This window comes from Lissotriton vulgaris, chromosome 2_1 (assembly GCF_964263255.1).
Source record: "Lissotriton vulgaris chromosome 2_1, aLisVul1.2, whole genome shotgun sequence".
In the NCBI taxonomy this organism is placed as follows: domain Eukaryota; kingdom Metazoa; phylum Chordata; class Amphibia; order Caudata; family Salamandridae; genus Lissotriton; species Lissotriton vulgaris.
Genome location: NC_141687.1, coordinates 1238002174 through 1238146352, shown reverse-complemented (window position 1 = coordinate 1238146352; position 144179 = coordinate 1238002174). Strand labels below are relative to the sequence as shown.

Sequence of the window (144179 nt, the reverse complement as noted above, 5' to 3'; positions counted from 1 at the left end):
TTCCACTGTTAATCAGTGCTAAAGTGCATATGCTCTCTGTGTAAATTGTTATCATGATTGGTTATCCATGATTGGCATATTTTATTTACTGGTAAGCCCCTAGTAAAGTGCACTGAGTTTGCCAGGACCTGTAAATCAAATGCTACTAGTGGGCCTGCGGCACTGATAGTGCCACCCACATGAGTATCTAAGACCTGCCACTGCAGTGTCTTTGCGCAGTTTGTTAACTGCCATTTCGACTTGGCAAGTGCACCCACTTGCCAGGCCCCAACCTTCCCTTTTCTTAAATGTAAGACACCCCTATGGTAGACCCAAGGTACCCACCTGGGCAGTGTGCAGTGTATGTGAAAGGTAGGGCATGTATCGGTGGGTGTGACACGTCCTGATAGTGAAATAATGGCAATTTTCTTTTTCACTATGGAAAGGCTATTTTATCTCATAGGATAGAATGGGAAATGCTTTGTAACATCTTACAGGTATAACTTCCCACTGGGACAAGACAGAGAAATACAGTTCAGGCTCTCTGAACACAGAATGTAAGAACACATCTTTTAGTAAAGATCGTTTTTAAATTGTGTGTTTGAAAATGGCCCTTTTAGAATGTAGGCATTTTCTTGCTTTACCCTTCTGTGTGCTGCTGCCTGTTTGGGTATTGACTGTCTGGTGTTGGAGTGACAGGGGCTGGGGATGTGCATTTACATGTAGACGGCCACTGTGGAGATGAGGTGTGCCTGGCCCTTCCTGGGTGACTCAGAGCTGAGAATAGACCTTGGCCGAATTTAAAGTAGTGGGTGGAGATTTCCTTGTACCTGAGTGGGACCTGTTTCCCTTTCACAATGCTGTCTCCAGATAACTATCTGCTGATGCTAATGCTGTATAGACAACTATCTATGGGAAAACCAGTGAGGCCACAGGCTTTGTTTGCAATAGATCTGGATCAGATCCATTTACCAGCCCACACCTCCAGAGAGTATTTTGGCAATCCAGATCCAACAAGACTAGTTTGTTGCAAATTTGCATGACACAATCACCATGTATCTGCATGACTGTATCATCTATCAACAGTGTCCCCAAATCACACACTAAAAGTGATAGATTTTACCATTCCATGACCACAAGGTACTTTTAAAGCCCTACATCTGAACTTTGTGGATTTGATAGATTTGAGCAGTAACTACAGGTACCTTATTGTGGTGGTCTGCTCATTTTCCTTACCTATTGGAGCATGATAATGCATCCTCTGTGATGCCAAATCAGCAGCTACATTCCTAATTTTTGAAGTAATTCCACTATGGGAAATCCCAGAAGGGTTAAGATCAAACAATGACACTTATTTTTGTAATGCAATTTGAGCATTTTACAGCACAGTTATGAATAAAGCATAAACTGTCCTCTGTGTACCACCCTTTGAGTAATGGTATAGTTGAGCACCTGATTGGCCTTTTGAAGAGCAAGATCAGCATGTTATGTGCAACACTGAACAAGAAATGGTTATACTGTTTGCTAACAGCACTGTTTCTCTCTACCCCATCAAATAGTGACAGTGAGCTCTATGAATATCCAAGTCCCTGACAGTAGGAGTAAAATACAGGAAGAAAACTTGTCAGAAGACTAGAATGAGGAGATGCACATGTATTTGTGCGAGCTGCTGAAATGGGATAGATTCATCTCCAATCAGGTGGCCAAGAAAAAGAAGAAGTCTGCTACTGCCGAGGCCCTCCTCCCAGCTGTACATGTAGGGGATCAAGTGTTCATCGGAAGTTTGTCTGAAAATGATGAGTCAAATGCTTTGAGGGCCCCTACACTGTTACCAAGGTCACTCCCACTGCCTTTAAGGTGGATGGCAGGAAGCCCTGGTTTCATCGCAGCCATGTGTGTATCCACCCAGCCTCTCCTCAAATATCATGGGCAATGCAAATGGAAGAAGAGGGGAGATGAAGACTGTTGCACCCCGATCTTTGTGACTGGGGGTGAATGTTTGGATTGTTCAGCATTCCATCCATCATCTGTTCCTTTTGCTTTGGTCGCCCTAAGTGGGAAGGGGATGTGTCAAAGCCCAGCTCACCTGAGTTTATGTTCAGTTCTGATGGAGGTTGAAGACAGTCCGACCCCACCCTGAAACTGCTTGTTCCAGCACACTAGTTTTAAACAGTGCACTAAGAGCCAGGAGCTCAAGGGAAGGGGGGAAGTGGATAAAATAAAAAAAGAGAGAAAACACCGTTCTTGCGTTTCCACTGTTGAAGTGCTGCTAAAATCTGTGGCCCTCTCTGACCTCTGTAGAAACTGGTGCCTAATGAAACATAAACAAAGAACAGATAAGTGCACCCTATCCCTAAATGTGTTCCTGAATAACCCTTAATCTAATAGAAATTTTCTTCTAAAAGTACCTCTTGGATCCTGGTCTCTAGCTTCCAGGTTTGGAATGTGTTACTGTTCTGGGATGTGCTTTATATTACTGTAAAATCAAGCGAATATCATTATCAGAATTACCAACATCTAACATTCACCTTAATATAACTAAAGCCTAAATTCTTAATAGCAAACTCACTTTTCACACATTTCCAGCCTTTTTATAAAATAAATACTGTACTTTTACATCAAAATACAGCAGGTAATTTGTGCAAGTCCTTGATTTACTGTTTGCCTTGCTGTCAATGGTTTCCTCTGTTTGATTCTTAAAAGTTCCATGTAAAACAATGTTTATTTCACAAAGTTCCGCAAAGTATTCTTGTAACAAAGGGTTTGAACCACAAAGTTCGTGGTGGATATCTTGTTCCAAATTGTCCGTATAGGAATTCAGAAATCACCGTCAAATTTTTTTCAGGTAATAAAAGTTTTGCACTTACTTGTTGCTGAAAAGGGATACTGATCAGTCTAACCTTGTCCTCTTTCTCTTTTGCAGGTCGATTGCAGTGGACAGAAGAGGGGCGGAGGCAAGAAGGAGCCGGAAACCGGAAGAAGGAAGAGCCAGCAGCTGCGCCCATTGAAGCCAATGAAGGTCTGGAGAGAGCAGGAGTGCCAGCGCCGAAGGATCTGTTCTCAGGTAAGTGGGAGGTATACGAGCACAAGCACTGGGTGAGGCTCAGGGGCTGCCTTTTATAGACAGGGATAGATTTGGTTCGAAGAGCTGGGTGTGGTTCGAAGAACTGGGTGTGGTTCTCACAAGCAGGTGTGCAGAGCTTCAGTTATTATGCTAATGAGTTGAAGTAACACATGGCCTAGGGAGGAGTGCTCTAAATAAGCCTTGGTAAAAGCAAGGTCCAATGTGTAAACAAGACAGCAATGTCCAAACTTGTGAATACATTGAGCAACATACACAGAAGTCTTAGGGAGGGGCTAAGATAACAAGAAAGGCTTTCAATAGTATGTTTAAAGAGAGCTTTTACAGAGACCACTTGTGCAATGAGAGGGGACATGCTCTTTGCTGTGCACAAACCCTAACAGGATGCCCAGATGTGGGTCAGGTGCTCACTGCACCACTGGATTCAAGCTAGCCTGGCTGGTGAGGGTGATGCCCCGAAACCGGTCCCAGGATGCTTGTCCATTCGGGCTAAACTGTTCCCATGAGGAACAGAGTCAAGACTGATTTGTGTATGGCTGGGTTGAAATGGGGTGGAGTGTGAACAAAAGAACAATGGATTAAAACCCAGAGCTTTGTGACTGGGTGATAAATGTTCACATCGTTTAGAATTCTATCCATCATTTGTTCCTTTTGTTTATGGAAGTACCCCCTCTCTGCTTTTGGACTATTCTGCATAAAGAACACAAAGATATGTATTTTTGTTTAAATGTTCCTTTTTTTTTCTCGTTATTCTTCTTGCTCTTTATGACCAATGTACCCTCTAGTTGCAATGTTTCACATGTCCAAAGAGATCTCTCTAATATTAATGTGACCTATAATGCCCACACTCAACTGTCAGATGGTATGTTGTATCAGCATATGTCAGATATAAGCTCAGAGAACACTAGTCTTGTTTTTGTGCTCCCTAATTCCTCATGCTATTGGAGCAGATAGACTGCACTCCACAAAAGAAGTATCCCTAGATACGGTGAGCAGTCAAAATATTGAAATTTTAATATTGACCTACACTAATATAGAGTTTTTAATATCGTAGGGACAGAATATCGAAGTCAAGAATATCGTTGACCAGAATATCGACTGCAAGGTAAGTAATATCGATTTATTTAATATCAAAATGAGTAATATTGAAATAAATAATATTGTTAGCAAAAATATTGTTGTAAATATCGATTTGTTTTAGTGTATTTAGTATGTATTTTATATGTATGTTTAACATTTTTTTATGTTTTCTCATTATTTTTGAATATATGTATTAAATGTTTAGAAAATCGTACATTTTTTTAAACTTTTTTTGCGTTTTAGTATTAGAGCGGGTTGTGGGTTTATAGGGGAATAGGGTGGGGAGTAATTTAATTATAATTAATAATTAATATGTTTTTTTATTGTTATTGAGTGTTAATTTATTGTTAATTAACTATTAATTGGTAATTAGTTTTTATTCATTGGTTAATTTATAATTACATTAATTATAATTAATGTATATACATTTGTAGTGATTGTTATTGTAAATTAATTTTTTGTAAATTGATTATTGGAAATTATTTTTTAATGAATTGATTAATTGATAATTAAAATAATTATGTTATTTGTAATGTGCAGTGGGTTGTGGGTGTATAGGGGAATAGGGTGGGAAGTAATTTAAATATAATTTATCAATTAATATGTTTTTAGTTATTGTTATTGTTTATTAATTTATTGTTAATTAAATATTACTTGGTAATTACTTTTTATTAGTTGGTTAATTTTAAATTATATTATAATTAATTTATAATTACTTCTTATTTTTGTTATTGTTAATTAAAATATTTAAATTATTATTAATTGGTAATTCATTTTTATTAATTGATTAATTGATAATTACATTAATTGTGTTATTTTTATGTGTAGTGAGTTGTGTTTTTATGGGGGAATAGGGTGAGAAGTAATTTTTTGATATTTAAGTAAATATTAATTTAATGTAATAGGTATTGATTAATAATTTTTCTGTTAAAAAAATGTCATTGATAAGTATGTTAATTTAACTCCTACGCTCTCCAACACTTTCCCTACTGCTGCACTCACTGGAGTGGGAATAGTAATTTTTACCCGCCGCTATCCAACACTTTCCCTACTGTTGCACTCCCTGGAGTGGGAATATAAATGTTAACCCCTCCGATATCCAACACGTTCCCTACTGTTGCACTCACTGGTGTGGGAATAGTAATTTTTACCCTTACGCTATTCAACACTTTCCCTACTGTTGCACTCACTGGAGTGGGAATAGTCATTTTAACCCCCATCCCTATCCATCACTGTCACTACTGTTGCACTCACTGGAGTTGGAATAGTAATTTTTACCCCTTACGCTATTTAACGCTTTCCCTACTGTTGAACTATCTGGTGTTGGAATGGTAATTTTTACCCCTACGCCATCCAACGCTTTTTCTACTGTTGCACTCACTGGAGTGGGAATAGTAATTTTTACCCTGACACTATCCAACACTTTCCCTAATTTTGCAATATGTAGAGTAAGTATATATAATAATTTATATGTGGATGTGTAATTAATTTTAACATTATAAGTATTAGGTATTATTTTTTAAATATGTTTTAATTTTTATATCTATATATGTTTTAATTATATGTATTATTGATTTATTTTTACATTATTATTAAAACATTTAAAAAACAATATTTTTAACATGAATATTTTTAACATCAATATTTTTGACAACAATATTTTTTTTCTGATATTTTTGTACTTACCTTTATGTAGATAGGACTTCAATATTTTTGCCTTTAATATTTCTGTGTCGATATTTTTGTAGGTCGATTTTTTGTCTGTCAATATTTTGTCAGACTTACATTAGATACAGCTCAGTGTTTATTACATCTCTACTTTTGTAGGATTAAGGCCCTAATGCAATTAACACATGTCAGAATAGTCCATTTCCTAGTTAATGCCACAAAAAATTACGCATTACCATAAGTGCTATACATTCTCACAGATAGGCAGGATATCACAGAAACAATATCACTCATGAGAAAGACAGGCCATCTTACCACTGTAGATTGGAACTAGATGGTCCTAAATTTAGGATTTCCGGGAGTAAAGTACCTGACAACCAAATGTAACCAATATTTTGTAAACCCCTTACCTCCAGATTGTGTTAGAAGGCTGGGACTTAGAGTCACAGGGTCAGCCTTTGCTCATGACAAATGGCATCCCAAAAGTGAATTTTCCTGTAAGGCTATGTCTTTATGGAATGGCACTGATGTCAGTCAGGATGCAATAGTAAAATGTACACATATCTGGGATGAAAACATTTCATGTTGTACATGGGTGGATAGCACTGCAAGTCCCAAACTGTCATGAAATTACCTTCTGTTTCCTTATGTTTATGGGCAAATAGCACCATCAACGAGGGCCAGAATATTGGTTATAGGACCACGATTTTCCATGCTGATATGCAGGGGGGCACCACCAGGCTCACTGATTTTTAGTTGCAGTACGAAGAACGGCTGTATGCCCAGTTACCACCAAACTGAGAAGGAATTTGTTCCATTGTCACCTTGCATGTTCTGGGTTTGGTAATTCCTGGAAACAATACAGCTGCTTTACATAAACACCCCACGAGCAGTCCAAAGACCTTGCTACTCTACAGACGAAGGAAAAAAACTGCAGAGTATTACAGTAAAAACACTTGTAATGGCGTGTCCCAGGAATATAGGCTAATAAATGCTGCTCAATTGTTTTTCAGGAGCATCCTGTCTTTTGCTCAAGCTACAGCAACAGCTCGCTGGCTCCAATTCATGAGTTGGAAGCTCCTCAAGGTCATTAACACTACCAACGATGACTTCAATACCATGAAGGAAGAACTGTGTGCTATAATAATGATGGTAATGCAGCACCACTATGAATTTGATCTCATGATGGCCATGCAAGGAGGGATATGCAAAAAGATAGGGACTACGTGATGCACATTTATTCCAGCAAATGATGCAGAAAATGGAACTTTGTCAGAGGCAATACAGACAGTGCATAACCTACAAAAAAAAAATGATAGATTAAGGAGGTGCCCCAGGTAGTTGGTTCAGTGGTTGGGTTTCATCACTAACATCCTGGATGTCAGGACTGTTGGGGATTTTGTTACCAACGATTGTGGTCCTATTTCTTTTTTTTTTTTTTTTTGGATTCTGAAAACAGGTTTATTGAATAAGAGTTTAATACATTACAAATAAAACAAAGCTCATGCTTTTCGCCATAATGGTTAAATTAGCTAGCAGCACTCCCCATTTCTGTAGCTTCATTTTTTACCTGGATTAATAGAGCACAAAGTGTCCATCTGTTATTGTTCCCTCATCTTGTTTCTTAAACTCTTACTGACCAGTGTGACTTCTCACCTAGGTATATCAAGTGGGGTAAGCTTCTGGTCAGGGTAAAACCAAAATGCTACAGTGCCACACATAGGGAGCCTCTCGCATCACTATCTAGTATTTTATCTTAGCAGTCAGCCTTTCTCTCCATTAATTGCAAAAACTTTGCTACTATACTGTGGTCCTATTTCTAATATATTTTGTGATGCAGTTGATTCTAGCATGTTGAAGGAGAGTAAGCGACAAGGCGGGTAGGATGCTTTCAGTTAGGAGATCAACACAAGTAGTAGATGCCAGGGGTGGAATTGTACACCTAGTGCCAATTCAAGACTAGGGTCTGAAGGAAGTAGTTGAAATATCAACTAGAGGGAGGAATATTGTGGGAGAAAATTAACACTCTGCAGAAAATATAAAACACAAATATATATATATATAGCACAACAACAAGGCAAGCAGAAACAGCACAGCTGTTCATGGTTAAAAAACAGTTTAGGTCCAAATTCTGCATTGACTTGAGAAAGATGAAAAGGTCACTTAAGTGTACAATGAAATAGGAAATGTAAAAGGATTTTCAGCTAAAGGCCAAATCATGTTTAAAAGGCCTAAAAGCATTTACAATTCTAACACGAGTCCACAGGCAAGCACCACATGCCTTCAAACAGATTGTGGCCTAATTAAACAAAGGGAACAGATAATTGAATAAGCCCAGAGCAGACAGAGATCTAAGGTGCCTAATTAGACAATGGATGCAGGGAAGTAAATTAGTTCTGAGCACACCAAGGTCTTAATGTGCACAATACTAGATGCATACACTTCACTTAAATTACTGTTACCATAAAACGCACATGCATTCACAAGCAGAAGAATGTTCTTTTGCCAAGCATTGTCGGGAGTATAATAAGCAATGTGTAATGGTTTGGGTCAGATTTTGGGATGATGAGATCACATGTCTTCAAGTGTTTTTCCATCCCAAATCTGTAACTTGCAAGTCAGATAGTATTTCCAGTCTGCAATAAACCTTTGTCTGCGAGCAGGAAATTGAGAAAGTCTGTAAGAGCCTGAGTAGGACTGAGGTGTAGTCGGTGTTGTATGTTAAAGGTCTTTCTCCCTGTCACAACAGTTAGCAAATACTGTATTTGCATTGCCAAGAGGAGTTTGTGTGGTTATTCCATTTTTGAAGGGTTTGTGTCACCCTGTAACACCACCATCACTTATAGTGTTCTTTATGTTAAAGGGGAATATAGGGTCATATAAGCCTACACTTACATGCCAACACCTTTGAAATAAAGCACCCTGTTTCCTGGGCTTTAGGAGGCCTTTCTTAGGGGTGACTGCTGTATATCAGAGGAAGTGCATTGCCTTTGCCACACATGATGAAGGCAAAGTCGAAGGAGGAGGTAAAGTCCTTGTCAATTGGAGTTTCCAATTCACGCATACCAGTTTTAGGGAGAGACACTGGCACTGGGGCCTGGCCAGCAGGCATCAGTGCAGTAACACAGTCATAACCATTAGCATTGATTTTCCATCATCTAGGTTCGTGTCAAAAGTTACAGACATCATCTTTATCATGCCTCATCTTGACTATGAACAAGTTTTCTACCAAGGAAGCCCACTCTGAAGAGTGCAAAGGATCCTAAAAGTGGCAGAAAGACATCTTCTTCCCCTTTGCTCATGCCAATGTCTCACACCAGTCCTCCGAGTGTTTCACGTGCTTTCTTTGGCCAGACCTTCTACCTTCAAGACTTTTGGCACGGCCTACAGGGTCTGCCTCAGTAAGGGTACATCATTCATGAAAATAGATTTCTAAAACTACACACATAACAGAACACCCAGCAACATAGTGGCACTTTAGCTAATCATCCATCCCTAAGTGAAGTGACACATTGGTGGCAACATATTCTCCACACAAGCAGCAACATTATGAAATCCTATTTTGAAAAAAGACACACCTAAAATAACTGAGATCATTTGCAATTCTGAGCAACAGCTGTCCCATCAGATTATGTAGGATTTCACCAACTGTCAACCTTTGGCCAAGCATGTACACCTCCTGAGAAAGCTAGTTGCAAAATATTTCACAATTGAAATAAGGAAAACACAAGGAAGCAGAAAAGAGAACACAAGAGTGTTTGCAGTGGAGATTCAGCTTTGGGAATATATCAAATGGACTGGCATCTGTTATGGGACCTTTTTGCTGAATGTTTTCTAGGTGTCGTGAAGAGTGAGTTCTAGATAAGTATGTTAAAGATTGAAATATAAACACACATGAAATGCAAGTAATAAGTATGCAGTGAGGAGAACTCACAACAGGAACAAATGGCTTACCCTGATTCAGGGTGGGGAATGCATAAGGAGACCAGATGTCGATTAGGATATGAAAGTCGATCTGCAAGGTGCCAGGGAAGGTATCAGGAGACTCTTGAACAGTAGCAGACAAATCATAAGACAAACAACATCCAAACAAACGAGGACAAAATTTCGAAGTAAATTTCTAGTGGCAAGGACTAGTCCAAAAGGGAACTGACAAAGAAGAAAACAGGAAAAGTGGGGAAACACAAGGCTGAGTGAACAGAACTAAGCAGGAGCGGATTGTCTATACAGCTACAAATTGTTGCAAGGCTAGCTGACTGGGCTAAGTGCAGTAGCATAGGTGCTTTACTATTATTGAATTGGAAGTGGATTCTTGATGTAGGAGGTTCCCACTCACACAGTAGTTAATCATCTAGTCTATCCTAAAAGCCATTGCACGGTCTCCAAAAGTGATTAGTCCCTTCCCTCTCTGAATCAGAGGATTCTTTGGTTAATGGGGAAAGGAACAAAACAATAGTGCAAATTGCTTATTGAAGGTGCAATGGGTCTCAGGTTGAATGATTATCTATTAACCTTTCACTTATTGATCTGGCACAGAAATCCTGACAATGACGTCTAAACCTATAAAAGGACGAGGAGTGTATGGACATAATATGTCTCTAGATCATACCACCTATGTACATGAATGTAGTCCCCTACATGGAAGATATGCATAATCATATGCAACTATCTCTCACTCCACTTAATTTCACTTGAGACACATGTGCAACTACAAGAGTATCTTGACATTGCAAGGATTGTGTGCTCCTCATCACTAACATAAAAACACTGTCTAAATAGACCCTAATCATAAGACACAGTTTTTCAACAAGACACACTAATATTGTTAATCTCATGCTTTGAGTCCTCATTCCTCTTTCTTCCACTACCAATGTAAGCATATATGGGAAGGATACGAGCTTAACTCTGGTCTCCTTACACAATACCAAAACCCTTCCCTCAAAGGTTATACTACAATCCAACATCCTTACAGCTATGCACCACTTACTGTGAGCTACATGTCCACTAATACCAATAAGGATCTCTACAGGGATATGAAATGTTACATACATGTGATTGTAATCCCTTACAATTGGTCCCACTGATGTCTTTCTTGTAGCAGTTAGAACTGGCAAGTGAGAGCTTAGGGAAATGTCCAGTGACCAAAGATTTCCTACTATTAAAAATGAAATGTATACGGCAGAATTTCTTGGTAGATCATCCCCTGCTCTTCAAGAAGTTGGTAGTAGTGTGCACACGTTCTGTGAAACGCCATGTTCAGCACGTTTCCACTATTTGCTTGTGTAGGCACAGTTTTGAGTTTAGTTGTAGTTACATAATGCATAATGCAGAAAAGAAGAGGGTGTCTTGTTCTCAAGCACTTTACTAACTCTTTAAAATATGGTAATATTGGCTTATCCTCAAATGGCAGATTTAATTTGCTTGTAAGTCAATAGCAAAGTGGCAATACATATGCCCGGGGCTTATAAATTTAATGCTACTAATGGGCCTGCAAAAACAACAGGTGATGGACCGAATGTGGATCAATGTCACACACTCAACCCAGTCCAAAGATCTGGGCCCAAATCCATCGTTTTTTTGCACTCCACACCACCCTGGGTTAGACGATGGCGATATGCAAATCAGCTCTGACCCTGTGCCCCATGGGAGCAGTCCAGTCCGAACTACAAAAGCCATGTCCTTCCCAGAACGCAATCAAGCATCCGAGGACTGGACCGGTTTCGAGGTAACACCTCTCATCAGCCCGGCTAGCTTGACTCCAGTGGTGTGGAGTGCCTGGGACCCACGTCTGGGCATCCCCAGCGCACTTAGGGCGGAATTTGCAAAAACAACAGGTGATGGACCGAATGTGGATCAATGTCACAAACTCAACCCAGTCCAAAGATCTGGGGCCAAATCCATCGTTTTTTTGCACTCCACACCACCCTGGGTTAGACAATGGCGATATGCAAATCAGCTCTGACCCTGTGCCCCATGGGAACAGTCCAGTCCGAACTACAAAAGCCATGTCCTTCCCGGAACGGAATCAAACATCCGAGGACCGGACCGGTTTCGAGGTAACACCTCTCATCAGCCCAGCTAGCTTGACTCCAGTGGTGTGGAGTGCCTGGGACCCACGTCAGGGCATCCCCAGCGCACTTAGGGCGGAATTTGCAAAAACAACAGGTGATGGACCGAATGTGGATCAATGTCACACACTCAACCCAGTCCAAAGATCTGGGCCCAAATCCATCGTTTTTTTGCACTCCACACCACCCTGGGTTAGACAATGGCGATATGCAAATCAGCTCTGACCCTGTGCCCCATGGGAACAGTCCAGTCCGAACTACAAAAGCCATGTCCTTCCCAGAACGGAATCAAGCATCCGAGGACCGGACCGGTTTCGAGGTAACACCTCTCATCAGCCCGGCTAGCTTGACTCCAGTGGTGTGGAGTGCCTGGGACCCACGTCTGGGCATCCCCAGCGCACTTAGGGCGGAATTTGCAAAAACAACAGGTGATGGACTGAATGTGGATCAATGTCACACACTCAACCCAGTCCAAAGATTTGGGCCCAAATCCATCGTTTTTTTGCACTCCACACCACCCTGGGTTAGACAATGGCGATATGCAAATCAGCTCTGACCCTGTGCCCCATGGGAACAGTCCAGTCCGAACTACAAAAGCCATGTCCTTCCCAGAACGGAATCAAGCATCCGAGGACCGGACTGGTTTCGAGGTAACACCTCTCATCAGCCCGGCTAGCTTGACTCCAGTGGTGTGGAGTGCCTAGGACCCACGTCTGGGCATCCCCAGCGCACTTAGGGCGGAATGTGCAAAAACAACAGGTGATGGACCGAATGTGGATCAATGTCACACACTCAACCCAGTCCAAAGATCTGGGCCCAAATCCATCGTTTTTTTGCACTCCACACCACCCTGAGTTAGACAATGGCGATATGCAAATCAGCTCTGACCCTGTGCCCCATGGGAACAGTCCAGTCTTTGGCCCAATCTCATGTGACTAGATGTCTGCGGTTGGTGCTTTGATCTTTTAGAAGCTAGTTTTTACCTTAAAAAATCATAACTCCGGTTACACTGAGTGGATTTTTGCCATTTGCTGTCATAATTTATTAATATAAACTTTTTTCAAAATTAGTGAGAGATTTTTGTGTGTTGTATTTTCACTTTATCACTGTTTGTGTGCTGCATAAATAATTTACACATTGCCTCTTAGTGAAGTCTGACTGCTTTTGTGCCAAGATACCAGAGGGTTAAGCACCGGCTAATTTTGTGACTTTCGCAGCTCACCCTGACAGGGACAATGGCTGTTGCTTGGGCAGGGTTACACCCCACTCAACCATTAACCCAATTTCTCCCAAAGAGTATTGTATTTTTCACCAGACAAACAGCAGGGGCCCACTTGGGATTATAACACTGCCCTTTGTTCTCTTTCCTTTAGAGTTTTGGTTTCAGAAGGAGAAAGTCAGAGAAGAGCTAGGTGTTAACTAGCTCCTTGTAAAGTCCTTTCAGAAGCAGCCTTTACAGGGGTGACTATAGTGTTCAAGGTTCAAAAGATTGCAAATGTAGAGCTTCCTTGAAAAATGCAAAGGTTTTAATAGATGATCTCTTGTTTTAGTGCAGAAGGAGGGTTACAAATATTTGTGGTTTATAAGATGGAGAAGAGATATTAGGAGTGAGAATAGTGCATAGTCTGACCAGGGAGTAGGTGTATTGAGGGTGGCAAGGGAGTAGTCCAGAGGAAAGAAAACATTTTGACGTTTTCCTAAGGTGTGGTGAATACTGTTCTTGCTGGATGAAACCTGCTAATCCTGTGTCTTTGAAAACTAAATGTTTGCTTCATCACAGAGACTAGATATTGGGTCAAGAAGTCAGTTAGAACATTTGTCATGCTACCCAGAAGCTTATAAATGTTGGTAAGGGCGAAGGAAGAGGAGTTGTAACATTGATATTTAACAATATTAAATGTAAAGAATTAGTAGATGGTTGAGTAAATAGGTGGGCAAAGAAGCTGTGGAAATAAATGGTTGCTAGTCCTCGGACAAGAAACAGTGAGGTAAAGTCAAGGTGAAACCAACTACAGTTAGTATATGCAGGTCTTAATGCCTCATTAAGCCCAGTTTCTGATATGGAAAGTTTTTGAGTTCTGACCTAGGATGAGGTCAGTGTTGAGACCAATATTTTCACTGATTATTCTAAGGTGGACAGATGGATGAATCTGGGGTTGTGGTTTGGGTTGATGTGAATAATCAGTATAGAGAAAGTGGTTCTTGTTCACTGATGTTGGAAGAGCAAAAGAGTTTCAAAGCAACAGGAGAGACAGTGCTTTTGGTGTTGTCTGGTCTGTTGGCGATGCTTATTGAAAGATGCAGTTCTCAGGAGAGTTATGTATGTTGGACTCATTTACATGTTATTTGCGGCTATTGAGAAACACAACTATTACTTTAAATTGTGAAATCCATTGATAGGGTTGATAGAATCTAATGGCTTAATTTATGGTTTGATAGACTGTAATCCGTCTGTCAATTTAAAGATGACCGCCAGCCCAGCAGTCATCTCTGTACTTTGAAAGGAACCACTGTCAGGCTGGTTCCTTTCATTGTACAAAAAGATTGGTGGATGGCAGTCATGAAATTTCATGGATAATCACCAAACTTTTTCAGAGTTTTTGTTTTTAAGAAAGCAATTCGCAAGGCAGGAGTTTGTTTCTGAAAAACAAAAAACAAATGATCCATAAGCTCTGGGAGTTTTATATCTGGGGGTTAGGGGCGTCACTATTTTTTTCTGTCTCTCACCCAAGGCTTTTCCTAGCTATGACTGACAGAAACAGAAACATTACAGCTTCCACCCTAAATATGTTGAGAAGTCTAATGTCCTTCCTTCAATGGGCTGTTCTCCGCCGGGCCATATCTAAGTGAGTTGGGTGGATATAGTGTTGGAGGGCAGGGTTCTCAGTGTTTTTTAAATGGAGTACCCTGTCTGCAAAATTCTAAATCAGATCCTTAGTTACAAAGGTTTCCCACACTGAAATTGGAGATTTTTCTTTTTCAAAGCAAAAATGGCAAAGTTTAACCCCTCCCCTGTTGATGACGGAACCGCTCCGTCATCAGCTACGGTTGGGCTGTGCTGATGACGGAGCGGTTCCGTCATGGCCCGGCCGCCGCGCCTGCGCAGCGCTGATATCGCGCCTGCGCGGCCGTTCTATTGAGCGGGGCGGGCCATGACGGAACCGCTCCGTCACAGCACAGCTCAACCGCGGCTGGTGACGGAGCGGTTCTGTCACCAGAATGCGGCCGCCGCGCGGCCGCCCCGCCCCGTTAGCGCTGCGGCGGAATAGCCACCGCAGCGAAAGGGTTAAGAAACAATGGGGCTCATTAGTATGGCGGGCGGACTTTGTCCGCCCATCATAGCCCGGGGAAATGGGACCGCCCACACTGCATGAGGCGATACAGCACCTACAATTAGGATGCCCACCCCACACTGGCGGACGCATCCCGCATTTTTAACATTGCGGTGGGAGGTTATTTAGCAATGCCAAAAATGCAAGTTGTGCATTTAAATGCAGCGCGCAGTGCCTTACACGTTGTACATTGAAATGCAGGGGGGTACCATAGCCACCCCCATGTGCAACCCCACCCCCCAGAATCCCTGGGGGCCCACGTTGGTCAACACCAGACCTAAAACAACGAAACAGAGTGAGGACCAGTGTATCACACAAGCATGGGGACTACCAGCAATCATAGGACATTTTCGCTGTGGCAACTGTAGTGTATGTCATTTAACCAACAATACAAAAACACTAGATCTGGAGGACGGTAAAGTCTGGAAACAAATGTCACATACAAAATGCAATAACAGCAATGTGATTTATCTAATCAAACGCACCAGCTCAAAATCATACAGCGGGATGACATCAAAGAAGGTGAAATTACGCATCTGCGAACATCGCAGCACCATCCGCTGCAAAAAAAGTGCAACAAGACTCGCAAACCATTTCCTTTAAGTACATCACACTCCAAATGATATGATGGGGACTGTAAGTGAACAGGTGAAAGCAGGACTAAACCTACAGAAATGTTTTTTGCGAGGAAGAACAACGCTGGATCTATAGGTTCTCCACGCATTTAACAGGACTCAATGATAATATACCCTGGGCAACTGTACTATAATCTGGAGGTTATCAACCCTGTAATTATCAAACCTTGCTCTGATGTCCTCTACTCTGAAGCTTTCAATCCTAGATACAACCATAAGTTGTTGTCATGGGCAACTGTACTATAATCTGGAGGTTACCAACCTTGTAATTCTTAAATCTTGCTCTGTTGTCATCTACTTAGAATCTTTCAACCCTAGATACAACCATAAGTTGTTTTCATTGCCTTTAAGACCCGAGCACCACCTAGGTCTCGGCATTTTTGAAATCTGCAACCTTTTTTCTGGTCTCTGCCTTTTAAATACCTGATGGAGACCTTTACCATCGACATTTCAATACGCCAGCGGTACTTCAGACCGCCAGGTCGTTGCTCAAATCCTGCAGCGTTTTTGATTTATTTCTCTTTATTTCCCCCAGCTACTCAGTCTGCACGGCACGCTTTGTGTCCTTGTAGGACCGCCGTACCGGCGTTCCGCTTCGTTGCCTAGCAACGAGCTGCCACGTGCATTGCGCAGCCCCGCCCTCCCGGAAGCCAACGCCTGTATTACGACGTGTTGGCTCCTTGTCTTTCTAGCTGGGACCCCAGAGAGGAGCGTAGGTAGACTGACCTGATAACTCGGTGACACTGTGAGTAACCCTAGCCGCGTTTTGCAACACTCGTTCTTTTCACACGAGCAAGTGCACCAGCCCCACATAGCTGCTCCGCCCACAATCCATTCTTGGGCGATTGGGCTAACCTTTACTACGGTCGGCAACCTTGCCTGACTCTTGATTCATTTACCACAGATTATGTTCCTTCGCTGAGAAAGCCTTCCCTCTGTCCCCACGAAGCATTTCAGACCTGCAATAGGAGTAAGATCCCTTCCCGTGATTTTGTGTGTGTTCGCCCTGTGTTATAATTCTAAATGCATGCATTTATGTTTAGCTCACGATAATGTCTGTGAGTTCCGATGGGTCACCTACCCATAATTTGGATGCGAGTGACTTATCTAATTACGATTACTGCCACCATGCACACAACTGATCTAGTGTGTCTGGTGAGCAAAAGAGGGCTAACATATAGCACCTGTCAGCTTTTACTATATGACAAACAAGCACCATAAAAACGAAGTACAAGCGTTTATGTGCTCTGAGCACAGTATTGGTTGGTTGTGTAATCAGAATGGGATTCGCATGAAGCATGCAGACACGTGAGAGTCGACACTACGTTACAGGCACGTATTTTGTTTGTTTGTGACTGCTTTTCCTTTGTTCCTCTCACAGGTCTTGCTTTTCCCTCGCCTATTTTAGGTTTGAGCCAACGCCAATTGCCGATTTTTGCAATTATGTTTTAGATAAAAGGGGTAACCCTGTGTCCCTCAGAACCTGGGTGAGCGTGATTAACAACAAAAGTGGTTCTGTTGGGTGGTAGCAAGAATTGCTTCAAAAAGAAGGCTAAATCAGCTCAAAACACAAAAAGTAAACCTCTCTGAGAACAATTGAAGTTCACAAAATGTTTTATATATTAAAAACAGAATCACAATACACAGGAATTACTTCATTCCGTTTTAGGTTTCAATAAATGCTAAAACATGTGATAAGTGACTGTGGTGAACGAAGTGACTAGTGCATTACATATAGTGACACGTATATACAGTTTTATACAATTGAGACGGGGAGGGGGTGGGATGTTTTCTTTGTTGAAAGGCCAGTATTCAGAGTTAGTACTCCAAGGAAACAGATGGTTACTGTACAAGTTCCTGGAGGTATCTTGACCAATTATGAGCGTCAACGTTTCGATCCTATTGCGCCCCAATTGGTGGTCGCGGCGGGTCTTTATCAAGACAAGGGGTGGGGAAGTGCCTGGAAAGGAAGGGAAAAAGGTATCAGAGGTGTAGGTATTCATCGTCACAAATGACCAAAGTGAGTAGGGAATACTCACATGGGGGTCTGGTAAAACTGGAAATAAATCTGGAGGGAAGCCGGTCGGTCAATCTAGAGGGATTAAGTGGAACTCGTTTGAGATCTCTTATATTGAACAGATCCACTAACCCGCATTGCTCGGCAACAAGCATATATAACGTCCGCGAATTTCCCGGGCTCATTCTTTCTACCCGAGCACAATCCTGACAGCTCAGACGGCGCTCTGACATCGCAGTGATCGCCAGCGTTACCACCGTAGCTCGCATTACCCAGGGTAAGCTAGCTTCATGCCGGTCACCCTGCTCTTAACCTTCGCGCACTCTGCAGCTCTTAATTAGGGGTTAAATGTTTTACCGCACCGGACATGGGCACCATTCATTTGGCTTGCGTAATTGTTCAGCCTAATACACACACAAGCAGGTATTCATGTTCCTGTGCAGGCGCTGCGTGATGCGCGCTCCCGCCGATTTATAATTCCATTTGGTTATTGCATGGCTATCACAGAGTGCCCTTCCCCCACTGCTTAACGCTGGGCACTTTTCTTAAGTCATAATCACCTATTAGTATCTTCTCACCCCTTTTTTTATATTGTCCTGTAGCCCTTGAATAAAGTTTTTTCAAATGGTCATACCAGGACAATTTTTAACACCACTTTTTGCACTTTACACTCAAAAAACCCAGCTCCACTGTAGTTCAGGTGTCGCAGCACATCCTAATGGCACTCAGCCGTCGGGGTGGACCCCAATGATGAAGCATGTCACCAACCAGGTTGGTGAGTGAGGGGTTTTTAATAAAAGGAAAATATTCCTTTCTTCATTGACATCCCATTCAGAAGCTTTTGATAAGGTCTCGGTGGGGATACTCCTTCCTTTATTATTTCTATGGGCCGTTGAAGACTGCATGCCTTTCCATCTACCAGACACCGCCACCATATTAACAGCTTTTCTGCCTGGTCGACTCATCGCCCGGGCGGAAAATCGGCGGATGGTCTTTCCATCCACCAGGGTCCCCACCCCCATAGTAATATGGCGGGGGAATTTGCATGTGGGTGGGAGAAAATGTCGGGCTGATCGCTACCGCCATGCGGGCGGTGGCAATCCGCCAGACATACTAATGGGCCCCATAGTATGGAAAAACCCCTGTAAAGTATGGTGTTCAGGATAGAACGAGAAAACTAAATAGCTTTTTATGATAAGCTACTTTTAAAAAAATTATTTTGCAGGAATTTTTTTCCACAGATTTAGGTTCTGATTTAGCCTTTTAAAAATGGTACTCTGTCCATTGGGGTGATGGAGAAGATTACTTCTACGATCCTGAAAGACTACTGTCCATCAAGTTTCTAAATGACTGCTGATGTAGTGGTCAGCTCTATAAATTGAAAGGAACCACCGACACATCCGACTCCAAAAGTGGGTCTTTTGTTCAGAAAAACAAAAACGAATGATCCTTGCACTATGGAAGTTTTCTTGCAGGGAGTGGGGTCATTATTTAGTTGTCTGGCCCTTATCACCAGGATTATCCCGGCAGCGACTGACAGAAAAAAAGGCATTACACCATCCACCCTAAATAGGGCGTATGGTGTAATACCCTTCCTCTAACGGATTCTACTCTGTTTGGCAGTACGATGAAGTATTCACCAATAGAGCAAACATCTACATCTATAGAAAACGTATGGTCCGCCCATATCTAAATGAGGTGGGCAGACAAAATATTTGGCAGACAGGGTACTCTGTTGTGTTTGTGCAGGAGTATACTGTCTGTCAAATTCTAAATTGGGACCCAAGTTTTTCAATGTTGACAAACAGTGTGATCAAGATTTAAATATGTTAAAGCTCTATTCTGAAGGTACACGTTAACAGAGAGCAGAATCTATTTAGTTAAAATGCACTGAAAGCAGTCAATGTTATAGTGGAGGCCTGACTGATGTTTTATTTTAACAAAGAGAAGCAAAAAAAATGGGAGCAGTAAAAATACATAAAAACTAAACCTGGGATGTCTGGATATTCAAATCCTTTAGCTCACAAGTCAAGAGGAGCTTGCAGAGTCTGGCTGGCATCTGCCCATATCTCTTGAAAAAAGAGGACAAGTCAAGGAGTCATTATTTTATTTCTGATTTTTATGAGTTGTTCCAAGTGCAATAATCCTTTTATATAAAGTTACAATTTGTATTGCTCCACATCCCTTTTTGATTTTTTTTTTATAAATGGAAGAGTGAGGAGGATTCTGTGAATATATATATATTCACTGAAAAAACCATAGGTTTCACACCAGTTATAGTTAGGAATTAGCATTTAAAAAACCTATTAAATTCACTGAAAAAACCATAGGTTTCACACCAGTTATAGTTAGCTGGAAATTTTACTGATATAAAACCATTGAAATTCCCACGTTATAGTTAGATGGACTCACTATAACTTGCGCGTGCAATGCACTGCTGATGATGTCTTAATAAGCCAGTTAACCAATCAATTTTTAAAAACCATCCATTTAGACACTTATTTAAACATTTATTCTTCCATCAACTTTTACATATACATATATAAAATATATTTATTTTTCAGAAAGACACACATTCACTGGATGGTGTCATCAGTGATGTCATGAGTGATGTCACTGACCATGTCATGAGTGATGTAATATGTGATGTCATCAGCAGTGCATTGCACGCGCAAGTTATAGTGAGTCCATCTAACTATAACGTGGGAATTTCAATGGTTTTATATCAGTAAAATTTCCAGCTAACTATAACTGGTGTGAAACCTATGGTTTTTTCAGTGAATTTAATAGGTTTTTTAAATGCTAATTCCTAACTATAACTGGTGTGAAACCTATGGTTTTTTCAGTGAATTTCATAGGTTTTTTAAATGCTAATTCCTAACTATAACTGGTGTGAAACCTATGGTTTTTTCAGTGAATTTCATAGTTATTTAAATGCTAATTCCTTTGTATATCGAGTTTCTAACCTTTTTTTTTTTTACAATTTGCTGTTTTTTTTTAAGTATTCATTTTTTTTATAATTTTTTTCTTTTGCGCTCTGGGTGCGCGCTCCGGGAAGCTTTCAGCTAAGCTCTCCTGTAAGCTTCTCCGAGAGCTCATCTGAAAGCGCACCCAGAGCGCAACTGTCGTTCGTGAAAAAAAATATGAATGAAAAGTTAATAATAATGCAAAACATTTCGTACCATACAAATAAAATTTGTTTTTTTTAATATGGAAAATGATTATGCATTTCTATAAAAGATTGATGACGTCACTTCGGCGCGCAACGTAAGTGCCCTCGGAAGCGCATACGTGCGCGGCGCATAAACGCACGGAAAAGCGCCTACGATCGCGCCACGTTTGCGCCCCGGAAGCGCCTACGATCGCGCTGCGTAAACGCACCCGGAAGTGCTCCGGAGCGCGCAGCGTAAACGCGTCGGGTCATGTGACCCTAAAATAACACTTTTCATTGGTTGCTAACAGTTTTTTTTTACAATGAATGAAATCCCCACCCATTTCCTTCACTTCTTCTTTCACTTTTGTGACTGAAAGACCTGCCTTTTTTGCTGCTCCATATTCCTGGATTCATCATGGCTGCCAGACCATCCAGCAGTGAAGATGACTCCAATGATTTCATTGATGAAGAGCCTCCTACCCCAAAGGTGAAGGAACATTTCATCTGGAAATTTTTTAAGTTTCCAGAAGGCCAGAAGAAGGTGAATGCACCAAAAGTAGAGTGCAGGATCTGCAAACAGGTCCTGTCACGGGGTAACCCCCCAAAAAAATACTCTTTTGGCAACTTCACCATGATTCGCCATGTGGAGAGGAGGCACCCCCAGAATTTTGCCCGGGAAAGTGTCAGGGCTCTGGCACAGGAGGTTCCCAGAGATGGGGCCTCTACATCAACAGGAGGAGCAACTTCTTCTGGAAGAGAACAATCTCAGGGGCAGGTAGCAAACATTCAACCTGCATTCAACCATGGGGTCGTCAGATGCAGATACTGCAATCAACTCCTCACCTATGGGGAGCAAAGTGTCCTGCTCATGGTTCGGGCATTGGAGAACCATCACTGCCCTTCCCACCCCTAATTTTTTTCTTTTCTTTTTGCTCCTGTTGAGCAGTTTCTATTCCCTGTTTTTGTTCCTCTTCAGTTAAAAGAAGAAAACCAAAAGTTCTTTTCAGAACTACCTCCAATTCTCATCAAAGAGCTATAATCTTAAAAAATGAAGAGTAAGTGAAATATAGTGCATTGATAATTGAAAGGAGAATGAGTAAGAAAGAACAGAAAGGTATGAGAGGTGAAAGGAAGTGAAGTAGGAGGACTGAAAGAAGGTGAGTGTTAGAAAAGAAAGTTATGACACAGTGAATAAACTGGAGGCCTCATTTCTGAAAAGTGACGCATCGCTACGTGAAAATAGCGATGCGTCACTTATCTGGACGCACTCCTTATGACATTCCAGATATGTCATATTTAATATATGACTAATCAATTCGCAAGGAGTTACAGATATGTCAGTATTTCTGACATATCTGTAAACACAAAAGTAACGCATTGCAGGAGTGCGTCACAAAAGTGACGCAACTCCAGTAATGTGTCCTTTCACATGGAAAAAGCACCATGTGAAAGGTTTGCTGTGAAGCAGGCGCAAGATTTTGGCGCAACTGCATCCTAAAAGTGACGCACTGCGTCATTATTACCAAGCTTTTTGCAAGGAACACCCCCTCTGCATGCATTATACCTGACACTATTTTTTAAAAAGTGACGCATCTAGGTACATGGGTCACTTTTTAAAACTCTGCGCCATATTGTATCTGCATCAGGTATAATGTATGCAGAGGGGGCAATCCCTCGCAAAAAGCTTGGTAATAACAACGTACTGAAACCTATGAGATTTCCCTGCGTCACTTTTAGGATGCTATTGCGTCAAAATTTTGCGCCGGCCTCGCATCACTTTTATGTTTACACATATGTCAGAAATACTGACGTATCTGTAACTCCTTGCAACATGATTCGTCATACATTAAATATGACACATCTGGAATGTCATAAGGACTGTGGACAGAAAAGTGACGCATCACACCAGCAGTGTAATAAAATGTGCCTCGTTGCACTATATTTAAAGGATGCAACAGCATCCTAAAAGTGACGCAGTGAAATCTCAAACATTTCACTGCGTCGCTATTACAAAGCTTTTAGTGGGAGAACACCCCCTCTGCATGCATTATACCTCACGCAGATATAATGTGGCGCTTGATTTTAAAAAGTGACCCATCTACCTAGATACCTCACTTTTTAAATATAACGCAACGCAACACATTTTTTTACACTACTGGTGCAATGCGTCACTTTTCTGTGCGCACTCCTTATGACATTCCAAGTAACACATTGCTGGAGTGCGTCACAAAAGTGACGCAACTCCAGTAATGTGTCCTTTCAAATGGGGAAAGCAGCATATGAAAGGTCTTGCCTCAGTCTAACACCTGCTGTAAAGCAGGCACAAGATTTTGACGCAACAGCATCCTAAAACTGACGCAGTGAAATCTCAAAGATTTCACTGCGTCGCTATTACAAAGCTTTTTGCGGGAGAACACCCCCTCTGCATACATTATACCTGACGCTATTTTTAAAAAGTGACGCATCTAGGTACATGGGTCACTTTTTAAAACTCTGCGCCATATTGTATCTGCAACATGATTCGTCATACATTAAATATGACACATCTGGAATGTCATAAGGAGTGCGCACAGAAAAGTGACGCATAACACCAGCAGTGTAATAAAATGTACCTCGTTGCACTATATTTAAAAAGTGACGCATCTAGATAGATGCGTCACTTTTTAAATATTGCATAACAATGCGCATTTTTTTACACCGCTGGTGCGTCACAAAAATTGACGCACAGGAAGCGCAAAACTAACAGCGCAAGGCCTTCATAAATATGGTCCTGGATTTTCCCCGTGCTTCGCCGGTGCGCGTACCATGCGCTTCCCCCGCGCAAAACGAAAAAAAATGTTTAATGCCCTGCAGGACCCTATTTTAGTCCCTACATCAAACCTAGGGGGTCAGAGGGGGTCTACTCTTCCCCCTTATGGTCATTTGCCCCTTTTTTTTTCAAACCCCTTGTGTCTCGATTTTACCGAGACACAAGATGGCGGCCGCTCCGCACTGTTTAGAATGTTTACAGACAACTGAGATCCAATCAGCTTCCTGCGCGCAAGTCGCGTGTCGCGCCTGGAGCGCACTCCGGTGCGCGCACGGGAGAGCGCCTATAGATATATATATTTTTTTGAACCTAAATTACTCAAAATCCACTGGAGCACATATCTTGAGACATAGCAAAGGCACATCGGGCTACCAGTCCCTACAATTTTGCCAAGTTTGGTGGAAATCCATTCAGCCGTTCGGGCTAAAAGTGAAATCGACCGCCCTATGGAAATTAACATGGGGAAAACGCGTTTTGGGACCCCCCTTTTATCTCGGCCCCCGCTTGACGAATCCCCCCCAAACTTTCAGGGAAGGACCGGACCGCCATGAGACCATTTTCCTGAAAATTTCAGGCAGATTCGTCAACCGGCGCCAAAGTTATTCAAAATAGAATGTTGAGATTTAACATTGAAAATTATCCTAACTATAACTACCTACTGGCGACCGCCAGTAGGTAATATATATATATATATATATATATATATATATATATATATATATATATATATATATATATATATATATATATATATATATATATATATATATATTGAGGCGACAGAGATATTGATCAAACTTTTTCATAAATTGCATTAAAAAAAAATCCTACTTTTTTTTGCATCACAAGACCACATGTATCTTCCTCTTTTGTGTATCATTGGTGATACTATCAGAGGGCTAAAAGTTTTTCAGCACTAGCCAACAACCTGGTTTGAATACCAGCCCTAATGTATTCACCCTGAAAATATTTTTGTCATGCATTGAAATTCCCATAATGTCCTTAAATCAGTCCTCACTGTAAAGAGTATTGTCCAACCTCCCAAATAGAATATTACGTTTTTTCGGGGTCATGTAAGTGCACAACCACCTCTATAAGGTTGCTGTTTCCTAGAGGTACAGCTCTGAGTTCCATTAATACTAATGAGAGGACAGAACTGTGTGTATGGGGGGGTCATAAGGCCCTGCTTACTGTTCTGACATTAAAGGAATCAAAGGGTGCACTAGGAGTTATCGCGTTATCCACGTGCTTCTCACAAGGTAAAAAGATAAGCCTTCACAATTCAGTCAAATCTCCCATGAATCTGACAACTGTCTGCAGTGGGAGTGGGACAATGTAATGAAAAATCAAAGAATTGCCCTATGCATTGTTATTTTGTTTACTGAGAAAAGATGAGTCAATTGGAATATAGGTAAACAGCAAGAGAATGCCTGGTATTATATAATAAGGGAACACTAGTTGATCAGAACTGAAGGCATTTCCCCGGGATTATCTTGCTTTTGCTGATGAGACCAGAAGCATATCAGAACGTAGAGACACACGCAGGAATCTGCTGCATATCAATGTTGTGCAAATAAAATTCCATGAGAAAACAGGAAATCGCCCACGAATCTGCTACTTCCAGTATTCAGAGAAGAGAACCCTATAAGGACTCAGGTAATCTGATTTAAAATGATATCAAAGTGCGGTCTGTCAAAAGTCTGGGATTATGAGAATGTTGCATGATGGTATAAAACAGGTCTTTCCCAATTTATGGGATCAGCTAGTTTCTTGCAATGAGTGAAGACAACCATGGGGAATCGGCAACAGGTCTGCTGAGTGTGCACACTCTTTGGAGATAATCCAATAAGGACGTGTAAAAACGTAAAATATTATCTGAATAATTTCCAAGAGAAATGGTTGCAAGATATCCTCATTGTGTGCAGCTGGAGATAAACATTTGCATTGGTCAGGATTTCCCTGCCCGTTTTTTGGGGGTTGTTGCTGTAGATTTATTCTTGCCTGGCTGTGGTGGACTCGGTTTTCCTGAAAAAAAAAGAGGAGATCAATTGTAGTTTGGGATTTAAAGAGATGTTTTAAGAGGAGCGGCAATGGAATAGGCATCTTGTGCTGCTTGACTCACCATCGTGGAGCGACGTGGATTGAATCACCACACTTTTTCTGTTGTGTCTTTTGGATTTTGTTCGACTGCTGGAGGATTTGGACTCTCCCCAGTTCCCGAGTTTAGCTGCAAAATTTATTTTAAGGCATAGAATTTAAAAAAAGCGAAACCTATCCAAAACTAATCTTTTACAATGAGTAAATATAAAGCACATCGGGCCTCCTGTACTATTTACCGGTCGCAAAATTCTGGTCGCAACTTTTGCGACCAGTAACATTTTTTACAGACAGACCTATCGGCCAGATTCATCAAGCTTAATTGCGCTCGCAAAGGACCTGATTCTGAGAATCTGGCCCTTTGCGAGTGCAATTTTTGCATTTGGGATTCATCATCCCAAATGCAAAATTCGCTATTAAAGATTTCGCAAATTTGCGAGGAATTGCATTTAAGGAATCTCTATTTGAGATTCCTTAAATGCAATTCATGAACCATTTTAAAATTGCAAAATCGCAATTTTGGGCCGCTATTTACCGCGAGGTCAAACCTCGTGGTAAATAGTGAAAACTTAGAAAAATGCATTTAAATGCATTTTTCTAAGTTGCATGTTACACACACACATGTCCTTTGGACATGTGTGTGCGCAACACCAATGTAGATTACATTTCAGGGGTGCTACAGGGTGTCCTTTGGACACCCCTGGCACCCTTGAAATCGCTTCCTTATTTGCGATTAGCTAATTGTTAATCGCAAATAAGGAATAACTCCGCATTCATTCCTATGGGCGCAAATAAGGAATCAGTGGGAATCGCAAATTCAATTGCGATTCCTACATGAATCCCGTTTTGCGAGTCCTTAATAGCGAATCCTTAAAATTCGCTATTAAGGACTCGCAATTCCTTACCTTGATGAATCTGGCCATATGTACCGCTAATTTGGTTCAGAACAAACAGAATCAGAGCGAGTCGCAATTCGACCTCCATAATTGACAGTCACTAAGTGCAAATTGCGACTCAATCCGATTGGCTACAATTACAGCGATGGAGGCCTTTATGCAGCAGTAGGGCACCATGTCTGAGAGGGATTTTTAGAAAAGTAAACTTTTTTTTAATCAAGCACGTTTTTCCTAAAGGAAATGAGACTGCCTTCAAAAAGAAAATGTTACTTTTGTAAACACATTTGTTGAGACTTGGGAGTTGCCCCGTGGACTACTGTCTACTGCCTAAAAATGTTTTTGACATTCACAAAGTAGAAGGGGTCCCAAGGTTTACGACTGCTATTTTGCACCTAACCCATTGATACATATGGACTTGAATCACTATTTGGGAAGGATGCCTACAACATGTCCTTTTGAAAACAGCAATACCTTTTCCATGCCTAATCCCATTTTAGGAGCTAGCAAAAAGTTACTGAGTCCTAACATAGGTTTAGGACATTGCAAAAAAAAATAAAAATAGGGTTGCGAACTGTGGATAGGATCAATTATCACAGTGAAAATGCTTTACACATCTGGGCCATTATTCCCAAGTTAGGCATTAACAAACTGTTTGCTTCAAGAAGAAAAGATAATCAATGCCATCCCGTTCCCAGGTGAGACCAGAATTAAACGATTATTAGCAGGCTGATAAATGTCTTATCACTACTCTGCCTGACCTATGTACGTAAACCATGAAATTCTAAATGTTGTATAGCAAACAACAACAATTTACTGTTCACGAAACTAGAAATGCAAAAAATAGTGAGGCATGACAAAACACAAACCAGGATGAACAGCTTCTGAACCACCAGTCAAACTTGAATTTGATCAACAGTGGAATTATTTTAAACTCGGGCGTCATTGTAAAGATATTTACACTCTTATCAAATCAATCTCTTACAAGAAGTTTTATATACACAATTGCATTGAAGAATGTTCTCCCACAGATCACAGTTTATAAATATAACTTGTTACTGATTACCTGCAAAAATCCATATCCTGGGCTTTAGATTTTGTCTTCCTCCAGCTGTGACATATTTTGTGAATAAATGCAAGTCTGTGATTGAGATGAAGGCGCGTGCGATATGTATGCATTTAAGCCATGCTCAGGGAACAAGAAGGTTGTATGTATATTGCAGCTGTTCCACATTTTTTCACGCTATGAAACATAAGGCAAGCACTGCCTGCTATGATTTCATTAATCAAAAGTGCAATGTCATATTGATTTGGCTTCATTATAAAATCTGTCGTGCTGCCGCAATAATTTGCAAAATCAACTGAAATTAATGGTTGCATATTGCAATATCCATTAAGAAAACAGATGGTTAGTGAGGAGACGGCCTAAAAGAGCATCCGACCTATCCACTCCACCCAATCCCGGCACTTCTCCCATGAGGGTTAACAGCATGAGAGCACTGTTAGGATTGGTTAGGGGAGCCCACAACAGACTGCAGTTTCACATGGAGGACCACACAATGGGGCCTATTATGAAGGCGAACGGACCAGAGTCCGTCCGCCACCATAGAGTAGGAGGGACCGTCCGCAGGGGCAGCGGCGGTCCCTCCGTGCAAATTAGGATGTGACCGCCACCCTGGCGGTCACATCCTGTATTTTTATCAATGCGGCGGGTGCTGCTTGAAGCAGCACCCGCCGCAAAAATAAAAATGTAAGTTGTGCATTTGCATGCACAAAGCGGCAGGCACCGTGCGGTACCCCCCATGTGCACCCCCAACCCCCCTTCACCCCTGGGGGCCCGCAATGGGCCCCCAAACAAAAATCCGTATGCCTCTGCACGGCGGAAATGCCGCCGTGTAAAGGCATGTTCCTCCAGACATCCTAATATGGCTGGCGGTGTCTGATAGACACCGCCAGCCATGTTAGTGCTTTTCCGCTGCGGATGGGAGGCGACTGCGGCGGAAAAGCTGCGGACTGAAAAACGATCCCCCAGCCATCCTAATCTGGCAGGGGGTCTTTTTCAGTCCGCTGTGGATTTCCTGCATCCTCCGGGCCGGCGGTGGATTCCGCCGGCCCGGAGGATGCGGGAAATCCGCAATCCTAATCTGCCCCAATGTGTGGTGGTCCGTAAGTACAGTTTATTAACTTTTTTTATTTAAAATGTTAGTGTTATATTGGGTGGAGGGAGGGGTTGTTTTAATATAGGCTTTTGGAGGGAGGGAGTGTTTTATTTTGGGCTTTTGGGAGGGGGTGTTTAATTTTAGGCTTTGAAGGGAGGGGTTACTTTATTTTGTTTTTATGGGAAGTGGTGAGGCAATTTGCTCACCTCACCACTTTCGTAGGTTGCCAGCTGCCACTGGTGGCAATGTCCTACTTTATGGCCTCCCAGACGCCACACTGGCACCAAGTAGGGCCATTCTACATGCTGCAGCATGTCTCATTCAGGGCCTGAAGAAATATGATCCCATCACCCCCATTTTGATGGAACTCTATTGTCTCCAATTGCGGGACTGCACAATATTCAAAATCAGTCGTATGATTTACTATGCTATCATACCCACCTCCCAAGCCTCCTTATCTTGCAGAAAAGCTCACCATCTCTGGTGGGCCTCAACACACCCACAACGTGGACAACATCAAGCTGCAGACTAACAAGGGTATCGCCCTAATGTTGTTCCAATTTCAAGACTCATGTTTTTAAAGACCACTACATCACAGTACTGTCTACACCCTAGTTTCCTCTCCTCTTACTCACTGAATGTATGCTTGTCTGTGACCATGTATAGTACTCCACTGCCTTCTGGCTAGGTTTGCACTATAGAAAAACCATATACATATGTACATACATATATACATACATAGTCAACATATTTTTGAAGCAAGGCTCTAAGTTGGATATGAAGAGGCGGCATGATGAAGCAACGTTTGGCATATGACTCAAGATGCTAAAGGGTTCCAAAACCATTAAATCCCCTTAAAACGATTTAAAACATATGTTAATCACTTGAAAACTTTATTCATTCCCTCCCAACTTTTTAATGTTGGAAGAGCAACAAGACGTATAACTAGCTTTGAGTCATGTGTGCACTTGTGTACTTTCTTCACTCGTAAGCACACAATGTTTTTATATAGCAACATAAAAGTGTGCTTTACACTGTAGACACTTTTAACAAGAACCGGGTAACAAAAGGGGCATTCTGTGCAGGAACTTATGGCTGAGATACCCGCCACCCCCTCTCAACACAAATCCCCAAGGATGGGAAGACGGAAACGGTTCTGAACTTTTGGAAGGCGGGAGGGAGTTACCCTTCCCGGCCGTATTTATTAAAATATGAAACAAAATTAAAACATTAAAATAACAGTTTCATATCATGTACAATTTCATTTATACAGTACGATGTTCTTGGCTGACCTTAACACATCTCTAATACAAAGGTTCTCCTAGCCGATACTAAACATCCTGCAAATGCATTTCTGAACATTGAAATTGTACATCCTAACGTTACGGGCCAACGGCAAGGTCGTAACCGGTGTCAGATCCCCAATACCAATTCCCCCCTCACTTGTGAGGGGCGGTCGCACAGCGGACTGTACCTCTGTGCCCACTTCCAATTTCCCTTGCCTTAGCGGGGGCCCCCTGTTAACTCGACGCCATCTTAGTGGTCGTCCGAGGACTCGTGTGAGGTGTCTAGAAGGTAGCGTAGACCCCCCTCCCACCCCACACAACTTACCACACCTGCCGTCGCAGATGTCCGGGCCCCGGGAAATTCCGAGGAGGGGTCCGTAGACCCTCCTCCCCAGGGAAGGGGCCTATGGCCGCCTTCCCTTTCGGCGTCCCATCCTTAGATGGGACCGCCTCCCGTTTGAGGGGCCAATGGCCGCCTCCCCCCGGGCGCTCCCATCCATAATGGGTGACGCCCAAACCTCTAGGGATCTTCCAATTACTGCTCACCGATCATGACCTTACCGCCCGACCAGAAATAAATACGACATTTTGAACTAAGCTAACGAAAAGGAAATTATTACATTTAAACGATTTCACGTAGAACTCTACTGAGCATCACCATTAAAATTAATCGCAAAAATTTCTGCTAAGAAAACATGTTGAAAACGAAAATCATCCTTTATTACACAACACATTATCAACTTTATTCCAAGACAACCTGTAAGAGAAACCAATTCACGTCAATCAATTTTATTCAAACAAATCGCTGTCAACAGGGGCTGGTGGGTGGGTCAAAATTGGCTCTTCGTTCCGTCTCGAGCTCACGTGCAACGAGGAGGTGCAGCTTCAGAGCACAGGAACAAGAGGATGCTTCCTTGGCTTGTCGCTCCTTTTATCCTTCTTCGGGCGGGCGTAGACCCTCCTCCAATCCGCCTCCCGGGCGTGGCTGGCGGTGTCGGTGTCTAGGACAACCCCTTCTTGGGCGGGAAAAGGCGCGCCCCAGCTACGCCGCTTCGGGCATACCAGCCGGGACACGCCTCCCGCCCAAAATGGTTTCCCGGGGAGATCGGGGTACTCCACCATACGTTCGGGGGGACCGAGTGGTCGCCCCTTTCCATATGGCTGAGATACCCGCCACCCCCTCTCAACACAAATCCCCAAGGATGGGAAGACGGAAACGGTTCTGAACTTTTGGAAGGCGGGAGGGAGTTACCCTTCCCGGCCGTATTTATTAAAATATGAAACAAAATTAAAACATTAAAATAACAGTTTCATATCATGTACAATTTCATTTATACAGTACGATGTTCTTGGCTGACCTTAACACATCTCTAATACAAAGGTTCTCCTAGCCGATACTAATCATCCTGCAAATGCATTTCTGAACATTGAAATTGTACATCCTAACGTTACGGGCCAACGGCAAGGTCGTAACCGGTGTCAGATCCCCAATACCAATTCCCCCCTCACTTGTGAGGGGCGGTCGCACAGCGGACTGTACCTCTGTGCCCACTTCCAATTTCCCTTGCCTTAGCGGGGGCCCCCTGTTAACTCAACCCCATCTTAGTGGTCGTCCGAGGACTCGTGTGAGGTGTCTAGAAGGTAGCGTAGACCCCCCTCCCACCCCACACAACTTACCACACCTGCCGTCGCAGATGTCCGGGCCCCGGGAAATTCCGAGGAGGGGTCCGTAGCCCCTCCTCCCCAGGGAAGGGGCCTATGGCCGCCTTCCCTTTCGGTGTCCCATCCTTAGATGGGACCGCCTCCCGTTTGAGGGGCCAATGGCCGCCTCCCCCCGGGCGCTCCCATCCATAATGGGTGACGCCCAAACCTCTAGGGATCTTCCAATTACTGCTCACCGATCATGACCTTACCGCCACAGGCCCGGATAGTTGACCGGCTATCCGGACCCCCCACAAAACTCCTACTTAAAGGTCATGGCTACAAATTCCTCAACCAAGCTATGAAGTCTCCTATGAGTAAATCATTCCCCACCCGGGACAAATGAACCCCGTCCTCTAGATACATCTGATCCCCCCTGATACACCCATGCGGAATAGAATGCAATGTATTTGTACGAAACAATCTACCAAGTTTGTTATTTACTTTCTTCACAGAATGATTTAAAGCAGACACAGAATTAGCCCCCCGCCACACCTTCCGTGGGATCATGTGGGACCATGCAATTGTGCACCCAGGGACCCTTTTTGCCAACCAACTTACAGTGGATAATATCACCTCGAGAAGCACTCGCCGACCAATGGTCACCAAATCATTGCCCCCAAGATGCACTATGAGTATAGATGGCGGTGACCTCGTCCGCCCTAACAAACCCTCCATAAAATCCTGAAACTGGTCAATACAGAGCCCGCCCCTTCCGTAGAAGGTCACCCTGTACCCGTATTCCCCAGCCATGTGAATCATGTCACCTGCTTTGAATACGTCTGCGGCACGCCTCACGTATGAGTGTCCCACGACCCACACCACTCTGTCCACAGCCGGTGTCCTTTGACCGCTGGTCCCCTGGTGTCGGGTCGACTGCACAGTCTGCCCCGCCTCGTAAGCTTGCGAAACTGTAAACCAAACAAAAAACAAGAAGCGTGAGTTCATGATATTAGCTTCACAACATGTGCAACCGCACGTACCGTTTATAACAGTTCGAGGACCAACGCCCCAACTGTTTTACTTTATCGACACTCAGACCCCTGGCTGTGGCCTCAGTAGCAGCCCCTATCCTGAAGGAATGGGTCCCAAACTCGCACGGGTTCAAGCCTGCGGCTGTAATTGCCATCGCAAGCACCCGTTGGAACTGAAACCTCGTCAGTGGGGTGGCGTCGGCGTGCCTCAGTAAGCTTCCCCCCCATGTTGCCGCCCTTTGCGCCAAATATTCCTCAACGCATGCTACCGGGCACATGGGCGATCCGGGAATCCGGTGGACTACTACACAATCCCCGTTCGCTCCCTGATCGGTCTTGGACCTGGCAAACGAGACTACCATTGTTTCCCCTTTAATTCGGATGTGCTCTCGGCACAGTCCTCCCCCCGTATCCTGCTTGTTCCTTGCTACCAGCTCGCTTACCCGCATAGCCCCATGGAATGCTAATGAAAAAGCGGCTCTAAATAGTACTGTCTCAGATTGAGATGAACATGTTGCAGGGAGTACTGACATCAACAGGGCCAACCTTTCCAGACCTATCGGGTGCCTGTCGTCCACTCTGCGACCCTCAAGGCGTTGCCACCCTCGCAGCGCCTTCTGAACCACAAAAGACGCTGTGGGGTCCTGGATACCATGGGCCCGTGCCATGAAAGAAATGGCGGCCCGGTGCTTCTGTGCCGTGGCTACTGATTTGCCTGCCTGATGTAAGGATAACAGAAACTTCAGGACATACTCCTCTTGGCCCCAAAGCTCCCCCCCAGCAGAACCCAAAAAGGACCAATAGGAAAGGAACGCCCCTTCGTACGCCTTCCTTGTCCTGGGAGCTAGACTCTCTCCCACGAGGTCTTGTAGTCCGGGGCACCGAGAGACCAGAGAGCTTCGGGAAAAGGTGCCGCCACCGGGTCCGCTGAGGGTAGGAAACCCCAGAAGGCCTGCATACGGGAACGAGAAAGCGCATCAGCTGCCTGATTTAACACCCCTGGCACATGTCTTGCCCTAAAGTGGACGTTTAGCCTCATACACAGCAGAACAATTTCCTTCAGCAATCTCAAGATCCATCTGCAGCGGGCAGCCTGACTATTGATACACTCAACAACGGTCATATTATCAGACCAGAACACCACAGAGCGGTCACGAAACCCCTCAGGCCATGTTTTCAAGGCCACCAGAATAGGGAACAGCTCAAGAAATCCTATGTTACCTGTGAGCCCATTCTCGTGCCACCATGCCGGCCAGGTTTGTGCTGACCAATGATTACCAAAAATGGCGCCAAATCCAACACTCCCTGCCGAGTCCATCCACAACCCCAATTCCTCAGAGGAGACCCCGGGTTTGCTCCACACGACCCGACCGTTGAAATCCGCCAGGAATGCCAACCATATGCGCATGTCCTGCCGAACCTCTGCCGAGAGCCTTGTGCGGTGGTGGCCTTCCTTAAGGCCAACCATGGCCTGCGCAATAGAGCGGGAAAATGGGCGCGCCATTGGGATCACTCTCAGGGCAAAATTTAGTTGACCCACAACCTGCTGTAACTGATGTAATCTCACTTTCGTCGCGCTAATACATGCTTTAAGCGATGCCTCAAATTTCGCCACCTTTTCCTTGGGCAAGCGGAAGCACCCCTCTTCGGAATCGAGCTCTATTCCAAGAAACTCAAGCGAAGTAGACGGCCCCACTGTCTTACCGGGTGCCAATGGCACGCCAAAGCGCCTCATGAGATCACAAAATTTATTCAAAGCTCGTGCACACTCTATGTCCCCAGCTGCCCCCAGGAACAGAAAATCATCAAGATAATGCATCACATGAGTAAACCCTGTTATTCTTGTGAAGGCCCATTGCAAAAAACAACTGAATCTTTCAAAATAAGCATAAGAGATGGAGCAACCCATTGGCATACATTTATCCATGTAATAGCGAACCTGAAACATGAAACCAAGGAGACGCTGATCCTCTGGGTGTACCGGGAGCAACCGGAACGCTGACTCGATATCTGATTTAGCCATCAGCGCTCCGGGCCCTAGGCGATTCAAAATGGCAACGGCGTCATCGAAAGATGCGTAGTGTACCGAACAAACTCCCGGGTCAATCGCATCGTTCACCGAAAGACCCCTCAGGGCTGACAAGTTATGTATCAACCTGAATTCCCCTGGGTCTTTTTTGGGGACTACACCTAGGGGTGAACAAACAAAATTAGGGACTGGCGGGATGTCATATGGTCCCGCAACCCGACCTCGGGCCACCTCTTTACCAATCTTTGCTTGTACCACCGCCGCGTTCAGCTGCACCGATAGTTGGTTTTTACAATGTGCTGCACCCTGAAAATCCCCCGCCGGGATGCGGAAACCATATGAGAAACCATCTCGCAACACCCCAGCGGAGATATGATCTGGGTATTCGTTTAGCCAAGGGATCATTGCCATGACATCAACCGGGGTCGGTAGAGGCGCCCCCTGGACCATTTCAGACCTGTTTGGCGCTACCTCTACTCCCCGTATCACTAGCCTTGGCTCTGCACATATTCTCCGGATGGGAGGACTGCCCACACCCCGAACATTCGTGCCTGAACTTACAAGAACCCTGTGGCCTAGTACATTTCCCTCTGTTAAAGCCCCAGCAGACCCCTTTTTTCCCTGTGCTGCCGCTATTCCTTGAGTTCCGGTCATTACTGGAACCTGCCCGAAAGGGCGTCCCTGACGAATGGCGGGAATACTCGGCCACCTCACCCCCCAATGCTGGTGACCTCCCCACGCCTGGCTTTTCCATATTTTGCCATGAAATGGAGTCAAAACAATCCCATGTCAGGGATGAATCATGTTCCTTGGATTTACGAAATATATTATCATAAGCAAACCATTGATTTCCTCCATAAGTTTCATAAAACCCATGATACGTGTCTGATACACAGCCAATTCCCCCAACAAATCAGGCCTACGTTCCCCCATAATTGCAGTGAACATTCCGAACGCTCTGCCCCAATTGCCTATCGATTCATCGACTCTAAAACCGGCCATCCTGGCTCGCCATACACTTGGATGTAGAAACTCTTTTTGGTTTTTTACATGCTCGATTTCGTAGTGATCGGTCAACAAGGAAAATATGTTTACATATTTGTCTGCCCATATCCTCTCTTTCACCTCCCTCGGGATATGCTGCACAATTTTTTCCCTCCTTGAAGGTACCGATCCCTCCCCAACCAACGGCAATGGCTTACCTGAACCTGCCGCTGTAACTGTCGACCCCGCCGTACCAACGCCTGATCCTGGTTGACCCACGGGCGCCTGCGGGGAAACAAAAGGACAAGGTGCTTTTGCGGCCTCTCGGGATTGCCGCAACTGCCTCATTAATTGCTTGGCCTCCTCGGCCGTGTCCCCTGCAGCAACGGAACCCACACTGTTACCGCCCAACCATGCCGCCAGCTGGGCGGCCAACTCCGGGGGCATGTCCCCCTCGTTCACAGGGGTAACTACAACAGGGATCGGCTGCCCCGCGTCGGGAACCGGCACAGGAGCCTCCACCGGTCTGGGAGGGCTCGCCGGGGGAGCCTCCGGAACTGGGACTTCGTCATTTGCCCCGTTCCTGGCCCTCTTTCTTCTCCCGGCAGGGACCGCCCCTAGGATGATTCTTTTCGGCCGTCCTGTACCGTCCCTGGCCGCCATTTTCCTCTTCATCTCCGCCATGTCTTTCATCAGCATGCGGAGCATTTGGTCGGTGCTAACCTTCTTTGCGACCCTTTTGCCCGGCATTTTTCTCACGTAGATGAAAGGTCCTGGACAAGACTTGTAGCGCTAGAAGAGAGAAAAGAGAAATTACAAATTTCAAAATTGGCTCTTCGTTCCGTCTCGAGCTCACGTGCAACGAGGAGGTGCAGCTTCAGAGCACAGGAACAAGAGGATGCTTCCTTGGCTTGTCGCTCCTTTTATCCTTCTTCGGGCGGGCGTAGACCCTCCTCCAATCCGCCTCCCGGGTGTGGCTGGCGGTGTCGGTGTCTAGGACAACCCCTTCTTGGGCGGGAAAAGGCGCGCCCCAGCTACGCCGCTTCGGGCATACCAGCCGGGACACGCCTCCCGCCCAAAATGGTTTCCCGGGGAGATCGGGGTACTCCACCATACGTTCGGGGGGACCGAGTGGTCGCCCCTTTCCAAACTTGCAGTTATTAAGAGTAACCACAACTGCTCAGTGTATATTCAGAGGCAACATTCGACCATGCAAGAACAGTTTACAATTCCTACATTTTAGTAGGCTTCTCAGAGACACCCAAGGACAGTTGCAACTGTGATTTTTGGGATAGAGTTTAGAGCAATGATTTGGGGAAGAAGTCTGCTTGTCACTTCACTAGACCACTATTTGCTTGATATTAAGTTGCTGGCAAAAGAAAAGGTTCTGGTTGAATGATTTATCATAAGGTGAACCACTAGAAACATGTGGCAGGGAAGTCCAAAATATACAGCAGGCAGGGTGGACTACATTATGGGGAAGGAAAAAGCAAGTTATGTGACCTAATGAGGAAAAACCTGTCACACTATCACTTCAAAATAATGCCATTATTTTCAATGTTAACACTGTCTGGGCAAAGGTTTTGCCTCATTAGTACCTGTTTAACATCTAAATAAAGTAATAAGAAGCGGGAAGATATCCAGTCAAACTTTGCATGGGACCTTCCACTGCAAGGTACCACGAGTCACTGGGATTTTAGTAACCTTTGAGTCATTTGAGCTAGAAACAATGTATTTGTTAATCTGACATCTACTGCATAATCTGCAGATTTTATTTGGCAAGTGATCAAAATTCATAATTATGTAGAAAACGCTGTGCCGATTAGTTGCATAATTCCTGATCATGAGTGTGCACGGCCAATGGGAGGGAGCTTTAGCCTTTGTGTATCTAGTTGTAGTGAGATAGAGTGGTGCATACTGTGAGTGGATTTCAAGGTTGAAGGCCTTGGACAACAAGAGCAAGATGAGGGCAACGAGTGTAGTGATCTGCGAATCAGAAGGCATAGGTAATTGCCTTGCAAAAGGTCAAAAAATGTTGAGGTGCAAGGGTGACTGAAACAAAATAATCATTTACATAGTGTTCCCACTGGTGTGTGGACATCAGAATATGAATTAGAACAGACTGCGGGCATTTGGGTGTTGTGTAAACTAAGGCTTTGACTTAGTTCTACAAGGGTTGACTTTCCCACCCCATAACTTGGTCCAGAGCACCAATGCTTGCAAGTGAAAGCCCAGGTTGCTCTAGTGCCACACAACCCAGCTCAACATACTTGTTGATGTGGTTTCAATGCTTTATGGGCTAATAATAGTCTCATAAAAAGGTGTGAGGGATGCAGTAGTGATTCAAACCCAATATTGTATCACACACTAGGACTGCACTAAGAAAAAAACACTTTTTTCTCCAGAAGTGGACAGCGAAGTAATCCCGGAGGACTGGGTTGTGATTTCATCTTCCTTTGCTCCCAAAATTAGTCCAGATTAATTAAACCTTCTGAGAAAAATGGCATTATATTTCCATAGAGGTATTTATCTCAATGATTTGAAAGTTTCCCCATTTATTGTATAGATCATGACATTAGATTGCCCCTTCATTTATACACATATAATTTCAGTAATCTTTTGCCTATACCCATCTTTATTCCTTCAATAGGATTGGTCAGTCACACAATTTGAGAACATTGTTTGCAGTTCTTCTCCAATGTGAGGTAATTTGTAAGAATGGTTTATGATTTTATTTGAGCAAGTCTCTGTTTAGCCAGTCTCAGATAATTGGATCCACCCGTAACCTAACATCATTTGCAATCCCGATTCAAAACAATTATTCAGTCTTCCTCCACAGCAGAAACCTCCCTTACTATAGAAGCAATTCCTAGCCTCTAATGATAGTGGTAAAGAACTGAATGTTATGGATCAAGCCAGTATATGATAATCTCACAAACCTACCAAGGAATTTGGAGTTGACAATGTCTTCGTCATTTAGTAGAGGTGTAAAGACAGCATCTGTTGTTCCAGCTGGCCCTAGAAGCAATGAGAAATGAATCAGAAAAAAAATCAGTGTAGAAAAAATTAGTGCACAATCACATATGAAGGCACTTGGTATTCTATTGGTGGGTGCCATATTACCAATCCCTGGATCGAATGAGCCTAATGGAGAAATCTCCTGCCTGAGGGTACCACTCTCAGTGTGTATTCTAAAGCGAATGCAATAAAAGCTAGAGGTGAAAAAAGGGTCAATAACAGAATGAGTGCCCACTAAACTACTTACAAAAGGATGGACAAGCATCAATACCTTATCAAGCAGACCACTAACAACTGGAAAGGACACCATCTAAGCCACTTCTGCAAGTGAAGACCGTCACCACCAATAGGAGAAGGCAATACCATCAGAGTCACTCTGCAAGATGAAATCATTGCAACAAATAGCAAGAGGTAAGGAAGTCACAGTAACACTGTAAATTACACGCCCACCATGAACGGATGAAAATATGATTCTCAAAGCCCATGTCTCAAAATGTGACCAAAGCTTCATACCTTAACAGCAATCACGGAAAGGAATGAGCAATCATAACGGGAAAGCACCTCACACCACCAATTTCAGGAGGGACCCATACACCACCTATCATAAAAAAGACCCCCACAGTGCGAACAAGAAAGACCCCTCACAAAACTTGAAATAGAAGTCAATCACCATTCCCAACTACAAAAAGTACCTTTCAACTCGAGTTAGGTTAGAGTGCACAAAAGCAAATATCATGAAGTGACCTTCTAACAGTACTTATTATACATATGTCGAAGTATCTTTTATAAAATAGACTCTCAAAGCATTGTTTGTGAGGGTCACCCTCACAGCACATATCTTGCTAGAGATCCACTCAGAATAAATCATGAGAAAGACCTCTCTGTGCACAGCAGAGGAGTGACTTTCTATTATTCATCATAGCATAGATCCTCATAGCATCCATCGGCGCACAGTGTTATAACATAAGTCATCAGAGAGGACTTTGTTGGACCCATCCTAAACAAGGCCCTCATAACTCTCAATGCATTAAAGGGTTTATTTATCATAGGGAAAACACTCACAGCACCATTCACAGAAAATACTGCTGTAGTCCAAATCATAGGAAAGGCCCTTGCAGCTCCAATCTTAGAGGATTTCACAGGACAGATCATTGAGAATGTTCTTACCACAACCATCATGGAAGATACCCCCACAACACCTATCAAATGAGAAGACCTACTTGGAAATCTTCCATGCAGATAAGATTATCAAATTACTTCATGTCACCAAATAAGAAATGTACAAGTCACAAACATTTATATAGCAGCCTAAAACATTCAGTAAGCATCAGTGTGATTTCTATCATTGAAACCAATTAGACTAAATTCTCATACAAAGGTCTGCAAAGCACTAATTTATGACTGGTCTATTGTACCCCGGCTGATCACAGTTAACAGGTAACATTACACACAGAACCATCACAACATCATATGTAGAATTTCACAAACGTCATCAAAAGAAAGCTATTGACTGAACCAATTCTTCCTTATTTACATCCTTACACTGATGATCATAAGATGCTGTACTTACGAGAAACAGCGAGGAGGATGAAGGTCTCTCGTTCACTCAAAATGTCTGAAGCGTAGCAGTGCCGGTTCTCCAATAAATTCTTTACTTGGCCATTCTCATCTGCCAGCTCAATCTCTATGAAACAAAGAAAGCATCAGTGAATTGTGTGCCCCCAAACAAGATTAGTAATTTCTACAGTACAGAGGGTTGGAAGTGAAGCTGATCTCTTAGGCAAACAATACTACGCTTCACTCGCAGCTATGCCAATTCGTTCATTGGTTGGTGGGGGATAAAGGTGGTTTGGGCAGAACACCTCAGTGAGTGTCTGGAGCATTTAATATTATCGGTGCACCATGTAGATGACTTATTTGTCATCTGGAAGGTGACTGGGACACATCTAAATACATCTCCCTTTTGAACCACATTGATCTTGAATTTGGGATTCACTGCAAATATGAGCAAACATGAAGTTCATTTCCTTGACCTTAAGCATCAGTGGAAGTCCCATCAAAAGCTTGTTACACAGAAAACTTACTGCGTGAAATAGCATCCTATATGACACAAGACCACATCGTAAAAAATTTAAGTGAAAAATACCCTATGGGAAATTGCTCTGGGCCAGACGTAACTATAGCAATGGTAAAGATTTTAACCGGGTCCAGGAGGAAATGATTCAGAGATTTAAATTCAGAGGGCATCCACTGTCAGTATTGCAGTCAGCTCCATAAAGACTTAAACAATACTCACATCAGGATTTTTTAAAAGATGAGGTCAAAACTATGGAAGACAAAGGTCAGATCTGTAACTGATTTTTCAGGGGATACAACAGCAATTTCTAAGATATTGTGAAAAATTGGCACATATTGAGATGTGATTGGTCATATGCTAAATGTACTCCTACGAGTCAATCTTAGGAGAGGTCCAGCCGCACAGGACTCTCTAGTAAATAGCCATTTTTCATCTAGGGCTGGCGCTCAGCCAGGCTTCTATCCTTGCTGGTACTGTAGGGCATGCAGAAATAATAAGAACATGATCACACATATTTATTTTTTCCAATAATACTACATATAGGATATCAGTTTAAAGTAAACCAGACAAAATAACTAAATGACTTAATTGTAATTCTTAATACATGGTGTATTGCTTAGCATGTCCAAGCAATAAGCAAAACATTGGCAGTATGGTGCATTCTACCAAAAACATTTTCTAGAGCACACGTGGGCCATCACCAAGGGAGATTAGTCATACTCTGTATCAAGACACTTCCAGGAGGTACATGCCAGTAATTGTAAACTCATAAGTTTTTACTGTCTGGTTAGAGTAATACCCAATGAGGAGGCATTAGGGCTTTGCTGTTACTCAGATCGGAGATGAATCACCAATTTACAGACCAAGACTCCTGAGGGACTTAACAGTGATGATGAGTTAGCTGTATATGTGGGCTAGGGCGAGTACAATTTAACAGCAACAACGAATAGGGATTATTTAACATGGGAACATTTTAAGTAGTTTATTGTGTATAGAATGATAAAGTTGCAACTCCTCGAAATGTGTGAGTTCTAGGTCCATGGACTATCCGCATTTTGAGGAATGTAGTCATTGGTGTATTGAATGAGGAAAATATGGCAATGCACAGTATAGGAAGATTTTGAGTGGATGGATTGAACCATTGATTGTTGCATGACTCTGTGCATCAGTATTCCTCCTCCAAAAGAGGCATACAATGTAAACAGAAACAGGATATGGTACTCTTGAATACTAAGACGACTCTAAGATTTTAACTCCTCCATGTACTGCATTGGTTAGCCCATTAAGGGTGTATTCAGTGAGTTGAAAGTGGCACATTGTAATTTTTGCTTACTGCATGAACAACAAATACGGGAGCAGTGACATAGAGTGGAATGGCGTAAAGTGGAGTGAGGTGAAGTGTAGTGGCATACAGCTGGATGGCATAGAATGTAGTGGGGTAGAATGGAATAGCGTATAGTGGAGCTGCGTACGGTGAAGTGGCATACAGTAGAGTGGAGTGGCGAAGAGTGGAGTGGTCTAAACTGGAGTGCCATACAGTGGAATAGCGTACAGTGGAGTAGCATACACTGAAAAAGTGTAGAGTGGCGTAGTGTAGAGTGGAGTGGCATACATGTAGTGGCAGACACCTGAGTGTTATAGATTGAATTGGTGTAGAATGGAGTGGCTAAAGTGAAGTGGAGTACAAAGGACTACAGTAGAGTGGAATAGAGTGCAGTCGAGTAGCGCGCAGTATTGCATGGTGTAACAGAGGAATAGTGTATACTAGGGTGACGTATAGTAGAGTGGGGTACAATGGAGTGCGTGAGTGGAATAGTGTACAGTAGAGTGGACTAGAGTAGAGTGGCATAAAGTGGAGTGGAGTGGCGGGGTGGATTGCCGTAGAATGGAGTTTGGTAAAGTGCAATAGCAGACTCTGGAGCAGTGTAGAGTGTAGTGGGGTAGATTTGAGCAGTATACAGTGGAGTGAGGTACATTATAGGAGCATACAGTAGAATAGCATGGAGAGAGATAGAGTGGAATGGCATAGAGTGTAATAGCATAGAGTGGAGTGGCATAGAGTGGTATAGCATATATTAGAATGGCATACAGTTGAGTGGAGTGGCATACAATGGACAGAGTAGGGTAGAGTGGTGTTGCATACAGTTAAGTAGCGTAGAGTGGAGTGACTAAGAGTAGAGTGGCATGGAGTTGAGCAGCGTGGAGTGAAGTGGGGTATAGAGTGTGGTACACAGTGGACTGGCTTACAAAAGAATTGCATATATTAGAGTGGTATAGAGTGGAGTGATGTAAAGTGGAGTGGCAGAGTGGAATAGCATAGAACGATGTGTTGTACAGTGAGCTGCGTACAGTGGAATAGTGTAAAGTGTATTGGCATACAGTGTAGTGGCATACAGGAGAGTGGTGCACAGTTCAGTGGCACAGAGAGCACTGTGGTAGAATGGACTGGAGTACAGTGGAATAGCACAGAGTGGAGGAGTGTAGAGTGGAGTTTCATAGAGTGGATTGACAAGGAGTGTAGTGGTGTAGAGTGCACTGGTATAGAATGGAGTGAGGTACTGCATAGTGGCGTACAGGGGAGTAGCGTAAACTGCAGTGGCATAGAGTTGAGTAGCATACAGTGGAATGGCGTACAACAGAATAAGGAATTATGTAGTGGGGTAGAGTCGAGTGGCACACACTGGAGTAGCATAGTGGGGAGTGGTGTAGAGTGGAATAACATTGGGTTTACTGGTATCAGTGTAGTGACAGAGTGGAGTAGCGTAAAGTAGAGAGCAGTGTCATACAGTGGAATACCATAGAGTGTAGTGATATAGAATGGAGTGGTGTAGAGTTGAGTGGCATTGAACATAGTAGTATACAGTTTAGTAGCATACAGTGGATTTTCATAAAGTGCTGTAGCATATAGTGGAGTGGTGTAAAGTGGTGTGGCATACACTGGAATAGCATATAGTGCAGTAGTGAACACTGAAGTGATGTGCACTGGAATAGCATGGAGTATAATAGCGTAGACTGTACTGCCATAGAGTGTAATTTCGTATAATGGAGGGGCATACAGTAGAGTGGCATAGACTGGGGTGTCATAGAATGGAGTGGGGAGGAGTGTAATAGCATACAGTGTAGTATTGTAGAGTGAAGTGGAGCACAGTGGAGTGGCATGGAGTGGATTAGTGTAGAGTTGAGTGGCATACATGAGTTACGTAAAGAGGATAAGCATAGAGTGAAATAGCATAGAGTGTGGTGGCATAGAGAGAAGTGGCAAAATGTGGAGTCCGTAGAGTGGAGTGTGGTAACTGAAACAGATGCAGCATGTAACTGTGTAAGCGGATGTAGATGTAATTTTGCAGGAATATACATTATGAGGTATAAATGGTAATTTCTGGTAGTATGTGTGAATACTGTAAGTAGTGCTAAAGTCATACGTTATAAAAAACATACTTATATAGTGTACTATGGTATGCCACAGTATATTTATTGTATACCTATGTACATACGGATGAGCAGTAAGTATGTGATTGACTAAAGGCTGGGTATACCACATATGAAAGGCAGCCATGTTGTTTTTAGCACAGTTTGGCTATGCTCTGCGCTTTGCTGTGTTCTGGGTTGCGGTCATAAATATAGGTAAGTAGTAGGTTTTATTGTTGTTCCATACCTATGACCACTTTAGTAAAGTGATCATAGGTAGAGAAAATTATTTATACATTTCTATACATTTTTACTGTAGCTTACGGAGAACTGCACATTTAAAAAAAAAAAAACATTTAAGTAGCCCAGTAATTTTCTGATATTACAGTGGTACTCCGTAGACTTTTTGTGCAAATTTGTATATGACATAAATAGACTGTAGTGTACTATATTTGTAAAATATAGAGTATTGCAGTATCTATTTATTTTTAACATATTTATTTTCTTATTCTTTCTTTTAAGTACCGCAGTACTCCCAAGGCAGTACTGTGGTACTCCATACTTAAACAATATTAATATAGAAACATATTAATATTTTTTCCTAACTATTACTACTTTAATAAAATAATAATAGGTATGGGGAATATATGAAATCTAATACTTACCTATATATGAAGGCGTAATGCAGAACAAAGCCAAAGTGTACCTAAAAATAAAATGGCTGCCTTTACCTTTGTAAAAACAGTCATTAGCCAATCACATAATGACTTGTCATTGCTATGTACCACAGTCCTTCCACGAAATGTCAAATTTCACAAAGTACAGCGTCTACAGATAACACTAGGTTAAAATGCTTTATAACTTAAAACATTCTCAACCAATTTACCTCCAGTACCCAAAGGGCTCCTAAGAATACCATAATTTGTAAACCTGCCAAATGTAATACAAATCGGTCCAGCTGTTTTCGCTCTACGTGAGTACAAAGTCTAAGGGAAATGCAATGGTGCCTAAATGCATTTTGGGACCCCCCTTTTTTTCTTTGGACCCCCTTGATGAATCTCTGCAAAGCTTTGCATACTCCGCCACTGTAGAAAGAGGAATAGGTCTGCAAAGATGCATGGACATTCGTCAAATAGGCATAGGTTATTAATGGTGAGAAATCCAAAGAATTCCTATATCCAGTAACCCTAAAAATAACTAAATAGCTAACTAATATATATATTATATATATATATGAGTAGGTGTGTGAGTAGCTATATAAGTGACTGACTGTATGTGAGTGGCAGTATGGCTGTTTGAGTGGATATATCAGTGACTGTATTAGTGACTGAGTTGGTGCATAAGTGGTTGTATGGATAACTGAGTGGAAGTGTGTGTGTAGACCTATGAATCAGTGAGTGGGTGTGTGAGTAATGGTATGGATGTGTCAATGGTTTTAAGAATGCTAGTGTAGAAATGGAGTGGCTGTATAAAAGTTTTTTTGGGGATATGAGTAGGTACGTCACTGATTCTGTGGATGATTTCCTCAGTGATGTCATTTGAGATGTCATCAGTGATTTCACTGACCATCTCATGAGTGATGTATTATGTGAGGTCATAAGCAGTGCGTTGTGAGGGTGCGAGTTATAGTTAGCTCATAAAACTATAACTGCTGAATTTCTCTGTTTTTGTACGAGTGAAATGTCAGCCTAACATTAACCTCTCTGTAACCTTTGTTTTTTTCTGTAATTTCCTAAGGTTTTTTAAATGCTATTTACTAACTATAAAGTCCTTGTAATCTTTGTTTTTTCAGTGAATATCTAAGGTTTTTTAAACGCCATTTCCTAACTATAATGTCCCTGTAACCTATGTTTCTTTCAGTGAATTTCTGTTTTTTTTAAATAGTTTTTACTTATGAAAAGGTTCCTCTAATCATTCGTTTTTTAAATGTTTGAAACATTTTCTTTGTTTTATTTAAACGTTTTAAAAGTTTTTTATAATCACTAATTTAAAATATATGCAATGTGAGCTAATTACATATTTTACTCTTATTTATGTGAAAGTTTAGAATTTTTTGACATTTTATATGTTGTATCATTTATGATTTTGCAGAGTATGTTATTATATGTTAAAGTTAAGATTAGAACAAGAAATCTGTGTTCAGTGTTTTGAGATAATTTTATTTACTGTTTTCTATAAAATACAATTTTGTATGGTTACTGTAAATGTATATATTGTTGTGTCATTATAAAAATTATTTTGTGTCTATAACTAGATTATTTTTTGTTTAAAAATGGCGTCACACACCAGTTGGGGACCTATGCATGAATCTGCTATAGGAATGCAAGTGTAAAATAGATATTTACACAGAAATAATATATATTTTTAAGTCATAAGGTTTATTACTGAAGTTAAAAAAATAGTATTAGTGTACTTGTAATATATTTTAAAGACATCTAAAACAGATTTTTTGGGACGTGTTGCCATCGAGTACCAGATGTGCCGGGGTCACGACCTCTTGTATTTTTAACAATGTTGAAAACAGTTAAAATATTTGTTATACATTTAAATTGTGCTGAATTACAACTAGAGTAGTGAAATTAAATTGAAGCTATTTGAAAATTAATTGAAAAGCAATTTTTAAATATAATATAGAACATTAAAACGCTGTCGCGCACCACACCTGCACGTATTTCCGTGATCGGGTGTTGGTCGCGACTTTGGAGTGATTTAAAACATTTGAAATATGCTTGTGCATAATTTAAAAATGTGTTTTAGTTAAAGACTTATCTACTTTGACACAATTGCGCGGGTGATCACATCAATACCACGTTCAGAACTAATACTGAACTCTTAATGCAATAGGAGAGGGAATTTGTCCGTGTGCGGCACCCTTTAGGAAGGTTTTGTCATTGCTAAGTCCACGGACCTTTAAAATATACTGTTAAAGGATAAAATAAATAAATAAATAATGTGTAAATTAAATAAATAAATCCGACAAAACTGCAGGACCAATAATAATAATGACAGGCGAATACCATTGATTCCTACTAAAATGAATACAGATCCCTAAAGACCAAATACCGTTTCAAGATGGCGCGGAGGGATTTCTCCGAACAATACACACCTACATCACGGAACGTCGCTGGCCGCGATCTAGTTTCCAAATATAAAAATAGGGAATACTTCCAATTTAAACTCTCTACCTCTAAACAAACATTGTTTTATAATGGAATACGATAGAGAGACAGAGAGATAATTATTGAGAGACGGATAAGGGAGGGCGATAAGAATAATATACGAAAATAAAAACACGGACACCACTCCAAGATGGTGCGACCATAGATACGTGTCACGCCCGGAGGAGTAATTGACGAATCAGCTGATAGTAATCACTCTGCAGCACACCGATATAAATAGAAGCACGCTCAACCCAATCACTAGAGAGTGGTTTGAACGAGGCAGAGACGCGGCGCCACAATAACGGAGGTAAGAACTAGGGAATCTCCACTATTGCAAGCAGCCAAACGGGGGTATAGCGGTAGACAGAACCATGTACAGAATAGATGTCTAATGCTAAGTAGATGTGCCTGGATTAATAGGCAACCAGGGATATTTTCCAATTTTAAAAAATCCAAGAGGGTTAAAAATGAGTATACTCAGAATAGTATTTTGACATCAGCATCAAATGTCCTATCACTTTTTTAAATAACAATACTGCAGTTCTAGTAATGTAGAGAACTAGCCAATGCGAAGTAAAGGGTATCTTGGGGTAATTTACAAGAAAAAAGTCCTAGAGGGTTAAAGATTAATGCTACATGTCCCACATTTTCAAGTAACAATATCCCACTTTTAATAGTATAGAGAGCCTAGCAGGATTAAGGAATTCACACTAATTATGAAGCAAGACGCAGGCTAAACTAGCGATAAGGTCTAGAAAAAAAGTGAATAACCAAAACGAGATGTTAGAGCAGGATAGACAACAGATAAAACTTGGCTAGCACTCCAAACATTCACATAATACTTCTAATCCCACCAGAACATATCCAGTTCCCGTGAGGACTCCAGATTTCCTATGCCCGTTCAAGGAGGTTTTTATGAATTTTAAAGGTAAGGCACCTGCTTGATAAGACTATACAAACATTTTGAGAGTCAGATAGTGATAAGTAACCACAAACATACTTCTGTCTAAATAGATACACGCACCGATAAAGCAAAGAGACCGCAATAGAGAAAAATGAAACCCCAATATGAGAATTCCGAATGAAAATAATAAGGTAATTAGAACACCATTGGAACTCCCATAGAACCGAGGGCTATCGCTAATTCTATGATAACTAGCCCTTCATGTTTCTTACTAGGCCATAGCAGCAAGAGTCTGCAGGAAGTGATTGCCACGCTGCACAGGCCCTGTTGGATCCCTTACCATATTCATTGGGGGTGAGAATATATATATATACTTTATGCTCAAGTGAGACTGAGAGAATCACTCTATAGCCATCTAAAACCCCTTTCTCTGATCATAAATATTCAAAGTAACGATTTCCACACGGAAAAGGATCCAGAGGATATATGGTTTAATGTTTTTATAAATGGTGTAAAGAGTATATTGCAACAATAGATCAAATGTGATATTGGCACACTATGACACTGAACTGAAACATCTATAGATCAAATGTGACTTTGGCACATAAAGACATTGCACTGAAACATCTATAGTAAACCGGGATAGATTCAGTGATGTCCTCTACATGTGTGAATATGAAAGCAAAGACGGTTATCAGTCATCCCTGTATACACCGTGTTGGCGTATGTAAGGCCATAGCAAAGGAACATTTGAAGTGATAGCATTAACTTTGGAACTGTAAATAGTGCACAATCTAAAAATAGTAGATATTGACATACCACTTTTCTCCCTAAACAGAGAAAACAAAATCTGAAATCCTTTTGACCCCTAACAAGAAGTCCAGAGGAAGGTGCCACAAAACTAAGTGTATTGCACCGAAACGCGTCGACGCATCCTTTAAGTAAAGAATCCAAGTGAAGCCTAGTACACACTGGATGTACATGTATCTGTGTCACAGTTGTCTACGATAGAGAATATATTCATAGGCCTTTGGATCTAAAAATCGATAGTGGTAAAAATATCTAAGAGCCACAGCTATAACAGGGGTTTATTACTTTGTAATACGTTGTGTATTTCTAACTGTTTATGAATTGTAAATGTGTCATGCATGTATTTCTTTGGCGTGTAATTTTTATTTTGCTATATTGTCCAATTGTGCATTTAGGATATTGATTTCATGTGTTTTAACTGTTCAGAGAATATTTCTTTGAAATTTTTAACTGTTATGCTTTTTTATTGCTTAATGTATAAATTTTTATTAAAAAGAGATTGTTAACGAATCCTACTTTTCTGTGGAAATTATTACTAAACTTCACCCCATAGTGTCCTGCTGTCTAAAATGTTCAATTGTATCTGTAATGGTATTGATATATGAGTCCAACTAGTGTGTTCCAGGGATTTCCCTCTGACTTGTTAGTTAAAGACTTTTCATTAAAATATTTACAACATTGATTTACTAATAGTATTATACTTTTAATTTGACTTTACAACATTTTACTGTTCGTGACATATATGCGATGGGAACGCGACCATGTTGCAATGTCATCTCACATGGAAAGAAACTTTAGATTGGTTAAAAAACTTTCATTCTGTTAGAAGGAGGATCAAACACCTGTTTCTTTCTTCCTTTGGGTGTGTCTACAGCTGTTGACACCTTTTTGTGTTGTCTGCACTAATTTTTTTTAATCTTTTTGGGTGTTTTGACCAACTGATTTTCAAAAAGGAAATGGCATCTCCACATCTGCAAAAAGAAGAAGAGGTTGAAGAGGTTGAAGAACTAGTGAAGAAAAGGAAAAAAAAATTGTTTGGACCTTTTTCAATATCCCTAGAGGTAGGAAAAAGGTGAATGCGAGGAAGGTCACCTGCTCCCTATGCAGCAAGGTCTTGTCAAGAAGATCGGAGAAGAACTATTCCTGTGGGACATCATCAATGCAAAAACACCTGGAGAGGATGCACCCAACTTACCTTGGAAGTTGTAGCTACAGAGAAGAGGGACCAAGCTGCACGAGGAGAATTAAATCAGCCTTCTACATCTGGTGCAGCTGTACTCACAGTACCACAGCCACAGATCTTCCCCGAGTTGGCAGATGCTGGAGTGTAAGTGCCAAACCATTTTATGAGTTGGTGAGCAAATGTTAATTTTTTTGGGATTTTCAGCCTTGTGTTTCACAGTCTTTTGGAAGCACTATGTTTCAAAGATTGAACTTTATGTTGTTATCCCACAATTGTCAAAAACACCCCAAAAACTAAAAAAAGTTAGAAAAAAAAGCTCAAAATAGTTTAAAAAAACATTTTTACAGAACAACCTATTCTGGTTAAAAATGTAAAATGATATGTTGTGAAACTGATTGTTTGGATAAATGTGTGCGTGAGTACATAAGTACTGTCTGTGTGATTGAATGAGTATATAAGTGGCGTGTGTGTGATTGTAAGAGTGCATGAGTAGTGCCTGGATGATTGGGTGAATATGTGAGTACTGCTTGGCTGATTTATAAATGTATGAGTAGTGCTTCAGTGATTGGATGAGTGCATGAGTAGTTCATAAGTGATTGTAAGAGTGAATGAATGCTGCCTGGGAGGTTGTTTGTGTGCATGAGTAGTGCCTGGGTAATTGAATGAATGCATGAGTACTGCCTGGATGATTCCATGAGTGCATAGATAGGAAGTGGGTGACTGTAAGAGTGCATGACCACTGTCTGAGAGATTGGTTGTATACATGAGTAGTGCCTGGGTACTTTTATGAGTGTGTGAGTACTGTCTAGGTGATGGAATGACTGCATGGACAGTGCCTAGGTGATTGGATAAGTGCCTAGGTGATTGGATAAGTGCAAGAGTACTGACTGGATGATTGGATGAGTGGAAGAGTCGCACCTGCATAATTGCATCACTGCATGAGTAATGTCTAGGTGAATAGATGAATGTATAGGTTGTGTCTAGGTGATTGGATGAGTGTATGGATACTGCCTGAGTGATTGCATGGCTCCTTGGGTAGTGTCTTTTTTTGAATTAGTGAATGTGTAGTACCATGTTGATTGTATATCTGCAATGGTAGTTTTTTGGTGTTAGGATAGAAGCTACAATGGTTCCCGTCCTTCCTTCACCACAGATCTCAAAGAGTCAAGACAAATCACTCTCCTAACCCTCTCCAGTTCTCATGGAGGTACCCCAAGGGTTTGCCCTATCTCCTATATTCTTTAACCTGTTCTTGGAACCTTTAGCTAACGCATTAAACTCCACTAACATTCTCTTCCATATGTATGAGGATGATACACAACTCTATTTCAAAATCACTTCCCCGGAAAACATAATCTCCCTCAACACTACCCTAACGTCTACTCAAAACTGATTAACTGAGAACCACCTCCTGCTCAACAACTCCAAAACGGAATTCCCGCTCATCTCCCCTCCCAACCACATCCCCAAGATAAACATGTGGTTGAGTCACCTCACTGCCTTCAACTGCACCCCTCTCATCACAGATTCAGGCAAATCGCTCGAAGTCACCATGGACAAGCACCTAAATATGCAAAAATCATATCAGCAATGTGTGTAAGGGAGCAAACAACTTGATGAGGACACTCAGGAATATCAAACTTTTCCTTCCACAAAATGATTTCAAGCAGGTCTTCCAAGTGCTTCTCTTGCCGAGGATTGACTATGGCAGCGCTACTCTCTTTGGCCTTCGCAAATACACCCTGGCTCCACTGAGGGCCTCATTGAACACAGCGGCTAGACTGGTTACAGGCACCAAACAAAATGAGCACATATCCCCAGTCCTAAATTCTCTTAAGTGGTTGCCCTATGAAGCATAAATTCAATTAAAGATTGTGGTTCTGGTGCACAAAGCCCTTTACTTTAATACTCCCAGGTACCTTGCGCAAAAACTTGAGCTATTGTGTGGTGCAAGAGCCTCAAGAAGTGCCAATACTTTCCTCTTGAAACCACTCATCCTCAGCAAAAAGAAAACTTGTCACAGAGCTTTCGCTAGCACTGTCCCAAAGATATGGAACTCTCTTCCACCGGAAGTACACAGAATCTCCTCAACAACAGCATTTAAATTGGAAGCCAAAAGATTCCTCATGAATCCAAATCTTACCCTAATTGGACTAGGCTCATCTGCTCGAAGACAATGTTTCGTACCATCATTTGTTACTGCTCCTCTTTACCCCAGACTTCATTGCCTGTTTATACCAGTTTTTTTGTATTACCCTTCATGGTGCAATTGTCCTGGAATCCACGATTAATCCTGTTTTTGTCTTTTTTCACCCCTACTTGTTGACAATCATGCATTCATGTCCTTCCTTCGCCCTATTGTAAAGCACTCTGATATCCTGCAGGATCTAATTCGCGCTATATAAAACTTTATAAATACATAAATGTGTAGTTCAAGTATGACTGAATTAGTGTAGGAGTAGTGTTTGGGTGCTTGCAAGAGCACATAGGTACTGTTTGGTTGACTGTATGACTGTATAGGTAGTGTTTGAATGATTTTAAGAGAGCTTATGTCATGCCTGTTTGGTTATATGAGTGCATGGGTACAATCTGGGTGATTGCATTAGTGGACTGATAGTGTAAGAGTGCATTAGCACTGCATTGGTGATTGGATGAGTGCATGAGTAGTGTATGGGTTGAATGACCGCACAAGTAGTGATAGGGTGATTGCTAGATTATGTGAGTAGTGATTAGCTATTTCTATAACTGAATGACTAGTGTCTGTGTGATTGGAAGAGTGGATAGGTAGTAGCTGCACCACATGTCTTACATTACAAGTAGAAGTTCAGTCATACCTAACTCATGGTAGTAGTCAGACACTAAAACTTTAAAGAATATATTTCCAGTTTCAAGCACAGACATCGCTATTCATGGCCTATTTGCAGTCTACCTGTGCATAGATTTATATATAGTAGGATAGTGGTTAATACAGTTTCAACCTTATATGTTTCCTCCAGTTTGATCAGAGAGACTGAGCTCACAGTGTCGCGCCTTACCCAAACTGAACTGCTGTTCCCTTTCTTGCCACTCTTATTAGCGTCAGCATCTCTCCGGAGATCTCAATGAGTGTGTCAGTGCCTTTTAAGTATGAGAAGACACATGTAAAGTAGCCTATTGGCACTAGACTATCTCTGTTTCAGACCACATGCTGTGTCAATTTGTGTCGAAGAACCTGCATGGATGACATTGTACTTATTTGTGTTTAAGTGCTTTCACAAGGCCTGCTTAGAAAAGAGATGTGTGCTTCTGGGACTGAAAGTGAAATAGCTTTGTCAATATGTGCCCATGGGTAAGATAGACTGTTGAGTTTTCAAATTAGGATCATCTGCTGCTCCATACTTGTCAGACTACATGCACAAGTACAGACATGGGTAAGACACAGAAGAGGTCAGACATTGAAACGTGATGCAATAGGTTTTTGGTTTAAAGCACATATTTCACTATCTATGGCCTACATTTAATGTACCTTTGCAGAGAATTATATGAACTAGGATACTGGTTAATACACTTGGGAACTTGTTTGAAACCTCACTTTTGTGAACCAGTTTGATTAGTGACACAGAGCTGACAGTGGAAGGCTTAACCCAAATGAATGGGCAACTTCTGTCATGCCACTCTTACTGTGAGCATCTTTCCAGAGATCTCAATGAGTGTTTCTGTGCCTTTTAGCGGTGAGATGGAACATGTAAAGTAGCCTATAGAAACTAGACTACCTCGGTTTCAGACCGCATGCTCTTTAAATGTGTTTAGAAGAGCCTGCATGCATCACTTTCTGCTTATTATAACCAGGTATGAAGCGGTGTATTCAAGTACTTTCATGAGAATTGTCTAGCTAAGGGATCTGTGCTTTTGGGACTGAATGCTGAAGTAGCTCTAACAATATTTGTCCAGGGGAATGATAAACTGTACAGTTTTTAAGATAGTGTCATGAGGTGCAGGATAAGGGTCAGAGTACACAGAGAAGTACAAACATACCTGGGATATGGGAGTAGTCACAAATTGAAACTTGAAAGAATATGCTTTAAGCTTCAAGCAGACACATCTTCATATATGGCCCACTTGTAGTGTACCTTTGTGGAGAAATATACAGACTAGTTTAGAGGTAAATACACTTGCCAACATGATTTAAACCTTGCATTTCTCTACCTGTTTCATTAGACAGATGGAGCTCACAGTGCCAGACCTGACCCAAAACGAAAGGACGTCTCCTCTCACGCCACTCTTATTAGTGTCAGCATCTTTCTTGACACCTCAATCACTGTGTCAGTGCCTTTTACAGGTGAGATAAAAAATATAAAGTAGCCTATAGGTACTAGACTTCCTCCAGTTCAGATTGTATCCTTAGTAAAAATGTGTAGGAGAAGCTGCCTGGATCACCTTCTGATTATTAAACAGGGCAGCCAGAAATTAAGCTGTGTTTTCAAGTGCTTCCATGAGGCCTGCCTAGGAAAGAGACCAGTGCTTTTGGGACTGCTATTAAGAAGAAAAATTAAATGAAATATATAAGCATGTTATGTTACAAAAACATTATTATTAACATGTTTTTTTTTAATTTTTGACATTGTATTATAATTAGATACCAGTATCAGTATCCCTTTTTTTTTTTTTACTGTTCTCAGTTTTTATATACCTTCACCATTTATAGTGGTTTGAATGTGCCATCATCATTGAACAGTGGGAAAAAAGCAACCAAATGGATTGTATAACAAAAAATGTGCATAGTACCTCATTATATATATATCTGTAACTATGCTTTATACTAACTACAATTTCTTAATCACTTGTTTCACCTATATTAACTCTACTACTTAAAATAAATAGATTTTAAATCATTCACTATTACTATTATACTCAGTACAGTACTGAAAATAAAAATATATTCAACTTGCTTTTCAAAGTTAATCTTCAAAAAATGTATCCATTAGGCAAAATAATAATGAAAACACTAATTCTGAATGCTGGTAGAATCCAATCCATTGTGTTTCTTAATGACATCTACCCCAACAGGCCGAATGATGTTCTTAAAACTTTGGCTGCAGGAATGACATATAGGAATTAGCTACCTCAATATAGTGTCAAGATGTTATTGTAGCTCGTTCATGAAAATTAATAGCCAACGTCGTATAAGTTATTTCTGAAAGAGATATTTGATCTGCTTTGAAGTTTGTTTTTACTGCTTGTAATTTTATTCCATTTGATCTACAATGTTGTAGTATTAAAATTAGATATTTTCTAAATATTTGTATGTGCAATGTAGACAACATGTCTTATTTAGAATGTGAACACGTCATTTTTTAATTAGCCGTTTTAATCAATTTGTTAAAAGACACTGCTTTGCAATCTGGTATTGTTAAGTATAGGAATCGTTCTGCAGGTATTTCAGTGATAGAATTAAATGAACAATCTTCTCACTTATGGTCCCATTTGTAACTTAGTCTATATAAGTTAACAATATTTATTCCTTCGCTTTCTAATACTCCAAGTATGACCATTATAAATTGTTGTGCATCTTATTGTAGGTTGAGAGTAAATGTCACTGATAAGTAAATGATGTAGTGCAGAACAGAATATTTCTTTAACAGTTTTCCATGATTTTATTAAGAAGACATGGTAAATGAAAGATTATAGTTAGAACTACATTAGAATAATAGTTGATACCTGAACTGTTCTCTAACTGGTATCCTACAATATCACCATCTGTTTCTACTTTTTTTTCTTTATTCTTTCACCTTTCTCTTCAATGCTTTTCTGATCTTGAACTTTAGTTGAAAGCTTCATATATTTCCATTTTGGACATAGTGTATTTTTCTCATATATTGGGCATTTGCCTAAAAGAGGAGCATAAACTCTTCTTAAGCATTTGTCCTCTCTTGCACAATTTGAATCAGCACTATCCTTTTTCTCATACAATTCTATTAAGTACAAACAGGACAATGGTCTTCCTCAAGACAATGCAACCTATGCCATTCTCTCTTAGAATAGAGTATTTCCAATATTTATAAAAGCTCTTTATACTTAAACATTGAGATTTGTGAACAGTTACTGCATATGCTAGAGGCATAAGAAACTGTTGTCTTCGAACATACAAGTCCTGTACAAGCAAAAAAAAGTATGACACAATGCCCAATCTGTCTTATTTCATTAATATGGTCAGATTTTGCAATCCAAAATTCTATTCCATTTCTATTAAGAAAATTCACGAAATCAACAACTTTTCCCATCGCTCCATTTACTAATCCTGTAGTTGTAAACACTTTTCTAATCCTGTAGTTTTACCTGTAGTTTTTTACTAAGTAGAATTGTTACTCCCTGGTGATCCATTTTGTCAACAGCTTTCATTTCTAAAATTTGCTGTTTTTCTACTTTCAGTGTTTTAGCTGTAGTTTTTTAGTAAGTAGAATTGTTACTCCCTGGTGATCCATTTTGTCAACAGCTTTAATTTCTAAAATTTGCTGTTTCTCTACTTTCAGTAGTTGTTCATTTAAAGGTAGAACACTCTTGCAGTGTAGGCACTGGACAAACTATGGATTTGTTTTCTACGAGCATATTGTACGTTAGTTCTGCTGGTGTTTTTCCAGATATAAACAAATTCCTTATTAGCCTACTTTCTGAAGCTTGTTTACCATGTTTTGTCAATAAGCCAATTCTTATGTAGTTAAGAATATTTCCGAGGAGGAGCTTCGCGCGCAACCAAGATAGCCGCGTGAGCACAGGGCTTCCGAGACCCACGTAACCTCCCGAATATATCCTGTCACTTATCCTGTTCGCTGTTGACATCTTCGTGCGGATGAACCACAGGAGAAGCGAAAACTGAAATTTATATCCCGATCGGACCACGGAGACCAGAGTTGTGGCGCTGGAAAGTTTGCGGCCTTCGCCTCTTGGATGCCCGGTGCCCGAGTTGGCATGGTGCCCGGGGCATAATTGAACAACATCAGCCTAAGGCAGCAGAGGCGCCCGGTACGGTTCCACTTTCGCTTTCGTTTTTGGTGCCTGGTTTGGTTCCCGGGCTTGGGAACACCTCATCCGCTTCGAAAGCTTGTATCCTGATCGGTTCTTGAGCGTGCTGAACAATAATTGGAGTTTTGGCCTTGGACTACAGTATAAGCTGTCTTTTTGGCCATTTCTACTCCTTTGCTCGAGGGCCATTTTGGACTTTCGCTTTTCTTGACTCTCTGCTGCTCTACCATCTTGGTTGACATCCCTTGCAGTTGGGTTCTGTCTACTGCTCTCTGGTCGGCCTGCTCATGTCCCCCCTGCTCTTGATTTGGATAACACCTGAGATTATTCCGAAATGGCGACCAAACCCGAAGGGGACAAACAGAAGTTGAAAACCACCAGACGGGGTAGCTATACCCAAACCAACGTGATGGATCGTTATGCTCAGGTTAAGGGGTCGCCCAGTGGACTTGGTAGGTCACTGGAGGAGGCGAGAGGATCATCAACTCCGGAAACTGAACCAACATTACAAGATGTGATGGCCGCCATTGATGGTATCAAGTCTTCCCTCTGAAGTCATCCCTCGGAAAGCAAATGGAGACCCTTGCCCATAAATTGGATACGGTGGCAATCAATGTGAATTTGATCCGTACGGACCTTACAAAAACCAATGAAAAGGTCAAATTGTTGGATATAAAAACACCAAGCCTAACCGATGACGTTGTTGACCTACAGACTGAGGTCCGTAACTTAAAGGCCTCCAATGACATTGTTGTCCGTCGCCTGGAGGACTTTGAAGGGAGGGCTTGGCGGAACAGCGTCCGTATAATTGGGGTTCCGGAAAAGGCGGAAGATCAAGTGGCCGACCTCTTTGTTGAGGACCTTATCATCAAACATCTAGCACCCAAGGGACTGAGCAACTTCTTTATAGTGGAACGGGCCCATAGAATCCCGGTTTGGCAGACCGAAAGTGGGAGCCCCGCCGCGGCCTATGATAGCACGGATTTTCAACTTTCAGGATAGAGAGGCTATCCTACAGGCTTCGCGGGCGGGTGGACCTTTGAAGTTTGAGAACTCTTCTATCAGTTTCTACCTAAACTTCACGCAGACGGTCCAGAAACAGAGACTCCGTTTTCTGGGGGTGAAAAGGAGACTCCGAGATATGGGACTCAAATACGCCATTTTTTTCCCGGCCAAGTTGAGGATCGAGTATAAGGAACGGGTCCATTTTTTTAATACGCCCGAGGTGGTGGCCGATTGGTTGGACACTCTGCCGGCCCAACAGGAACCAGAGAGTCAGTGTGGTGGAGCGGAGGGAGGACTTGAGAGGCAGGAATGAGTGCCATTTGCCTGGTTTCTGGAGACACTGGGGGGATTGATACTGTGGTGGTTCCAACTCTGATGTACATCTGATTGTGGTTTGAACGGGGGGTTGCGGGCTATTGGCGCGTCTTTCTCCTCCTCAGCTTTACTACTTGTAGTTTAGTTTAGATGTGGGGGCGACAGGCACACTGAGAGTTGGGGTGGCTCTTAAGCCGTAAGCAGAGGTGCAGGGTGGGGGGTGTTGTAATGGGTTGTTGGGGGGGGGTGATGGAGGGGTGTTTGTTTTTAGGTTACTGTTTTTGCAAGGCGCAATATTGCTGGACATTTCCATTGGTGTGCTGGACTCTGTTCAGGGTTGGATCTTCTTTCTCTTTCATGATGGGGGGTAGGGGGTTGAGGTTGATGAGTTGGAATGTTAACGGGCTGGGGGACAAGATTAAGCGTGGGGTGGTACTGCAACTTTTGAAACTTCACTCCCCTGATGTTGTTTTACTTCAGGAGACCCACCTGGTAGGGAATGCATGTCATGCTATGAATAGGAAGGGGTATCGTCTAGTTGCCCACACTGGGTTCTCTTCTCGGTCCCGGGGGGTTGGAATCCTTATTAAGAATGCTCTCCCGCTTGAGGTGGACTTCATGGTCCTTGATGATAGGGGACGCTATGCGGCTGTTTCGGGCCGCACACTTTCCCTGGTCTCTATTTATGTTCCTCCCGGCCTACAATCTCCTACCTTTGCTGATTTGGGACGGGTTTTACTCGATCTCCCTAGGGGGTCTTTGATACTGGGTGGAGATTATAATGCAGTGGTTTCCGGTATGCTTGATAGACTCCCCCCTAGGGACCTAAGGGGGGCACATGGTTGGCTTCCTGACTTCATGGACACACTAGGCCTGGTGGACTGCTGGAGACTTTTCCATTCTACTCAGCAACAGCATACGATTCACTCGGGCGCCCATGGTAGCCTCTCTGGGATCGATTATGTGTTGATGCCGGCGGCACAAGCATCTTGTGTTATGGAGGTCAGGCATATGGCTCGGGGTATTTCCGATCACTCCCCGCTGTGGCTTCGGTTGTAATTAGCATCGGGTGCCGAGGGACGGGAAGCCCCGATTAACCCTTGGTATCTTCGCAATCCAAAGACCCGCAGTGAGCTTGTAAAGGCTTTGGACTACTATTATCGGGAAAATGAAGGTTCAGTTTCTGCGGTCTCACTATGGGAAGCGTTCAAGGCCGTCATTAGGGGTCAAGCTCTATCATTGATTGCTGGAGTAAAGAAGCAGAAAGAGGAAGATGTGGTAAAGATAGGGACTGAGATAGCTGACTTGGAACTAGCGCTAGACCAGGAAGTGACCCGCTCTAGATTGTATGTTCTGCAATTGAAGCAGCTGGAATATAGGACATTGGTGACTGAGGCTGTGAAGGCCCTTAGTCAGGAACAACAGGGGCGTCTCTATGATGTTGGGGACAAGGCGGGCAAATTGATAGCATGGTTGGATAGAAAAGATAGAGCAAGTTGTGTGGTACCGGAGATTGAGACTGAGAGTGGGGCCTTGATGACCGACCCACAAGGGATAGTGGCATGTTTTGCTGATCATTTTCATACTGTGTACTCTTCCGTATCGGATAGACCAGAGGAGGACTCTTGCTTATTGTTACGAGATATTGCCCTTCCGAGTCTATCTGAGGCGGACAGGGAACTCAAGGACTGTACAATCACTGCGGAGGAGGTAGCGTTAGCTATGCGTTCCCTACGTTCAGGTAAAGCAATGGGTCCCAATGGTCTGCCAATAGAGTTGTACAAGTTCCGGCCTGACAAGATTGCTCCATATTTAAGGGACATGTTCCTAGAGTCCCGGGACCGTGGTTTTCTCCCCCGCGACCAGAGGTTAGCAACAATAGTTGTAATACACAAGGAAGGGAAACCGAGGAATAAGTGTGCCTCGTACAGACCGATTTCACTGTTAAACGCCGAACCTAAAATTCGTGCCAAGCTACTGGCTAATAGATTGATCAAGGTCATTGGTGACCTAATTCATCCGGATCAGTCTGGTTTTATCGCTCATAGAAAAACAGCGTTGAACCTTCGGCGCCTACACGGGGCTCTCACGAGGGCCCCAACGTTACGTGAGCCGGCCATTTTGGCGTCTTTGGAAGCCACTATGGCGTTCGATACTGTGGCGTGGCCGTATTTGTGGGGGGTGTTGACTAAATTTGGTTTCGGATCGGATTTCATTGGTTGGGTGCGGCTTCTTTATGCAGACCCCCTCGCTCAAATTGTGGTCAACGGTCGCATTTCGGCTCCATTTTGTCTCAGGCGGGGTACCCGCCAGGGTTGCCTGCTTTCTCCCCTTTTGTTCGCATTGGCCCTGGAGCCCCTCGCTGCGTGGATCCGTTGGGAGCCCTCCAAGAGGGGTATTCACTGGTCTCCGGAGTACGAGGATCGTATCTCCTTATATGCGGACGACATCCTGCTTTACTTGACTTCCCCTAGGAAGTCTCTGACAGTGTTATGTGATGTTTTGACATCCTTCGGTAGACACTCGGGCCTGATTATCAATTGGGCAAAATCCTATCTTTACGTCCTCTGTGGTGATACTCCGGTTCTGCCGCGTAACTGTCCCATCCAGATAGCGCAAGAGGGGTTTAAATATCTTGGAATTTATGTTTCAATGGACCCCCTGGTTCGGTATGAAAGGAACCTTCTCCCTCCCTTGAATCGGTTGAAAAGAGATGTTGCGGGTTGGCGGAAGCTTCCGCTTTCGTTGCTTGGGCGAGCTGCCCTTTTTAAGATGATGTCTCTTCCTCTTTATTTGTACGCCCTTCAGAAGACGCTTGACATAGTTCCAGCTAGTTACTTTTGGATAGTTGAGGGTCTACAGAGGAAACTGTTGTGGGATGGCAGACCTCGTATTGCGCTGGCCAAATTGACGCTCCCGTGGTACGACGAGGGTATCGCTCTTCCCGACATTAAAAGGTACTCCTGGGCTTCGCAATTAGGGGCCATTAACCATGGTATGTATGGCCCAGAGTTAAACCTTGGTTTCGCCATGGATAGGTGGTTACTTCCTGGGGGCAACTATTATAGGGAGCTATATTCTAAATCGGTGGTGAGGTCTCTGTCGGGGCCGACGAGGACGGCCGTACGTGTCTGGCAGGATGCCACTAGTGCGTTAGGGTGGAAGGATCGTTTGACCTTGGCGACCCCGCTTTTCGGATCTGATAGGTTTGGTAAATTGTGGAACACTAAGGGGTTCGACAAGTGGGATCTCATTGGCATCAGCAAGGTGGGAGACCTCTGGGCTAAGGGACAAGTGAAGTCGTTTGTGGTCTTGCAGACTGAGTTTGAATTGGGAGGGGCTGAGTATTTCCGTTATGCTCAGGTTCGCCATGCATTGATGTCAGTCTTCCCGGAAGGGGAGGAGATACCAGAATCTGCCCCACTGGAGGACCGAGTGTTAGACGGTCATATGCCGGATAGCACCATCTCCCTGGTGTATAAAAAATTGATTAACCATAGGGCAGACCTTCTGTCGAAATTGCGAGATCAGTGGACCCGTGACGGCCTTGAGCTTGATGATGAGGACTGGCAGTCGGCGATCTCCTCCCACAAGGAGGTCGCGATTCCGGCACGACTCAGATTAGTTCAACTCAAAATATTGCACATATTTAGTAAAGATTTTGAAAGATAAAAGACTGAGACATGCTAAAGCAGCCCTCCTTTTTCTGCAAAAAGCCTCAGACCCATATACTTTGTTATGTGTAATAAATTTTATTAAGGCTGCCATGAGACTAAGGAACTCCAGGGAAATATCTGCCCACATCATTACTACATAGACTGAATCAATGTTCGAATAAGATTCCCAATGAACTATTGCTCTCCCTTCCCCTTTTTTTAGTCCTATTTTTATTGTTTTTAATAAGTCATTTTAAAATGCTTTTTAAACATTGTATGTATGCACTTTCATGTTCTTTAATGGTATCTTTTTAAGTACCGAATAAAGATAATTTGATTTGATTTGATTTAGTTCAACTCAAAATATTGCACAGGGTATATATCACGGGTCCCCGTTTGGTCCGAATGGGTTTTTCTGAAGAGGGTCTGTGCCAAAGGGGTTGCGGGGGTACGTTTCTCCACATTATCTGGGAGTGTAGGGAAGTCGCTGTTTATTGGAGGAAGGTCCACAAGGTGATACAGGAAGTCATGGGTGTAGCTCTCTTGCCAGAAGCCAGGCGCTGCCTGTTGAATGTTTGGGAGCCCACCGATCATAATGTGTCTCAGACTCAATGGGTGACTCTAGGGGCCATGATCGCTAAACATAATATTGCACAGCTGTGGGGGTCCCAGAGGCCTCCTACTCTTGAGGTGTGGACGGAAAACATGGATTGGTGCATGTTCAGGGAAAAAACTGTATATCTGGCTCAGGGTCGTCCCCGGAAGTCGCAAAATATCTGGGGTCACTGGAACCGGTATAGAGGAGACATATGTGTACCACCAGCGACAGCTGTCTTTGAGGTCCTGCTCTCCCCCTGATCCCGTATTAGTTCTTGATTGCTTTAATGTTTTTGATGCCTCCTCTTCTCTCCCCTCCCCCCCTTCCCCGTTAATGTTTTGATTATTCTATTGTCTATTGCAATGATGTTCCACCCTCGTGCAGTCTATACACTCTATGTATTTTGTTATCGCCTTGCTTGTTTTTCCAATAAAAAGAAATATTTAAAAAAAAGAATATTTCCATAATCTTCATCAGATGCTTGTCGGATATTTTAACAAGTTCTTTATATTCGAAGTTTAACTAAATATTTGCATTTCTGATACTTCCCAAAGAATTCCTCTTTTCATCATGAAGTACTGTTTTAAAATTAGGTTGTCCTTTAACAGGAGTAAGTTGTAGTGATCCCCCAAGTACAATTAAATGTTTTTCTTCAAACAGAACATCATAATCTGTTTTTAAAATCTGTTCCATTCCAGGCAAGTATTAAGTTTGAGACCATCATCACCTCATCAATGATTAAAAGTTTCAGTTTCTTCTGTATTCTTGAGACTTCATAACAAGCTTCTCCAAATAACTTCTGATATTCCAGTATATTATCATGTTCAACAGGTAGCATAAGTAATCAAATAAAGTAATACCACTAGTGATGTGTGCTGCTAATCCACTTGGTGCTGTTACAATCAAGATACATCAAGATACATGTGATTCTCTAGTCCTGCATAGATAACTTGTCAGAACTTTAATTTATAAACTTTTTCCTGTCCCAGCTTAACCACGAATGTATAAAAGAATAGGTTGAAATGATGAACACTGACATTCTTTTTTTCCATGGAGAAAGCTATGTTCCATTTGTTGTTTCACTTACAGATATTTTTTGTTCAATGTTTAGTAGTTCTTCTAACCGTTCAAACTAAATAATATCCTGTTGTGCTTGTTGCATTGCAGTTTCTACCTCATTCATGGCTATTGCTGCTTAATTATCAATAAATGGATGTCCCAGTGGATCTTTAGTCAATGAACCAGCAATCTGACTGCTTTGTGAACTTTCTCTAGCTATTTCTGCTGCAATAGTTCCTTCTTGTGCAATCTCATTCATTATCATTTTCAAATAAGTAGGAATATTGTACACTTAATTGTATCTTTTGTTGCATTAAAAGAATCTTTGTAGCAGTCGAAATCTTCAAGTAATTCTGCTTTACTACGCCAAGGCTTGAACAATTGTAGAAGTGCAAAATAGAAAAATTCTCTCTTATCTGGAGTTTTGCAATTGAGTTTGCATGTTTCACTAAACATCGATCACATCCAATTACTGCAAAATATTTTCAAGATGTGGACTCCTTTTTGGATAGTTTTTATCCAACACATTAGTTTTGACAATTTTTGTGCTTTCTGACTCATACTCTGCTAAGTATTGGATTTCTGATAAAGATTTCAATCCATGTGGAGGCTAGGCCCAGCTTTACCCAAATGATTCCTCTTGACCTTGAATACAAATAAGCTGAACTCAAGAGATCCGAGGACTCTTAAGATCCAATTTCTCTATAGGAAAGCATATTCAAGCTAAAGCTGTACAATATTGTCTGAGACTCTTTTCTACAAATATTTTTTCTCACATTTCTTTCATCTCTGACTTCTCAGATTTTGTAATATACGATGTGACATAACGAGCAACAGCAATTGAGTTGTCCGCAACAAACTGAATATCTAGGTTTAGATTCCACATTTTCAAAATGACTGGATTATAGTCATTAATATAGTTTGACGCTTCCATTCTTCTTAAGTTGTATGTATTCTTGGTAGATTTTTTAGTTATGTCATACCGCTGACAAAAAGCTGGTTGCTCTTCCTTTACAAATTATAGGTCAATGTGAATCCAAAACAACATTTTGTATAACATTTTTCTTTACATTTGTACTTCCGTCTACAGTATTTTCCACATCTATGACTTTGAAACTGTGAAACTAGTTGTCTCAAGATGTTTTCTCCTTTTGGAATGGCACATGTAACATACTGATCGAAGAAGGACAAAACAGTCTCACCACTTTCTGTTCAAAATGTTGGTGCATCCTTTATCCAGAATAGCATGTGTATATGAAGAGCACCTCTGCCTGGTACTCTTTTTGCGAAATAAGTCAGTTACCCCTCCAAGAGGTGGAATGCTTTTATTGTAGATCAATGACCTCATAGTTTCAAACATATGATTAAACTACCTGCAGACATTTGCGGGGTCCAAGGAACAGAGTTCTCCATCTGTCTTCAGTTCAATGATTTTTTTATGTTTGTATTTGTTTCCCGTGAGAATTAAAGTAAATCGTTCCATGTATATTCAGCATAGTTAAGTGTTATAAACCAAGTAGGTGTACCTAGGTTTCTTAACATGGATTTAAGTTCACCATGACGGTGATACCAATATTCATTGGTGTCATGTTGGCATGCCATTAAACTGATTAAGTGAGATTCCAAATTTTCATCGCTTTGTTCAACTTTTTCCAAGAACTCTTTTACATAAACATGTTGAAGATGAACTCCTGTTTTTAACATATGACTCAAAGCATATGAATGTCCAGACAATTTAGTCTCAAATAGAAGATGAAATAAATATGGAATGCACTGCCGAAATCTTGGATCTTTAGAGTGCAATCTTGTTGATCGGTATTCTGAAGCTGAAATCCTTAGAGCTCAGTCATCATATCGTCCACTTGCTCCAGTGGGGAATAGGTATGGAAAACAGCGAGCCTCTAAATATTTTTCAAATATACTTATAGGAGCTTCTTTTGCTTCTTTCATTTGAAATATTTCAATAGTGTTTCCTGTGATTTATTTCGAATGGAGAACATGTATGGTATTATGTTCATAAATCTCTTCACTTCTGGATTTGTCCAGATTTTTCAATTTGACCAGTTGATATTACTGTTTCATCTTGTAGGCATCTTGCTTCTTCATCAACATTTACATTCTTGTAATAAATATTATTCTGTACCAGGTATAATGTTGCATTTCAAAGTTTATTAATATCTACAAAATCTTGACAGATTACTTTACTTTTTGTTGGTACACCATTTACTAGAATAACTACTTGCTAATTTTCCACCCGTCTACACCAACAGTTTTAATATTTTTCTTAATATCTAAAGGTAAGTACACAATTCTTCCTTTGAGACCTCTTTGTAAATCTGTTGGTCGCAGCTAACCTGTCTTAGACTCCATACAAACTATTGCTTCGAATGGGTGTACAGACTGGATAAAAATAGACTGATATACATTTAATTCTTCCAGTTCCTGAGGAATGGGTGCCAACTCTAAGTTATTAAGTGCTACGCAAACAAATGATGGACGGCATGCTGAATACATTATACATTCACCCCCAGTCAAGAGATCTGGGATACATCCATTGTTCTTTTGCTCACCCTGCCACCCTAGTTTAGACCCAGCCATATGCAAATCAGGCTTGACCCTGTGCCTCATAGGAACAGTCCAGACCGAACTGCCAGGTCGAGGCCTTTCCTGGACCGGAAACAAGCATCCTGGGACCAGTTTCTGGGTATTTCCCTTCATCAGCCAGGCCAGCTTGAATCCAATGGCACAGTGAGCAAGGGACCCACGTCTGCGCATACCCATCCCACTTAGGGTGAAAAGTGCTAAGCAAACAAATGATGAACAGTTCTCATTAGGGTGTAGGGTCAAGACTGATTTGCATATGGCTGGGTCCAAACTGGAATGGCATGGTGAACAAAAAAACTATGGATATAGGCCCAGATCTCTCTACTGGGGTGAATGTATGACATTGTTCTGCATTCTGACCATCAATTGTTCTTTTTGCATTTTTCATCCCGAGTGGGAAGGGTATGCCCAGACGTGGGTCCTGTGCTCTCCATGCCACTGGAGTCAAGCTATCCTGGCTGATGAGGGCTGAAAGCCCAAAACCGGTCCTAGGATGCTTGTTTGCACTCCAGGGAGGCCCTGGCCTGCCAGTTCGGTGCTGGAATGTTCCCATGGGTGCAGGGTCAAGACTGATTTGTATATGGCTGGGTCCAAATAGGAACGGCATGGTGAGCAGAAAAACAATGAATTTAGGCCCAGATCTCTGTACTGGGGTGAATGTATGACATTGTTCTGCATTCAGACCATCAATTGTTCTTTTTGCATTTGTCACCCTGAGTAGGACAGGTATGCCGAGACGTGGGTCCCATGCTCTCCATGCCACTAGAGTCAAGTTATCCTAGCTGATGAGGACTGAAAGCCAGAAACCAGTCCTAAGATGCTTGTTTCCCGTCCAGGGAGGTCCTGGCCTGGCAGTTCGGGCTGGACTGTTCCCATTGGATGCAGGGTCAAAATTGATTTGCATATGGCTGGGTACAAACTGGAATGTCATGGTGAGCAGAAAAATGATGGATTTCGGCCCATATCTCTGTACTGGGGTGAATGCATGACACTTTTCTGCATTCTGTCCATCAATTGTTCTTTTTGCATAACTCTAAGTTGTTATGCACTGCTCTATCTGACATTTTGATTTCTTCTAATGTGTTGATCAGTGGACAAGTCAAATCATTCTTCTACAAATAAATAAACAGCAAATTGGTGCTACTTATAATTGTTTTCTTTTTCACTTAGTTAAATATAAATAAACATTCCTAATTCGACATTTGAAGTGAGTGTGTCAACAACAAATACAACATTTTTTTGATTTTTCAGTGGAAACAGTGTTAATCTTTCTTAATTCTTCTGCACAATCATCAGTACTAATCTCTCTGTCCGGTTCTACTACACCTGCAGACAACAAGTCCTCACTTTCCCTACACTCCCCTTCAGAACCAAAAAACCAAAACTCTACATCGTCACAAACTTTCTGTACATCTGCTACAGAACCATGCAAAAGAGCTGTATTCATTTCACTTAAATGCAGGAGTTTTTAAATAGTAACAGCTCCTTAATAATGTATGCATTTTAGAGTAGTGGACAGCTAACATTCTTAAATTATGAAAAGTACTTTGGCTCACTTTCTTTGAAAGACAAGCCAGAGAATATTCCTCTAACTTTGTATATTTTGTACTTTTGCATGGGTCTAATCCTTGCAACATGTTAATCTTCTCTTTAAAACTTTTATTTGCATATTCACGTAAAACAATTCGTAATGTCAATAGACTCCTGTCGAATACTGCTACATTCCCACTTATATACAGGAGGTTGTGTACGCCGTCCTTGAACTTTTTCAGCTATTACTTCTTCTACATTCCTAGGAACCATTTCTCCTTTGCAATAGGAGAACCATCTTTCACCGCATAACATTGGCTGCATGTACTAATGTACTTTCTTGAAAATAGCTTTCTTCATTAAAGAAAGCTCAGTGCTGGAAGTGTGTTTCCATTCACTAGTGAAACGTTTTACAAAAGTTAGTTTTATTTATCAGTCTTTTACCATTACTTTTTTCCTTCATGAACAACACTATTTTATCCACTGTTCTCAATCTCTTCAATATTTATATAAATAATGTTTGTTACAACTCAAAAGCTTTATCCACTACACTTTCGATCTCTTGCTTTTGCTGATTACCTGCAGATTTTCTCTAATACTGTTCCAAATTCTTTCAAAAATGTTGAATTACTCTACTTCTAAACATTATTCTTCTTATATCTTGATACTGTCTCTGGCTTTTTGGTAGATGAGTTGTTTTTTAATAAGTTGTTCCTCTTTCGTGTGTGACTTGTTAAAGTTGTGTTTGTCTTTTCAAACCTTTCCACAGTTTACAGTTTTCTTAATATTGTTTTAAGAAAACTGTTTAGTTCTCTTACCAGTAGATTTCTTTTCCTAATATTGTGTCCATCTCCCAATTTCATCTTTTCAGTCATCTTAAAGTAACACTGTTTTTTAAATTCTTCTTTTTGTTGTTTTTTTGTTATCTTTAAGTCTTTTGCTTCAAGTAAAAAATATATCTGAAAATAGCTAATAATGTTAATAGTATTGTATATAAATGAATCATCTTAAATTATGCATATAACATTATTCCTAATATTTGTTCAGGGGTATGATAGACCCTATAGTTAGATTAGGGTCATCAGCTGCACTACATGTGCCAGACTTCAAGTAGAAATTAAGATATACCTGAGACATGGTATCAGCCAGACATTGAAACTAAACAGAATACGCTTTCAAAAGCACCCACATCACTATTTTTGATTGTAGTGTACCTTTGCAGAGAGTTATATGGATGAGGATAGATTTTAATACACTTGGGAACATGTTTCAAACCTCACATATCTACACCGGTTCATTACTGCCAGTGCCAGGCCTAACCCCAAATGACCATCCAGAGAGGAGCTCATACGGTTACCGCTAATCTAGAGTTCTGCATTTCTCTAGCTAGGACTTTTCAGGCGAAACTCCTAAATATCTTTAACAATTTTAACAACAGTGGCTCATCAACTATATCCATAAACTCAAGCCCTAAGCCAGCCAGCCTCAGGTACTTTACTACTTCTTCTGCAGAACAGATTGTTGAACTTATACTTAAGATGAAAGCAGGATCCCCCAATGACCATTCCCCCAAAGGTGGTTCACATGGTTCCAGGAGTTATAGCACGTCACCTTGCAGCTACCTTTTCCATCATGTTCCAAACTGGCACTTTCCCTGTTGGCTGGAAAGTTGCACCAGTGCTTCCTCTTGTAAAAAAAAACCCGCTCTCAATACCCTCGATCCTAATTATTATCGACCAATTGCAGGACTACCCTTTCTGGATAAATTAGCAGAGGAAAATATAAACATCCAACTTTCCTCCTTCCTAGAGGCTAATCATCTGTTAGATGACATGCAGGTCGGCTTTAGAGATAATCACAGCACCAAATCTTCTCTACTCACAGCCACTGAGGAAATGAGATCATCCCTTGAGAAGGGAGGTAACGCAGTGTTTCTCCTGCTTGATCTCTCATCGGCTTTCGATACGGTCAATCATGAATTACTAGTTGACCATCTGCAGGAACTAGGAATTAGCGATTCAGCGTTGGTAGTGCTCAAATCCTTTCTTTCAGAACACCAACAAGTCACATTACTCAGGATTTTTAACGCAGCTTTTTTCTGCATGCCTTGTGGGGTGCCTAAGGGATCTTCTCTGTCGCCAACTCTATTCAATCTTTATGGAAGACCACATGCAGATCTGATTGGATCTTTTGGTCTATCCTTGGCATCGTACGCCGATGATACACAAATCATTGCATCATTGGCTAAAAGTGAAATTGGAGCTGGCGATACGTTCAACAAACGTATGAGTGCAGTAAGTAGCTGGATGACCAGCAATTGCTTACAGCTTAACTCCTCTAAAACAGAGATCATTCAATTCAGCCACAATCCAGCACTCTGGTTCCCCCACTGGTGGCCCTCAGTCTTGGGTATGGCACCTACATCCAAAGCAAAAAACCTGGGATTTATGCTGGACAGTAAACAAAAATTTAAAGAACGAATCAACCCTAATACTTCCTCTTCCTTCTACTGGCTCAGAATTGTCAAGAAAATTAAAAATGTCTACTGGCTGTCTTACTGAAATCGGTGGCCATCGCCTTAGTTCTTTCGTGACTGGACTACTGCAATAGGGATGTATGTCGTTACAACGCATACTTTTACAATGCCTACCTTTACAACGCATTTTTTACACCACAACATCCATTACAATGCATTCCATTACAACGCATGCCATTACAACAAAATCTTTGAAACTACTTTTACAACGCATTCCACTACAACGCATACTACATTTACAATGCATACCATTACATTGCATGTATGGTAAGTATTGGATAGTGTAGGGGTAAAAATTACTATTCTACCTCCAGGGGGTGCAACAGTAGGGTAAGTGTTGGATAGTGTAGGGGTTAAAATTATTATACTAACTCCAGGGGGTGCAACAGTAGGGTAAGTGTTGGATAGTATAGGTAGCGTTGTAATGGTATGCGTTGTAATGACTGCGTTGTAAAGGTATGCGCTGTAGTGGTATGCGTTGTAGTGACATGCGTTGTAATGGTTGCGTTGTAATGGCATGCGTTGTAATGGATGTTGCATTGTAAAAGTTTTGTTGTAAAGGTAGTGCGTTGTAAAAGTTGCGTTGTAAGTGTTGTTTCCCCTGCTATAGCCTTTACATCGGCCTCTCCAAAGGCTCACTTACAAACCGTCAGACTATTCAAAATTCAGCAGCACGGTTTCTCTTTCGTCACTTGCCTCGTCGTCACACTGAATCTATAGGTAAGTGATTAGATGTGTGTATAGTTCTATGAATAACTAAGTGGGTATTTAGAAATTTCTATTGGTGTGTCAATGGTTTCAAATATGGCACTTTCTATTTTACAGTGAGTGAAAGATTATACTAGTGTGTGATGAGGTGTATTTGATTGTCACATGGATGATGTCATCAGTGATGTCATCAGTGTTGTCATTTGAGATGTCATCAGTGATGTCACTGACCATGTCATGAATGATGTAATATGTGACATCATCAGCAGTGGATTGCGGGCTCGTGAGTTATAGTGAGTACAACTAACTATAACGGGGTAATTTCAATGGTTTTATATGAGTAAAATGTCCAGCTAACTATAACTGGTGTGAAACCTATGGTTTTTTCAGTGAAAAAAAAATAAAAAAAATATATATATATATATATATATATATATATATATATATATATATATATATATATATATATATATATATATATATATATATATATATATATATATATATATATATATATATATATATATATATCAATCAGCATCAATAAATCAGCTGGAGGCAGGTAAAAGCCCTTTCAAACCGAAATCAGTGTTCGTACCATTTATGCCGAAGGATGCGATAGATATATTCCACGATAGGGTGACGGAAGACATAAAAGATCTGCATCATCGTGTCAGTCATCACCCCAAAAAATTAAGTTCAAATCAACTGCAATACAATCGTCTATTGACTAGGAAATAACACCGAAATCATCGTAAAAGCCTCAGATAAAGGTGGCAACATAGTCTTGTGGCCCAAGCAAGACTATCTAAGGGAAACCAATCGACAGCTGTCGGATACCAAGTGCTATGTGGAAACCAACAATAAAGAATACACAAGAGCTTTGGAAACATTGAGGAAACACCTACTCCAATGCAAAAGAGACAATATGATTTCCAAAGAGGAATATGCTTTTCTATGGAATGATTCACCTGTATTACCATCCATATACTTTCTCCCCAAAACCCACAAGGAGAGGACTCCAGTCCCAGGACGCCCGATAATATCGGCCATTGAAAGTGTTAACAATGGACATTGAATCCTTATATACTTGTATAGATCACCAAGTGGGATTAGATGCAATTAAACATTTCCTGTCTACTAGACCCATCGAGTATTATGAACACAACAAAGTAATCATGAAAAGTATTGACTGGTGCCTAAACAACAATTATTTTGTATTTTCCAAGGAGATATACAGACAATGTAGGGGCGTGGCGATGGGGTCTTGCTTCTCCCCCAGATATGCCTGTTTAGTGGTTGGCTGGTGGGAGGAGCAGACACTCAGACAAGAACTGTCCTCAAAATATGGGAACCACATAATAGTGTGGTTACGTTTCATAGACGATGTCTTTGTCTTGTGGAAGGGGGACAATGAAAGTGCTAATGCCTTTATACATGACATCAATGTTAACCAAATGAATCTTAACTTCACTTTGAATATAAGTTGTAATGAAGTAGATTTTTTGGACACAAAAGTATATGTAGAAAACGATGAATTAAGAACAACTCTACATAGAAAATCTACTGGCGGTAACTCTACGTTACATGCCTCAAGTGCCCACCCTAGACACCTAATTGATAGCATTCCCTATGGAGAGCTTCTCAGAATCAAACGCATATGTAGTAGTGAGGAACAACAAAATATATGCATGCGAGAAGCTGTGGAAAGATTCCGTAGGAGAGGCTATACGGCAAACAATCTACAAAGGGCTTTGGATAAAGCCAATAGTAGATCCAGGGAATCATTGCTGTCTAATACAGAAGAAAGCACTCTGCAGGAAAGTGAGGAAACTTTAAACACACCTAGATTAATCCTAACCTACAATAACCAGCATCGCCAAATTCGATCAATAATTAATCGAAACTGGTCGATAGTGCAGACAGATGCAGTCATGACACCAGAGTTGCCTCAAAAACCCACAATAACTTATCGAAGAGGCATCTCCATGAGAAGCGAAATAGCTAAAAGCATCCCAGATCTCAGTACCAAAAAGAAAAGTACTCCTTGGTTACCAGAAAAACAGGGTTTTTACAAATGCTCGTCCTGTCGGGCTTGTAAGTTTGGCATAACAACCAAAAAATACATTACACCCTTTAGCCCGAAGGAACTGAAAATTCAGGGATGCTATGACTGCAAAACAGACTATGCAGTTTACATTCTGACATGTACTTGCGGGCTCAGATATGTGGGTAGTACCAAGCAGCAAGCACACGTCAGATTTCTGCAACACTTGCGTGCTATCGTGAATAACGATAGCACGTATCCGGTCGCAAGACACTTTAAGGCAATCCACCAAAACAATCTAGCGGATTTAAAATATTTTGTCATTGGAGCAGTAAAGGAGAATCCGCGAGGTGGTAATAAAGAAAAGTGCCTGCGGCAGCTGGAATCTAAATTTATTGTAGAACTGGATAGCAGACAGCCAAATGGATTAAACAATACTGAGGACCTGCATCATTTTCTCTGAGGTCCTGTCAATTAGTTATATGTCTCCCATGTGGTTTCCAACTCCTGTATCTCATAAATAATTTTGATAATATTACTGTGGCCCCAGTCTCTTTTCCATCCATCTCAATATTGGTTTTAGTCTTTCACATTATAAGCATAAATTATTTTTAGCTTATAACTTTTAAAACACACATCTTGTCAAAATCAAGATTTTTCTTGATAGGAGCACTGAATTGATGAAGTTGGGTAATTATCACTTCGATTGTTTGCACTTTATTTAAGGAAATACTTCCATGCTGCTACAAAATAATGTAAAATTTGCACTTGTTTTGTATTTTTGCACATTGCCCTATTTGCACATTTTCTATCTTGACTAGTCTAGATTAATGAGGTTAGGCCCATATGAAATTAGGAATTCATTCCGGGATACGTGTGTATATAATTGTGGAGTACCAATATTTTAATAGTATACTTCTATTTTTATATTGTATATTGTATATATGACATGCATATTTATTATATATATATTTTTTTTAAAAGAGAGATATATATTTTTGTATGACATATTTTACCAATGCATTTATGCATATTCATTGAACTATACACCAAAAGTGGCAAACTCATCAAATCATAATGTGCACTGTGCTATAATATCAATACAACTGTGCATAACGCTATATACATTTCAAATGAACCGGCATTAATGCTGTAATGTTGTATAAAGTTAATATGCTAAGCAATCCAATTTAGGCTTGTCTCAATAACCACAAGTCCCAGCATGCATATATATATATAGTATTTCCTTTATTTCTATATATCACTTAGATGAGGTGAAAGCATCACACCAAAAAATGTATAAAAACGAAAAGCGGACCATCTGTTTGTCGATTGAGAAAGAATACGGAGGTATTCGAAACGCGTCTGACAAAACTTTGAAATAAAAGACCTGCATTTCCACAAACTTGGAGTCTGTATTTCGTCCGTTGGTTGTGTTTCGGCTGGGCACTGCAGAGAGGTTCGGAGATATTTCTATATATATATATATTCACTGAAAAAACCATAGGTTTTAGGCCATATATAGTTAGGGATTAGCATTTACAAAACCTTAATTTACTCGCACAAAACCATTGAAATTCGCACATATAGTTAGATGCAATAACTATATATCGCGCACCCGCAATCCACTGCTGATGATGTCACATATTACATCATTCATGACATGGTCAGTGACATCACTGATGACATCACTGATGACATCATCCAGTGACTGTATGTTTCTGTAAAGTTAAAATATCTCTTACATATTGAAGAATGAGTGGATGTATAAGTGTCTGGATGAAGGATTTAGTAGGTGCATGACTGACTGTATGAGAGAGTGATTAAATGTGTCTCACTGAGTGCATGGGTTAGTGACTAAACTGTCTTAATTTGTTCATCATTATATCTGTTGTTCTATGAACTGCTGCATGTGTTGATCAGTAGCTATATGAGTAACTATATGGGTTATTGATTGGTTGCCCAAGTATTTGTATGGGAGAGTGAGTGTGTGTGTGGGGGTGGCTGGGAGGTATGTGACTCTGTGCATACATGTGTGAACAGTTGATTCACTAGATCTATGGGTTCAAAACTGCATGTGGAAACAGCTGTATGGGTGGTTGACTGTGTACGAGTGTATTGGTGAGTGAATGGATATCTCAGTGCTACATGTCAAAGTAAGTACATATGTAAAACACAGTGCATGTGAGAGTTCACATATATAAATTACTGTGTATAAGAGCCAGTGAATGTGTGAGTGGCTGAATGGATCATTGAAAACTTGTATCAGGAATTGTATAAGAGAGTAAATATGTGTTAGTATATGTTTGAATAAGTAAGGTGTGTATAACTGTATAGTTGATGAAATGGAGGTGTGATTGATTCAGTGCATGACTGACTAGGTGTGTGAGTAACTCCATGGATGAGTGACAGTCTGTGAGTGTCTGTTTACTCTGAGTGTATCTAAGGTTATATTAGAGTCTGAATAGGTTGATCGTATTATCACATGATTGATGTCATCAGTGATGTTGTCAGTGATGTCATTTGAGTTGTCATCAGTGATGTCATTTGAGTTGTCATCAGTGATGTCATCAGTGATGTCACTGACCATGTCATGAATGATGTAATATGTGACATCATCAGCAGTGGATTGCGGGTGCGCGATATATAGTTATTGCATCTAACTATATATGCAAATTTCAATGGTTTTGTGCGAGTAAATTAAGGTTTTGTAAATGCTAATTCCTAACTATATATGGCCTAAAATCTATGGTTTTTTCAGTGAATTTCAATGGTTTTTTAATAGCAAATATCTATAGCTGTAACATATATTCTTATTCTAATTCACAAATATATTTTATATATTTTTTTAAGCAAAGGACCCAGATGCATTTACAGTTTATCACTAACAATGTTCCAGGCTAATGTATTTTCACAGGAAATTAACAACTGTCCTGCAAGTAAAATATTCCTATTTCGTGAAAAAGGGCGTTTCTTCGTCCCATGAGGGAGCCGTTGAGCAAAAGAGACTCGGCCTGCTGTCTTAGTCGCTGATAGGCCTGATTATCGGATTTTTATCGATCACTTTATGTTGCAACAGTGGAAAACAAAACAGCCCTTACCCATTTATTTTGACAGCATTCCTGCGTATTATACCCTACCCCCAAACAGTATTTTGCCTGTTACCATAGTAGTAGTTTATGGAACACTTACGTCAGCACATAGGTTAAAATGTCACCACAATATGTTGCTAATGAGTGAGCTTCAGCATTATACTTCAAATTATAAATATCATTTCTATTGATGACTGCTACCCCAACAAAAAAACAGACGTATGTACTTTTTTAATTACATTTTATTAAAACAATAACCGGAACTATAACTAAAAGATAACACTACAATAAATAACTAGAACTATAAGTAACAAAATAATATAATAAACAACATATAATATGGAGTCCAAAATAAGTATTGTAGTTAATCTGCAAAGCAAAAAGAAAATTAGTGTTTAAAATTAGATTGAAGTGACTAAATGAGATCAAACATCACAAGTCAAAGTAAAACTTGACAATATTTATATTTTTTAAAATCTTCGCAGTGTGCCTGAAACATTGTAATCCATCATGCCTGTTTTTCTCTACACTGATTGATTGATTGGCTGGACATTTATTGTTCAAGGAATAGTTCTTTCGAGGTATTCTCTGTTTACAAATAACGTGGAATAGAAATATTCTGTGTAGTCTTTGCAAGTAGTGAAGGGTGGGTAATGCGGACCTTTGTCCCCCATTGTAATCTGTCATGCCCATCTACTCCCCACTGATTCAGAAACTAGTTCCACCCGGACCATTTATTAGAGGTACATCATCTGGCTCAACAGGAGAGTACCCCTAATAAAGAAGACATATGTAAAATACAAAGTAATCACTATATCCTGTTAAACGGAAACTTTAGCATGAAACACACTTGAAAAGGAAGGGAAAGAAATCGAACAAAATCAGTAGGCCACTGATGAGTTTTTGACTTCGCTAGAAATAGGAAACATGGAAGTGGTGAAAGAAGCCAGGCTTGACGTTACGGCAGCCACGAGGTAGCTAGGCTCAGCCACCCCCCCACTGCTCTAAGCATGTCTGTCCCACCGCCCGCCACGCCCAATAACGGTAACATGAAATAGATACAAATCAGCAGATACCTACCCCCATTCCGGAAACTCCCGAAGTGCAACAGGTCCACGGTTACGCCCATCCGGAAGATGAGGCCTCGACACGTGCAGGGCGGGGCCCGACTAGCCGCCATCAGCCGGAGAAGTCGTGGGATGGTCAGCCCGGAATGTGCTGGTCTTCCGATTCCCTTCTTCTGCCGCCTTGCAGGCCACGGGGGGGGGATGTCTTGCCTCTGCCTCCGACCTCCCCCCCCTTCTTATCGCCTGGTCCGGACATCACGGATATCAACGCCAGGTGTCGGCGTGGAGTGCGCTGGGAGGGAGAGGCGGCGCGAACGAGCCTCTCCCACCACCCCAGGTGGGGGCCCCTCAGCTGCACCCCCAACGCTCCACTCACCCAACAAAAGGGTCGTCACGTAAGGTGCACCAGGAGAGGAGCCGAGGCCGACGGGATCTTCTTCTTTCTTCAATTATGGCTGTAACAACACTGGGGGGGGATGTCTTGCACTCGGTGGTCTGTACCCATGGGACGGAGGCGCTGACTACCTCCACTGCTTTGGTGGCCCGCCTCCCTGCATCGTTGGTGCCGTTGGTGGTCCCGGGCTGGCTCTCCCTGAACCCTGCTGGCGGCTGGATCGATACCGGAGAGTGCTGTGGCCCCGCTGGGCTGACAAAATGGCGGCCATCACCCTATATCCTGGACTCGTTGTTGACGGGGACACTGGCCTACTGCACGGCGCGTTTGCTGAATACTGTAAAGGTCTTCCTACACTTGGCGATGTGCTCGCTGCCTTCAATCTGGCGTGAGTCCATGAACTTTCAGTCTGCCAGGCCGGAGGGTGTTCTTCTAGACGGGCTCGCTGAACCGCTTCCCACGTGTGCTTGATATGAGCTCCCCGTTCGGGCCTGAAGCGGCGCCCTGCAGGCAACGGGGGGGGGATGTCTTGCCTCTGCCTCCGACCCCCCCCCCTCTTATCGCCTGGTCCGGACATCACGGATATCAACGCCAGGTGCAGGCGTGGGGTGCGCTGGGAGGGAGAGGCAGCGCGAACGAGCCTCTCCCACCCCCCTAGGTGGGGGCCCCTCAGCTGCACCCCCAACGCTCCACTCACCCGACAAGGGTTCCTCCACTCTTGCGATGCAGCGGCGCTGCACTCACCCAACAAAAGGTCTCGTCCACTATTGCGAGGCAATGATGCTCCACTCACCCAGCGGGGGTCTCGTCCACTGTTGCGGTGCAACGACGCTTCTGAGTTCAACTAGAAAATGAGTCCTGCGTCCAGAAACGTTCTCCTCAACTTTGAAGATTCTATAGGAGCCACGGGGGCCCCCGACCCCCGATGAGGAATGACTGCCATGATCACCCAGGGAACGACCACGACGTAGCCGCGGGACGTCGGCGTGCTCATGCTGGCGCCGGCCTCAGTCTTGAAATGACCAAAATCCTGCAAGACTACCATCTTGATCAGTTCCGGTGGGACACCAGTATGACCCGGTAGGAGAGATTGTTGCCTCGCACCCCACTTTGACTGATGGTTCATGTCGGCAGTCCCCTCTGCTACCCTTCAACGAAAACTTTTGGACTGTCGAAAGAGGTCCCGGTCCAACCACGAGTTGGTGGAGACATTTTGACTATACTTGGACCTTCCTGACCTCACCCAAAATGGCGCCGGTACAAATGAAACTCTCAACTCCTTGTTGTGCCCGATTGCTCAGCCTTGATATCATGAGATATGTATGCAGTTTTTAGCACATGAATTGATATGGGATAAGACTGATTATATGTTCGGACAATGAATTGATCCGGGATGGGTATTGATTATACGTTCGAACAATGAATTGACATGGGACGGGTACTAATTACAAGTTCGAACAATGAATTGATATTGAGTTCTAATGCATCATTGATTACAGTATTTATTATTGAAGGTTCGAATTGTCGTCACTTTTGGTACTTGCTCACAATGAATTATCGATATGATTTTGTTGCACTTGTCGCACTTTTTACTATGAAATCAACGACCACTGACTCTCTGTTATGTTTTCCACAAATAAATACCCCCCATTTACAGTTCCAGCCTGCTCCGTGGCCGGCCCACGGCGTTGTAGGCCCGTATTTGTGCACCAACATTTTTATTAAAGGTTTTTGAAAAAGCAAACGTAGTTGTAACGCGTAGATTGGTAAGTTTCGAATAAAAGGCCACTGTTTCCGATTTTTTTTTTTTTAAAAGTAGGCCACCCCGAAGGAATGTCACCTGGCCCCCCTAGTTTGAACGAAAACGACCCCGTACCACTAAAGGTTATCTCTCTTCCTCAAAAATGACAAAAATTACTTTCTAGGACGTTTTGGACATTGATGATTTTCATATGATCTATTTATTAAAGTAATACTCATCTCTCCGCATGAAATTAATTTTCCACATGCTACACAAGTCAATCTCATCTGCCCAAAGTTCTTTTGCAGATTTGGGACCGTTTCCCTTGCCTCTGACTCACTTATTGCTAAGTCATTGATGGATGTTTTTGCCGAAAGGGGATTATCCACCAAATCTCGAAGTTGTGCTTTAGAATAATTAAGAGGGTGCCACCTCTCCATGTGCCGATGCATGGTATGATTACCATAGCTATATTTTTTTTCGGTCCCTCTCGAGAGTTTTTTTTTTGCAGATGAGGCAGGTAACGAACCTGGCATTAACTTTCTTTTCATGAGAAGGAAAAGAAAAAAATTGCCAGATAAAATTCACTTTCACATGGGACGTTCTTGGCATTTCTTTCAGAAACTTTACATCACTGTGTTATTTCTTTGTCTATCCTGGTTAAAGCAATGTCATATAAATAGTTGTTTAAAAAGTTTTTTTTTAACGTGTTTACTTTGTTGAAGCGTTGTATATATTTATAAGTTATTAAAGTGTTATAATCCTACTACTTTGTTGGAGTGCTATATATTTTTAATGTGACACATAATTGTGAAGACTTTGATGTACAAAAAGGCATCCCTGGAATCTTCCGCTTCAGGCTAGGTCCCACACACCCTTACAGTGAGAATCCCCTCCCCAATCACAATACAGGATCGTTATCAGATAGTAGGAACGCGTGTGGTATGACGGATCTCATGAGGTGGCGACCTTGATCTACTGTAACCCCTTTGAACAGGGGTGATTCTTTACAGTTGGGGCCATAAACTACATCCGCAGGGCTAGGTGATAGCCTGGGACCGGCCTGGACAATCAGACACAGAGGAAGAGGAGTGTCAGAGGGTGCGGTAGTGAATAGGGTGAAAGGGAGGTGTCGGGCGGGCACAGGGTGTGATACTCAGGGAAGAACAGCGCAGATGGGGGGAAGTTTATGGCCCATGCATGAGAGAGAGAGCACGGGTGACCAGTGCGTGGGGGAGATGCTTGCGAGGGTGGGGAGCCATGCTGAGGATCTGCGGCGTACAGAGAGTGGGGCTGGTCAAGGCATCTAAAATGGCTGCCGTACACAACAAAAGTGTGGCATTGGACAAAAAGCAAGATGGCGCAGACAATGTTTATCAATACAGATTAATTTATAACAATTATTTTTAACAATATATTTACTCGCAGTGTCAAAATGGCGATCAACAATTCCTAATTTCCTTCGAATCGAACGTTAACAGAAGTCAAGCGGCAAAAAAAAAAAAAAAAACGCTCACGCGCAACCGCTGGAAGACTAGTATCAACATATATGAGCCTCCTCAACCACCCTCAGAAAACATAGGGGGTCAGGATACGTCTCCCATACCCCCTTATACCCAATACTCACATTGCTTTTCCTCCATCTAGTAATTTAATTAAATCGAAACACAAAATGGCGAATTCACGTTTCGCTACCAGTTTGCGACCCGGTTCGCGAACCGAGAAGCGCTTCTACCGCGAAAAATCAAATTTTTTTTATTTGCCCCATGGGACCCTTTAATAACCCCAACATCATTCCTAGGGGGTCAAGAGGGGTCTACCTTGCCCCCTTTCAGGAAATTCCCCCTTCGTTTTTCTCCTCCTCTTGTCTCTCGATCCTACCGAGAGACAAGATGGCGGCCGCACCGGACTGTTTAGAATGTTGACAGACACCGGAGAGCCAATCAGCTTCGCTTTGCAAAGCTCCGTTACGCGAAAAGTACGCGATCTGGAGCGCTATCTGGGACGCTGTCACAGATATATCTGTTTTTTTAAACGTTAATTTCTCAAAACCCACTGGAGCACATATATTGAGACCCAGCAAAGGCACATCGGGCTAACAGTCCCTACAATTTTGCCATGTTTCGTGTAAATCCATTCAGCCGTTCGAGCTAAAAGTGAGGCCAAAGGCCCTATGGAAAAATGAATGGGAAAAACGCGTTTTGGGACCCCCCTTTTTTCTCGGCCCCCCCTTGACGGAACCCCCCCAAATTTTCAGGCGCTGCGCAGAAACAAAATGTGCCATTTTCCTGAAAATTTCAGCCGATTCCGTCCACAAACGCCAACGTTATTAGACATAGAATTTTCAAAAGTTCCATAGAGAAAAAATCCTAACTATATATACCTACTGGCTATCGCCAGTAGGTAATATATATATACACTCTCTGTATACTAGGACACTCTACAACACTCAATTCTATTCCCACTCCACTCTTTGCCACTCCGCTATATGCTATTCTACAGTATGCCATACACTCTACAACATTCCACAGTACACTAGTCTACTGTATGCCACTCCACTGTATGCCAATTCAATCTATTCCGCTCCACTGTTCCTCACTCCATTATACAGTATTCCACTGTACACAACAACACTCTACCCACTCAAATCTATGCAATTCAACTCTTCGAAGTCCACTCTAGGCCACTCCACTATATGCCTCTCCACTGTACCTTACTCCATGTGCGCCACTCCACTTTACCCTATTCCAATCTCTGCCACTCTAGTGTATGCCACTTCACTGTACGCTACTCCGCTGTACATTATTTCAGTATATGCTAGTCTACTGAATGCTATTTCACTGTATGCCACTCTACTCTACACCACTCCCCACTACACCACGCCAGGGTATGCTATTCCACTATATACACCACTGTATGCTAAACCATTGTATACCACTCCAGTCTATGACACTCCACTGTATACCACTCAACTCTCTGCTAATATACGCTAAGATATTCCACTATTTGCAACTCCGTTCTATACCGCTCCACTCTATGTTATTTCACTCTACCCTTCTCTACTGTATGCCACTTTAGTGTACGCCACTCAATTGTACGCTACTTCACTGTACACTATTCTATGACAGTGCACTGTAAGCCACTCCAATCTATGCTATTCCAATATATGCCACTAAATGGGACACTACTCCACTGTACATTAATCCACCTTACCCAACTCCGCTGTATATTATTCCACTCTCTACCACTTCACTGTCCTCCAATTTATTCAATGACACTCCACTATATTTAACTCCACTGTACGCTACTCCACTTTATGACCACCAGTGTACGTCACTCCACTGTTCACCACTCCTCTGTATGCTATTCCATTAAATGCCAGTCCACTCTACCACACTCATCTCTACACTTTTCCATTGTATTTCACTCCCCTCTATGCTACTCCCCTCCATGAATCAGTATGCCACTACACTCTAAAACACTATATACCACTCCACTGTAGCACACTGTACTACACTCTAGTCGATTTTACCTCACTCCACTGTACAACACTGTACTCCACTCTATACCATTACACAGTAATCCACTCTACAGCAGTTTTACACACTCTGCAACATGGCATACTACTCCACTGTACAACATGCCATTCCACTGTATAACACTTTACAGTATACTATATCACTACAGTGTACTACACTTTCCCAACTGTTGCACTCACTGGAGTGGGAATTGTAATTTGTACCCCTCCGCTATCCAGCACTTTCCCAACTGTTGTCACCTAAATTTAAGGAGTGGATACCAGATTTATCCACTTGGCAGTAACAATTACATAACTACGCGGAACAGCTCGCCCTCAGATCCTGCCCCAAAGACACCTGGGGTCCCTTGGTGGCATACGTCCTTGCACGGAATACAGATAATGAGGAAGAGCAGGGGGCAGCAGAGGAGGGGATGGACCAAACGGGCGCTTAAGGGAAAAGCTACTGTCCTCAGGCATTCTCACTGAACGGCTGAGGGGTAGCATGGAGAGAGAAGAACCTAAGATGGTCTACACCTGTCCACTATCATGATGCAGATACGGGTCATGCACATTCTCTTATGGCATTAGATATGGACCTCACCCTGAGGTGGGTGGGGTAGGTATATATGTCAATGGGACTTCAGCGTTCCAAAAATGTACAAGACTTGTCCGGGCACATACTTCGCAGCACTTTTGCGGGGAGGGTGGATGGGAGGGGTGAGTTTGGGTTGTTATTTGGAGCGGTTTTTATCAACTTAATGCTGTACGATTGCACAATGTTGGTAACGAGTTTTAACGAACATGAATCCTGTGTACTAAGCTTTAATAAAGGTTTTTGAAAATCAAAAAAAAGAACTGTACTGCATTACATGCCACTGTACAACATGCCGCTACACTCTACAATACTGCACTCCAACATACAACACAACATGCCACTCCACAGTATAACACTTTACTCCACTATGCTCAATGACACTGCACTTAACCACACACAATGAAGTGATACTGAACACTATGATTTTAAATACATTCCATTAAAAAATAAAAACCATTTAAATGTAATGAAAAAAACAAAGGTTAAAGCTAAGTTATACAAACCCAACTTAAACTATACAAACTGGAGGAATTGTAAAGTTCTAGTTATAATTTACATTGCTAATTTATGCACCACTATATAGAGCATATATTTATAATTTACGCATCTCCTTCAATTACGTATATGTCGCGTACCTCCGTAGACCTTCTTCTCTCGTCGATCGCCACACTACATTAACTATAACTCAACACTCTACCATGCATTGTGTTCCACAAAATGATGTCATTTCATATGACATCTGTTATTATAACTGCTATGATTTTACATGTATATAGCATGCAAGGGTATAACTAGTGCATGGAAACACTGGCCAGCAGCAGCACAACCTACCATGAATGGCAGAAGGAAGGGGGCAGGTACATGCACACGGAGAACGGAGGGCAGAAGAAGCAGATTTACCACAGATAGCAGCCTGGATTGGGCAGGGGCAGCAACCTGACCACAAAGGGCAGGAGGAAGGGGCACAAGCATGCACATGGAGAATAGAGGGCAGGGAGGAGGGAGCAGGAGAAAAGGAAGAGGCAAGAAGCTGACCAGAGAGGGCAGGTGTTAGGGGTAGTGGCAACACAGTGAACGATGGTGCGGCATGCATGCACAGAGAAAAAGGAGGGCAGTAGGAGGGGGCAGAGGCATGGGCAAAAAGCTTTCTAGGGAGACCATTCACCAGTGACAGTGGCAGCATGATGGGCCACAGAGAACATCAGAAAGTGGGCAGGGGTATATACATGAAGAACAGAAAGCAGGGGCTAGTTTGGCAGGTGTAGCAATCTGACTAGGTTGGAAAGGGGCAGTAATAGCACAGCAAGCCAAGGAGGGCGGAAGGGAGGGTGTAGGGGAATGCAAATGGATAACAGCAGGCAGGGAGGACTAAACATAATTGTCTCTACACATTAACCATGGAAGGCAAATGACTGAGTGCAAGATGGAGGTGCAGGGGCCTGCACATGGAGAATGGAGGGAGGGGCGGGGGCCTACTTTTCTCCACACACAAAATACATTTCAATAGTATAGTTTTAAGCCCTACTTTCAGAATTCATTTCACATGTGTTCATGGGTTAGTAACAAACTATTCCACAGGCTTTATGAGACTTAAATTACTATTCCTACTTCTGAATATGTAGAAGTTGTACACCTTACTCAAATTATGTGGATGGGTGAAGTGCAAAACAACTGTTCAAACTACTTAATAAAGCTGAATGCCACCACTTCGGTAGGCTTAGAAGCAACCCACTTTTGCACCCGGGCCAGCTTCTGAAGGGTGTTTCCAAAGAGTTCCCGGTGATTTCAGCGCCAATTTCCTTCTCAGGACAAAAGAGAGGAGGACAAAGATGTATGTAGATGGAATATTTAGCAGCTGCCAAATGCCAAATTCCAAACCATGCTAACTCTCTACAATACACACTTTCCTACAGTCAACCATGTGCTGATAAGTCCTGTTTGATGAGGTTTTAGGCACCTATGTTTGGAAGAATGGGCAAGCGATTTCAGTTTCAGTCAGTATTCTCCTTTCTTATTGATGGTGGTCATTCCAGAAACATCAAGAATTGAAAGCTCTACAGCTGTCTACTCATTATATAATTTTCACATTTTCTGACCTACTTTCAGACTTTAATCTACATATTTTTATGGGTTAGCAACCGACTTTTAAACATACCTTTCTCAGACTTGAGCTATTCTTTATACTTCTTCCAAGGTAGCAGTTGTGAACCTTACTCATGTTGAAGTATTTGTTCACTCCACTTTGTGAAGTTGAATCTCACCACTTCAATAACCCTAGCAGCAGCCTACGTTTCGCACTCTTTGTGAGTGATGTTTCCAAAGGCTTCCACATGGATTTAGCTCCAATTTCTTCCTCAGATTGTAAACTACCAAATTAAAGCAGTCTCACCCATGTCCAAACCATACTAACGTTATACAATGTGCACTTTTCAAAGGTGAATCCTGTGCTGATCTGCTCTGTTTTATAAAGTGATTTCAGACACCTACATTTGAAAGCAGTGGCATGTGGCTTCAGTTTAATTATCGATCCTCTTTTCATATCTACTGAAGTCATCATGGAAGCCAAAAGAAGTTAGAGCTCTACAGCGATCTAAACATGAAATAATTGTTGTCGTTTTTGGGCATTATTTCAGACTTTATTTTGAATCATGGGTTGCTAATGCAGCATTCCAAGTACTTAACCCCAAACTGTATTATTTTCCTTCATTCTGGAATTTATTTTACCATAAGATAATATCTTATTACCATACCCTACTATACTCACATTTTAGGATTTTTTTTAAGTAAATGGTCAAGTTTTTTCTCATATTTCAATTTTTGGATTTGTATCAGCATTGTAGGATGACCTAGTACCAAGTTGCACAACCTTCATTTGTGGGGACCAACCTTAGTGGACAGGGTCAACACATCCAGTTGCTAACTGCATCTAATCATTTGTAGGCAAGCAAGTATATCTCTTCTACACAGTGACATTATCTGTCTAAACAGGTAGGGATATGCAGGTCTGTGCCATCACAGGAAGGGGGCCGAACAGATGAAATGGAGATGAACATGGGCAATGGCGGCAAGCAGACCATGGAGGGTAGGATGACATGGACAGGTACAGCACTCTCATCACAGAGGGCAAACGGGAGGGGACAGGGGCACACTGATGAAGAACGGAGGGTGATTGAAAGGAGGGCAAATACAGAGGCAACATGCTGACCACAAAGGGCAGGAGGAAGGACAAAGGGCATGCAGATGAAGACCTGAGGGCTGAAGGCATGGAGGCAAGTGCAGAGGCAGAATGCTGACCACAAAGGCTAGGTCGACATGTGGAGAAGTGTGGCTCACTGGTTAGAGCAGGCAGACCCTGAAGCAGAGGTCAGACCCGGGACCAGGGTTCAATTCCCGACGCGGCAGGGTCTTGAGCTCAAATGTCCAAGGACTCGATAATTCTCGCTTCGGTACCTGACCTAATCATGGGTTCACACTCTGCAACTCTGGGCATTAAGCTTGCTTAATCTCCACAATGGCCCCCGCGGCGGGATGCCTGGCTTTCACCTTGGGGATGCCCTGTAGGGGCTATCTCACAGGGAAAAGCCAGGACGGGTTCCCAAGGCAAGCGCTTAGAGACCCCTGGGTGATAAGCGCTATATAAATCCAATATACAATACAATACAATGAGCATGTGCAGCACAACAGACCACAAAGTTCAAAGGGAGAGAGCAGGGCCACACAGAGTATGGAGGGCAGGAAGCTGACCACAGAGGGCAGGTGCAGCAAGTTCACCAAGGAGGGCAGGCAGGGAGAGGTCAGGGGGAAGAACCTCTGTTTAAGAATAGGTTTTTTAAAAAGTATTTTTTCTTTTTTGGATTTTTTTCAGCTCTATAGCTATGATTGTTTTAAACTTTTTTTTTACTTCTTATGTTTTCGTACACATGTTTATGGGGTGCTTTTAGGTGTGTGTCATTGCTTCAGCAAAAACTGTCCTGTTAGTCTCCCTTGAAGAGAGCACCACAGGATATTCGATGCAGTATGTCACAAAATACCGCATGTTGCAAATGTGCTCCTCCTGTTGCCGTTTTATCACATCATCAGGTTATCTTCATACTTCTACACCGGTTGCATGTTCTCTACTGAACTCGGCCAGGCAAAACTGTTCAGGTGCATCCATCGTAAGTGCTTCCACATTGTAGAAGTGGCCATCGAGTAGTGCCCAGGATGGTCACAATAAAGCTCCTGATTGTACAATGTGATATATAATTTCTTTAAAGCATCTCTTTCAAATGCCAATGAAAAATAGTATTCTGGAATTTTTTTCCAGTTTTTTTTTTCTATAGCCTGTGGACTTGTTTAAACTACAGTTCATTTTCTTGGCAATCAAATGGCTGCTTTCACTTTACTTGTTTTGTTTTCTTTTTAGGTCCCATAAGTTACCATGGTACTCCTGCTGCATCCACTGAGCCAATGAGGGAGTGTTGAATCACTCCTGAGGGCCTCTACTTCCTTTTCCATTGTGTGCAGTAACCGAACGTTTAAAATAAATTGTGCTTATTATGAAGGGATAATTTCATTTACACTTTGAGTTAAGAGGTTTTTCACAGTCAGCAACAAGGAAGATGTCTTGAAGTTGTTAGTGAACATTCTTTGTCTTTAGATGTAACGGTACCGTAACAACTCACACCAGTACTGGGGTACCTGTGACTCACTGTAAAACTACATCTTATTAGCTAATGTCATTATTTTAATGTTATCTAAGGGTTAGGTGTGCACACTACCAGAGTTAAGCGTGGTTTTAGGGATGTGCCATGCTCCAGGGTATCACTCACCGTACTGGAGTGTGGAACTATCAAACTTGGGGCATCTACATGCACGTGGGGCATGTCACCCGGCCGGGCACTGGGTATAAAGTCCTTATTCTAAAGGTTTCTCAGTTAAACAATGGCGTTGTGAAGAAAAAACGACTTTGTTCTTGTAGTTGAAGTATTTAATGGAATTGTTGCATCACAATTCATGAGTACATGTGTATAGATCCTCATGCACTTCAATTCCCAGAAAGCATTTCAATTGACAGATTTAGGCGATCCCAATGCATTTCGGCCTGATAGCTTCATCTGGGGATTTTCTGTAAACAATAACGTATGATACTAAGCATATGGCCGGGATGCCTGTTACCCCCTCCCAACACAAATCCCCAAGGATGGGAAGACGGACGCAGTTCTGAGATTTTGGAAGGCGGGAGGGAGTCACCCTCCCGGCCGTATTTATTAAAATATGAAACAAAATTAAAACATTAAAATAAACGTTTCATATCATGTACAATTTTCATTTATTAAATTTCGATGAAGACATGTTCATTGGCTAACCTTAACAAATCTCTAGTACAAAGGTTTTACTAGCCGAGTCTAACATCCTGCAAATGCATACTTTCTAAATTAAAATTGTACATCCTAGCATTACGGGCCAACGGCAAGGTCGCAACCGGTGTCAGATCCCTACTACCAAAACTCTCGCCCTCACGGTGTGAGTGGTGGCCGCACAGAGGATTGTACCCTCTGTGCCAACTCCAATTTCCCTTGTCTTGTGGGGCCCCCCATTTAACTCGACGCCATCTTAAAGGTCGTCCGAGGACCCGTGTGAGGTGTCTGTAGGAAGGCAGCGTGGACTCCCCCTCCCACCCCACACTGTCTATCACATCCGCCATCGCGGATATCCGGGCCCCGGGAAATTCGTAGGAGGTGCATATAGCCCCCTCCTCCCCTGGAAGAGGCCTATGGCCGTCTTCCCCTAGGCGACCCATACTTAGTGGGTGCCGCCTCCCCGTGGGAGGGGCCAATGGCCACCTCCCCCCGGGCGCTCCCATCCATAGTGGGTGGCGCCCCTCTCTAGGGACCTTGAAATTACTGCTCACCGATCATGACCTTACCGCCCGACAAAAAAATAAATACGACATTTGATTACCTACGAAGAGAGAAAATTATGCTGTTCATTTGCAATACTTGTCAATGCTACAAAACAGTACCTTCAGACATTCATCATATCACTAAACTGGACCTTTATATACTGCTAAACAAAGGGGAGAAGATGTTATCAAAAAGAGAATTACTTTATTGCAGTACTAACATTGCCATAAGGGGCTGGTGGGTGGGTCAAAATTGCTCCTTGTTCCGTCGAGGGCTCACGTGCAACGAGTGGGTGCAGCTTCCAAGCACAGGAACAAGAGGATGCTTCTTCGGATTCCCGCTCTCTTTATCCATCTTCGGGAGGGCGTGAACCCTCTGCTGGTACGCCTCCTGGGCGTGGCCATCGGTGTAGGTGTCTAGGACAACCCGTCCTGGGCGGGAAGAAGGCGCGCCCCGGCTACGCCGCTTCGGGCATACCAGCCGTGACACGCCCCCCGTCCAAAATGGTTTCCCGGGGGGATCCGGGCCCCCAACCATACATTCGGGGGGACCGAGTGGTCGCCCCTTTCCATATATACAAGAGGAAGGTATGACAAACTGGTAGTGAAACTTCACCCGACTACGATAACCTGTGATATTTAACGTGTGTGAATGGTAAATTCTAACTGCCGAATGTTAAGCTTTGGGAATCATGCTTCGAAATAACATGTACAAACGATGTTGTTAGAAAACGACATGGGCCGTGAGGCAAAGAGTTAGTTGAAGTGGAATCCGGGGAGTTATTTGTGAGGTTAACTCGAGTTGCTTAAACTGAATAAAACTGTGTTGATTAAACAAACGGGGAGTGAAGACCAACTGTGTTAGGCATTCGAGGTGCCGATGCACTCTACGTAGCGTAGTTGGTGAAGTTAACCAAATTAGCTTGATAAAACAGTGCCGGTTAAAAAGCGAGGGGGGGTGAAAAATAAAGGTGCTGGGTGGTATGGATACTGATGCTCTCTACGTGACACATGCAGTTGTAGAGACTGTGCTCTGGCGAAAAACTGTGCTTACCGGTTGTGAAAAGTTAAAGGACGCAAAGCGACCTCCGGCTGTGACTCGATCTCTTGCGGTGCATCAACGGGTAGTGATACCTTACGTTAGAAGGTGGGCGGTTCTTATGACATTCGTGAGTTGTTATAGTAAACATAAGAAAGGGTGACGGAAACAAGATGTTGACGGGAGAAATCAATAAAGATTCGAGATTGAAGATGGAAACTGCTGTTTGAAATATAGCAGAGCAATTTCAATGACAAAAAGTGTCAACATTTGAAACATTTAGTGGAAAAACTAAAAATGAAGATACAATTAAAAATGAAAGTGACAATGTTAATGCCACATTGGCCCTGTGAATGAAATGCAGCTATTATTCTACGAGGTGTTGTCAAGTTGAAGACAATAACGGTCTAGAAATAGTCTAGAGATGTAGTTTAGGGGTAGCATGCAACAGTGCAGCTGAGATAGGTCATAATGTCAATGTCGGTGAAAAAACAGTCAGGGTGTGTGGTTTTAGAGGTAACACGAAAACTCCATACGGTCATTCATTTCAAAAGGCTTCATGGAATTTAAATGGTGAATCCAATAGTTTTCCCGTTGTAATAAAAAATTATGATTGTCCCTTCCCTCGTGTTTGTGAATTATTTCCAAAGTGCAATATTTTTATTGACTGATGTGTCCGGCTTCTGAAAAATGTTGAGCAACAGTGGATTTCATGTATTTGGTTCTGATATTGGATTTGTGTTCATTTAACCACATTTTTATTTTTATTTCGTTTTGCCCGATGTAGATTTTCATGCAGGGGCACTTTAACATGTAAATTACATTGGACGTGTCACATGTGGCAGTCACGTTTACTTTGATCTTATATCCCTTCATGGGATGAGTGATGTATGCTCCTTTAATTAATTAGGATGAAACCATGGACGTCGTACACCAACTGCTAGATTCCAGGGATTTAAACAGCATCACACCAGTCCAGTTCATAATGGCCTGCGCCACATTGGCAATGAAACAGAACTTCTTTCAATTTGAAGAGCAGGTCTATTTACAAATATCTGGAACCAGCATGGGGAGCGTTTATGCTCCCAGCCTAGCGAATTTATACGTTCACTCATTCGAACAAGAACACATCTTGAATGATCGCAATCCCTATATCGATAACCTGAGGACCTGGAAAAGGTATATCGATGACATTTTTGTCACATGGAGAGGTACAAAGGAAAAATGCCTTGAATTCCTGGGTTGGCTCAACAGCAGAAACACACACTTGAAGTTCACCATTGAGATAGGTCAATATGAACTCGCATTTCTTGACCTATTAATCATCGCCAAACCAGAGGGCCTACAAACAGAACTGTATAGGAAACCTACCTCCAGAAATTCACTATTATTATTTGACAGCCACCACCCGAAATCTCTGAAGGAGAATCTTCCTTTTGGCCAGTTTTTACGGGTTCAAAGAAACTGTTCTACAACCACGGCATATAAAAAACACTCTAGTATTTTGAGCACTCAACTGGTTGCCCGTAAATACCCCCCCCAGACTAGTCCAACAATCTATGAAACGAGCTATGAACAATAACCGGCAAGCTCTGTTGGAACCCAGACCCCCCAAGGCTACACTGGATTGACTAACTTTCGTTCATACTTTTGGTAATCTCTCCAATAAGATCCAGAGTATGGTCCGGAAACACTGGCCGATTCTGAATTCAGGACGTTTGTCCCTTCCACGTCCCCTAGTCTCCTTCAAAAGGGGTCCCAATCTGAAAGACAGACTGGTACATACCAGACCACTTGAAGATCAACCAAGAGCTGTAGGTTCACTATGGAACCTCCCTCCAGTCCTGGGACATCACCCGTGTGGGAATTGTCAAGTTTGTGCACAGACAACTAAATCGGTCGAGATTGATATTGGCACATCAAGACCCTGGAAGCAGATGAAGTTTACTAACTGCAATAGTGACCGTCTGATCTATCTGATAACCTGCCCTTGTGGATATAAGTATGTGGGTATGACCACACGTAAAGTCCGCATAAGGATATCGGAGCACAAAAGCACCATTCGATGTGCCAGACAGGCCACGAAATTAACTACCCATTTTCTGGAAGCCAAACATCTAGCTACGGAGTTCCAGTGGACCGTCCTTGAACAACCCTTCATTCCATCACACACAGCGGATGTGGCTAAGTACCTATTGTTCAAGGAACAAAAATGGGTACTAAAACTTAACACACATCATGAAGGTCTAAACGATGAAATCCCATGGTCCACCTTCTAGTCTGTCTTATTGCAATGAGTGTTCTAATCTGAGATGAATCAACTGAATGAATATGTCATCACTAACCTGTTTTGCCTTCTGCACAGTTCTCCTCTGATTAATATTAACCACCCCAGAGGGGCCATATGTCCACCATGTGGACATTTGCTCTATTTCCCTTTTGACAAAACAGTACACGAGTACAGTGTTTAATTACGCTCAACTATACAATAACAACCCTTTAAACCTTCACGGTTCACGTTGGCCATATGTCCACTTAAGTGGACCTTCCATCCCTTCTAGAGTGGATTTCTTTTAGTTCACACCCTTTTGGAATTTATGACAACACATGACACGAGTGTTGTTATCTGAATCTGTTTAGGACGTTACCTTGTGCATAACAGTTTGGTATTGCATTCATTAACACTGTACCGAGGGGGAACCTCGGGAACCGGGACCTCCCCCCCTGCCGCCCTATTCCTGTCCCGCTTCCCCCTACCCTCGGGGGCAACTTTCGGCAATGCCGGGCCTATTACCTTCTTTGGTCTACCCGGATTGTTCATCGCAGCCATCTGCTTCTTCATGTTCGCCATATCTCTTACCAGCATGCGAAGCATCTGGTCAGTCCCGGACTTCTTTCCTGCCTTCTTGCCAGGCATTATTATCGAGTGTCCGATCTAAGTTGATCAACACGGTCCTGGATCCTTAGCCTCGAAGTCGCTGAAAGAGAAACACAAGAATTACAAGTTCTCAAAATTGCTCCTTGTTCCGTCGAGGGCTCACGTGCAACGAGTGGGTGCAGCTTCCAAGCACAGGAACAAGAGGATGCTTCTTCGGATTCCCGCTCTCTTTATCCATCTTCGGGAGGGCGTGAACCCTCTGCTGGTACGCCTCCTGGGCGTGGCCATCGGTGTAGGTGTCTAGGACAACCCCTCCTGGGCGGGAAGAAGGCGCGCCCCGGCTACGCCGCTTCGGGCATACCAGCCGTGACACGCCCCCCGTCCAAAATGGTTTCCCGGGGGGGATCCGGGCCCCCAACCATACGTTCGGGGGGACCGAGTGGTCGCCCCTTTCCATATATACAAGAGGAAGGTATGACAAACTGGTAGTGAAACTTCACCCGACTACGATAACCTGTGATATTTAACGTGTGTGAATGGTAAATTCTAACTGCCGAATGTTAAGCTTTGGGAATCATGCTTCGAAATAACATGTACAAACGGTGTTGTTAGAAAACGACATGGGCCGTGAGGCAAAGAGTTAGTTGAAGTGGAATCCGGGGAGTTATTTGTGAGGTTAACTCGAGTCGCTTAAACTGAATAAAACTGTGTCGATTAAACAAACGGGGAGTGAAGACCAACTGTGTTAGGCATTCGAGGTGCCGATGCACTCTACGTAGCGTAGTTGGTGAAGTTAACCAAATTAGCTTGATAAAACAGTGCCGGTTAAAAAGCGAGGGGGGGTGAAAAATAAAGGTGCTGGGTGGTATGGATACTGATGCTCTCTACGTGACATATGCAGTTGTAGAGACTGTGCTCTGGCGAAAAACTGTGCTTACCGGTTGTGAAAAGTTAAAGGACGCAAAGCGACCTCCGGCTGTGACTCGATCTCTTGCGGTGCATCAACGGGTAGTGATACCTTACGTTAGAAGGTGGGCGGTTCTTATGACATTCGTGAGTTGTTATAGTAAACATAAGAAAGGGTGACGGAAACAAGATGTTGACGGGAGAAATCAATAAAGATTCGAGATTGAAGATGGAAACTGCTGTTTGAAATATAGCAGAGCAATTTCAATGACAAAAAGTGTCAACATTTGAAACATTTAGTGGAAAAACTAAAAATGAAGATACAATTAAAAATGAAAGTGACAATGTTAATGCCACATTGGCCCTGTGAATGAAATGCAGCTATTATTCTACGAGGTGTTGTCAAGTTGAAGACAATAACGGTCTAGAAATAGTCTAGAGATGTAGTTTAGGGGTAGCATGAAAACAGTGCAGCTGAGATAGGTCATAATGTCAATGTCGGTGAAAAAACAGTCAGGGTGTGTGGTTTTAGAGGTAACACGAAAACTCCATACGGTCATTCATTTCAAAAGGCTTCATGGAATTTAAATGGTGAATCCAATAGTTTTCCCGTTGTAATAAAAAATTATGATTGTCCCTTCCCTCGTGTTTGTGAATTATTTCCAAAGTGCAATATTTTTATTGACTGATGTGTCCGGCTTCTGAAAAATGTTGAGCAACAGTGGATTTCATGTATTTGGTTCTGATATTGGATTTGTGTTCATTTAACCACATTTTTATTTTTATTTCGTTTTGCCCGATGTAGATTTTCATGCAGGGGCACTTTAACATGTAAATTACATTGGACGTGTCACATGTGGCAGTCACGTTTACTTTGATCTTATATCCCTTCATGGGATGAGTGATGTATGCTCCTTTAATTAATTAGGATGAAACCATGGACGTCGTACACCAACTGCTAGATTCCAGGGATTTAAACAGCATCACACCAGTCCAGTTCATAATGGCCTGCGCCACATTGGCAATGAAACAGAACTTCTTTCAATTTGAAGAGCAGGTCTATTTACAAATATCTGGAACCAGCATGGGGAGCGTTTATGCTCCCAGCCTAGCGAATTTATACGTTCACTCATTCGAACAAGAACACATCTTGAATGATCGCAATCCCTATATCGATAACCTGAGGACCTGGAAAAGGTATATCGATGACATTTTTGTCACATGGAGAGGTACAAAAGAAAAATGCCTTGAATTCCTGGGTTGGCTCAACAGCAGAAACACACACTTGAAGTTCACCATTGAGATAGGTCAATATGAACTCGCATTTCTTGACCTATTAATCATCGCCAAACCAGAGGGCCTACAAACAGAACTGTATAGGAAACCTACCTCCAGAAATTCACTATTATTATTTGACAGCCACCACCCGAAATCTCTGAAGGAGAATCTTCCTTTTGGCCAGTTTTTACGGGTTCAAAGAAACTGTTCTACAACCACGGCATATAAAAAACACTCTAGTATTTTGAGCACTCAACTGGTTGCCCGTAAATACCCCCCCCAGACTAGTCCAACAATCTATGAAACGAGCTATGAACAATAACCGGCAAGCTCTGTTGGAACCCAGACCCCCCAAGGCTACACTGGATCGACTAACTTTCGTTCATACTTTTGGTAATCTCTCCAATAAGATCCAGAGTATGGTCCGGAAACACTGGCCGATTCTGAATTCAGGACGTTTGTCCCTTCCACGTCCCCTAGTCTCCTTCAAAAGGGGTCCCAATCTGAAAGACAGACTGGTACATACCAGACCACTTGAAGATCAACCAAGAGCTGTAGGTTCACTATGGAACCTCCCTCCAGTCCTGGGACATCACCCGTGTGGGAATTGTCAAGTTTGTGCACAGACAACTAAATCGGTCGAGATTGATATTGGCACATCAAGACCCTGGAAGCAGATGAAGTTTACTAACTGCAATAGTGACCGTCTGATCTATCTGATAACCTGCCCTTGTGGATATAAGTATGTGGGTATGACCACACGTAAAGTCCGCATAAGGATATCGGAGCACAAAAGCACCATTCGATGTGCCAGACAGGCCACGAAATTAACTACCCATTTTCTGGAAGCCAAACATCTAGCTACGGAGTTCCAGTGGACCGTCCTTGAACAACCCTTCATTCCATCACACACAGCGGATGTGGCTAAGTACCTATTGTTCAAGGAACAAAAATGGGTACTAAAACTTAACACACATCATGAAGGTCTAAACGATGAAATCCCATGGTCCACCTTCTAGTCTGTCTTATTGCAATGAGTGTTCTAATCTGAGATGAATCAACTAAATGAATATGTCATCACTAACCTGTTTTGCCTTCTGCACAGTTCTCCTCTGATTAATATTAACCACCCCAGAGGGGCCATATGTCCACCATGTGGACATTTGCTCTATTTCCCTTTTGACAAAACAGTACACGAGTACAGTGTTTAATTACGCTCAACTATACAATAACAACCCTTTAAACCTTCACGGTTCACGTTGGCCATATGTCCACTTAAGTGGACCTTCCATCCCTTCTAGAGTGGATTTCTTTTAGTTCACACCCTTTTGGAATTTATGACAACACATGACACGATTGTTGTTATCTGAATCTGTTTAGGACGTTACCTTGTGCATAACAGTTTGGTATTGCATTCATTAACACTGTACCGACAGTTACCCTGACAACCCCGACACATAATTAGACCCTGCTCAGCTTGGCCGCTTTTCCGCCTATCATATTGCTTGTTTACCCTCAGACCACCAATGGGTAAGCTTGTAAGACATTACACGCGAGCAGAACCAATGAGATCGCGCGTCCATGTACACCACGTGACCTGGCCACCAATGGAAGCGCGGTTGATAAACAGCCTCGATCCTGCCGTTCGGTACCTCCCCAGTCGGCTAGGACGCCGGCCACGGAGTACCGATGGATAGGTAAGACGAGTTGTTTCCTGCCTAATTACTCGCTGCTATGCTCTGTTTCGAAGAGGACGTTTGACATAAGGGAGTCTCCTCTTCTTTTAGATCTGGTCACGTTACACTGGGAACGGCAGCATTATTTGTCAGTGCGAGTTTTGCTACTTCCCGGTCATTGATAGCAGAGGTATATATATGTTGTTGTGCACACTATGTTTACATGTGCTTTACATGTTTTCTAGAGCGGTGCTTCCTTTTTCCCCTGAGCCACTGCCAGGTGGGGTGAGGCAATTCTACCTTACAGATTAAGGTAAGAACTGAACGACGTTTGGTTAATAATATGTATTTCCAAATGGATGACAACTGACCCTCTAATAATAAGAGAGCATATATCAACATAATTTTAATGTGATTTTCTTGTTGATCCATAGATGATGGACTTACTTTGTAGTTCATAGGGTGCAGATAGCCTTACCTGACACTCACTTCCTTTATTTTTTCCACAGTGAACAGCACTAACTGTAATGGCATTTGGATCATACAGGTGACTTCTTGCATTTGTTTCTCTTTTCCTTTTGTCACTTTATCACTTTATTATTTATTTCACTTTGTGCAGTAGCACTAGCCTCATCTTTTTGGTCCTGATGAAAGCAAGGACGCAATAGTCCATGTTTGCTGAAACATGTCGACCTCACCTCAGACAGTCTACCTAATTTGACTGCCTAAGGTTATATATTTTTAATCTTGGTATTGAGAGCATACACAGAATAAAGGTTGTTCCGTGCTCTTTTGACCAATTTTGACACACTTTCTTGTTTTGGTTTCTTTTTCTCACTCACAGTTATTTGCACTGCACACCCCAGTCCCATGCCTTTTTTCCACTCATTAATATCGAGTGGTAGACCACACTGTAATTAAAAACAACATAAGGGACCTCCTTACCACCAGGCCATCCTTTGATTGTGGCACTGATTTTCTCAGACGGGTGGTCCGGATAAAATCCCAAATGATGAAGGGCGGATCCGTATGGTGACTGATGGGTATTTTCCTCATCCCTTGAGAGCCTTTGTGTCGATCATTTTGACCCCTGGGTGAATAAGGGACTGTGGTCGGTTAGGTGGCTATCCTACACCTTTGAACCTTTTTTTGATCTCAGACCCTCTGGTACCTTTTGTTGTTATTACAATTTCAACATGGAATTGTGCCTTTAGATGTGATTTCCTTTGGTAATTGACTTGAGTGCTGTAGTCTTTTGCCAATGTTTTTACTTCTGGTGTAAGCGAAGATTGGTTCTTGTTCGAAAATGTGGTTGAAATCCTGCTCCCGCCTGAGTATTTGCCAATGCTTTTTGATTATTCATTTATTCGATGCACTCATTGGGGAGAATTTGGAAACAACCATGAATTGGTTCTTGACGGGGCTTTTTTGAGTTCTAAGCAATTCTTCACCACTTTTGAGAGAACAATGGTCCCTCGCTTGTAGTAGCACCTGGTCAGGATATCCTCAAAATTTGAATCTCCGTGCCATCTCTTCAAGTTGTTCTGCCGCTTTCACTGGATTGGATACTATTTTTTTTTACTCTTAATAACTGCGAGTATGGTAGATGTTGTTTGAGAGATTGTGGATGGAAACTTTGATAGTGGAGGGTATTGTTTCTGTCCGTGTCTTTCCCATATAAGTTGGTTTCAAAAGCTGTGGGTGTCTTTTTTATCTTTACGTCCAGAAATGTGATGGTTTGTTGCTGTATTTCAAAGGTGAATTGTATGCGTTTGTTGATTTGGTTAAGTTTGTGCAGTTTTTCTGATAGTAAACTAGCTGGGCCATTCCAAACGATGAAGATGTCATCTATGAATCTTACAAATAATTTCAAGTGTGTAATCCATGGTTGTATCGTTAGGATGTTGTCTTCCTCAAAAAAAAAAATTCTGTTAGTACCTTTCCCCTGAGGCGGAAGCCGGGGGCGCTCTCTTCTTTACCCTCTCCTACTGATTACTAAAGGAGTGTGTTATATTTCCTCAGGACTTCATTTTAAAATTGTGTAAATATTTTACTGGGCGCATTTTTAAATCAGAAATTGCAGTAATACGACCCACAGGGCCAAAATCATTGCCTGTTCCTACCGGCGCAGCCCGATTGAAGCGCTGACGCCGGTAGTCGCGGATATTACCGCCGCCGCCATCTTGGGGAAGGCAGGAAGGGTAGCGGTCCAGCTTCTGGACGATTCCCACCCTCCTGTCATGTATAAAAATAACATCTCCTCCCGACCGCGCAGCGGGCGGGCGCAGCGGACGCGCCGATGGCGCGCCGAAGGCAAGCCCGTCTGCGCCCGTCCGCGCCTGGCACGGGCCGAGGGCCAGTCCCCCTGCTCAGGCTACTATCAATAACCGCGTCAGCTGGTCTAGAGAGCAACTCCAACATATTGGATTGGGCTCTTGTGATACAGCTGTTCGCTGCCCCCCTGAAAACTTAGATGGCCACTCTTTCCAATGTTCTCAGTGCAATTTCGTCCTCCCCCCTTGGTGCGAACGTACATCGCCTCCACCCCCAGCTCCGACGGCTCATCCCTTAAAAGCAGCGTTGATCAACTGCAGATCTCTCCCTCGTCACGCCAACGAAATTTGGTCGAACGTGACCACTTATAATTGGGACATTTTATTTCTAACGGAGTCTTGGACTAAGGATACCTCTAAACCTGATATTTATTTGGCTACCCCCCCCCCCCCGGACTATCGCTTCCTGGGCATTAACCGAGAAGGTAAAACTGGGGGAGGACTCGCCATCATGTTTAAATCCCATTTCAATCTTTCCATAAAAAAACTTACTAACATTGGGCTGATTGAAGCCTTGTATTTCTCGATTGCCAACTCTGCATCAGTTTACCTTACTGGCGTTCTAGTATATAACCCTCCTAAAGCTTCCCCTTCCTCATTAACGCAATTGGTCCACATCTTAACTGACCTGTCTCTCAAGCACCCATACTTTATAGTTTTAGGCGATTTTAATTTACATGCTGAGGATCCAACCTGTACTTTAGCCACGCGGTTCCTTGAATCTCTTCAAAATCTGAGCCTGACGCAATTAATCCAAGGCCCGACACATGAGGCGGGCCATACACTGGACCTAATTTTCTCTAATCTACCAGGGACTGTCACCTATCCCCCCCTGCCCCTTACCTGGACTGACCATTACCTTCTCTCGTTCGATATCTCTCTTCCTCAGTCCCCTATTTCAGTGGTACTGGGCACAGACTTCAGGAGAAAATGGCACAAAATCACGTGCTCGGCCCTAGAGCCGGTATTCAGTTGCCCTCTGGAGCCTCACATAGATAATTTAGATGCTGGTGTTTTCAAGCTCAATGCTGCCCTACTATCTGCGATTGACGGGATTGCCCCATCACTACCGGTTTCATCTGCAAGATCTCGTCCCTCCGCCCCTTGGTTTTCGGAGGCCTTACGGGAAGAAAAAAGCTGTTGCAAAAAACTAGAACGCAGCTGGAGACAGACATACGACACAGAGGCGAAAATTATTTACAAAACGGCCTTGAAGCAATTCTCCAAGCTCAAGAAAACGGCCATGAAAGAGTTTTTCACCTCGCAAATTAAAGGTGCTGACAACTCGGCAAAAACTTTGTTTAAAATTGTAAAAGATTTTATCAATCCTCCCGCAACTACACCTAACAATGTTGCCAGCCAATCCCTTTGCGATGGACTATCTGATTTCTTCCAGGATAAAATTGAGAAAATATCATCTACCTTCCGCCCAGTTGTAGCATCTGAGTACCCTCATCTTCATACATCAATTAGACTCGACACCGCTCCTACCTTATTGTCATTCAAGGATCTCTCTCCTGATTTTGCACTTAAGCTTCTTATACAATGCAAATCTGGCTCCCCTTTGGACCCGGTTCCCCCTAAGATCATGACTGACTTAGCTACCCTATTATTAGAGCCACTAACCTCCCTTTGGAATGCCTCCCTACAGTTAGGCCAATTCCCCTCTGCTTGGAAAGAAGCCTTACTTGTGCCTATCTTGAAGAAATCAGATGCGGATCCCACTCAATTCTGCAATTATCGGCCTATTTTCCTCCTCCCTAAACCAGCGAAGGTTTTGGAGAAGGCCGTCCAACTTCAATTGGCAGAATATCTCCAGACGAATTCCCTACTCCATGACTCCCAGTCCGGTTTCCGTGCGGGTTTTAGCACGGAAACTGCATTACTGGAAGTCTCAGAGACTGTTCGAGAGTGTGTGGATAAGGGCGAGGAGGCCATGCTGGTTCTCCTCGACCTGTCCGCCGCTTTCGATACCGTGTCTCATCAAATACTTTTAGAGCGACTGGAGCAGATTGGACTGGGTGGCTCTGCACTGTCTTGGATTACATCTTTTCTCCAGGGCCGATCACAGAGGGTTCTCCTCAGACCTTTTAAATCAGGGTCCAAACCTCTTGCCTGTGGAGTTCCTCAGGGCTCGGCACTGAGTCCTCTGTTTTTTAATGTCTACCTGGCCCCGTTGGCTAAGGTTGTGGAGGCATGCGGAGTCAGAGTGATCTCATATGCTGATGATACTCAGCTGATATTCTCCTTTAGAGATCACTCTGACTCCAGCCTCTCTAGTTTCCGACATTGTTTGGGAGAAATCTGTTCCTGGATGGCCTCGAACCACCTTCGTCTCAATGCGGATAAGACTGAGGTCCTGTTCTTTAATCAAAAAATGACAATACCCCCCTCACTGTGGTGGCCTACGGTACTTAATCCCCCCCTATTCCGGTGCACACCGCCCGTAATTTGGGATTCCAGTTTGACGACTCGCTCTCCTGCGGCCCGCAAATTAATAAAGTCATGGCTGCCTGCTTTGGTAAGCTAAAAATGATGAAAAAAATCTTCCCATTCTTGCCAATGGATGCGCGTAGAACAGTCACCCAGGCGCTAAATAACGTCCCATTTGGACTATGCCAACAGTCTTTATGCGGGGGCCCCTCTGTATCAAATTGAACGCCTGCAAGCAGTTCAAAACGCGGCAGCAAGACTGATTGGCAATATTCCTTTCCGACATTCGATCTCCATGTTTCGCAAAAAACTCCATTGGCTTCCTATAGCCTCTCGGATTAAGTTCAAAATACTCACTCTTGCCTTCCGTGCTCTCAACGGTACCGGTCCAGATTACCTGAGAAAGAGACTCACATTATCCCATTCAGTGAGAGACTTACGTTCCAACAGCCTACGCCTTATGGTTGTGCCACGCTTCCGCCGCGCACGAATGGGTGGCAGAGCTTTTGCTGTCCTTGCTGCGAAACACTGGAACGGCCTCCCTCTGGACCTCAGATTTGCCTCATCTGAAGCACTGTTTCGTGGCCGCCTGAAAACATGGCTATTTTCCTCATCTTAGATAGGTTCCTCTTTATCTCCGCTGACAGTTTTTTAGCGCCGGGACACCTCCGACGGAGGTAGCTGTGCGCTCTACAAGATCCATAAATAAATAAATAAAGTGGTTCATGAAGATACTCGCGTATGCTGGAGCGGCACGATTTCCCATGGAAGTACCTGTTTTTTGTTGGAACCAATCCTCTTTCCACTTAAAATAACTATGTAGTAGGGTAAATTCCATAAGCTCTATGAGAAAAATCTTAGATCTTGTTCATAATCCGTGTGTAGTAAAGCATGTTCAACCGCTTCTATTCCTAGTTGATGTGGGATAGATGTGTAGAATGAGTTGACATCCATTGTGCACAGTACAATGTCTTCATCCTCTACTATGGTTGTTTGACTATGCTTATGTAGGAAATCAGTGGTCTCTTTTATGAATGATCTCATGGCTATGACGTACGGTTGTAGATGGCGGTCTAGAAACTTCCCCACTGGTTCGTGTAGGCTCCCTTGAGTGGTAACTATCGGTCAGCATGGTGGTCTGACCGGATTTTTATGTATTTTCGGTACCATAAATAATGTCGGGCTCTTTGGATTGTGTTGTATTAGAAATGTCTTGACCTTATCATTAATCACACCTTCGTCAACAACTTTTTGGACGATGGTTTGCACAATTACCATAAATTGTTCCGTGGGGTTTGAATCCAGTTTCATGTAGGTATCAAGGTCTTGTAAATATGTTGTCACTTGTTCATTGTAATGGCTGGTGTTTAAGATAACTAGCGCACCCGCTTTGTCTGCTTTTGTACACATAATGTCAGTCCTTGAAAATATTGCCTTCAGTGTAGCCAATTCTTTGGCCGTGAGGTTATTGTGTTTGGACTTCTTTTGGCAGTTAAGTTTGGCTATATCATTTTTTACCAGAGATTCAAACATATCTAGACTTTTGTGGCTGATGGGCGCCATATATGTGCTTTTAAGTTGTAGTCCTTTTAACGATCCTCCTCTTTGCTTGTGGGGGGTTCCATGATGTTTTCAAAAAAGTGACGTAATCTGAGTTTTCTCATTAATTTAGAGAAACTGATGTTAAGTTCCAGAGTGTTGGTACCGGTAGTGGGTACAAAAGAGGTTCCATTTTGTAGTGTTTTGAATTCAATCTCATTGAACTGGTAGTCTGAGATGTTGATGACTAAGTTGTCTATTGATTCCCTTTCTTGCCTTTCTTCGCGGTTAATGTGCGTGTCTGAGGTTGATCCTTGTCTTTGCCCTTTCCTTTTTCTATTGCTCCTCCTGGGTCGTCCTGTTCTTCTGGGCCTCGCCCTAAAGAAGGCGGTCTTCCAGTAACCAAACTTGATCCTGATGTTGATGCGGCACGGGATGGGCTTGATGTTGTTGTGAGGGTCGGAATTCTGTCGGTTCTTTCTGTTCTTCTTGACTGACCAATGGCATCACTATCTGAAGAAGAGGTATCGGTGTTAAGGGTGTACGGTTTGTTTTGCCTATGTTTGGCGTAAAGGTCTGCCTACAAGTAGACTTCCCCCATCTTATAGTCAATAGTGTCCCTGCGGAACTTGCATACCTTATGTTCATTGACTTCTGCAGTGTGTTTGGCGAGTTGATTATTTATCTCTTCCAATGTCTTGGTGAGCTCTTCTGCTGTCATGGTTTTCTCGAGTTCGGTTTCAATGTAGTAAATTTCTTTGGCTAATTCTTCCAAAATGTTTGAAAGCTCCTCGATGATTAATAGGATTAAATCCAGCGAGCATTTGTTTAGATTAGCAAACCATCGGTCCTTAAATTTTTGTACGTTCTTGCATAAAGAAGGTTTTAGGGTATCCTTAATCCTCTTGGGATCCTTTGACCCTTGTGGTTCCTGATCATGGTACTAGTGTGCAAGCGCTGGTTTATCTCTTTCTTGGATAAGCATAGGAGTTGTTGTGTGTAATGTTCTTTGGTGTGACTGGAGGCGAAATCAGTGACTTCCTCATGTATAAGCGCATACATTCTGGAGGCTTCTTCATTCGCGAAGGCAACATTTTTTAAATGTTCTCAGGAAGTTACTGCCTTCTTACTGTTTTAGGGAGTGGAGCTACAGAGCATTCAAACCCTCTACACTGTGCTGAATAGTTTGTGGTATTTGTCAACTTTGTTTTGACTGAAGCAAAAACATAGGATCTCAAGAAGACAGCCAGAAGAATAGTCCCAGAAAGAACAACAACAAGCAGAAGGAGCCCTAGACTGCACCACAGTCCATTGTTTGGGGCATTTTTCTTTTGAAAGAAGACAAACGTCTTGGTCAAAGGATCACCTGTAGTGTGACTTTTCCAGAGGTACTGGAAAAAATATTCCTTCAGTACCGAATGAATGCTAAAGCATCACACTACTTGGCATAGCAGAAAGCTGAACGCAGCCAAAGGAGACGTCAGGAAGATGAATGAGCCTCCCTATCATCAGCTTTAGTGCACAGTGCTCAGCCTGTGGACACTGTTTCTCCTGATATTCTGCCGACCTGACCCGAGATTTCCATCTGCTGCACCAAAACAACGTATTACACTGCTTACCATGCAGGAAATTTCTCTCTATTAGAGAGCAAAGTATTAAAGCCAGAGACTAGCTCTTAGCTGCTCACCAGCACGTCTGCAAAAAGTATTTTTTCTTGTTGGGTCCAAGTTTCTATGCCCGCTTTTACTATTTCTAGTTCAATCCGAAAAACATGTAAAAATACAAAAAAGTCAAAACTTTAAAAACTTCAAAAATATTCTTTTTAGGACAAATTTAGTATTTAAAAAACAGAAAAACGACTTAATGTTCGTTGCCATGTCTGTCTCATAATCTTAATATACCTTTAAAGCCTACTGTAACTCGATATACTAACTATTAAAGTTCTACTCCCCTGTTACAGGCCCCTTTGAACCGCAAAGGACTATAAATACGGAGTAGGACTTTAACAGCCACAACAGCCACCTACTGCAGGCTTTAACATTATTAGAACATTGTGGCCCACATGAACATAATGCTTTAATATAAATTCATAGCCAGCCTGCCAGGCTATTCCAGCTATCTAGGGGCATATGTATTAAGCCCTTTTCCCGTTCGCAAATGGGCAGATTCTCAGAATTGGCCCGTTTGCGAATGGGAAAAGGTCTTTTGGGATGTATCATCCCAAAAGGGCATCGCAAACTAGAGAATTGCAAAATTTGCGATTCTCTATATTGCAATCGCATTTAAGGAATCGCAAATTGCAATTTCTTAAATGCAATGTATGAAGCACAGAAATGGTGCGATTTGGCCTTAAGAAATTGCAAATAACCAGCAACTTCAAGTTGGTGGTAATTTACGATTTCTGTGAAAAATGCACTTCTTTACATTTTTCAAAGTCCCGTGTGGCGCACATACATGCCCTTAGGGCATGTATTTGCGCAACATGTGTACACATATATATTTCAGGGGTGCCCCAGGGTGTCTTTTTGACACCCTGGCACCCTTGAAATTGTATTTTCAATTTGTGATTATCTAATTGCGAATCGCAAATTGAGAATGTCTTCCTATTCACATTCCTATGGGCCTCCTAGCCCATAGGAATGAATGGGAAGGTATTCCTTAATTGCGAATCGCGATTTGCAATTAAGGAATATTAAGGAATTGCAATTATTATTGCGATTCCTACATACATAGCATTTTGCGATTCCTTAATAGCAATTCGCCAATAATCGCTATTAAGGAATCACAAAAGGGCTTTTTCATATATATGCCCCCTAATGCCTTAAATATTAAATGCTATAGAACTGTGGTAAAGTCAAATATCTATAACAATGGAGTGAGCCTGTAACAGCTGTAATACCCACCTAAAACATGCTAATGCGGCACCGATAGAAAAATCAAAAATGAGGTGAAACAAAAGTATTTCTCCTTGTTGCGCCAATCTAAGCCTGCTTTTGCATCGTGTTAGTTTTTGGTGCTGCCTTGGAATTATAGATCCTTGTAAATCTGGGGCAGTGTAAAAAAGCAATAGATACCTGCATGAAAGGACACCATATTTACAAAGCAGTGTTGAGCCACAGAAAGTGGCTTGATGCCACCTTGTAAATATGGACCAGGGCATTGCGCCACTGGAACGACGTTAAGAGAGACGTTCCGGTGGTATATTCCCCTTGCACATATGCCATAGAGTGTTCTGATTAAGAGCAAAGGGTGTCATTTACCCTTTAGCTCACAGGGTACTCTTTTGTAAATGTACTACTGTGCACAGCCTTTGGTTGTTGGCTGCAGGGCCTGGTCTCTGGCCTGGTTCTGTGCCCAACCCCCAGTTAAATGTGGCTAACTTCCCCATTAAATCCACACTAAAAATACCCTTCGGAAATGAACAGCAAAGGGGTTGGCCACAGGGCCTTGCCTCTGAACAGGCCCTGAGTCGAACCCCTTTGCAGATGCCAATCCCCTATAGACACCCACCCCATGTTTTAATTATTTATTTGAATTGCTCACAGCACAGTGGCACTTTTGCAGTTCAGCCATGCAAGTGCCATCTCATAGTCCCGTGGCACATGGACATGAAGATCCATGGTACGTGGGCTGAGGTAGGTCCCAAAGCCATATTGAGGTACTGGTGACTCAATTTAAAAAAATTAATTGGGCCATGTGACGGTGGGAGGGGAGGTCCCTCTGGATATCCCCGCACAGTTGCTCTGGGTTAGTGTATCCCTACCCTTTCCCAATACCTTTTTATTTTACAGTCCCCAAATCCTCTAATGGCAGCTGCAACATTTCTCTATGAGTTGCAGCCAGCCAATCAGATCTCTCAGTACTACAGTACTGTAATCTTTTCTGTAATTTCGATTGTTTGACTGAGATTTTTAACCCATTTGGCTTTTTGGTACCACAGGACGGTACTGAAAAGGCCAATGGGAGAAGAAGCTCTAGCAACCAATCTGACGCCCCTATTTTTTTGATTACGCTACCACAGGACTCCTTTGCAACCAACCATCCAAAAATACCAACCAGATACACCAATATTTTGAACCCTCTTTCAAGAACCTCTTTGAATGCGAATTTCTCAAAAAGAGCTGAATAGATTTACACCAACCTAATGAACAGCACAATTCCTGTTTCAAGTTCTAACTTTATGTCAAATTTGGAGCAATTCAGTTCAGCTGTTTTTTCTGTATCGCTTCCCAATATTTCCAATGGGAATTAACATCAGGAATTTTGGGACTCCCCCTTTTTCTTGGATGTCGCTTGACGGATAACCCCAAAAATGTTCAGGAAGGAGCTGAGGTGGATGAACATTTATTTTGGAAAGTTTCATTAAGCTCCATCAATTGAAGCCAAAGTTATAACCAAAAAATGCTCTTCCTATGAAAACTCTGACCTAATACAGTAGCAACTATTATGTATAGATAGTACATCGAAATATGATGCATACATGCTATCTACATCATGAAACCAGCAAGTATATACTAGAAAGAAGACCATACAAATGGTATTCTTAAATTACATGCATAAAGTATGGAAAAATTAAACAGATAACAAAAGTGCAGGCAATCTCATCCATCAGACTTCAGACAACTTGGTTCAAAAAAGGAAAAGGGGTACATTACCAGAGTGTATTAGGTCCTTTTACCTAATTCGGCATCACTATTAGGGTGTTTTGTTCTTTGCTTTACTCATCTGTTATGCTAAACATTTGTCTATCACTGCAGCCTATCAGTGTGTCATAGTTTCAATTTCTGTCATTCTTCAATATTTTTCAAGATACTATACATTCTGATTCCTAGAATTCAGTTTCTTTTCACTTCTGCCCCTGAGGAAACCTCCCATATTCCTTGTCATGCTCTACTTGAGGTGTCCTCACATGGTTGCTTTAACAAAGGAGTGGAGTTTTCTCTGCCCTGGCAAAACGTTTGGTCACATTGCTGGCACGTGGCCTTCCTTACATTCTGTTTCTTCTCTCCTGGTGGTTGTTTTACACTCTGGAGGGTCTTAGCACAAACATTTTAAGACCACTGTCCTAGACAAAGTTCTTTGTTCTATCATCACCAAACCTTGCCCTCAAAAGTAACCTTCAGTTTAAATCTCACATGCACTAACTTTCTTATGTAGGAACTTGTGAAATAATCACACATGCATTTCCCCCAAAACTCATGGGGGTATTCACAAAGGTAACTTACACGTTTGAGTAATTTACATGGGCAATTTACTCTAACACTTCTGAGTAACTTTACTACTTTTGGATAGTCACAAAATCCAAGTGTAACGTTATTCTCATGTGTAAACTAACATGTTTCCACCCCCTGAAATAGATGGTGAAGGCAAATTTACGGGTTAAAATTACTACTGCCAAAAAAGAAACAGTAGTAAGTCTAGAACAACACATCACCAACCATTAGTACTCAGGGCCGGACTGGCCGTAGTGAGCACGGGGCAATCCCCCGGCGCGCCGCACGGGTGGGGGCCAGTTTTAGGCACCTGGGTGCCGTTTTTGTTACAGGGACGTTTTTGCAGCATAGCTGCAAAATCGGCTCTGTAACAAAATCGGCCGAAAACCGGCCGTGCCCTGGCAAAGAGCTCAGCGGCAACCCCAACCCACCCGGGGGGCGGAGGGGCTGAGCACTTTGCCAGGGCCGGTTTTGGTTCCCAGTCCGGCCCTGTTGGTACTGCAGCACCCACCCATTGAAAAAAATGAAGGTTGGGACTTTAAATCAAACCGCATAAGGAATAATATTGCATAACATTATTTTTTTTTAAATACATAAAATAATATATATAATTTAATGTTTACAAAAATCTAAAAATAATACATTTGTTATTTAACTGAAACATATTTTAACAACTTTTATTGAATGTATAAACTAATGTAATATTAATTTTTATTGAAATATGGTTCAATAACGTTTAGTTACTTCTATACATCAAGTTCAAGGATGATTAATACATAATATATAATTATTTGTTTTACTTTAGGTGGGAGTTTATTTTTAATTTAAACTTCGGAAAAAAGATTTTTATTTCACTCTATATATTTCAATTATTTAAATACATTATTCAAAATTAGGTTAAAAGTGATATCATTAATTCAATATTAAGTTGATTCTTCTGTAGCATTATTTTCTATTTTGGTCTACATTTAAAATAAGTGTATGAAATTAATATACATGAACATTTAACATAAAAATATGTTTTCCAATTTATTATAAAGGTAAATCAACTTGTTCATATTTTATATTTTACCATAGGGAGCTTCCCACTTCGACTGTGAAGCCTTCCTATGGCAAAGTATAGGGAAAAGTAAAAATAGATTTTTTTTTAAATATACATGCAAATGTACTTTATTTATTTTAAATTAGTGTGTAGCACTTCAGAGTCTTATGACGCCGTACTGTGAGTCCTCTGATGCGAGGGAGGTTCCTTGTCCAACTCTCTCCATTTTCAGCCATGCAATGTCCCAGGAAGATACTGACACACTTCTCTATACTTCTTCCAAGTGGTGACATGGCAGCCATCCCTACCATAGTATAGCTATTATTTCCTCTCCATCACCCCAACTGCTCTCTGTACCTCACCTTAAGTGCCCTAATATTCGTCTCCCCTTATTGTGAACATCTCAATCTACATCACACCAGTGCTTTAAATGGGCATGTACTCACCGGCACTGAGTACCGGCACTTCTATTTTTTACCGCTCTGAGTACCGGCACTTCTCCGCTGCCAAGGAGAGTACCGGTACTCATCAAAGGTAGGCTATTTGTTGCTTTGGTTTACGCGCACGAACGAGGCAGTCTGACAGCGAAAGCGCCTCTGTAGCCCGAGCGGAGGCACCTTAGAACTATTCAGCAGGGCTCTTCTGCATAATGTCCGATGTTCACAACCACGCTGTGTTTGATAGAGCAGGGTCCATTCAGGCCCTGCGCTGTCAATCACATTCACACCATGGAGTGTATTTGTGCACACAATGAATGCAGGCATCCGGTCGACAGCAGCGATAGCCGCAATTAAGAAAGCCACGGGAGATAAGTGGTGTAAATGGCCTTTATCCCACCTGGATGTTTTATGTGACTGTCTGTCTGCTTGTGTCTGGGTGTTTGCCTGCTTAAGTGCGCATGTTTGTGTGTGTAAGAGAAAAGCGAGTGAAAGAGGGAGAGAATCCAGACATTAGGGAGGGATTTTAAAGGACATTCTGATATGCTTTGCGTGAGCATTGCTGCTTGTTGCTGTGAGTGCGCAATCAAGAATATATAAGTATTCCACCACATAGTAGAAGTGCCTTTTATGTCTTTTCCTTAGCCCCGCCCCTAGCCCCACCCACTTGCTACGCTCATAGCTCATTTTAAGAGTACCTGCACTTATTTTTTCCCATTTAAAGCACTGCATCACACGCCATGCTCTTTGGAGTCCTGGTGCACTGAGATCCACCTACATCATATTCATAAGCTGCCCCTCCACTTGCCCGGCTCACATTACATTGCGAAATAAAACATAAATCACATAACATTACCAAATCTCCATTTCAGGAGCCACAGAAAAGGAAATAGATTCCCTTGTGGTGGGCTACATTGATATGAAACACTGCTTGACATCAACTAGTGCCCATAGGTGGGAGAGACCGCTCACACAAATCAGGCAATGAAGTGGGTGTTTTAAGAAGAGAACTATTGGAAAGGGGCGACCACTCGGTCCCCCCGAACGTATGGTAGGGGGCCCGGATCCCCCCGGGAAACCATTTTGGGCGGGGGGCGTGTCACGGCTGGTATGCCCGAAGTGGCGTAGCCGGGGCGCGCCTTTTTCCCGCCCAAGAGGGGTTGTCCTAGACACCTACATCGTCGGCCACGCTCAGGAGGCGTACCGGAGGAGGGTACACGCCCTCCCGAAGAGGAATAAATAGAGCGGGAATCCGAAGAAGCATTCTCTTGTTCCTGTGCTTGGAAGCTGCACCCACTCGTTACACGTGAGCCCTCGACGGAACAAGGAGCAATTTTGAGAACTTGTAATTCTTGTGTTTCTCTTTCAGTGACTTCGAGGCTCAGGGTCCAGTACCGCGTTGATCAACGTAGATCGGACACTCGATAATAATGCCTGGCAAGAAGGCAGGAAAGAAGTCCGGAACCGACCAGATGCTTCGCATGCTGGTAAGAGATATGGCGAACATGAAGAAGCAGATGGCCGCGATGAACAATCCGGGTAGACCGAAGAAGGTAATAGGCCGAAGGTTGTCCCCGAGGGTAGGGGGAAGCGGGCCAGGAATAGGGCGGCAGGGGGTGAGGTCCCGGTTCCCGAGTTACCCCCGGCAAGCCCGGTCATTCCAGTCGAGGCCCCAGTACCGATCCCAGACGCGGGTCAGCCGATTCCGGTTGTTGTTATGCCCGCCAGCGAGGAAGACATGCCTCCGGAATTAGCCGCCCAGTTGGCCGCATGGCTTGGCAGGAAGACAGGGGGTGCTACGGCATCGGCAGACACGGCCGAAGAGGCCAAGTTATTAATACAGCGGTTGCGGCAGTCGCGAGAGGCCGCGAAGGCGAATCTCCCTTTTGTTCCCCCACAGGCGATCACGGAAGAACCGGCAGCTGGTGTCGAAGCAGCAGCGGGAACAGCACCGGAGCCGGGTAAGCAAGCATTGCCGATGGCAAGGGAGGGGTCTTTGCCCTCAAGACGGGAGAAGGTGGTTCAACATATACCGTTGGCCACAAAAGAATTGATATGGGCTGATAAGTATGTGAACATGTTTTCCCTGCTGACTGACCATCGCGAGATGGAGTATGTTAAGGCACAGAAGGAGTTGTGGCACCCAAGTGTATGGCGAGCGAAAATGGCGGGATTCAGGGTGGATGAAACAATCTCGAATTGGGCCAGGGCCTTCGCAATGTTTTCTGCAATTATTGGGGAACGTAAGCCCGAGGTTTTGGCCGAATTGTCCTGCTATCAGGCACGAATAATGGATTTTTATGATACATATAAGGGTGACAAATGGATGGGGTACGATATGAAGTTTCGTAAGGCCAAGGAGTACGATTCATCTCTGACGTGGGATTGTCTCGACTCAATCTCTTGGCAGAAACAGCTCCTGCCGGGCGCGACGAAGTCGTCCTCGCTTGGCGGGAATGGGTCGGGGCCTTCCCGCCATCAGCCTGCGGCGCCCTTTCGAGCAGGCCCCGCGGGCGACCACCAACCAAGGAATGGTGGGAATGGGGGTAGGAAAGGGGTCTGTTGAAATTTTAACAGAGGCAATTGCACTAGGCCACAAGGGACATGTAAGTTCAGACATGCGTGTGCAGGTTGCGGAAACTCTTCACACCCTGAGAGCTCGTGCCGAGCCAAGAATGGTGATACAGGGGGTAGAGGAGGGGCCAAACAGGTCTGAGCGGGACCATTGGGTACCGCTACCTACCCCTGTAGATATCATGGCAATGATTCCCTGGCTAAACGAATACCCTGATCATGTCTCCGCTGGGGTGTTGAGGAACGGCTTCTTATATGGTTTCCACATCCCGGCGGGGGATTTTCGAGGGGAACCACTTTGTAGAAACCAACTGTCGGTTCAGCATAATCCAGTGGTGGTTGAAAGGAAGATTGCAAAGGAGGCTGCCCTTGGCCGGGTAGTTGGCCCATATAGATACCCACCAGTAACTAATTTCATCTGTTCCCCGTTGGGAGTGGTTCCCAAGAAGGACCCGGGGGAATTTAGGCTGATCCATAACTTGTCAGCTCCGAGGGGTCTTTCAGTGAACGATGCCATTGACCCAGGGGTTTGCTCGGTGCGGTACGCATCCTTCGATGATGCCGTCGCCATGTTGAATCGCTTGGGGCCCGGAGCGCTGATGGCGAAGTCAGATATTGAGTCAGCGTTCCGGTTGCTCCCGGTACACCCACGGGATCAGCGTCTGTTAGGCTTTGTTTTCCAGGGCCAATACGACATGGATAGATGTATGCCAATGGGGTGCTCCATCTCTTGTGCGTATTTTGAGAAATTCAGTTGTTTTCTGGAATGGGTGTTCACCAAGGTCACTGGCCATGCTCAGGTTATGCATTACCTAGATGATTTTTTGTTTTTGGGGCCAGCCGGCCACACAAAATGTGCGCAGGCGTTACAGGAATTTTGCACTCTCATGAAGGGGTTCGGGGTGCCATTGGCGCCAGGTAAGACGGTAGGACCATCTACTTCACTCGAGTTTCTGGGAATTGAGCTCGATTCTGTGGAGGGATGTTTCCGGCTGCCAGTGGAGAAAGTAACGAAGTTCAGGGCTTCCCTGGAACTGTGCATAAGCAAAGAGAAAGTCACCCTCCATCAGTTACAACAAGCAGTGAGCCAGCTTAACCTTGCCCTAAGAGTGATACCAATGGCCCGCCCCTTTTCCCGCTCTATTGCACAAGCCATGGTTGGTCTCAAGGATGGACACCACCGCACGAGACTGTCTGCGGAGGTTCGCCAGGACATGCGCATTTGGTTGGCATTTCTGGCGGATTTCAACGGTCGAGTGGTATGGAACAAGCCACCTGCGTCCTCGGATGAGCTGGGTTTGTGGACCGACTCGGCTGGGAGCGTGGGATTTGGCGCCATCTTTGGTAATCGATGGTCGGCGCAAACATGGCCGACGTGGTGGCACACCAGCGGTCTCACAGGTAACATTGGGTTTCTCGAGTTGTTCCCCATTTTTGTGGCTCTGAAGGCATGGCCGGATGAGTTCCGAGATCTATCTGTTGTGTTTTGGTCCGACAATATGACTGTCGTTGAATGCATAAATAATCAGGCAGCACGCTGCAAGTGGATATTGAGATTACTGAAGGAAATTGTACTACTTTGCATGAGACTGAACGTACAATTCAGGGCGAAGCATGTGCCAGGTGTACTGAACCAGGCGGCTGGTGCACTCTCTCGTTCACATATGCAGGCTTTCAGGGGTTATCTACCTTCCGCGGACCTAGCGGCGGCACCATTTCCCGAAGCACTCTGGCTACTCGGTGCCCCGGATTACAAGACCTCGTGGCAGCAAGCTTAGCTCCAAGGACAAGGAAGGCATACGAAGGAGCGTTTCGTTCCTATTGTGCATTTTTGGGTCCGGCTGGGGGGGACAATTGGGGTCAGGAGGATTATGTCCTGAAGTTTCTAGTAGCACTGCACAGTGCAGGCCGATCAGTGGCAACGGCCAATAGACACCAGGCCGCCATTTCATTCATGGCGCAGGCGCATGGCATCAAGGACCCGACATCGTCCTTTTTAGTGAAGAAAGCCCTTCGTGGTTGGCAACGCCTTGAGGGTCGTAGAGTAGACGAGAGGCGCCCGATTGGGTTAGAAAGGTTGTCCCTCCTGATAGCGATACTCCCCATGACATGCTCCTCCCAGTTCGAGGCAGTGCTGTTCTGGGCCGCTTTCGCATTAGCGTTCCATGGGGCTATGCGGGTTAGCGAGCTGGTTGCTAGAAATAAGAATAATGTGGAAGGAGGTCTGTGTCGGGACTGCATTCTGATTAAGGGTGACGCAATGATGGTCACAATAACCAGGTCCAAGACCGACCAGAGTGCTATGGGAGACAGTATTGTGGTCCAGCGCATGCGAGGGTCCCCCGTGTGCCCGGTAAAGTGCGTTGAGGAATATTTGGCACAAAGAGGGGAAACATGGGGGGGAAGCTTGCTGAGACACATCGACGCCACCCCACTGATGAGGTTTCAGTTTCAGAGGGTGTTAACAATGGCAATCGCAGCAGCGGGCTTGGACCCGGGCGATTTCGGACCCATTCCTTTAAGATAGGGGCTGCTACAGAGGCTACAGCCAGGGGTCAGAGTGTTGAGAAGGTGAAACAACTGGGACGATGGTCCTCGAACTGTTATAAAAGGTATGTGCGGTTGCACATGTTGTGAAGTCAATGTTATGCACTCACGCTTCTTGTCTTCTGTTTGGTTTACAGTTTCGCGAGCAGGCTATGCGGGGCAGACTGGGCAGTCGACTCGGCACCTGGGGAACAGCGGTCATAGATTACCGGCTGAGGAAAAAGTGGTGTGGGTCGTAGGCCACTCATACGTGAGACGGGCCGGGGACGTATTCAAAGCAGGTGACGTGACTCATGCAGCTGGGGAATACGGGTACAGGGTGACCTTCCACGGAAGGGGCGGGCTCTGTATTGACCAGTTTGAATCTTTTGTTGAGGGTCTGTTAGTGCGGCAGAGGTCACCGCCATCTGTAATCATAGTACACCTGGGGGGCAATGACTTGGTGACACTCGGGAGGCGAGTATTACTCGAGCGAGTTTTATCTACTGTTAGTTGGCTGGCGAGAAGAATCCCGGTGTGCACGATAGCATGGTCCCACATGATTCCCAGGAAGGTGTGGCCTCTCTGTGTCAGCATTGAACCATTCAGTTAAAAAGGTAAATAATAAACTCGGTAGGTTGTTTCGCTCGGCGCAGTTGCACTGTATTCCGCACGGATGTATTCGGGGGGATCACATGTATCTCGATGATGGGGTCCATTTGTCCCGGGAGGGGAATGTTTTACTCATAGGAGACTTCGTAGCATGGCTAAGGGGTTTGGAAAAACATGACCTTTAGTAGGAGTTGTGGGGGGGCCGGATAGCCGGTCAACTATCCGGCCTGTGACGGTAAGGTCATGATCGGTGAGCAGTAATTTCAAGGTCCCTAGAGGGGGGCGCCACCCACTATGGATGGGAGCGCCCGGGGGGAGGCGGCCATTGGCCCCTCACACGGGGAGGCGGCACCCACTAAGTATGGGTCACCTAAGGGAAGACGGTCATAGGCCTCTTCCAGGGGAGGAGGCGGCTAGATGCCCCTCCTACGAATTTCCCGGGGCCCGGATATCCGCGACGGCGGATGTGATAGACAGTGTGGGGTGGGAGGAGGGTCCACGCTACCTTCTTACAGACACCTCACACGAGTCCTCGGACGACCCTTAAGATGGCGTCGAGTTAAAATAGGGGGCCCCCGCAAGACAAGGGAAATTGGAGTTGGCACAGAGGTACAGTCCTCTGCGCGCCTGCCCTCACACCGTGAGGGGGAGAGTTCTGGTAGTAGGGATCTGACACCGGTTGCGACCTTGCCGTTGGCCCGTAATGTTAGGATGTACAATTTTAATTTAGAAAGTATGCATTTGCAGGATGTTAGACTCGGCTAGGAAATTCCTCTGTACTAGAGATTTGTTAAGGTTAGCCGAAGAACATGTCTTCATCGAAATGTAATAAATGAAAATTGTACATGATATGAAACTGTTATTTTAATGTTTTCATTTTGTTTCATATTTTAATAAATACGGCCGGGAGGGTAACTCCCTCCCGCCTTCCAAAAGTTCAGAACTGCGTCCGTCTTCCCATCCTTGGGGATTGTGTTGGGAGGGGGTGACAGGCATCCCGGCCATATGTCTCCTACAGAATCAGATAAGAGGACTCCTTAAGTTTAGGATTCCTTTTCAGAGACTTCAGTGTTGTGACATGTATTATGGTGTATATTGAGACATAGATGAACTACGTAAATGCATAATTGTGGGATACCAACAGTGTAAGCCTTAATGGGCCTAAGCAAAATTGGTGGCTAGTCCGTCTCAACACTAGGATCACCAGTGATGCACTCGTATTAATTGATAGTGGTTAGCTGCTCGTTGATGGGTTTAGATTGGATCTCACTGCTCAAAAAATGGTCCATGGTCCAAAAGAAGAACAATTGCTTTGTTGCTCTTTGGAATATTCAGGCATTCTGTCATGTGTGCTTTTAGAGTTGACTGTATTAAATATTTGCTTTTTAAACTTTTAATGTGCTTTAAAAGTAAGGACTAAAGGGTGGGGATTTACCAATGGTGTAGTAAGGAAAACAATCCCAGTTTCTACCACGACGTTTAGAAGTGGAACATTACTCCCATAATTTTGGAGTCAATGTGCCAATAAGGTTTAACAGCTCATAAAGTATTCTCCTATTTCATGGGGATGTTACAATTAGAGGTATATCGCCACCAAAAAATAAATCTGCTAATTTACCAATGTACATTTCTGCCAAATGTACTCCTGTAGCATGTTCCCTTACAGTGGGAATAAATGTAATGGAAGTACTCATATCAAAACTTTGATTACCATGCAAGACCACCCCTGCAAATTATCGTAAATAGCCAAGAATCCAAAAATCTAGTCAAATCATGGGTGTAAGTCCACGACAAGCAAATTGCTAGCTTTTTAAAATACTTTTGTATTGACATCACAGTAGTTAACTGCGCCTGGAACACTCAAGTCTATCGCAGAAGAGGTGAGGTGTAGAATTTAATTAGACGACTGGTATATTTCTATCTTGCATAAAGAATCTTATTACAGTTGCTAACATTGGGTAAATATTTCCTATTACCCCAGGTTTCGACATTGATACAGTGAGTTTAAAATAATACAGGATTGCAGCGTTGAAGAGATGTTATGAATATGTGTTTTCAATAACACTGGTACTCGTGTTGTTTTATCCAAGTTGAGAGAGAAGAAAATTACATTGAGACTCTTGAGTCAAACCTGTGACTTGTATGTTGAATGACAACTCAGCCACAGCAGACCAGCCATCCCATCAGCTGGGAAGGATAACAGTCTGGCTGGGACATTTACTTTTCTCTCTTACCTTCCGACTCACAGTGGCAAGCTCGCTTGATGCCTTCCAGCAGCAGCTGCACTCTGCACTGAATGTTGAAAAGTGCCTCTTCGTTATCTGTTCAAGAGAGAAAGACACACATAGGCAGCCTCGACATATTACAGGTTATCAAGTTGATGTTGGGCCCCTCCACTCACCTCCAGATGGGATGAAAAAGCTTGAAGATATCGTTCTGCCATTTGGGACTGCTATAATCTCATGTGCAGATGATACACAAATATTTTTTGCTCTCACTCGTAAGCAGGATCCCTGCTCCCCGGCCTTAGGCCCTGGTTTAGAAGCTGTGGCCAATTGGATGAAAATTTCCGCCCAGAAATTAAATGCAGAGAAGACAGAATTTATGATTCTTTTGAATTACCCAAACCTTCTGCTGGACCTGGGCTGGCTGAGCCTCCTGGGCGCTCCTCTTCCTCCCAAGTGGAACGAAAAATGTCTAGGTTTCTGGTTAGATAAGTCACTGGGCACGGAAACTCAAGCCACAAAACTAGCTGCAACATGCTATGGCATCCTTAGGACTCTCAGGAAAATTCTTAATCTGCTCCCTCTATCTTCTAAAAAAATAGTAGTCCAGGCTTTGATTCTATCTCACCTGGACTATGGAAATTCCCTGTATTTAGGAGCTCCAAAAGCTGTAGTAAAGAAACTGGAGGTTGTGCAGAATTCGGTAACTCGGTTGCTCTATAATGTTCCCAAACATGAGTCAGCCCTACAAGCTCTTTGGTCCCTTTTTGGCTCCCTGTGACCCAAAGGGTCAAATTCAAATCCCTCTGAACAGCTCATAGGGCATTTTTGGACAAAGGCCCTTTAATTTCCCAACCCCTGATTTCTCCCTATACCTCTACCAGAAATCTGCAGTCAACTAATTCCCAATTTGGAGTCGTCCCATTCAACAAAAGCCAGAAGTGGAGGTCAGGCCTTTTGATACAATGTTGCCAAGTTATGGAGCTCCATGCCCCCCACCCTAGGGACAATCAACCAGGAACCTCCTGAAAACTTGGTTGCTTGACTGCTCCCACCACTAATGTTTTGATCAGCTGTATGGGTACTTAACGCTGGGACTCCTAGGGGTAGCCACACTCTCTATAAGTGCTTCTAAGATAAGATAAGAAACCAGTCTGTCTTGGGATTGTGGATGCAGATGGGTTGGCCATTACTGAGTGCTCAATGGGGACTTTTCCACTGCAAGGAATGCTGGAGGGGCACTGTTTTGGTCACTAATGGATTTGGAAAATTGACATATAAAGCATATCTAGCAGGAACAAGACTGATCTTTAAATATGAGAATGAAATGGAGGCATGTTCTCAGCCATCAGTCTTACACAGTTTACATCGCGGCCTTCTACTGCTGTAAGAGATTTCTTGGGTGCTGGTACATGGAGGCCCTCTTTCGGTCTATTCACCTTTGTTTCCACATCCCCTGCTCCCTCATATTTTAATGGTGAGACATTTGGCAGCCAGTTAAACAAAGAATTGCTTCGAATGGCCATCATGGTCGATAATCAGGGGAGACAGTGAGTATGTTGCCGTGGCCCGAATTTCCCTGCTACGAATCTGACGGAACCCAATCTGGGAGCACGTGATCCCTGTTCCTGAATATTTGAACATGGTTCTGCATAAGACAGGTGGTGGTGGGGGGGGGGGGGGGGGGGTCGTGTGGGGGTCATAGTAAGACTTCTGAGGTTGAGAGCCCAAGGTCCCACACAGCCTTGTGACCACCATGTAGAAAATGGCTTTTGGACGAACATGCAAACATAAACAACTTGATGACTCACCTCCATGAAGCACCCTCACAAACATTTCTGAGTCTGATCTGGAACAGAAAAAAAAAATCTCTGCTGATGCCAAACAGTTCCTCTGTATTCACAGGCACACAATGACAACCAGCATCAGGCCTTGCTCTGATTTACATGGCAGAGCTGTAATTCCAGCAATTCGGCATAATTATACACCCCTACAAACAAATGAATACACTGAAACAAATATTATCCTGTTGAGAATTTCACACAAACACTTAAAAATGTGTTCTAAAACATTTAAAAAACAAGCATGGGCAAAGACAATAGTTCTGGCGTGCCTGACAGTATTTTGGCCCCTCCAATGCATGCTTGGTCATGGTTTTTGTAAACATTTGTCGTTGGTGAAGTGACCAGGTCCTTTTTAGAATTGTCTAAAAGCAAAAATACGTTGTTGTCTCAAAATGAAATATTGCCCTTGTAGCCTCTGACATTAAGGAAACCGCTATGTGTGTGTGTGTGGGGGGGGTGTCCTTGTGAAACAGCAGAATACCCTCAGTCACAGTGAAGCTGGGTAATGGCGAAAGTGGACTGACCCTTTGTACCACCCAGGCTGTGTGCAATAGTGGCCAGACGAAGGCACCAACAACCAGCAACAGGGAACAACTTAAAAAAGATTCGAGTTTTCATCGTAGCATTTATAAAAAAAAAACATTTATGCCATCAACTGGAATCAGTGCACGTCAATATCATCCAATCAACAGGGTTTTCCAAAAGAAAAGATTACATGAATTAATTTGAGATGGAGAGCTAATTATGAGTAGTTTACAGGGTGGCATTATGTTACTGATCCCTTCTACAACCCCAAGTTTTGTTTACTTACCAATGCCACCTTCAGTTACTGTGAAGATGAAAATCTGCTCCTTCTGCAAAGGTGTTACCAAAACGATGATTCAAGAGGTTTCAAAATGGCGACCAACACTGTCAAATGAGGAACACCAGGTCACAATAATCGGCAGCAAGAAAGTGTATCGGAAGAAAAATAGTGTCCACGATTAATATCTGTTCAAACTAAGAAAAATATTTCCGGGATTATCTGCACATCCATCAATCGAACTTCGTACATCAATCTGTACTACTCACTCCCTGGCGAAGCAAGCCTCAGAGAGGGGCAACGAATAGTTGTTAATGTCAATAGTCCCTTCAGACAAGGAGCCGTTCAGTTTTCATGCAGCAGGGCATGCTGAGTGATTGCTGGGTAAATAAGGCTCATTATTTATTGAAAATTCCTGCTTGTAACTCACTTTGTCGCTAAGGCGTTGCTAAGGATCTTACCTGCACTGTATGCAGAGCCGGGCGAGCACTTGAGCCGACAGGTGTGAAAGTCGCTCCTTGGAGACGGTTGATATCACATTCCACTGTGTTGCCACACCACAAGCACGTCTCGAGACGCTTTGAAATGCCAGACTCCCATAGGGCACTGCTTTAATATCCTTGCCCCAAAGGGCGAGCCTGGTCTCTCACTGTAGGGGAGATCTGAGTTACAAGGGGCTATATGTGCACTGGGATGCAGCAGGCTGAGTGCATGAAGCAGGCAGATGATGGGAGCAGCCGCTTCTTTACATGCAGATGCAATATCAGGGTGCAACGAGCTGGCTGCTTGGTCAGGTTTAAAGGGCAGGTAGAAAAATTCAGTGGATCGAAAACAGTTCTGCCAGGCAAGAGAGAAGACAGCACAATATGCTGCAAGGTAGGTCGTAAATACTCACATGATGCTTTAAGTAGGAGCACTGGTGCCGAAATTAGCCCGTACTGATAATGCAGTAGGTCTGTGATTTATACAATGAATGAATATTAAATTAAAAAAAAAAAAAGAACTTTATTCGGTTTTCATGATGAAAGCCATAAAAGTACAAATATGCACATTAAAAAAAAGAAAAAAAGTTGTTAATAACATTAAGTTCATGATATATTAAAAATTAATCTCTCACAGAGAGCACTGTACTGTCTCTAAAGTCCGTGTTTAATGCAGCTATGTGATTTTCATAAGTTCGTGCGATGCCTGAGGCACAGTTTTAAATAGTGTGCGACAGATTTCGTCGCTAGGCTGTTTTCCAGGAACTGCAGCGCCAGGTACGCTGGGCGGCATCTACGGATCTTCATAACTTTTAAAATTGGTATGATCCACCTTTTGCGAAGTGGCATGTAAAATCTACATAAGAAGAGAACGTGTATTGTGGACTGAGATGAAATAGAGTCACAGGGGCACGGTGTCGTGTTGTGTGTCCATATATTCTGTGACGGAAATGAAACCATAATGTGAAAAAGATTAAACCTGAAGCGAGTGAGAAGGAACTTTTCAAATTGCGTCAGGTCGTACTGCAGATACGGTTGAATGGATGGAATCAGTTGTATCATAAGGCAGTGTTGGACTGATGGCTTTCCTATTTCGGACATCAATCGCAGTTGAGTTAAGTGGGACAGGCATAGCTTTTTTAAATCTTTCTTTGCTATGTCTGTTACTGACTGTGGTTCTTCGAAGAACCTCGAGAGACCAATATCCGCAAGGAAGGATTTTACATAACTTAGCCACTTTATCTTGTTCATACAGTCTAGTTTCATACAGTCCTCGATGATTGCTCTTGTGAGGTGACATTCATCTGTTGCCCATATTCTGCGCCACAGCATGATGGGTTGAATCTTGATGAGATCTGAAACGTGATCCAGTCCAAGTTCTAAGTGGCAGCCAAAAGTAGTTGTGGTTTTAGGGACTGCTAGTAGAAATTTTAGAAAGAGATTTTCAACTTTCTGTATTTGTTCGGCGTTGGCTATTCCCCAGACTCCTGCACCAAAAATGGCCGTGCTGATGCATTTTGCGTTATACATTTTTAACATCTCTGTTATAGGTCTTTTTCCTAGACGGAGGGAGAACGCTTTTAAAGCACCAATTGTTCTTGTGAGAGACAGCTTGCGCGAAGTGATTGCTTGTTTCCAGTTAAACTCTTCGTCAATAGTGATGCCGAGGTATGAGTAAGTTTTAGTTCTTTCAAGAGGGATTTTATCCACAAGTATTGACTTTACTTTTTTCCTTTTGGTACCAGCGTGCATCACAAAGGTTTTTTTTATATTGACTTTTAGGTTGAGACTTGCCATGAAAGTGCAATAGTTATTTAGTGCTTTTTGTAGCTGGATCGGGGTTCGTGCGAGGATCACCGCATCGTCAGCGTATAACAATGCTGGGATCGGTCGCCGACCCACTTCTGGCAGGTCTTTTACGCCCTGTAGCATAGCAACTTCAAGTCCATTTGTATAGAGCGTAAATAGGAAGGGGGCCAGTACGCACCCTTGCCTGACCCCCTTCTGTATTGGGAAGCTGTTAAATAAAAAAAAAGAATATACATCTGCACATGTTCAGAAAGGCATACATGTGTCCTCATAGACCTCCACGCTTACAGACACAGCTTTTCCTCTCCCGGACGCTGGAATAGAGAGCTACTGAACGATTGGAGTAAAAACGATGAAAACAGCAGGAAAAGCGTCACGATGTTTAATGCCATATACACTCCTTGCCTGCACCAGGATTGCAAAAACTGAAACTTTTTCTGAGTGAATCGTGGACATAAATTGTTGATGAACTGTACGGGCTACCATTTTGGTGCTGTTATCAGTGAAGGTAGTCACGGGTGACGCGCCTGTATTCAGGCATGACCCTTGTGCTTGTGTCACATCCACTAGGTAAATATGAACAGTACTGGTGCCGTCAGTCACATGACCGCCTATGCCCTTACAGAGACGGCAGTCATACCAGTTTTGTGTCTTGTTTATGTGCATCTTACATAAATATATCGCGATGGTCTAAAAAGCAAATTTATGTTAATTACCCGTCTTGAGGGCAGGGTGCCGCAGTCACACAATGTGGGCATTGTTTTTCTAGTAAGGTGGTGATGCCTCAGTTTTAAGAGGCCTAACTAGGTTTATCAGTGCAGGCAGGCATTCCATTACTCTAAGTTTGCCACGATTTTTCCGCTTCCTTCGCGATTTGGGTCAGGTGTAAGACACAGCATAAGCATGACCTTTCGTAGTTTGTCTTCATTCTACCCTCATCACCCATTGTTTTGTTCAAGAATCGCCCACCACAGCATGCAGAAGGGGAGTGGGGCATGACGTGCATCATCTGCTGGTATTGGGTCAGACAGAAACAAGCAGGGTTTAGGGTCCCTCTAAGTGCCTGCTCGTATGCGCTAAGCACCTATGACAAACAGGCAGGGCCTACAGTGGGTTCTGTGTGTCTGCCTGTTCGAAATCTGTGCCACAAATAAGCTGTGCCTAGAGTGTGTTTCTCTGCACTCGATAACTGGTACAAACTAGCTGTGCCTATAGAGACAAGCAGCGTTTATGGTATTTTACACGCGCTAGTGGGCTGTACTGGGCGTTTTTTTTAGCAAGTGAGGCAGTTGTCACCTTTGTCCATTGGGCAAACTCGAGCCGCCAAGGTTGCGATGCAAGACATGTTGGCAGGGTGGTTTTGCATTGGGTCTCATTTGTACATTTCCATTCACAGAAGTGATAGTGGGGGGACCTCCGATGGGCCATTTTATTGCACGGCACACGCAGGGGTTATGGGGATGATTTAAAGATATCACCGATATGCTAGAAAAAGGAGTAGAGTAACACCTGTTCTGATAGGCTATATGAGATCAGGTTGCAGCGCCAGCGGATTGTAGATTTAGGGGATGCACATTGTCAGTACACAAGATTAAAATCCTGTCATCTGGTTTCTTGAAGAAACCATAAAGATAGGCATTAAGGTCAAAAGACAGATTTGGTAACGTCACATCAACCCCAAGATGGCGGATTATGGCCATATTGCAAGTGAGCTGGGAGCGCTTCTTTCCCCAGCACGAGCTGGGATCCCCCACGCCGCATTAAGAAATACAGGCTCCCTGCATCTAGGTCATGGTCATCTGTTCTCATGTTAATTTTCAGTAAGGTAGGTAATGCATTACAGTAGTGCGAGGCTTAAATACCCTCAGAGCACTGATCATTTGTTCCCCAGGTAATACAACTGATGTTCTGGGCTAAGCGCTCTCAGTTGGTAGTCGGATGGTAATGCAACTAGCGCTAGGCGGGACGCTCTCATTTAATGTTGCATGTTAATGCTTGTTATGTAATATAACTGCCTCTCACAATAAAGTATTAGGGCAAGTTTGAGTTTGAACCGGTGCACAGGATAGTACCTACTGGGGGAGTTACATTTAGAATGTTACAGCAAATGACTGCAAGGTTTTGAGGACAGTCCCGCGAGGCACTGGCGTTGGAGAGGTCACTTAAGTACATTATCGACATGTATAATGTCAAATTATTTGCAGTACATCCCAGGCCATCTTGTCACACCTGCACGAGCACGCATGTGCAGTCGCACATATGGTTTAGGGGTCTGTGTCGAAAGCATCTAGGCACCACTTATAGGTGTATATGTGTTTCAGTGCAGGCACAAGTCCACCTCAGTGCAAACATGTGGCTTAGGGGCCTGTGTCAGAAGAATCTAGACACCAATTATAGGTACACATGTGGTACACTATTGACGTCCTGGGCACTATACAACTAAGCACCCTACTTCTGTGTTGTCAAATGGTGCCTATTCCCCGGGGGCCTTGTGCAAATTAGTACATTTGGATACCTATGTTGTCAGACAATACTTGGGGACAATTTGGGAATGGATCATTTGTTAAAGGTTATAGGTGTAGTATCACGCAGTATCAAAGCATCTGTGGCCGGTATATTATATCTCTGGGTTGCAGCCCAACAGTACCCATTCACCCTAGGCTGAGGGCGTGGGCGAAATGAGGGGGTGCAGTTTCAAGAAGTAGGGCTGGCATGTGAGCTGTATCTGTCATCTGTAAGCCAAAAAACACTAATCAGTTGTGTTTGTTTTTCATTTATGTATGACCGGATCCATGGCGGATACCCGGGAAGTGCTCCACACCGCAACATTGGCAAGAGGCAGACAGCCAAGGGGACCGGTAGATCCGAAACGTGAGTGGCAAGCAACGGCATCAAGGTGATGGGCGATAAATCAAGGGCTTAAGAGGTGCCAGCACTGTATTGGTTGTTTATAGGTGTGTCAACAATTGCTGTGTAACCAACTCAACAACTTCTTCAAGGAGAAGATTGACAACATAAAAAACAGCATTCAAACCAACCACCCTGCAGACGAGTCGGACATCTGTAGAAATTCCAATACCCTGCAAGACATCCCCCCCATTGACCCACCTAAACTATTGGAATTAATGAACCGAGTAAAATCGGCCTCACCCAATGGTCCCTGCCCCCTGCACATTTTGAAAGAGGTCTACACCATACTCCCTCAGAGCATACTCCCCATCTTGAACACCTCCCTATCACAAGGAATAGTACCCGACTCCTTCAAAAACGCCACCCTGGTCCCTCTCATTAAAAAACCAGGCGCCGATCCCTCCAACCTCTCCAACTATCGCCCCATCTCCCTTCTCCCCTACTGCGCAAAACTACTGGAAGCCTATGTAACCAGCCACTTATCCAACTTCATCGAAATGTCAGACTATTTCGAACCCAACCAAGCGGGATTCCGCCAGGCACACTCCACCGAGGCAGTGATCCTCGCCGTGCAGAACACCCTAAGGACCAATGCCGACAACGGAATCCATCAGGCCCTCGTACTACTCGACCTATCGGCCGCGTTCGACACGGTGGACCATACTATACTTTTACACCGTGTCGAACAAGCCGGTCTCAGCGGCGCGGCTCTCTCTTGGATCAAATCCTTTCTGACGGACAGATCCTAGGCGGTAAAGCTGGAGAACTTCACAGCCCCCACTCTCCCAACCACTTGCGGTGTCCCACAGGGCTCCTCATTATCTCCCCTACTTTTTAATCTCTATCTCAAACCCCTCCTGCACTCCTTGAAAAACAGGAAAGTAATTATTTTTAACTACGCAGATGATTTGCAGCTGGTATTCCCCCTCAACTCCCCGGATTCCGTCGAGGAATTCCAAACGACCATGCTGCACATCCAAAGCTGGATGGTTCGGAACCATCTTAAACTAAACCCCGGAAAGACCGAGTTAGTACTCCCCTGCGACAGCGCACTCAGCTGGGGGCCCCACTTCTGGCCACCTTCCATGGGCACACCCCCATCCCCTTCCCAGTCAGCCAAAAGCCTTGGGGTCACTCTCAGCGCCGACCTCTCTCTGAAAACCCAGGTCGGAACAGTGATCTCCTCCTGTTTCTTTCAACTAAGAAAAATTTAAAAAATCGCTCATTTGCTGTCCCACTCTGCTCTCATCCAGGCAGTACTTGCACTAGTCCTCTCGCGATTAGATTTCTCTAACTCGACTTACCTCGGCCTTCCCCTCACCATCTCTAAACGCTTGCAGATTGTGCAAAATCAAGCAGCCAGATTAATCTTCAAGAGCAATCGCAGGAAGTCAGCCAAAACTCTGCTAGCCTCCCTCCACTGGCTCCCCATCACCCATCGGATCACCTTTAAGACAGGCTGCATAATTTTCAAGGCTCTTCACGGAAAAAGCCCTAGGTTCATCAACCAACTGATTAACAAACATGTCCCGTCTCGCGAGCTTCGGTCTGCCCACCTATCTCTTCTCACGACGCCGACATTTAAAAAGAAACGTCTCGGCGGATCCAGTTTCGCATACCTCGCCCCAAAGACCTGGAACTCTCTACCCTTGTCTATCCGGAGCTGCTCCAAGCTGATGGAGTTCAGGCGAGCATTAAAGACCTGGCTATTTAAACAAGCGTACGGCTAGAACTTTACACGTTCTGACCCTGCATTATCCATCTCTCATCTGTTTTCTTCAGCGCCATGAAACCCCTGGGTGTCCGCGCGCTTAACAAATTCCGCATAGAAATAGAAATAGAAATAGATGGTGACAACCACAGTAATATAGCAGTACGCTGCTTCACGTGCTTCAGTATTCTGCCACTACAGCACCTGTGCTCGCGGGTGCCATCGTAGCAGATACAATAGGATATTCCGGAGAAAGGAGGTAGGCATACTCAGAACATTTCCCTGAGCATATTTGGCAGGTGTAGGTGGTTCACGGACTCTGTGGTGTGCTTATAGGAGACTCTAGAGCCTATAATTCTCTGGGTAGCCTTTCAATTACACCGACAATGAGTGTCAGTGTCTGGTGTGACGTGTCTTAGTGGGCACAGCGTGATGCCTTCAATGGAGCCCATTTAGTGGCCCCATGTGGTATAAGTGGCCACATGGCGGTATGCCCAATCTCCTGGAGTCTGACAGCCCTAGCATCTCTATCCCGCACTTGGGGGAGGTGGGGAATGACTGATCCAGAGCTTCCAATGGGCGGGAGCGAGTCTGTGAGGCCATGGTGCCAATGGAAACATCTACCTGGTAACAAACTACTGAGACTAGCTAGGGCTTGACACTTACAGAATATAGCTCAGGGGTGCATCTGGGGGGAGCCGTGCTTCTTAAAAGACTTTGCCCATTTGTCCACATCGGGGGATGAAATCGTATCAGAGAATCTTCTTGCCTAGTTAGTGGTGTATAGGGACAGGGCAGGACCTTGCAGTGAGTGGGCTAGGTTAGTGAATTTTAAGCAAAGAATTCCCTGTACCCAGGACTCAAGTTAGCAATTATCTAATGGGCATGAGAACACTCTCCACTAGAATCTTCTATTGTAAAATTCTGGATATACCTCTTCTTAATTCTATGTTTAGGTATCTATTGTCTCTAATGCCCCACTGTCCCAACCAAAAAACACCATGTTTGTGAACGCTAATCAGGGGGGTTCGCTATGTATTCAACTCGGCGCAACTTATGATGTCAGCCCTAAATAAGACCATACATACACCCACACATAAACAATTGAAACAGGAAAAAATGTGTGGCGGAGAGGAAGGCACCTCACGGGCGAACACCCTCGGGGAACTTGGTCAGATGTTTACCAAATACTTAGCCCCTTTCTCATCATAGGTAGCCATTCCTTTTCCAATTAGATAAATGTGTCATAACAAAAATTTGTGAAACAGATGAAACAATTGAAATAAAAAGGTGCAGAACAATGAGCTTAGAGCATAGCTCCTAGACGTGACAAAACAATGCAGAGTGAAAGTAAAATCAACAGTCACACCTACTGAACCACTTTATTACTGAATGAGGTATGCACTGCTGAGTTAAAAAGGCTGGTAGCTTATTGTCGCATACCACTACCTGCAACCGACACGTTTCACTGCCCAATAGATTTTATGGCAGATTCATCAGGGTTAACACTCTGTTGCTGCACCCACTTTAGACATCTTTAAAACAGGAAGCTGCCGAGTTGAAAAAACAATTTAAAAACAATTAGGACCCATTCTGAACCAAACTAATCCTCCACCAGTTTCCCATAACTGCGAAAAAAGAGTAAAGGGCAGCATTACCCTGGATCAGCCATGCTCACTCGTATCAGCTGATCAGACAATTCTCCGCCTTACTGTCGATTATAGTATCAACCTGTAGGTCATTCAGAAGTAATTAGTGCAGGAATGACATACCAAGACAATCATATTGCCGTGATGTATTATTTTTCTCTCACTAAAACCATAATCCCTCTTGGTTCCAAATTGTACCCAAAAGAAAAAACCATGTTTCATTTCCACAATGAATGTCCCATAAATGTCAGACCTAGTTGTGTCAAGAATTAATGTCCGACTTAAAACAAATTTGACATGGCTAATGTTGTATCTCAGGTCCCAGCATGTCCTAATACATAACGGTTTAAAGTTTTGTGATATGTTGATAAGGTCATGACACCCCTTCTAGTTTATTTTGTACCTCACTAATATCTCTCATAGTGTAAAACGATGTTTAATAACATCGTAAAATTATAACAGCGTCACCCACGCCCAAGTATTTAGACTCTCCCTCGATAAAGATATAAACAAAGGGAAAGGGCAATGGGAAAAACATCCTCCAGGGGCCCCCTCCTTACCGTACAGCTTTCATTTCGAGACCATAAATCATCCCAGGAACACCGCCGGGAAAGCGTTTGCGCCATTTAAAGTCTATGCGCGATCGCCCAAATCGTAAACCCACCGATGATGTGATCGGGAACTCCCGTCACGTGAGCTAGACGGGCCTAGCGTTAGTCGCAATGGATCTCGCCCTGTTAACTAACAGACTAATGCGGGGGCCATATTGGAATAGGAGTTGGTTAAGAAATCGCCTAAACTTTACCTAGACAATTAGACTCAAAATGTACTTAATAATTTAGGGGTGTTTTTTGCAAGGGACCTCGCCCTGTTCACTAACAAACTAATGCAGGGGACATCTTAGAATAGATGTATATTGAGGAGTTGCCTAAGCTTTACCTAGGTTATTGGTCTCAAAATGTACTTAATCATAAAACATCAAGATGTACCCTAATTGTTGAGGTGAAAAAAGGGGTATTTCCCATGGTGCTATCCCCATCAAAATTTTAATATTAATTTGATGGGAAACACAAGGGGGGTAGGGGGAGGGGAGGGGGAGGGGGGGTTTGTTGTTTCGACAAATGATTGTTTTTGTCTAAAAGGAGACAAAAGTCATGATACTACACCGTATATATTGGTAGTGACCAAAAACACTCTTGTGAATGGCGCACCACAGTGGTGACAAGCCATTTATGCTCTCCTCCCGTATATGCCTGTATTGCAAGACATGAATGTGATTCCCAAGCACAGTGGGTACCAAGATTCACAATGTTTTGTTACCAGTTTGATTTCTCATATTCAAGCCCTACGGGGGGAGCAAAGTATAGTTGTTTGTACCTTACAGCATTACAATTTAGGAGGGTTAACAGAGTGCAAAATAGAATCAGACATGTAGGGGTGGTAAGTGGGCTATTTAACTTTATTCCACTCAATAATTTCATTTAAGCCCCACCTGTCACTGCCCTCTCTGAAAATCCACTTAGCTTCCTTTGTGATCAAAATTGATTCGATATTGGTCAGGTTGCCCTTCACTGTCTCTAACACTGTCCATGTGAAGCTGTGTTTTTCTCGATGGCAATGTTGAACCAATTTGGTCGTCAGTTTTCCTGCCCTGATGGTACTTAGGTGTTCCAGTATGCGGACCTTTATTTTCCTCGTAGTGAGTCCAATGTATTGTAGGCCGCAACTACATAGTAACCTATAGACCACATTGATGGTGTTGCAATTACTGAATTGGTTTAAAAAACATTCCTTTCCTGTTGATAGCATAACACTGCTGCATCTTTTGGTCAGGGGGAACACTGAACACATACCACGAGGGTAGTGTCCCTTCGGTACCGTTGTGGATTCATTTCTTAAAGGTACCCGGTCCCGGGTGTGGACAAGCCTGTCCTTAAGATTACCTGACCGTTTAAAAGCAAATCTAGGTGGAGGCATGGAAAAATCTTTATTACTCAGTAAATCCCAATGTTTTCTGATTGACTGCCTAATCTTGGTGGCCATAGGCTCATATGTCATCACTACTGGTAAGCAATCCTTTTTTTCTTTATTGCTATGCTCAAGCAGGGCACTGCGAGGGGTATTAACCGGGGGGGAGTACCCTCATGGTAAACGGGCCCTCTGCGCACTTTGACGGAAGGGCGTGGTTAATAGGGCATATGGGGGTAACCGGGGGAAAGTACCCTCTCCGTAAACGGGCCCTCTACGCATGCGCACTCCGACAGGAGGGTGTGGTTTAAGTGATAAGGATTTGACACCAGTTAGTGAACTTGCCACTGGCCAAAATAGGATACGCAGATAATTAAGTATTGTAAGATTTATACGTTAGATTTGGATAGGAAATACCTTGCACTAGAATTATGTTAAGGTTAGCCATCTGATATCTGTATGAATCAATTGTAATTGAATGTCATGGAACGTTTTGTTTTTCTGCGTAATTTGTGTAAATATGTTTATTTAAATTTTTCGATTTATTTGTATGTTTTAATAAATACGGCCGGGGGTTGTACGACCCCCGCCTCCAAAGAAAATTCCTCTCATGTCCTTTTTAGGTCTCGTAGCGAAAACACAGCGCGTCAGCGCTGTGTCTCGCTAGAGATCTATTGTTAGCGACTGTGCTTCCCAGGAGACAGTCCCGGCCGCGCGCATCGCCTTGGAGCGGATTTGAAACTGGAACGCGCGCTGTGGCCAGGCGCTGTCTCCTGGGAAGCTCAAGCACCACACACGCATGCGCATACACACACACACAAGCGCCCATGCACGCACGCACATACATACATGCAGAGACACCCCCCTGACACATACACACACGCGCACGCACACACACACACAAGTGCACCGAGGCCCCCCCTCCCCTGCCGTCACCGTCGCACACATACGTACACACACGAGCATACACGCGCACACACACACACGTGCACCTAGCCCCCCCAGCCTTTTGGAACTTACCTGGCCAATGTCGGGGACTCTTCTCTCAGCACGCGGCGCCCAAACTCCTGCTAGCGCGGCCCCGGGGCTCCACACCGCTCACAGGAGCCCCGGGCCGCGAGACGCATTGACTCTGCCTGCCTCCTCTTCCGGTCTGGACGTGGCCCCGCCCCCATCACAGGCGACCGTGCCTGACTTCCGGACTTCCGGGGCGGACGCGGCGGGATTCCAGGATGCAACCTGGGACCGGCGGAGGCGATGCCATATCCTGGTAAGTTTTTTTTATTTATTATTTTTAATTTAATTCAGTCTCCCCTTCCCCGCGTGTACCCCCCTCCCTCCGTCATGCCAGCCGTGACTGCTTCCCCACCCCCGGGCGTGCACCCCCCTCCCCCTTCATTCTCATTCCTGCCGCGACTGCTCCCCTCTGTCACACACTAAAGACGTGCAGCGGTCGGAATTTGCACGTGTGGATGTTCTTGTGGGAAATAATACTTGTTCAAATAATGCAGAAGGTGACATGCTGAACTACCGCGAAATGAAATAAGTTTTACAGCTACTTTACAACGCCAAAGAGAGTGAATGTGTCTGATAGGCTTGTGGATTTGGGCTGCGTTATAGCAGTCAGTGCCTGATTTTTTTTTTTTTACATGGAGTGTTCTGTGGCGTGTTTGCTGCACAGTGTGGTTTTCGGCGGTTCGAATCGAAGTGGTGATGCTGTTATAATTTTCAACTTCAGAAGCCCTTTGATTCTTCATTTATCAGACTGGTGGAATATGTGGGTCTTTACTGAATGTCGGATGTCCAGTCTTTTAGTATGTGAGCACGAGCACGTGTCTGTGTGCTTATCTTTAATTATATCTGGCGCTGGAGCTGCAGATCAGTTAGTTTGGTTAACAGAAAACACGACCTCAAGGTGTCTTTAGCAGATTAATTAGAATAAGAGGTAACGGGATCCCCAAAGCGTCTGTTTGTCATTCTAATGCAGAAACAATGCCGCCTGCAGTGCAGTGTCAGTCGAGTTTGCGCTATTAATTAAAACTGCAAAAAAACAACTCAAGAGCGGTAGGGTAGGGTCAGCCCAGACGTGTGTCAGACTAGCAGGAGGGCGGAGGGACTTCACAAAAGGGCATTCGGGGAGGAGGGAGGTTTACAAACAGCATAGACCTCGCAGGCAAAGGGTTGGTAACTAAAGTGCAGCAACAGGAAAGCACTGAAGTAAGGCCCTATATTGTTACTGTTTTCAAAGCTTGCCGGGTGCATCGAGGGGTACCGGTATACACGTGCCATCAAAGAACCGTGGTTTCAAAAAGAAGCATTATCATTTTGTTTTTATGTAGCACACATATCGTTTCTGGGCGCTATATATAAGAGACGGTGCTATTTCTGTAGGTTCGTGTGTGTCCTGATACATTTGTGACACGAGGACCCCCTTCCGTCCGAGGTTGAAGTATTGCTAATTTATTATACATTCATTTATTTACGTCACTGAGTGACACCTCAATGCATGTGTGGAAGAGGAAGACATGAAATTGTATGTAGCTTCTTGCTTCTAAAATTTGCTTGAAGATGCACGATTTGCCCACTCATTTTTCAAAATGTTCTCAAGGTAGACCCCCCCCTCCCCCATCCTTTAATTGTTCGGGCTTATGATCATACACTGAAACTTTACGCCCCACCACTTTAAAATCTCACCAGCCACCACTGGTTGGCACGTTCTGTTCCGGGACAGCACAGTTTTTTGTCGCTGTGAGCATATGTGCGCGGGCGTGGATCTGACCACTGGCAGTGCCGGCTGAGACAGGGCACGGGGGCTGCCGCCGGCACAGCGGTCCCCTTGGCTTTGTTCAGCTGTGAGATGCAGCGTGAGCGCCTCCTCGCTCTGTGAGGAACCCCCAGGGGAGCGGAACACAAGATGCTTATTAGAAACATGTTCACACACGATACAATTCAAACACGCGAATCCATGCCAGCACATGACTGTATATGCGGGGCCTGGCGTATGTGGATAATACGTATTGTTGGGGTTAAACCAACCAGTTACTGCCGGCAGCGCGTGGTCAACTTCCGAGAGGAACTGGGTGTTGAGGAGTGCAGTAAGCACACGTGCACTTAAACGCTGCACCATTTACATTACATTGAATTAATGGACACGGTGACAAGGGTCACATATCTGATTGTGTAGTAAAGTAGGGGTATCAGTGGCAGTAGAGGCGCTACCCAACAAAGTGTCAAACAGCATCCATGTCATCGCTGCGACTTTCGGCCAGTCCTGTTTTTACAGCCTACGACACTAAGCATGCTGGGACTAGTAGTTTTACTCTACGTATACCACGCTATCAGCCCGCGAGTCTCGAATGTTCATTACAGTTACTTGAAATAAGGAAGACTGAAAGTCATCCCCATTACTCGTGACGTGGGGCCATTTAACAGCCATGACTGCAGCCTAGACACGGGCTGTGCTGAGACTCAGTCGGAGCCTCAGCCGCCAATTCCCACCCTCCCTATGTATTGTTGGGGAGGGGGGTGGGGGTGCTGGTGGGGGCAGGAAGCGAGCGGAGATTCAGCGCTGAGGCATGGGTAAAGAGAGGGCACGGGCGCCGTGAGCGGGGGTATCATTGACATAAGCTTGCGCTCTCACAGACTGCGGACACGGAGCCTGATGGCCTGCTGCCGCTGAATCCGAGCCCAGAAACATTATGTCATGGTGTTATAAAGCGATTACCGCCTCCCCAGGGGAGGGGGCGCTCGGGTCATCCAGCCATTCACACGTGTCATGTAAATACAACTCATATTGCATTACAAATGCTATAGGTGTTACATTTGCAAATGTTATAGCTATTGGCATTGTCATACACAATGCCAATAACTCAAACTTTAATGCTGCGAGACCTATTGCATTGTAAATGCTTGTTAATAATGTTGTAACGGAAGAGGGGGTCCTCCGTCAGTCCCTGGCCATATCAGGTACACCTGATGTCCAGGCAATGTTAAGAAATGTAAAAAGTACAAAGCAATGAAGCAATAATACCCCAAAAAGTGCTGAATTACGCCATATAGTTTGTCTGTTCTTGCTGCATAATTTAATCGACCCTGCTGCATAATTTGGCCCTCCCCTGCCACATAATTCCAGTGGCCCTGCCTATATGGATACGAGGCATTGCCCGAGAGGCTGATCTGATCAGTGTGTGGGTCGGTTCTGTGGCTGCTTACGGTCCAAGGGCCCAATTTTCACAGAGACTATAAGAAAACAGATAACATTTTACCATCAAATATTAGGATTCAGGAAAGTAAAAATGACAATCAGTGCACAGTACATTCAACGTCTAGCTAATGAGAATCATTAATAGTATCCTTTGATAGAGAAAAGCACGCAATTACCAAAATAATCAAATTAAAAGAGACATATTTTCAACAGTTTTCAAAAGGGAGCCTGCAATTGTAAAATAAATAAATAATGAATCACACGTGTATGTTTTCTCCAAGGCTTTGGGTATTATTTTTAATTTGTTTGTGATTACCAGGCTTTCACTTATATCCAAAACATAACATACCCGTGAACGTCCACACTTAGGGGTCTATTAGGATGGCGGGCGGAAAAAGTCCACCCGCCACCCTAACGGAGATCGGGACCGCCCGCCTAAAGGGCGGGGGTCCCGACATTGACATTAGGATGCGCCCGCCACGGTGGCGGGCGCATTCCTCAATTTAACATTGTGGCGGGCGGTGCTCACTGTACCGCCCTCCACAATGTTATAAACAAATGCACGCATTTGCATAATCGTAGCGGCAGGCACCACGCGGTGCCTGCCGCTGCGATTATGCAAATGCAGGGGGGTACCACAGGTACCCCCCGTGTGCCACCCCCCTTTGGCCGTCACTCTGGGGGCCCACAGGGGCCCCCCAGAGTGAACACCGCATGCCTTTCCGTGGCGGCATTGCCGCCACGGAAAGGCATTGAAAAATGCCTATTCTAATATGGCTGGCGGTGTCTGATAGACACCGCCACCATGTTATCCCTTTTCCGCCCCGGCCGCAAGGCGACCGGGGCGGAAAACAGGCGGGCGGTGTTCCCACCTCTGCGGTCCCCTCCGCCATCGTAATATGGCGGGGGGAATGCAGGGAAGGATGTCAGGCGGATTGCCTCCGCCAGGGTGGCGGTGGCCACCGCTACCCTGGCAGAGGCAATCCGCCCGACATCCTAATGGGCCCCTAAATAGGGTGGATGGACTGAGGTACTTACACTGATGGCCAAAGGTTTGTCAGACCATCGGTGTAAGGCTACCTTGGCAAAGCCATCAATGCCGGCAGAAACATGCTGGTCCACCTAATTCTAAAGAGAGTGATGGCCCATCACCCTTCCCACCAAGCTCTCAATGAGAAGCTCGGACCTATCATGATTATGCTTCCTGCAAACATACCTGTAAACCTGGTGTAGTCTTTATCACGCCTATTATGTGTCTTGGCTCGAGCCTAGGCTCGATCTGAAGCAGTTTCTGTAATAGCATAAGGTATCCATTTTCATCTATGATAAGAGCTTCCTATCTCCAGTGGCGGGTGAAAGGGGGTGCAGTGGATGCGGGCTGCCCTGGGTGTCATCACTGAGGGGGTGACAAAATGGCAAAAATATGTGTAACTATCTTTTTTTGCTTATTTTAATAACTTCAATATCGGCGGGGGGTGACAAGAAATTTTCCACACTGGGTACCACCTGACCTTGCTACGCCACTGCCTATCCCAGAGATGGTTTAAGGCATGGGCAAAGTGGGCTGTGGCCCAGGGCCCCCGCCTTCCAGGTGCCCCTTGACCGAGGCAGCTCTGTTCCGCTGTCTTGCCCTGATGGCCTTGAATAATTCCTAAACAGATTGTTTAAAATACTGTTTCCTTTAATTTATCTTCAATGTGGTGGATGTGTGAGAATCTATTACAGACATTTTACATAGATTTGTTTTTATCTTTCCTGTAATATTCATACAAAAGTTTCTTTTAGATCAAAACAGGACTTCACATATGAGAAATGGGAGGGTGTCACTGAGATTATTTGCAGTAACATTAGTGAGCTCCTGCTGTGTTATAATTTTGAAAACACACATCACCATCCGTGAATATTATATATATATATACATTACTAATTTGGACGTGTGTACCTGTGCAGTGCCAGTGACCTGGCCAAAGAGGGCATGAAAGAGCTGAAACGAAATCATACATTCAAAGTAACCTCGGGTGGAGAACCCTGCTCCGCCAGTGGAGTTTACAGAGTTTTTCCTACTCCATGCTCTGTTGAGAACGCAGAGTTCAGGCAAAACTTTGACTACTCTGTGGTGGAGCATAGTTAGCCAGCCCCTCCACCCTCGCTAATTTAATTATAAAAAAAGGAGCTTACCTGCTGTGGTGTCTCCGGGCTGTCTCCTCCTCACCATGGTCTCTCTCTCCTCCTCGTCCTCGCAGTTCTCATCCATGGAAACACCTATGTTGTACGTCATGTGTGTGTGGGTGCGTGCGCACGCAAGACGTACAATGTAGGGGTTTCCGTGGGCGAGGAGGAGAGAGAGACCATGGAGAGGAGGAGGCAGCCCAAAGAGACCACAGCAGGTAAGAGCCACTTTTTCAAAATTATTTTTATTAAATTTGGGAGGGTGGAGGTGAGGAGAGTTCCATGGAGTTTTTTTTCAACTCTGTGGAACTCCGCATAGTGGCACTACGCCAGCTCCATCCGGGCTAAATTCAAAGCTCTTCTGAATAGGGGCTCCCAAAATGCATTTGGCCCATTTCCCCCAAAAGCCTCCAGATGTCCCTCTCCAAGCCTGTCCATTACTCAAAGATAAGCTGAATTTGGAGCTTGAATCACCTTTGCATTGTCCCATGGGTAAAACTGCCATTGACCTATTAGAACACCTTTAACTATCAACATATAACTATCTCTGTCTGACATCTGTGCAAATTCTGTTCTGATTGAGACATGAAGCGGCAACGGCCTCTTTTGCCCTTTATTTTATTTTTTGACTGAAGTGCCTAATTGTTTAAATCTTCCGTGATACATAACAATAGAGTAGATCAGACAAGAAGATATTGCCACAAGCAATGATCGCATGATCGATGAAGCAAAAATAAAGATACTGGAGTCTAATTTGAGTTAGGCACGTCTGCCTCTTGCAAAGAATAATACAAATGTCTCACTTCAACATGTGTTTATATATGATATCAACAAGGACTAGCCAAGGGTGACCTATGTAGGACTCTAGGCTGTATTTATCAGCAGGCACCTTTTAGGTGTTCATGAAGCCCTCACCCACCAACCTAGTTGGTGGCATGCTTTATCATCGGGCCCACCCAGTGACACCTAGCGCATCCCGGGTGTGCTACGACGCCTGATTACAGCAGAGCTGGTATGTTACTGAGAGTGCAGTGTGGTGAGTGAAGTGCTGAAGATTAAAACGGCTTCAGGGAGATCCCAGTACCCGAGGGTAAATTAAATTTTAATAACTGGGTCTCGCGACCCTCCCTCAGGTTCCTGAGGCTGATGGCGGCACAACAGGTACCCTGCAGGCCTTGACCGACACTCTTGTGAGTGTGCTGAAAACTACGCATCCACCGGGTAAGCGTTTCTCTCCATACAGGTTTCTAACTCTCAGTGGTCCCTTTCAGGGTCAATCCCCTAGCCGATTCACTCCAGGAGGCAAACCAGGCAAATCGCCTGCGTGAAAAAACCTTTTTACTTACACTCATGCCGCCTGTGTGTGTGTGATGCTCGCTTTCTAGCCTCACCACGCCATGATCTCCCGATAAAATCACTAACAGCACCAGCCATGCTGTTACACCTTCGCCGTGCTATAGTCCTTCCTCCCCACGAAGCACTTATAAACCGGCCATAATGTCTAGTGACCTTAAAGGCATATGGTAATTGACTCTTCTGTATGTCCCGTTTTTGTTCTACATATCTTGTCCTACATGTTACATGTTAAGGTATGCTTGATGAGGGAATCCCCTCATACACTAAGAGCACCTTAGCGAGTGCGGCACATAGTCGATAAACACTCACTTAATAATAGAATAAAATATTTTTTAACATTGCACTCACTATCTTACGGTCCTGAGAAAAGCCAGCATAACCAAGGCACTGACTGAAACATGTCGACCTATACTGAATGTAGGTGGTCTTCTGCAGCGCCCATGGTAAGTGCACGGTGCACGATCGCGGCCCTTGTATTTCAGCTGTAGGATTTCTACCTCGGTCGAGTTCCTCTGGCTGCAGGTCTCCGAAATAGAGATTTGGCACCGCCATCTTGTGCTCCAGCTACGCCGCAATCTTTCTTGTGCGGCTGGTTTCCTGAAGAGCCCTTGGTGAGTGCTAGGAGTCCGGTCATTGCCTCTGTGATCCGGTTGCAGGCTCAACCTCGGACTAGCCCCTTATTTCGATATTTAAATAAGTATTATATATACATAGCAATCTGCCTTGAAGACTAAGTGGATGTATAAGTGTCTGAGCATTTATTAACAATGTGATTCACTGTCTAAGTGAGAATTGAAAGTGTCTCATTAAATATATGTGATAGTGATTAAACTGTGTGAATACCTGTATCACTCTATCTCTTGTTCTATAAACTACCACATAAGTTGGTTACTAGCTATGTGAAAGTCTACATTAGGTATTAATTACTTAAGTGAGAATTTGTATGGGATAGTGAATGAATGTGTGTGTGGTTGAGTGGGACGTGTGTGACTGTCGAAAGATGTGTAAATAGCTCATTTAGTAGGTATATGAGGTTAAGATTGTATGTGGAAACACTTGTTTGGGTGAGTGAATCTTTTTATGGGTGTGGTGATGAGTAAATATATTTCTGAATGATATATGTCCAACAAACTAGAAATATAAAAGGCAGTGTATGTGACAGTTGTATATAAATAAGTATACATAAGAATCAGTGATTGTATGAGCGACGCATGGATAACTGTGTACTTGTAATAGTGATTTTATCCCACACTAAGTATGTGTTACTATCTATATGAATAAATTAAGTGGTGTTTGTGTAAGTGTGTAGCTTAGTAAATATACGTATGATCAATTGTTTGCATAAGTGAGTAGGATGTCTGCATAAGTGAATAGGATGTATGCTGGTGTGTAATGTCGATGTAGGTGTATAAGTATATTTAATAGTGTTCTATTGATCTTTGTTAGCATGTATGAGTGAATCTGTAGGTAAGTGTTTAGATGTGTGTGTAGATGTAGGAATCACTGAGTGGGTTCTAGAAACTTGTATTGGTGTGTCAATGGTTTCAAATATGGTACTTCATATTTTATAAAGAGTGTTGAAAGTATATGCTACTGTATGATGAGGTGTATCAGTTTGTCACATTGATGATGTCATCAGTGATGTCATTTGAGATGTCATCAGTGATGTCATCAGTGATGTCACTGACCATGTCATGAATGATGTAATATGTAACATCATTACAGTTGATTGCTGGAGCGCGAGTTATAGTTAGTACAACTAACTATAACAGTGGAATTTCAATGGTTTTATACGAGTGAAATGTCTAGCTAACTATAACACCCCTGAAACCTATGTTTTTTTCAGTGAATTTCAAAGGTTTTTTACATGCTAATTCCTAACTATAACAATTTGAAAGGTATACTTTAAAAATATATTTAGTGTTGTTTTTTAAAATATTTTGTAACTACATTTTTTTAATCTATTTATTTTTAGATACGTTATATTTTAAATTACATTTCAATTTTTTTAATTATTTTATTTATACAAAAAAATATATTATTTTATATTGTTTATAATACACTTAAATTATTTTCATTCTTTTTTTCCTTTTTTTTGGGAGTCGCTCAATCTAAGAGCATCCTGCTCGTTTCCTGCGCGAAACAGGTCAGCGATTTTAGGGTTGTTAGGATCCTCATAGGGTGTGCGACGGGTACGACTTTTCCAACGTGGTTGCTACTTGACTTGTGCGCGACTTCTGGTGCACACGAGAGATGTACGTACTACGCGACGTGACGGACGCGCGGTAGCATGTGATGTCATATGCATATCGGTCACGGTGGATGCGCAGCTCCCACAACTTTTTTTCATGTCGAAAAACGTATTTATATATATTTAATATGAATATTAAGACAAGAGATTATCTCAGGTTATTATAAAAATAATATTCTTTAACTTTCTGGAAAAGTACATCACTTTTTAATGCACGAAGTCGCGCAGGGTGCGAGCAGGGTGCGTGCTGAGTGCTCACTTCTTACGCACAACCTAAGCGCACCCTATGTGACCTCAAAAAAAGAGATTTGATTGTTTCATTACACTTCCCATTGAAACTATTGAAGGACCCCACCCATTTCAATCACTCTTCCTAGAACTTTACTTAGGGAAAGACCTCCTGAGAAGATCTGCTGCTCTTTCTTTTTTGGTGAAGAGATTCACTTAAAGATACCATGGCTACTAATGCACCATCATCCTGTGATTCAGAGAACACATCAGAGAAAGAATTTGCTCCTGAACCTCCACCAAAGGAAAAATATACCAGCATTGTCTGGAAAATTTTCACCTTTCCACCAGGTTTAAAAAAGGTGAATGCCACAAAAGTTACTTGTCGCATATGCAAGGAAGTGCTTTCTAGAGGAGACCCCAACAAAAAGTACTCCTGCGGAACTGCAAGCATGCGGATGCACTTGCAATCCAAGCATCAAGTCAACTTTGCAAGAGAGGAGTTAAGGAGATTGAGCGAGGCTCCTTCTGCTTCATCAGAAGGCCCGAGTACCAGTAGAGCAACACCATCAACCTCTACTGCACAGCCTGATATTTGTCCCCAATGTGGGAAACTTAGAATGACCTGTATAAAATGCGGACGGCTGATAGCATATGGAGAGCAGTCGGTGGATCTGGTGTGTCGAGCTGTTGACCACCACCATTGTTAGATTTCTTTTCTCCTCTCCTCCCAGTTTTTAGTTCTCTTTTCCCAGTTCTCATTTTTTCCCCTGTTTTAATAAAACAAAAAAAATACAAATTCTTACAAAAAACCAACACAAACAAACAACAAAAAGAAAAAAAAAGTTATTTCAGAACTAACTACTCTGGTTAAAGAAAGATCTAAACTGGTATGTTAATGTGTGAAAGTTGAGATGAATGTATGTGTAGTACATAATTGACAGTAAATATACATTTCTGATGTGTGTTGAAAGCATAAGTGCAGAATTATAAGGAAAAGCTGCAGCATGACACTGTAAACTGTTTAACTACAGTATGCTGTGGTACTTCCGTAGTACAGGGATGTAACATATGTACATAAATATGTTGCAACTCTGTCCTTCCCTCTGCACCGCTGCACAAACTGCAGCAATGTGGTGACGCAGGCACCCTTGCATCATGGTGCAAGGATGTCTGTTGTGCGTACATTGTTTTTGTGCAGGAAGGGACACCTTCCTGCACAAAAACAATCAGTAAAGGCATTTATCTCCTTCAAAATATGCTGTGCATTGCAGCATATCTTGAAAGTGAAAAAATTTGAAGTGAAAACAATTTTCCTCATTGTGATTTGCTACACCTATAGCAGGATGGTGTAGCATTCACAAACATGTCTAGATTTATGATTTCTGATAAATCTGGAGATGTGTCTTGTTCTATGAGTGTTCTGTGCAAACACGCACAGCAAAACCTACAGACCACCTTTTCAACGCAAATTACTGTGTATGACGAGATTATATTTACATGGAAAGGAAAAGGTATACAGAATGCCTTATCCTCACCTTATAAATAAAAACGAGAGTTAAAGGCTAGGCCAATTGTTATTATTGGAGTAAACTTGTGTACTGATAGCAAAGAACAAGATACATTTACAACTACTTACGTTTTAGGAAACTGATAGGACATTATTATATATTACTGAAAGGAAGGGATGCGATCTAATGTGACATGTGCAAAAACACTGACTGATGTGGTTTAAGTTGAAGAGTTTCATTTCTTTTAATTCTGAAATTATCAAGACCTGCGAAACAACCATATTAGTGTATTCTGTATTATACCATATATCTTACAGACAGGTGTTCTGAAGCTGTTCCCTGTTTTATACCTTTTTGCATTGCAATTTTCTGACAGAAATCGAGTCCATCCATGTTCCTTTTCTTTAACTGTGTGGAAACACAGTCCATTGTGCAATTTTAAAACTTACTAAAACTTACCTCAACAGTAATACACGAAAAAAACGGTACACATTTTATTCACTTGTTTTTTATACTCTTAATGGTGGTAAATTTGATATCTTAAAATTAAGATGTGTAAAAAAAAGAGAAAATAGTTATAACATGTAATAATCCATTTTTACCAGCACAGCATAATTTTATCATTTTACAAAGTAATTTCTTTGCCTTTTTTGCTGTTCTCAGAATATATTGAATTTCACTAGAAATAGTGATTTCAATCCTACTCATCACATAAC

At 43.1% G+C, this 144179-nt stretch overlaps 1 protein-coding gene across 1 annotated transcript; it reads right to left on the bottom strand.

The window, feature by feature from the left end:
- Positions 1 to 24607: 24607 nt before the first annotated feature.
- LOC147732427 (uncharacterized protein CXorf65 homolog) lies at positions 24608 to 121587 on the bottom strand. Its single transcript, XM_086958809.1, has 7 exons — positions 121225 to 121587; positions 120381 to 120418; positions 118579 to 118665; positions 40536 to 40649; positions 38891 to 38965; positions 25947 to 26051; positions 24608 to 25849 (listed from the first exon to the last, which is right to left on the bottom strand). Exons 2-7 carry the CDS (start codon positions 120403 to 120405, stop codon positions 25773 to 25775), a joined length of 483 nt encoding a protein of 160 aa, XP_086814935.1. The 5' UTR covers positions 120406 to 120418; positions 121225 to 121587; the 3' UTR covers positions 24608 to 25772.
- Positions 121588 to 144179: the final 22592 nt, after the last annotated feature.

Coding starts and splice junctions, on each gene's coding strand:
- LOC147732427 (XM_086958809.1), bottom strand. CDS start 120,405: ATGTTTGTGAGGGTGCTTCATGGAG. Junction 38,966..40,535: donor CATCCTCCTCGCTGTTTCTC/GTAAGTACAGCA, acceptor CATTGCTTCTAG/GGCCAGCTGGAACAACAGAT. Junction 25,850..25,946: donor ATCCACGTCGCTCCACGATG/GTGAGTCAAGCA, acceptor TTTTTTTTTCAG/GAAAACCGAGTCCACCACAG.